The sequence below is a fragment of the Diadema setosum genome, chromosome 21, assembly GCF_964275005.1.
Source record: "Diadema setosum chromosome 21, eeDiaSeto1, whole genome shotgun sequence".
NCBI classification, from domain to species: domain Eukaryota; kingdom Metazoa; phylum Echinodermata; class Echinoidea; order Diadematoida; family Diadematidae; genus Diadema; species Diadema setosum.
Window position 1 is genome coordinate 1,775,910 of NC_092705.1, and position 132,185 is coordinate 1,908,094.

Genomic DNA, 132,185 nt, shown 5'->3' on the forward strand with positions numbered 1-132,185 from the left:
ACGATACTGCAACAAAGTCAGTAGAACACTTTTACAGTTGTGAAATACTCTTTCTCTTAGGATCTTTTCTCTTCTTCGTTTTTTTTTCCTTCCACATCTTCATCATTACAATGATTTGCAGTTCATTCAAATGGGTTCACGACTAGTGCTAAACAACTCTCAACTACAGTATGATGATACCTATGGGACCTGTCGTTAACTGTTCGTTGTACAGGTTGGGTGCTGCACGTGCAGGTGTGTACTACAACATGTGACACTGTGGGTGATTGGTTTACCATGCTAAAACCTGCCCGTGCTACAAGTGTGGAAGTGTGAGATACCACCAGATGGCGTGCACGCCGATACTACGCATGTTAGATACGACTTGTCCTTTCTACAGGTCACACAGAGAGTGCGAGTATAATTTCTCATATATATATATATATATTTATATATCTCATGATGATATGATATTATTTATATCCACGGTAGCAAACTCTGCAGGTGTGAAGGCGGGTGTTAATACGACAGAAAGGAGTGAAGGTCCTAGCACGGCAGGTCACAGGTTCAACGCCCAAGATGTAACATGCTTTTGATGCATTTGTAGCAGCCTGGACCACCGAATAATTAGTGTGTTCTTTCTCTTCAGGAGGGGGGACAATGTGCGTCCTCTATTCCTATAACTGTGTACGTATACTCCTTCCTTCTATACCTACGGAATTATCACTGATTTCTTTAGTAGTACACGGCAAAGTATGGATATCTGTTGACTTACATAGCATGTATCATATCATTATATGTGGACAGAGTTACATAGCTTAGAACGGTTAATCAGCTATTTGAATGATGTGCAGCATACATACTCTCCTACTTGATAGTCATGAGAATAATTCCCTTGTCTAACAACTGATGTGCATGTAGTTCACGGTGACAGGTGTAATGCCCCGTCGCATTAAACCCATTATGGTAGAACTGTCAAATGCTACCCTCCTCTGGAAAAAAAAAAATACAAAACTCTTTCGTGGTTTAATACAAGGATTCCATGAACACAGCAGGGCAATCTTCCAACTTGTGTGACGTACACCAATCACATCCCGTGGGTTAGAGACTACAATATTGCTGACAATGTTGGCTAAATGGCTTTCTCATACAGCTACAAATGCTACAGATATACCTGCGTGATTAAATGCGTCACACTGTGTCCAATATTCAGAGAGCAATCATTATATTTGAGTATATACTGCTAAGAGAGTGTGTCGGGCGTGGAGCTGGTACCACTCGTTTGACTCAATACAGGATTGCATTAAACACAACACAGGTGATTCAAGCACTGGTACAGGGAGCCAGTGTCCACATTCTTACAGCTCTAGGCTTGCAATGAACCACCCTACCATGCTGTGAACATGAACTGAAAGAAGAAGAATCCTTCAACAATCAAAACCCATTCCTATCAAGAAACAAGGCAATTAAGCATGATGAGAAATTCATTGTCATTTGAACAAAAAGAAAAGAAGAAAGAAGTCAGCGATGTTAATCCAAAGATGTGGGTCTAGAGAAACCTGCACGTAGAACGAAATTCATATGAATGTCTTGTAATCAAATTAACTGCAAATACTCTCGACGATTAGAGGAAAACCTCAATGAACTTCAAGAGCAAATTAGAATTTATGTCTCCCCAAACTTTGGATCCCGCACATTGCAGTTGGCACAGAGTTAAGGATCACTTTCTTCAAACCATTAACGAATAGTAAACAAAACGGAGTGCAGCACATGTTGTTACATACTATCAGCTACTTCTACAGAGAATGATGAACAATGCTAGCTCGGCGACTACAACAGAACATTTCTTGTCATCTATCTTTCCATCATGAGCCATCGTACAGATTGTCCACGATTGTTACAATGTATCAGTCATGTTTTACTCTACCCACAGAAGGAAACAATTGAAAAAAAAAAGATCATAGTCATTATTAATACTTGTTTTACACAACTGCGCATCATTAAACATCTTAATAATTTCTTTTAAAACATACCATGCCATACACATGCCATACAAGTGTCTCTCACTCTCTCTCTCCTACTCTTAACAAAGTCATACACACGCTGGAAGCAATGAGCATTGTAAGAAGAAAGTAAATCATTTAACCCAATTCAATATCGCAGAATGGCCCAATGTGCAGAACTCAAGTAAACATAATTGCACATAATCACATGTCCTTCATTACAAAAAAAAAAGAAAAAAAAAAAGAGAGAAGTACATCATGTATCATCATACACAGAGCATGCACAAACTCCGAGCTGCCCATAAAGACATACAAAAGCAGTGTGCCCCTTTAATATTCACAACATATTGCTGTGGGGAAAAAACAACAACAACTCCCCAAAACAGAGATATGTCACACTGTTGAGCATCACACTCTGCAAATGTCATGGACGGGATACTTAAGGGTTAAAGAGGAAGTGAATGTGCAGTCCCTGGCTATGTAAGGCAAATTTCCTCTGCAAAGTCATAGAACTGGAGCTCTTGGCAAAGATAGGACTGACCAAAATGTGCAGGAGAATCACACTTTTATCATTACTAAGTTAAAAAAAAAAAAAAAAGAGGCATAAAAAGAGAGCGAGGGGAAAAGGCCTGAAGCTGTTTTCAGCAAAGAGAGTTGTAGAATCCAAATCAAGCAGCTCCATTTCATTTTTTGTGTCTTGTAACTTCCTGGACTTTTCCCAAATATGATAATCGAGAATCATTGTTTGTGGAAAGCCCAAAACGAGAAACAAAAACATTTTTCTTTTTCGACTGCACGGCAGGGATATTGATATTGAACCTTACCACGCCTTTTCTTTTTTAATGCAAGATACTTCAATTTTTAATACAATTTTCTGCTTTTTGAGCACAATGAAGAACGAAATAAAATTTAGTGGCACTTCATGCCAGTATCATTCAACATGTGGATTTAATTTGCATCTTTACACATACAATTGTAAATATCTAAATGACAGTACTTAATTTCTAAGCATAAACATTTACATGTACGATTAGCAAGACAAGTTTTGTTCAACATTTGGAAAAGAATATTTCTTCAAGAGCAAACTACAGGAATAATTGCCATTAGAAAAAAAAAAAAAAAAACATGTAAGGAAAAAGCGCCATCAAGATATCAGAATCACCACTACACTCTCATATGCACAAAACAGAATGTAAATATAGCACAATTTTGTAGTGAACCCAAACTTAACATTTAGGCCTTGCAAATACTGCACTGTTCAAAGTAAGGATAACTCCACGCTCTAAAGATAAACCCCTTAACATCTTAAGCTTGGGGGGGGGGGGGGGTTCATTTTTGTTTGTCCTCGTATGTTTTTTGTTTTTTATTTGTTTTTCTCAAGACTATCTAGCAGTGATATTTGATACAGTGTGAACTGGGAGACAGCGACTTAAGGAAACGCAATAAGATGTTATTAGCAAATGCTATAAGATGTTATTAGCACAAGTCCAGGTTTACTCCATACATGACACAAATGCATTTACTCAGCAAAGAGTATGTGTGCTTACTTACTGCAGACACTTCATATCAACTGTTGAATAAACAGCGTGCCAAGTTGCTCAGACCATTTGCAGTATATCATTTGTTGTTCATGTAACAAAACCAATGATTCCAATGCGGTCTCTCACGAGGCTCACAGGTGATAGTGGGTTGCTAGACAACGGGTATACACTCAGAGATTGTTTCAAGCGCATAGTAGACAGAGCCTTTATCAATGTCACATGACTGCAGAAAAAAGTAACAATGATAGCTATCATTGTCATTCCTGTCAATGTACAGATTTAACAATTGATCTTCACAGATAATGAGACTTATCCAAAGTGTTCTTTTTGTAGGTTGGGTCTGGCAGCATCTAATTGCATTTAACCTCTTAAGCTGTCTATACCCAGACAATGAAACTGGCTGGTTTGATAAAGATCCTTTGTCATGCTAGGCCAAGGAGGAGCAGAACAACCCACTCTGATGGCTGGGAATTTGAAACAAATAATGTGACATTACACTGCCTTTATAAACTTAAGTAATCTTTATGTCTACATGAAATCAAGAGTGTGGGTAAGGCAACGGTAAGCAGTGAACAAAAAAAAAAAAAAAGGAAAAAGCTAAGGTTACATTCCTGTCTTTCAATTGAAGGAGGAGCAACTCAGGAAATTAAGGACAGCAAAACACTGCCCTAGTCCTAGATGCAAGTAAAGTAGATATCCACTTGCACTGAAGTTAAATGGGTGACTGAAACTAGAAGTAACTCTAAACAAAGGTCCTAGCAATTTCCTTTTCCCAGTCATCAAGCTGCTTGACAGTCTAAATCCCCTCAGTTTTTTTTTTGCTATGCTTGACTTTAAGGCAGGCATTATGGCAGTTGAGGACCAACTTTGCTCTTTGCATTACTCTATGCCATAATAAACCACAAGAACATACACTGAAGTGAAAATAGAGACATCTGCAAAGAGTATTTAAGTCAATGAAGCACCATATTAGAGACATAACGAGACAAAAACAAAAAAATGTGACAGGCACAAATAATTCTCTTCTCCTCAGTTCAAATACATAGTCACCATTAGAAAAAAAAAAATGACTGAACAGAATGTACAAAGTTCATGCTTAGTTTATGCGTACAAATAAATAAACACGGAATAGTCGATGAAGTCATTTCTGCTTTCAAATTGTCGGACATTTGTGACATTACCGTCGGCGTTATCACCGACACAAGGCATCAGAAAGCATGTCAGATCTTATCTTTGGTCTGTGTGGCCTGCAATGGTCTCTTCAAAGTTCAGAGTTTCTCAAGAGGTCACATGGGGCCTTTACCTATTCCTCTCAACCGCAACTCGTAGAAGTTGTCGACATGACTGTACCTCAATCACAATGATAACCTTCTTATTGTAGGCTGTGAATTATGCATATTACAAATCGCTTTCCAGTTGGAACTTTTTTTTTTTTTTTTAAACTGTGTACAACGTTTTAATTTCTGCGCTCTTACTGAATTCTCCCGCAGGTCTTGATGGATGGTCATGTCATTAACATCTTAGCTACAAGTACACATTATGCAAAATACGTGTTATAGGCACATATGGGCTATATCTCAGCCGAACGCAAAAAGAACGTTCACATGAACGTGCAACACCACAAGTACGTCTGGTCACTGACCCGACGCATCGATCACAATGAAGTCTCACAAAATCGAAGAGAAACAGACAAAAAACAATGATGAAGCTTATTTCATGCTTGCCGAGTTTTCAAGACTATATACACGCTATTGCTGTGAACAATGAACCATCACCTTCCCAGTTAGCTGGCAATGTGACGGAATAACAACATATTATCATCATCTTCATCTCTCAATCTTCTCCACTCTCTTGCAGAGTAAATATAATTATATATAACAATATGAAGCGAGAATTCAGATACTGTTCGCCACACCTATATGCCATTGAGACTTGCACAGTTATTCCATTTATATGAAGTGTCCGATGGAACATAAAACTCGTTGCCCGATGCTGGCTACTGGCATTGAATCGTCGTAGGTGGGTTTTTCGGGGTTTGCGTTGGCGACAGATGACAAAAGCAGGTTTGCGGAGCTGGAATGCAATGATCAAATGGTTGGCAAAGAGAGCGAGGGGGAAACCGTTGCTCTGCAGAAATGTGTTGTGCGCTTGGCAACCGCTTGCAGCTACAGGCCGCCGTGCCGCACAGAAGCCAAGTAGGGGGCAGAGAGGGAGTCCTTCGCCATCCACGTCAGTGGTTCGGATGGTACTGTCCCTGGGACTGGGGCGGCGCCGTGGCAACGCCGCCAGCGACCTGCGAGTATTGCGTCATATCCTGGATGCCTTGTTGTAAGCCCTGCTGGGGTGCCTGCCCCGTCTGTATGTGTCTCTGCGAGTGCACGTGGTATTGGCCCTGTGACTCCACGCTCGTCTGCGGCGTGTACTGGGCGGCAGGCTCGGGGAGCCCGCCGGGGTTGGGGGCACTGTGCGTCTGCTGAGTTGTTCGGGGATGCTGGGGGTAGGCCGCGTGGTCCGACATGGCTTGACCCATCTGGGCTTGACCTAGGCTGGCCTGTCCCATCTGGTTTGGCATGCTAGGGTATGGCTGTGGCTCCTGGGAAAACAACAAGGCAGAAAGGAAAAGCACACACAGAGGATTAATTGGGTAGTCATCAAGACACAGGAAACTAGGACTACTTTCAATAGCCTGGCTCAAGGTCTGAAAAACAGCCAGCTTTGTGGTTTTCATCCGTTACGGCTCTCTTCGTCATGATCACATGCCACTTAATGAATTGACCATCTGATAATAGTTTAAAAATACAGCAACCTCATCCCCCCATACCCTTTACATTTCAGTACATCTCTTGTCTTTTCCACCATTTTAAAGTCCCAGGCAGAGTACATGTGATTCCGTAGCGGGGGCCAATGACTACCACTGATATTTACCATGTCAACTGTTATTGCACTATGAAAACATGAGAACCTGGGGAGTGTTTGGATAGCTCTAAAAACAGACCACAATGGCACCTAGAATTGATGGTTCTGTAACAGATTGTTCAATTTCCTGGCTTTCAAAATCCAGTTAGGGTATAAAGGCAGCACTGGTCATGTAAAACTGGGACATGACTCTCCCATGGACTTGATAAAGTACAGCAGCCATTTGTTTCCCAAAATATCAATGCTGCTTCAGTGCAATTAAGCCCCATTCCAAGCAAATCAAATCAATCAGAAATCACGAATACAGTACACAGATCAGAATCATATCTAAATGTCATGTATGCCCATCAAACAATCAAAGGCAACCGTAACAACAACAGCAAAAATGCCTGCAGCTGAAAAGAATTGGAGAAATTGTGGTCAGAGCAGGAGTAGAAAGAAATGGAGGGAGAGGATAAGGAGGAGATTGTGAGTGAGGAGCCGAAAGATGAGAATGGAAGGAGGGGTAAGCAGGTTGGATGAAAGGGGTGGAGGAGGGGTGTAGGGGAGAGATTGGGGATGGGATGGGATTGGATTGGGGGATGGGCTCTTTACCTGGTTGGGCTGCTGCATGGGCATGCCTTGGTGTTGGTGGGACGACTGAGGGGGCGGGGCCATGGCCATGTTGGCGGGCGCTGTGCTCGTCTGCGTCAGCCGCTTCTTGAGGGCGCTATTCTCCTCCTGCAGGAGTTCGTTCTTGGCCTCCAGGATCTTGATCTGTTCCTTGAGCACCTCTACCTCCTCCCTCACGGCGAAGAGCAGGTGGCTCTTGACCAGGTCCTATGGTGAGAAAACGGGGAGAGGGTGGGGGACAAAAGAAGATGGTATCGTTAGAACGCTGCAGAGTTATGCGAGTTCTTGTCAAAGAAAATACGTAGTACTCAGATGAGTCATTGTTGGCATCAGAAGCAGAAACCACCTATTATGATGATGATGATGATGATTACAATAGATAACCCACAATAATGGGATTCATATAACAGTGCTGGCCCCTGTTGATACAGGTACAGTCTCCTTTCATGGAATCGCTGTAATGGTATGGGCCAGCACGACTTCCATTCATTCCACAGCCCTGTTATATGAAGAGTTTATAGTTGATTTCTATCATAATTCTATGAAAGCCTGTGTAGTAGAATTTACAATCGATTTTAAATATCTTTTGATAAAACGGGGGCCCAGGTATTCTAAGATACAACCTCATCAGTTTTGTTGCCACGAGCTTATAAAGAAAAGGATATTCCCTAGAGCTCTCCATGTTCCGGTAATCTATGAACAACACTCAGCACGTTATTAACATCAAAGGATATAAAACGAAGATAAGAACTCATTCATCAACAAACAGATTGTATTTTAAAACATGTGTCATGGAATGCCAATAAAGTTACTTTTGTATGTCTGTTGTCGAACTAAAAACCATTGTTTTGTTCTTTCTTTTTTTTTACTTTGCAAACATCCTTCTCAAAAATCACACATAGCAAATTGAGTTTGGCGGTGTTTTCATACAGTTTGCACATTTTTAGCCTTGGCTGTTCGCCATCTATAACAGTCAAACACCAATGAAGAGGTGGGATGCTTGGTTTGACCTTTTATTCACTCCTGCCATAGTGTGCGCAATTATGTACCAAGTATGTACTTTGTCTTGCAGGTACATGTAAGAACAGTCGCATGTTTGATTGACAGGCAAAGGAAACTATTGTATGGAATGTTGCTTGCGGTTTTGCGGTCAGAGGTAGGGAGCCACATTTCATTGCCTGAACTCTCTGTAACTCTCAAGATATTTAGAAACACATTTCGGAAGCAATGACTTCTCTTGCAGAACTGAACCCCTCCAAATGCACACTTCTTAAAGGGATAAGCCCTACATTAATAACATTTATGGGCGATTTTCAAGGGGGCCAAAAATGAGTGAAATTAAGATTGGAGGAAACATTTCAACAACAAAAAAATCACAAAAATTGGCATGACGCACAGGAAGTACCATAACAAGTTTTGATAGCCGTCACGGTTTCTGCCCTTTTTTTAAAAAACAAAATTATGAGAGGTTCACAGGGCTCCATTATGTCCACCTCGCCGTTCTCTATGACACCCCGCAACCTCTGCCCATCCACGACAGCCTGTCTACGTTCTGTAGCCTAAATTACCAGACTATGACAAATATCGGGCAATTAGTAGGACAAATTTCAAGGAGACACAATACAATCCTCTTATCTCCCCCTTCCCTTTTCATTACAAATTATAACCATCCAAGAATAAAATCAAAGCTTGTTTACGTCCAAAAATGCCATCATAATTTTGCAACCACAGGTACATGCCACTGATAAAAACTTAAACTGTCGAATCAATGCCATGTCCTGGATAAGACAAAGTTCCCAAGGCCTCCCAGTCAATTGATCTATCAGCTGGCGAACCACAATGAATCGCCCTTTGGATATCAACAACAGATACTACAAAGTTGTTGCCACTAAAGTGCAATATTTCTTTAAACACATCATCACTCAATCTTTTAGTCTTCTACTGCCCTGGAGCAAATGCGATCCCACTACAAAATCTTAAACAGACAAATCTGCAGAACATATGGTCGAAAACAAATATAATCAAACCCTCTCTTTGGAGAATTATTAGACACTAGCAGCACCCATGGAAATCCACGGGTCTGAGGGGTTTTATTTTTTTTTTCCTCATAGATAGATAGATTTTGCACATTTTTATTGATGAAATAAAAAGATTTTTTTTTCTCATTCTTTCGTTACTTGTGCTGGATCTCTTCTACCCATGACAACCACCCCCCCCCACCACACACACACACACACATTTCCACCCCCGCAGAACAAAAAAACAAACAAACAAAACAAACAAACAAAAAACAAAGCAAAACCCAAAAACAAACATTCAGGGAAAAATTACCAAAAACGCTTATCAGATTCTCCGGAGGTTCTGCCCATAGATTCTTCCCGTCGGAATGGGGAGATACTATTGACACTATGACTTTGATATTAATTATACCCCCTGCTCTTGCATCCATGCAGGCACCCGAGGGAATCCACGGCTGGTCTCAAGGCCTAGCATTTTTTTTTTTCATTCCTATTTCTTTTCCCACGTTATGAGAGAAAAATATAATATTTTTAATCGTCTTCAATTGCTCCCTCCTTTTTGTTTTTAATCACCAAAACTTGGTTTGATAGATCATAGAACCATCCGTTTATCTGCTTCAGACTATACATCATCATTATTATTATCATATTAGTATTATTCTCATTAGGCCCCTATTGTTATATTGCTATTATAATTATTATTGTTATTTGGGGAGGGGGATCATAGTCATTAGGTTTTATAAGTATTAGGCACCCGTGGGAATGCACGGGTCTCAGGGCTTCGTATTTTTCCTTTAATATTTCTTCAACCACGTTATGAGAGGAGAAATACACAAAGAATATTTTCGTCTTCATTTGCTTTCATTTGCTCCCTCATTTCTGTTTTCATAATCAAAACTTGGGTTGCTGGATCTAAAACCACCTGTTTATCTCATTGATACTGTTCATTGTTTTTATCATCATAATAAATAGCATTATGAATATTATTATTATTATTATCATTATTATTATTGTTATTGTTATTGTTATTGTTATTTTGTGGGAGGGGAGATCATTATAGTCATTCGGTTTTATTATTATTTTATATTATTCATTGACATGGGGATGAATCAAGGGAATTAAGGAAAAAAGTTTATCGGTCAAGGATAGTGAATATCTTTCTTTCCGTCATGTCAAGGTTTCTCTACGACTGATAGACGTTTCAAATAGCTTCATTATCATTGCCATTTCATTTGAAACATCAAAACAATCCAGTACCTGTTTGTGTCTCTTCCGCCCACTCTTAAGTTGTGGATCATATCACCCCCTCCCCATTAATTTGCATTGGCCTATTGTATTATTATCATTATTTCAGTGTATTGTTGTTATCGATATCATTATTATTATTACTAACATTATTATTATTATTTAGGGGAGAGGAGAGAGTAGAGTCATAATATAGGGATGATCAACCAAGGGAGGCGGAAATGTTAATTTGTTAAAAATTTTAAAAATCTGTTTCCCCCATTTTTCTGCTCTTGATAAAAAGCTTTTCTGAAGAGTCCTGCGCAAACTGTCCAAAACTGCTTCACTGCACCAACATACGTAATCTTGTGATGAGCTGGGCTACTTCATTTTTTTTTTATAGACCCCTAGTGTTTTTGTTACTATTGTGCTGAGAGAAATTAAATATTTTCGTCTTCGTTTGCTCTCTTCTTTTTGTTTTTATCACCAAACCTTGGTTTGATGGATCATAGAACCACCCGTTTATCTGCTTCAGACTGTAAACTTGTATTATCATTATTATCACAATCATTAATATCCTTCTTCTGCTTCAGACTGTACATTATCATCATTATTATCATCATTATTGTTATTATTAGTATTATAACTATCATTATTATTATTATCATTATCATTATCATTATTATTATATTATCATTATAATCATCATTGTTAGATTTGGGGAGGGGAGATCATAGTCATTAGGTTTAATAAGTAGGCACCCGTGGGAATCCATGGGTCTCAGGACCTCGTATTTTTTCTTTAATATTTCTTTTCCCACGTTATGGGAGAAAGAAGAAAATTTTTGTCGTCATTTGCTCCCTCTTTTTTATTTTTTTTTGATGCACCATAGAACCATACATTTGATGTCCACTTGTAACTTCAAAAATTGGCGGTCAGCAAGGCGAGGGTTTCCCCCGCCTCCGCTCGTCTTATGAATATTCATGTTTACAGCAGCCATGCAGTAAACGAATGAACAGCGGCGCGTGTACTCTGACTCGGACATGGAAGGGTACGATCGGCAAGGACAAACTTTAAGTGGATATTTAGCCGTCCTGCACAGTCTGAGTACAATGATACCCGACTCGAGAGTAAACTAAATGACGTACCTGAGCTGCATAGTATCCTGCAGTTGTGCAAAATACAATAAAATAACAGCATTCGTTGTTTTCATTTGGGCACGCCAATGGCGAACGTCGCTGTACGTAAATGCCCTTGTACTAACAATGACCGCGCCGTGTATTATACCATATGAGTGTCCAGATCACGCGCACACAGATAGTGTTTTGTGTAACCATCGTCAATACATACACAGGCGCAGGCCACAGACTGGTATACCGTACCCGAGAGTACATTGTGTGCGTGCGTGCGTGTCCGCCGGAATTTGACAGAGATTTCGCTGCACGCCATCATCTTTTTGACTTTAGTATCCCCACTGTCTCTGTAAGCTAAAAGATGGACGATCGAGAAAGCAGGATTCCAGCGCAGGATCAGTGAATATTTAAACGCTCGGCTCTGACGTCACGCACAAAAATGCATTATGCATCTATCTAATTAATTTTTCTTTTTCGTCCTCGACGTCGACACGGAGGCTGAGAGGGGACGAAACCCGCGCCATTCGATGCAGGATACTCTCCTGCGGCCGACGGCACCGGTCGCAGCTGCCCGGAGCCGACGGCTCGGGAGGAGATAGACAATCCAGCAACGCCGGAATAAAACAGGAAATACATAAGGCCGCGACAACAACAACAACTTCGCGTATTATATATATAGATTATTTCCTAAAATAAAACACTGCTTTTGGGGGGAAAGATCAAGCACCACTACTACATTGCGGCATGGCCTTTTGCAACTTGTGCAGACCACAAAACATCTGGCCCTATGATATTACACACACGAGGGTGAGTACTGCAAGTGTATGCGTCAAGTGTGGGTGTGCAAGTCTGTGTGGGTGTGTTCGGCCGCACAGGCATTGTCTTTTATAGTTCCATATATCTATGATAACTTGACAGGGCAGTAAACAAGGCTATTGAAGCCGTGTGGTTAACCACAGCAGGAAATACAAGGAATGGTACAAAGTGAGACTGTCTGTGAAGCCCTAGCGTTCATTCTTCTCTCACTGCTCTGACTGAGGAGTTCAATGTCACGACAGTGGTCTGGGACCGGCCAGGGGTTTCCCAAAGACTAGCCAGAAAGTTCCCTCCTTGCGCCACTGCCGGCTTTACTTCACCCGAACATTTGTACTATGTCCTACTGCACCAGACCTTGACATTCAAGAGGAAGTTGTGCAAGTGCCATACAAAAAAACAGTGAATAAACCTTTGCTGGAAGATGTCAATCAATAAATTCTCTTTAATGATAATGATAATGATAATGAATAACATTTATATAGCGCTTAATACTGATGTTTCTAAGCGCATCAAATCGGGGAAAATAATTTATATAACGTAAAAACAAAATACAGCATTATGTACATATTATGATAACGACAGCAACAACAACAACAGCAAGATTAAGGTTGTGTAAACAGATGAGTTTTCAACAATGACTTAAACCTATCAACATTTTCAGCGTTACGAATATAAAAAGGGAGTTCATTCCAAAGAAGTGGGGAAATAACTGAAAAGGCCCTATCACCATAACGTGTATAGGTGCGGGGACCACGTGATAATTGGAGAGCGGAGGAAGAACGAAGAGAACGGGTTGAAGTGGAGGAGCGGAAGGAAATTAGATCTTTAAGATAAGATGGGGCAAGATTATTACATATCTTGTAAACAATAAGGAGGATTTTAAAAGTGATACGTTGATGGATGGGGAGCCAGTGGAGGGATTGGAGAACTGGAGTAATGTGGTCAGATCTTTTTGTAAGGGTCACAAGCCTAGCAGCTGTATTTTGAATTCTTTGAAGTGGTGCAGTACTTGAAGCAGGGAGACCAACAAGAAGGGAATTGCAGTTGTTATTTGTGCAATTCATGTTTTCTTGTAATTTTATTAAATCACACAGAGTGTGATTAAAAGTAGAAATATGCCAATGTGACACTATTTCAATATAAGCTGATCAATAATGTTACATTTGTGTTAAAATCTTTGTCTTGTCATGTACGCACCCCCCACCCTTTACAGTGACCCACAGACAGGTATATAATTTGCCATGAAGACGGCCTTCATAGGAAACATTATGAGAAATGGTCAATAAGACATAGACTAGACGGGATATCTACCAAACTGACTGGGTAGGCATTGCCATGACAACAGTTTCCTTGTTTGTGTAAGGATACATTGTAGATTCTCATTAAGTCCTTCATATACATGTGGGTGGGTGTGTGTGTGATAACCTTCATTCTTTGTGACATATTCATGTTGCCAGTTGTCAGTACTGTGTAGCATACTGGTACCCGTAGAAAAGTTTTATGCTGGTGTGCTGTTTGAAGGTTCTGTTTTATGCTTGTAGCAAAATGCTGTCAAGGTGAAGTCCTAACACTTTCAAACAAATTTCATAAGATGTGTAAGGCGAGTGGGGGGGGGGGGGGGGCAGAGTGTGTTAAAACAGAAGAGCTCAAAGGCTTAACACATTTTGGCACGATTATCATTTTAGATGATTACAGGGAATGCTTGCAATGGATCCTGATCTTTACTGCACTGAAGTGACCTTGTCCTCCCAATATGAAATAAACAGCTGTCACTTGAACAAGCCAAGCAAGGGAAAAAAGTAAAAAAAAAAAAAATAAATAAATAAACACTGTCAATGAATTTACCAGGGAAATCTGACTTGTTGTTGTTCCAGGAATTAACAATCACAAGTTCTTGCAGAAAGTGCATACCCTCTACTGAAAGACAATAGATGTACAGAGAGAGAGGAGTTCTCCATCTACAAACACAAACAAATTCAAACATACACAAACATACACACATTGTATATATGTAGAGAGCATCAGCTGTAAGCATCACAAACCTGTAACACACATAAATGTACATGATTTTTTTAAAAATGATAGACACATTGAGGTCCCTTTCCCCACACACATTTTAACCTAAACATACTTCAAAAGAAAAAAACCCAAACATCACGCAAAGGGTATCTTTTTCATGGTCAAGGCCTTGCAAAAATCCTAACTGGCTGAGATAGAGAAAGAGAGAGAGAGTTATATGTACTACCCAAAAGAAAAAGAAAAAAAAATGCACGATTTGCGTGTAAGCCCGAGAGGAGATTCTGTCATTCATCGCCTTTGACGTGACAAGTTTAGATTAACCAGATCATATGACTACCGAGGGGAGGATTTGCGGCAGTGAAGCAAGGTTCACATACACTGTGGCTGCAGTTCTACGGATCTCTCTCTCCCTCGCCATCTCTCCCTCTCTCTGCCTTTATATATCTCTCTCTTACGTGTTAGGATTTTATGTTGACCTATTAAACAGTATTTGATCAGCGTGGCACGCAAGGTATCATCTGTTACAGCTGTTTTGGCGACCGTACTGCCTTGTTGTTTCTCGCCAAGGTGAGGAGCGTGCGGCTTTGTCCAAATTGATATGTGGGAATGCCCATTGTTTCGAGGTTGGTCTTGTTTGCGTGGTTAATGTAACAGACTGAAACGTTGGACGAGAATCATCTTGATTTCCTGCCATTATGAAAAGCTACTGCTCTGACCAAATACACTCTGGGAAGCCTTCAGAGTTATCACAGAAGGCCGTTGGAGGACATGGAACCCAAACAAAATGGAAAACACAAACAACCAAATTTAAAACCAGTAGTCACCCTTCAAAAACATGCCTGTGAGTTAAAATTGCCCAATCCATATGCCCTGAAAGTTTGATTTTTTAAAACACAAAAATTTCATCAAATAACACTTTGTGTGCCTAAAGAGGTAGAGATTGGAGTACATCCCTCATTTTGGAGAAAACTGCAACATAAGATAAGCTAAATCTCCTGAATGACAAGCTTTTTCCAAGGAAATTTCACACAGTACCATCTTATCACTTCAAAACTAAAAGTAAGAAAGCGAAAGTACTGCCTTGATGTGAGGCATGCTCATGTATCTGATATACATGTAGTTGGTATTGCTGGTAGGTATTTTCCGTTACTGGGCGTAGCCCACTGTCACGATCCGCGGGTAGTATTACATGCTATACACTTGTGGTATAAGATTACCGTATATGCCACTTTTGCAAAGTCATTCCATTTATGACTGCTTCTTTCTATTGAGCTAAACATCTTCTTTTCTATTGAGCCAAACATCTCACCATGGCAACCGACGTCCACATACTTTGTAACCCTCACTTTGTGGTAGTTGTCATCTCATTCTAATTTAACATTGACAAATTGACCTCTATGAATGATAAAATCTGTTGTTCAAATACATAGTCTTTTTAATAATAACTCCTGTACTTCATTCTGTTATTTCCCATATATTCCTGAAACTTCTTGAATACTTAACTCCACTCTATTTTTCAAACAGACTTCTGGCATTTAAAAAGAGGATGCATCCATTACTCTTATCTTTTTTTCCTGATCGTGATAGAACCATGACATTACAGGTGGAGGTAAACGTGATAAAGTGGCTGGGCTCAAGTTCAATCCTGACCAAGCGTGACGGCAAAGAGAACAGTGACGACTTTGTTTGCCACAATGAAATGAAAGCGGCGAAAACTGCAGGTTTGTGTTCAAGTTTTGTTTGACTGCTGAGCATGCGCCAGCTAATCCATGCATAAGCACCAACATTGGAAATGCCCTTGAACTAATACGGAAACGAAACACATTATATCAAACACGCGCATGCACAACATCTACAGGCAAACTTATCCACACTGTGAGTTGCACAAAAGACACGATGTTTGCCTCATTGTGCATGGAGGCTGCATGGCCTTGCCTTCATGGTCCACTGCTTTCATGGACACTGAATGTAAAAAAAAAAAAAAAATACTAACACCTTAAGCACATTACATGTCACATGTTAGGATTAGCACAGGGCGTCTACAGTGTTGCCTTTCAGATCCCAAACTAGAGTACATGAACTTACACAATTTGATATTATCAAATCCATAACATAACAAGAATTGATAACAAGAATTGATCACTGTACGAATAGACTGCAATTTTCATTGTCTGTATAATGAGTTCTAATTGTAATGACGGTTGGTCATTAAGTATTCTAGTTATAATATTTGTGTTTCATTACAACAGTTGCCTATTTTCATAATCATCCTACCTAACTCATAATGTCTTTACTATCATATAAAACTGCCATCATTAAAAATAACTAGTGCTATCACTGCTATAAGAATACTCATTGCAATCACTGGAACAGATAGCAAATTGCATAATCAACTAAAATCCACCTGTCTCTATGTACAACCAAAAGTATAGCCAAGTACCTGCATCTTCTCTCACTCTGCATATTTACATATCAAATTGTACTGCTCAATTTCTTCTGGTCCTGCAATTTTATTGTGACATTAATTGCCGCCATATCACATTCCTCCTGCACACATCCTTCTCCGTTTGAATGTGTCCGGCCTTTTTCAGAGCATGACAGGAATTTCAAACGGCTCTGTCCATGAAGTTATCATTGCTTAGGATCTCCTCGCATTCTGTTTACTCGGCCAAACAATGCCTATGGCTTTTCTTTACATCACCTGGCCACAGACGATATGACGTAAGACTGGTGATGAAATGGATAATTTACAAAGTGAAGATATGCTGCAAAGATGAAACAAACTGCAGGAACAACATTACGTACGAACGTCACACCAAGATGGCGACATATTTTCACGCACGGGTGGGGGTGGGGGGAGGTGATGCAATGGTTAGAAACCTTGTAAAATGTGGGAGTACGTGACATTTTAAGCATCTCCCATTCCCGAAAGCCCCTCAAACAGGTGCATGTTTATCTTGGGAATTCTTGGATTCTACGTCAATAAAAATGTTTCATGGCTATATCTACCCAATAATGCTAACAGTGGTAGCGTCCTAATATTTGCACATCACACTTTTCTTTCTTGCTTTACATCCACAAGATATAGTTTGACACGATAAGTGTAATGTTTGCCAGCAATTATCAGCAATTCATCATCTTATTGCACGTGATCCAAACTTTAAAGTAACACATATCTCCAACTGGATTCAGACTTTGCTCACAGGTTGTTTATTTGCACAGACCACTGTATTTCTGTCCCAGTATTTCTGTTGCGGTCAAACTCCAAAGGTCCATGGAAAATTTTCCTCCTTCAAGAGCCGACGCCCACCACTGACAAAGATATTTCTCGAATTAAACACAGATAAGTTGTGCTTACAAACATGTCTAATTATTGCCGTCACCTATTAAACTGTCAACCCATCAGCAGGAAATTTCTATCATTTCGTGTTTAGACTCTCTTAAAAGGTTAAAGAAACTGGGACATAGGAAAAACACAATTTACACTTTAAGTCTTGCACTCTATTTGTAAGTATATGTTTATAATATCAACTATGAATTAACACACTTTGCCTTCATCTCCCCCCCCCCCCCAAAGAAAGTGTGCTCATTAATATAATTAAATAGAATGTTGCCAGAAGATAATTTCATATATAGGCCTACATATATACCCATCAATCCACTGAGACATACATTACTATATAAGAGTGGTATGGCAATGTGAAGCAGTGCTATTCATGCATATATTTCAATAGATAAATATAGCGATGTAATCCAGTTACCTTGGCAAACGTAGTCTTACACTTTTATATGAGACTATCCACTCCACTGATTTTGTATACAGTGACTGCGCCACTTGTTTTCAATAAGACCATGACATGTCCGCCTAAAATGCAAGATACTCCTATTCTAACAGGACAAAGGAGCATGCAGCAATTTAACTTCGCTTTTTGAGCTGTTGGCTGGTAGGCTAGACGATCGCCTAAGGGAAAGGAGTCTGGAGATAGGAGATATCTAAAAGAGAAAAAAAAAAAATGAATACGAAATCAATGTGTTGTTCAATCAATACGTCCGCCTCCCATCTTCAAGAGTCAAGGGGGCATCATATTCCTTGTCATGAATCTCGTTAAAAGATGCACTTAGGTGCCCCCGGGGCCAGATCCCGTACCGATCTGTTCCCTTCTCTCAAGCAGGGAGAGCATGTAATGGCACCACATGGCCGTAGGTGATGTTCAGACAGAGGAAGAGAGAGCAGATGACATGGAAACCAACCATGTCATACTATCCTATCTCAAGAATTAAAAACACAACAACAATGATGATATCTCTTCTTCATACACTGCACAGTGATGCATCCTTCTAACAAACCATAGTCTACTTTCCGGAAGTTGAATACAGTGTCACTGGGGGAAAGGTGATGGGGGAAAATCCCACTTCCAAATGCCCCTACTATGCCTTTTCATGCATTCAACGGATTAAAACCAGAGTAGTCAGACTCTATGGAGAGAAGTTGATAAAGCTGTCCCTTTAATCTTGACCTGTAGCAAAGAAACTTTTTGTTGTTGTTGTTGCTTAGACTCAAGATGGGTGAAATGAGTAGATAAAACTAGTGGAACTGTTACCAGTTAAACTACATGTATGTCCCTTTTGTGAATAAATGGCTTGACTAATCCCAGAACCTCATTCAGCTGCTTCATGTGGTTAATGCTCTCAAAGGCAAAGAAAGAATGAGAAAATAAAAAAACAACAACTCATTAACAATGTAGATTAATTAAAGGCAAGAGACCTCTCCCAGGGAGTAAATGAAACATCAATACCAATGTGGATTAATTAAAGGCAAGAAGATTCTAACAGGGGTAAGAAAATCAACATACATTTGAGAGAGTTATCAAAAGGAAGTTGCCAAGGATTAAAGGACCATATCCTTGCATCTACAAAATCAGATGAGGATTAGAGATTATGCTCTTGAAACCCTGAAGAATGGTTTCATGGAGAATTTACCCAAGCCTCCTGTAAGAACATTCATGAAGCAGGATTACACAGCATTAATTGATGAAGGGGGGTGAAGGCAACACAAAAGACTAGCTTCCGACCTTAATCCCCTCATGTCTGGGGCTGCACTTGGTAATGAATGCTTGCCTGAGAGCCATGTCACAAATCCCCCCCCCCCCTTTTCATTCTCAAATGGTGAAGGTTTTTCTCTTTTCTTTTCTTTTCTTGCTCTTTTTAGATTAGCCCCTAGCCTTAGTTCTCAAAAGAATCTTTCATCCATGCAGTTTTTAATGAAATGCATTGTCAAGGCAGACACAGTAAGACTCTTCCAGGACAGCTATGAACTCCTTGAGCACATTCTAGTCAATACACAGCCCTTTCAAATTATTCTGCCCTTTACTGCCTGAATGAAATGCTGGGAGAAAACAGATGGTTAAGCCAAACATTATGGGTCGGACAAAATTACACCCAAGTAAATCCCTGTGTGTCCTCCTTTCCTCATCCTCTTGTGCTCTACACATTAAACCCAAAGTTCTTTGACTAGGTATTCTTGCCTGCACCAGCCACAGGTGTTCAAAATACAGAAACTGAATGAGAGCTTATCGTCTACCTTTCGTCTAACTTCTGTCTAACTTTCGTCTATCTTCCAACTTTCCGCTCAGTTTTATTATCACATTATTAGTTTTCTATAGATGTGGGTAAGAAAAATTATTTGTTTTAATGATAACTACTGCATATTTCCAGTTACACAATGCTTGAATGCACGGTTGCCAAACATTGCTGTGCACATATGAAGAAAGTGCGTGGCACGTGCTGAACCTGTATGGCCATAACCTGCTTTTGTGAACCTGGGTCTTCTGTTACATACCTACCCACCCTAGCCCACTCTTACCCCTACCCTTTCTACAAAACATTCTTACTCTTCCCAGGGTTCCAGAGACAAGCTTGATCCGCAGGCTGAAATCCTAAGGCATAATCTGCCAGGTTCGATTTCACTTCATTCCCCACTGCGTGCTCAATGCTACACGGTACTGCTGCAGAGAAAAGGAAGGTCAATATGTGTACGCCGAGGTATGGACCTGTTGTGCTAGGGAGGTCGGAGCTCCACAATGACACCAATTCAGCAGTTATCGATTGGTTGTCAGAACAATACTGGGGGTACACCCCCCAGACGGATCTAGAGCCCCAGGAATTCAGCATCAGTCGAAATGAAACGCCATTCAGAGATGTAAACACACAGGAGAGTCAATGCAGAAACACAGCCCTGATCAAAACTTTGAGAGAAAAGAAATGTTTCTTTGGCAAAATATTTCCCTCTGGCTATTTGTTGGAGGAGCAAAATGATGCCACTTGCTTCGCCATTTTAATATTTCACTTCCACTCTTTGTCCCTTCACAAGCAGTCCAACTGCAATGACCAACATGGTCAAAAGTTTATCACATCTCCCCTTCACACATTCAATTTGACTCCTAGCAAAACAAAGTCACAGAAACACAGCAGTGAAATTTTTTAGAGAATTTCTAATATAATATTTGATTGAATTTGCAAGTCATATAATCATTAATTTTCAGAGTCTTACTATGAAACTTGGTAGACGATGATTTTAAGTCACAATCATATACAAATCAAAAAAGGACATGAAGAAGTTTTTATTGTCTAATTTTCTGATTCTAATCAGGTCTTTGAAATATTTCATCTGTTTAATTCATGCTTAATTTCCATCAACAAAAACTGGAGCACCATTTCAAATTTCTTCTTCCTTCCTGCTAATACCATATATATATCATTTTTTTTTTTTTTTTTTTTTGGGGGGGGGGGGGAGGAGGGGAGGGGTCCTGATTATTATTCTCTCCGCCATAGCTGTTTTTTTTCTCTCTCTCTTAGCTGCTCAGGTTTACATACCAAACACAGACCACCTCATGACGCGAGTCGCGTGTGATGAGCGACACTTTAGCAGAGAGTGTTTCACAAAGTAAATGGCTTCTGTTTGCCATAGCAACACATTTTGAAACCCAACCCATCGCCTACGATGTAGTACCAAGAGTGACTCAGCAAAAACTGATTGCTTAATCCCAAACGCTCACATATGAATGTTTGTGTGTGTGTGTGTGTTTTTTTTTTAAATCTTATTCATATGAATTCATGAAGTATATGATATAACTGACAAGAAATAACACAAACTGACATTGACATTTCAAATTCCCCCCCCCCCAAAAAAAAGCCGCCTCTACTAAAATTCTGTGACCCAAGGTTTTAGATTCTTTTAAAAAAGAACAACAAAGAAATTAAGCTAGCATGTAGATCCATTGTGCTTCTGCACATGGGTGATTCTCTGCGAATACTGGTCATGAATGTAATCAATGAGATCAAAGAAAGAGTGAGCGAAGCCTCCGTAAACTCAAAGACACATAACAAAGGACTCATACTCCAAGGTTCTGATGAAGTGATACAGTTTACACAATGCACTTCCCCAGTGTCGACGCAGTATTCAATAGGCATTCCTGGAACATATTACGTGACGAAATGTGCGACATTGCACATATGCCCGTCGGCGAGATGAACAACAGTCATGAGCGTCCAAGGTGCTGTTTTTCATTGCCAAAAGGGCTTACAATGGTACACTCAGTAATATTAAATCCCCTACAGCAAGGTGAAATGATAACAATAGCACAACATCACACACGCAAAAGACATGAAAACACATAAATTCATTACTAGACATTGTCCTCGGATAACAAGTAGAACGGGTTTGCTCTAGTTTAGCATGGATTAGGCGGGGGGTCGATTGGGAATGGATTATGTATGCAACACGAAAAAGATTTCTGGGGTTTTTATCATACGCCAACTGAGTCAGTTTTATGTTATGCTTTTATATGAATGTTTTTCAATAAGTTTGCATGTAGGTCCTATTTATTCATGATGTACTATCACATGTTCTTGATGTTTTTGTCTAAATACCACCATTCCTGTATGTAAACATCTCCCACTGAATTTCCAGTCATATTTCTATTGGACAAATGAATAATGAATAAATGAATTAAATTAGAATTAAATTAGATTAAATGAAATTCAATTAAAGTGAATTAATTTGAAAAAGAAAACAACCCACAACTATCATTTTCTTTTCATCCTCCCCACTAATACTGTGGGGGGGGGGGGGGGGGGGGAATCCCCAAAACAATGCAGTTACCAGATAAGCACTACGAATACAGTGACTCAATCACTAAGTCTTACTCATTCTTGACAAAATTTTTCTGTGACTCATTCAAAGAAGAAATCCACTGTCTCATGAAACTCACATGTGGCAGCCATGTTTTGAAAAGCTACAATGATACTCGACACACGTTGCGTAAGAATCAGCCCAACCGTGACACAGGTTGCTTCCAGTTTCCTTGACAGCTAATCCACTACTATAATAACTAGCTTGAAATGATTTTCTAATGCTCTTGAACATCAGCCACCTGCCAGCAAAGTAAATTCAGCACATTACTATGTACACGAAGTTTGTACCAGTCTTACAGCAAGTGGGGAGAGCAATTAAAAGATTTCCTTTCAAATTTGATGAAGATTTAATGTGTCCGGCCCATGGCTTTAAGATAAAATACTCAATTTTATAAGCAGATAACTGAATGTTACGCCAAAGGATCAAGATTCATCGTTACCGGTACTCAGACACTGAATTTAAATTCATCACATCGCAGTCTATCGCCAAAATGAGCTTAACTACATAATGTTTGCTACATAAAAGAAGAGGCTTGTATGGGATAGAGACATTAAGCAGTGCATCAGGGGCACTCTCATGAGTTTTTAACACACCTCTGGGTGTGTCATTCACTACAAATTAACCCTCCGAGATGCGCGAATTCCACGGCCACGTGTTTACAGCATGACTAATCGTTGTTCCTAAGTTGATAGAAATTTGATACCGGCACGCTGCGATCTCTGACATAACGACAAGCCACGTACCTCATGTCACCTCGCAACCAAATGGGAATGAACTGAATTCTCACATTTCAATATCACAGCAACTCAAGCTCTCATCAGAACAGCACATTTTGACTCATTTGGGGGTTGTGCCTCAAGAAATTAATTATTAAAACTCTCTTTAAGATTATGGGATGAATTGTTTAATTAAACTGTATACTCACTTAAAGTTTATGAGCATTTACTTACTTAATAACAACGGAGGAAAAAGATGCAATGACATACAAGCTTTATGAACAATTTGTTACTTTTCCAATCTCTTATCAAATGCAGCACAACAGCACATTATATGTGGAATGCTTTTTCCAATCCCATGCATAGAACCTTCATGCCTGTCGCACAGCACAAGTAATTTAGTAGCCTGTAGAATCTGCAATTATTCATGAAAAAAGTCGGTGCTTGCAGCGGAACACGTGGGAATCAAATGTTAGGTGACTGCCATTTCCCCCACAGGTTGGGGAATTCAGGTTTTCTGTCATTATGCGATTTTCTCAGAAAAAAAAAAAAAAATGTCATCCTTCCTGAATAAGGGATAGTCAGCTTTCACTATCTCCTGCATTTGGGCAATCATTTTTTTTTTTTTTTTTTTTTAATCACAGTTCTGAAGAAGTACGATTCAATTCAACTTAATCAAATTCCAATTTATTATGAATTTTCCAAGTAACAGTAAGCACACTGAATTATCCCAGCCAATTAAAAATTGTCAGAAGCAGGAGGCAAATGCACAAAAGAAAAAAAGTCAAGTAATTAAAACTTCTATTTAATGAAATTAATAATGTTCCTCTACCTTTACATGAACTGCACAAGGGAGTAGTACTCGGTATAGAATCAACTACCTATATTTAACTGAGATCACATGGTGTGTAATAATAAAAAAAGAAGATAATAAATCTGCATAATTTGTCATATCACACACTTCCCTACATGGACTTTTATGTTATGATGTTTATCCTATACATCCCAAAGTCCTAAATCACTATATAACTGGAATTGTCTTTTCATTTGTAACCAGAAATTTAGTGATTGGAAATCAGAATGATTGCATACATAAGACTAGGTTGTGTTTGTATTTTCTTCGTAGCATGGGGAGGAACTAGAAAGTTGAACATTTTTTTTTCTCTCTTATTTCTAAATGCAAGCACCAAAAGCTTGATTTAACAGGTGTCTTCAATTTCATTTTTGTCATATTGTGGCAAATAACATCAGCTGATGTCCAGGTGCAACAAAATAATCAGATGCACACTGCATGAAAAATGACTAATGAAAAATGTTTATTTAGTAGAGCCCTAGCTGCACCACAGATGCAACATGAACGGTGAAAGGAGTGGAAAATACCAGTAGCTACCATTACGTGGTTGCTTCACCATCACACTTGCAATTAGCCAATTGACCCCCATTACTTTCCCCTGAGTCAGAGTGAAGTACAACTGCCATGCTGCTCTAATCCTGTGATGCACACTTTCTATACATGAATCCATGGCTATTTCCATTGGTGGTTGAATACCTTTTCATGCTTTCTGTTTATTTTACACAAAACAGAATACATGCATTATAATAGGCCAGTAGAACACTTGATAACTTGAAACTCTGTATCTGGTTGTAGAAGGAATAGTCATTACATCGAAATGCTGCAAGGAGAAATAAACAGGTCCTTTAACTTCAATTTAGCTACTGTGATGCTGTAAGGGAATAATTTTCCTGGTATCACATAGCAATTTGCTATGCATTTTGGTATGACTGTTATACAAAGAGTCATTTGCATAGCAATTTCACTACATAGACTGGTACACCATTTGTTCAAAATATTTGTCCACCAACTGAAGTCGCTATTCATTTTCGAGAAGAAAATTATTCCCTGTACAGGTGGGGGGGGGGGGGGGGGCTGCAGGTGTCCACAGGATCAGGCATTCTATTTCGTAGAAGTAAATGTTATGTACATTAAAATTCTATATTGACTGTGGTGACAAAGTCAACAGACTAGTCATTATTTGGAGCACTGCTTAATAGTTGCTTGCAGAATGAATGATCTGAACATTACAGCCGCACTCTTGATTCTATACAATTGAGTCCATCAGTCATGTCAACAACTCATTTTGTGTGTGTCTCCATCTCACTGGATTGCGAACAGCAAAAAAGCACACCCCCCAAATGTATCAAAAGAAAATACACTTCCGGAAAGACGTTGTTTTGTTTGCATTCTTCCCCCCCCCCCCCTTCCCTCCGGCAGATTGTGACGTGAGCGAGATCTGAATGCTATCAAAGGGTGCCTGCGTCATGCAATGCCACATTACGCCACCACACTAACGGTTTCTGACTAACATTTTCAAACTGATTCATTCCCGCATCATAATGTGTAATTCTACCCACAGGGAATGTAATGACATCACAAAATCTCTCTATTGACAGAGGAAAAGGAAAAAGACCTGACTCGAAAGTGGCATTTGATACTGACTTTAAAAATCCATTTTCAGAAAGAAACAGAAATTCTGCAATCAAAAATATATTGCCAATTTAAGAATCAGCAGCAAATTTAGTAATTAAGAGGTTTTTATACATTCTACAGACAAAATGCACAATAGATGAACAATGGACTAAAATGTAAGAGATTCAAACAGTTTTGCTTTACTCTATGACACCATGGTGAAGAAACATAAAAACTAAAATGAATAGAAAACCCAAACCAAAGAAATATTATTTCTGAGGGTTTACTCGTTAAATGCTGCTGCTCATACAGAAATATTTATTCTCTCTATATATATATAATATAAAAAGGCCAAGACACATTTTTTTTTTTTTTTTTGCAGGAGGGGTGAAATCAAATAAATTTCAGTTTTCTCAAGAATGGTCATTATGTGCCACACAAGGAATATTTCTTAAAAATGGCAATGTTCAACAGACATGACGAATGAGAAAGGGCGTGCAAGCAATGAAGAAGTCACATGATCAAAGATGGCTCTTTTGAGGTCACCTCTAAATGTCACCATGGCAAGCTTGAGGACTTCTGAATGATTGCACTGCATTTTTAGGATTTGCCCCATTTCTTCGTATAATTTGTACCAATCTATCAGTTGTCTTCAGAAATAGCAATCTTGTATAACTCGATTCTAAAGAGTTTGTTTGCAGTGTACTCATGCCATAAAAGTGCCGGGAATAAAATCTGTCCATTACCGTGGATGCCCTTGACGGACGTATTTTTTTATTTTTTTTATTTTTTTTTAAATATGATGTTTTGGAAGGTGAACTCTATTTTTTGAGCAGAGGGGGTCAATGACTTTGTAGTCTGGCTACGTGGGGGGGGGGGGGGTGTTTTTGAAACATCAAGTTACTACAACATACATCAAGTGGTTGATAAGTGGAAATATTTATTCGAAGGTGGAAATATTTATTCGAAAGTAGAAATAGTTTCTGGTACTCACCATTGCCTGCTCGATCTTGTTGTCGATAGCACCGCCAGCTGGCGACGTGCTGCAACGGAGAAAAGCACATAATACATCAGTGTTAATGGGACTAAGAGGAGCTGGAGCGGGTTTCTCATTCCCACACAGTTTGTCATGTTTCAGCTGCACTCTTGGTGGAGTAAACTTGTTGTAGAGCATACGCATGTTTCGTCGGTTTTTTGTTTTTACACAATGACTGATGGATAAGGTGGTGTCTTCGAGTCAAAATGAAGCTTTTCTGGAGACACAAATACACAGATGAAGAACTCTCGATGTATTTTTCTCACTCTGTCCACGACAATGTTTCAAAAGACAGCAAAGATGGGGCAAAGTCTTCACACACAAAAAAAAAGTCTTGACAGCTTGTACACGGCTACTGATCACCGTGTCGAATCATGAGACACATCCAACTAAACTACGGCAGAGTAAGTTTCCAAGTCGAATGGTACACAAGTTCTCTTTGGATCCACATGATTACGCAAGCGCACGAGGGAAAAAAAAAAATCAGGTACGCAGCTAGGACGTCGTGGCACACAGTGATGAGGGCAAAATGAGACGACTGTACCCTTCTCTTTCCGTAGAGGGACTACTGCTGGGCCAAAGGAACGTAGCAGCAAGCAAGCCGGAGTGAGCTGGTTCTTTGCTGCTGTGCGTGCGCTGGGAGAAGAGGTTGGGAAAGAGCACGACGAAAAAAGAAAAAGTGTCTCTGACGTTTTATCTCTACCTGTCACCTTACAGACAAGCACCCTGCGAGGGGAATACAGAGTGACAACCGGTCTCTATAATCCAATGCCTCGTTGGAAACTGGTCGTGTCGGACTGACGTCAGTGCGACTTATGGGCCAGTTCCTGTTCCGCAGAAGGGGACGCACGGTCGGTGCTTTTTATCGACCCTGGCCTGGCCTGGCCTGGCTCAATCACGGCATGGATCCAGGCATGGGCAGTAAAACTTTCAGCTGCGTGAACACGCCTCCAGAGACTACACTTCTGTATTTTTCTTTTTTTACCTTGGGACTTTAGTTTATCCAGGGAGAACTGGGAGCGTAAGCTAAGCGTTATCCTCAAGCAACACTGTACCAACTGGGCATCCCAAGAGAATGCTCCTCACGTAATCTTCCGCCACAGAATAAACTGAGCTCGTCAGAAATCGCTGATCAAATGCACGCAAATAGACAACAACACACAGAGGAGGTCAAAATTCACATTGGCGATAGATAGCAGACGTGATGATCAGGGTTGTCAACTGGTAATCAAACAGGGGCCAAACTGCCAGGCCCTTCTTGGCAAGCAATGTCATACAGCAAGGTTGATAAACAGGTTATAAACATGCACGCACGCACAGCGTATGGACAACGTGCGAGGTCCACGTAAGACTTGTGTTCACAACACTGTGTAAAACTGAGGCTTGGCACTCATGAGTCTCCTGTTAACACATTGCACATCAGAGGGCAGGAATTATAATATGTCTGCCCAGTAAAATGCTCTGTAAAAAGTCCTTGTTCCTCCAAATAATATTCTCATTGGCAAGATTAGCTGGAGCTGTGTAAAGGTTTCGTGAATTGGCCGCTTGTGATGAGGTGAATATGAGGGATGTTTACAAGCGTGTTTTCAGTGCATGGTCTTCCCTCTAAGCCACGATCTGTAATGAGCTTTTATACACAGAGAGACTGTGGCGGGCAATACTCTTTTCAAATAGTCAACGCTGGAGTCTGACCCACAATGACCCCACTGTGTTCTCCATGCAAGCACAGGCGAACCCAGTGGAAATTTCTCGAGCTAGCGCACCTGCGTGCAGGATTGGAAAATTACTGTATGCGTACTAGGGAATTCCCATGGAATGGTCCACTAGCAAAGAGGGGAGTTCACGTAGCAATCTCACGATGTGGTCGCCTTTCACAATTATTTTTACTCAAGAAGCATGATGGGCTACGCTGAACTCTAACAAATAATTTGATGATTGGAATTCTGCCTCTGTTTTATAGTCCTTCCGGTATGGAAACCTTGAATGATTGAAAAATTCTCAAAGTTTTCCACCACATGCTCGCACTTGTTTGCCTGAAGAGAAACACCCCTACCTGAAATAATGGAACAACCCAATCACATGCAGGCTGCATGATACTACCTAGCCAGTGAATAAATTGTCCTCAAGGACCTTTTAAAGAGAGTGGCGGCAACGCTCCAATGCTTCCGGTCTCTTCTCTTTTTGTTGTTTTAGTTTTGTTTTGTTGCCACTATAATCTTCTCAGGGGTTGTACTCCCTGAGCCTGTGATGAAATGGGTTAGTAGATGGCGGTATGTGAAAAGTGCCCTCTTTGTTCAAAGTCTATATAGCTATTTCAAAGTTCAAAATGTCACTGGTAATTGACGTGCAAATGGTTTTGTACATCTTTTGGTAGTGTGATGAAATCACTTGGTTATTTTCCATGAAAGAAACTACAAAGTTATGAAGTCAGTCAGAGCATAATCTTCAAAAGAGGCCTTTTTTTTTTAAGGGGAAAATCATTTATATACAATTATAGATATAAGGGTATTTTTTAGCTGCAGGAAAAAAAGACTGATATTACTTTTTCAAATCTTTATGATCAAAGTTGTACTCCTAAAGAAAACAAGATTGAAAGTGGGCATCACAATAAGCATATTAGGAAAAAAGTACTACTCAAAAAAAAAAAAAAAAGCTGCAAAACTTTCCGTCAATTATACTTGAAAGGAAGTGTGGACAAATATAGACATGATGAAGATGATGAAGTAATGCAGACAATTTAATGAAAATTGTTTGCGCGAACTCTGAATTTGTACAATGTACTTTTTTTTAACAAGTGCCTATAAAAATAAAAAAAGTAAGGGAAAGCTGGTTAATCGTCATGATAACTGCACATATCCCTCTCCCCGCGTTCAAATTGGTCCCCGCGACGCGGGGAAAGTCCCGAGCTGTGGGACTTTCTCCTCAAAAACCATAATGTGAACGCTCGCTGGGACTTGTCCCCTCGTCCCCGCGAAGCAAGTCGGGTACGGGGACAAGATTTGGAGGGGAGAGTGACCTTGAGGCACAATTGATAGCGTCCAGCTGTGGTCATCAAATGTGCACATGCGCTATGCCTGGATTCAAGTGGCAGAGCTCGCTCCAAGCCCCAAAATGCCCCCACAGCTCGGGGACAGATGAGATACCAATGTGAACGGTCAGTCGTAAAAAAGATAAGATCTCTTGTGGCTGTCCCCGCGTCGCGGGGACCAATAGGCGTGTCTTCATCAGCCCGAAGCTCAAACTAGCGGGACATTTTGCGGTCTTAGAAAATAGCCCGATAGAGCGAATGTGCGTCTTCATCAGCTCGAACAGCCTACTTCGGGAAATTAGTCCGAAAATTGACGCATGCGCACTTTACATCATTACTCTGCCTAGCTCGCTGTTCGAAAGTGGATTTCCCGCTCAAAATCTCCTACAACACCGTATGTACGATACTACAACCAGGGAGGTGAGCAGTACAGCAAATTCTCTCCAAAGGGATATTAATAACGCTACTCTTCTGTCCAGTGACACATCTTATATGAAATGAACGAATTGCAATGTTTAAAACAAATCCAAAATACACACAATCTGCAAGAATCTTTAGCTAAGGTAGAGTGGACCAGAAGAAGAAGTTTACAAAAAACAGCTAGCATGCATACACGGAATCACCTCCCTGGTTTAAAGATGTCAACAACAGTAGGCCTAGTACACACATGTGATCCTTGAATACGCCGTCAGTGTATGCACTTTACACAATCACTAGCTTGTACATGCGCTTTCAATAGCCAGCTGGCTAACCAGAAGCGTGGAGGGATCGAGAAAATTTCGGGCTGATGGAGACGCACCCAAAACAGCGCGCTATTTCACGAATTAGCGCTCTAGTTCACGAACTAGACCAAGATTTTGGGGGAAATTTTCCCGATCAAATAGCGCGCTATTTGCGTCTTCACTACACAGATAGCGCGCTATTTTGACATCGGACTAGTTTGGTAACCGCAAGATAGCGCGTTATTTTGAAACTTCGGGCTGATGAAGACACGCCTAATGTGAACGCGGGGTAAGAAGATGATGATGTATACGTGTGTGTGTGTGTGGGGGGGGGGGGGGCTGGCCTTTTGACTGCACCTTGGAAATAATATACAAATATACTTTGCCTTGAGAGTTTCTTGTTAAAACTATGGGCAGAGGTGACTCCAAAAGAACTATTCACTGAGGGGCTGCACCTCTCACTGACTGTAGTTCTTTTGGAGGCACCGAGGCCTATAGTTTGACCAAGAAACTTGAAATTGGGCAAAGTATATTTGTTTAATATTTTGGATCAAAAATTCAAACAAAAGAAAGGGAAATGGGGGAAATGTAGAGTGAGCAGTCATATGGTGGATGCGATTTTGTGAAGGAATCCTACATTGACCATTAATAGCAGCACACGATTTAGAACTGCTTTGTCATGTTTGTTAAAAATGTTACATTTGACAAGCGCAAACACTGTGCGAAGCAATTTGCGCAATGTCAGAATTGTTTTTATGACGTCACATTCGTTCTGTTAGAAATTGATACATTTCCAGAGTGATGGTAGGAGCAGTGCTATAGAAATTGATACATTTTCAGAGTGACAGTACAAGCAGTGCGCAATGTCAAAATTGCTTTGCAGCATCACAATTGTTTTGTTAGAAATTGTTAATGATGGTGCAAAGCTGCGCACAATTTCAGAATTGCTTTGTGACATCATTTTGCAAATAGTATACTATTTGCAAAATGTTGTCATAGAAGTGATGTCATTTTGCAAGTAGTACTTTATGGAGTGTCAACTTTCTGAAATAGCTGAAAATACCTATAATCATGTGAAGCTCTTTCAACCAAACACAAGAGGATAAGTTTTTGATCCAAAATATAATCTGTACTATTTTGAATTGTGTTCACAAACTCCAAGTCTGGCCGTGATGTAGATATTATGCGGACAATAGCAGTGTCGCAAATGTGCGGGTCACTCCACACCCGCTCCGATTTTACGACAAAGTAATGCAAACGTTATCCGCATAATTGAGTTTATGAAAGGGGTATGCGACTATCATTTGCCTTGTACTTTTGTTGGGCTGCATTCACAGAAGTCCAGACTACTGGTTTAAATGATATTACCTGTACAAATGAGCTGTCATTGAATATGCAGACACTTGTACTGAAGAGGCTAATGAACTCTTTGAATGAGGTTTCTAAAAACGTGCAAACTGCACTCAGGATGCCAATAACTTTATGTGACTGATGCTCTCAAATAAAATTGATACGGCAGGATAATACAGAGAGGAATGTGATCATTTCCTTGTAGATTTTAAGTTTTAATATCATACACACACACACACACATACACATATACACAAAGGATTAATATTATCCAGGACTAGCAGTTTGTTATATCAAGTACACAACTAATATTACTTATTGGGGCAAATCAAGAAAAATTTGTTTGGTGTAAATTAACAGAATATGTGCACTTTATCTGAATACCAAAACCAAATAACACAATAATGTGTGTGTGTGTGTGTGTGTGTGTGTGTGTGTGTGTGTGTGTGTGTGTGTGTGTGTGTGTGTGTGTGTGTATATATGTGTAGTGTGTAATTTATAAAATTGCACAGTTCATCTTTGACACAGGAATACTAAATTTTCACAGATATGTGTCAGGTCTATAAATAAGCACCGGAAAGATACCGCAACTGCCTCTAGGAAAATCTGAAACCTCCAAAACAAGACACTCCTATGACCTACTTTCCTAAACAGGGTCAAAACAGGGTGTCAACAAAAGTTTTTGGAATAGAAAGAACACCAGGGACAAGACAGAAGGAATCACAGGAACAAGGAAAAATAAAATAAAAGGCAGGAATAAATAAAGGGAGGTGCAGATAAACTTAAATTCTCTCTTCTTATTTGCTTGTCTTCCAAGCAATGCAGGGTCCTCATATGACCACCGAAAAAGAGTAGGAATATGAAGACTAGTGAGCGGGTTAAAGTGTCCAATTCAAGATGACTCCCACCGTGTGTATCCACTATGATGGCCATCGGCTCAGTCAATATTCATGCAGCAGCAGTCAATATTGACCTTATGGGGGGATAGCAGGGGAAGGTTTGGATGGAGAAGATTCCAGTATGACATGTGGCACTCGGCTACAGACATGCTATCAACAGCTCACACTTGCACTTGAATATAATGTCAACAAAGAAACGCCTCCTCTCCCTAGTTAACATTACTTTATGGGGCTTACTGTGACAACGAAAACGTCACTGTTTAAAAACTGCCATTCATGCTGCAATGAGAAATTGAAATGTCAAAGCAACCAGAGAAAGTGATAAATTTTACCGTTACATCACGCTCGCACTTAAATGATGTAGACAAAGTAATATCCTCCTCCTCCTCCAGCAATCTATTCCCCTTTCTAAGTTGAAAATTACATGAGGCTTATAAATTCTCATAGGGAATTCATGTGATTTAAAGCAAAATCCTCAAAGTTTGAACTTTCCATTTTCCTCTGTAAAGAAAAGCAAAATGTAATGGCACTAGAGCGACAATTACAAGTTTTTGTCACTATCTATTCATATTTACATGAAAAATGTGCATGACAATCTGTTGCACACACGATGCAACAATAGCCTAGTCAGCAAACTACTTTTTCGCAAGAGGTCGCTAAGAGTAATCTGAAGCACCGAGTGGATGTCAAATGACACAATTATTACTAGTTGTCCAAAGTTTGGGTTCAAACTTCACACCAAGCCAGAAAAGTTACCTTCTTGGTGTATATTATTATTATTATCATTTTTTGTTTTGTTTTGTTTTTTGGGTTTTTTTTTTGTTGTTGTTGTTGTTGTTGTTGTTTTGTTTTGTTTTGTTTTGTTTTTTTTTTTGGGGGGGGGGTGCAGATTTAAGCACGACTTCTCTGCATGTTTTTCATCTGGGCCCCCTTTTTATCAAGAGATATGATCGATAATAAATTTTCTCACCACACAGGCTGCCATAGACTTACCATAGAAATCAACTATATAATCAATTCATACAACAGGGCCCTGGGCAAATCACCATTGGCTAATAATGGAATTTTTTGCTGTCAGTGTGATCATTAGCTAGGAGGGCTTGGAGGATGTCTTACTACATAACAGGCATGTGAACTAGTCGCCATAAAATTGCCAGATATGACGCAGCAAACGTCCTGTTTGCTGAGTTCAAATCTGATCTAAAAAACAAACATTTGTTACACCCTTTAAATGCTCTGAGATCTCTCACGCAATAATATACAACATAGAGAGGGCAATTCTGTATTTTGTTGACAAAACGTACTGCATACTGGTGGATAAGATAACCTCACGTGTATTCATGCAGTAATACAATTGTCCTACTGGAATCAAATGGATAAAGTCCAGGTGGGCGAGAGTAAAATGTTAGCTTTTTTTTTATATATATACATTTTTTTTTTTTTTTAAAAGAGGCACAGTGTAGTCATTTGTGCAATGAAAGTAGAGGTAAATTGTTAATTACACATTGTACCCTCACAACAACGGATCAATAAATAATCCCTTTAGTGGCCCCATTCCAATCGCAAAATGCGGACAGATAAATGGTATGTAGTCATAACACACATACTATTATATAATTCTATCACACACTGTAAAAACAGAAAAGTTTCTGATGCAGAAATATTTGCATACTTCATGGCAAGTACCGTCCACACAAAGATAAATACATGGGAATTTTTTGTCCATTACATCTCATCCACATAACTTGTGGTGCTATGACTGGTAATGTGCTCAAAGTCAACAAATGAGTTCAAAAGCAAAAACCGACTTTTCTTGAAGCAGGCACATACAATAATTCCAGTAAAATGTTCCTACCTTTATAATAATCTTCAAAGTAAATTTTGTATGTAAAAATACAAATTCCAATCCAGCATCTACCTACGTAAAAAATACAGACAGGCAGTTTTGATATCAGTATAAAACAATGGCAGAAGAACCCTGTCCCCTATCACTCTTTTATGAAGACACACAAAACTTTCATATTCCATGCTTTTTTATTCTATAATCCATTTTTACATGTACACTGTTCTGTCCTTTTGCTTTTCTTATTGTGCGTGTTGTTGTTGTTGGTTTTTTTTTTTTGAAGAAGAAGAAGTCAACATGAATATGGAGTGGCACTATACTTTGGGGTACAAAGAGTTCATTTCTATTGGCAACCGCTCTGATGGTTTGCTATTTTGGGGCTGGTGTATCCATAAATCCTATTAAACGACAAAAAGGCTGATGTAACACATGCTGTAAAATGGGGAGCGTATCGCATACCGCCCCCACACTAGCAATATAAATGTATATATATCCCCCTGCTATACACTGCCCACACTAGCAATATTTCCCTCTGCCATTAATATTTGATCCATCCCTGCAGGATCCCATATAGTGATCAAAGGGTAACGACCTCATTGGTCACCACACTAGCTACTTGTATGACTCAGCACGCTTTTTCAGAATCCACCATTTTTTCCCCCAATATCATTACAAACTCATCCTCCCATGAGAACTCTCTTCCATTTCACAATAACATGCATGAGCTAACACATGAGGCAAAAATAAAAACCAAAACAAAGCAAAAACAAAGTGTGAACATTTTTGTGTTAACATTTCATAATATTGTACGACCCTTGTACTTTAACTATACTTCTTGACAATAATGCCAATGTGCAACATTTCCCATGCTCATACTGTACATGTGAGTCCATAAATAAGATCAACATGCATTTTTGTTGTCTTTTTGCATGTCTATTGGTACCTAATGCAAGGCTCGACACTAACGGTGGCCCGGGGCCACCAAAAAAGAAAGTCGGGCCACCAAATTTCAAAAAAGGGCAAATTTGGTGGCCCGCCTTGGGCCACCAAATTTTTTTGAAAAGTATGTCAATAAATTCGTAACTTTTTGCGCCGGAAATTAGCAGTTAAATTTGTTTAAAGGATGGATGAAAAGGACTGAATGAGTGCCTGAGAGTGAGTGTTGCGAGTTTGTTAAGGTTTATTTATGAGTAGATATGTCCAACTTACAATTCTTACTATGATATAACATAAATATTTGACTCATTAAAAAAACAGGACTTTTAATGTTTTTTATTGTTTTTTTCGGGCCACAAAATTTTTTTCTCGGGCCACCAAAAATATGAAATTGAGGATTTTGGTGGCCCCATTGGGCCACCGAACAAAAAAGTTAGTGTGGAGCCCTGCCTAATGAAATAGGGCACTGTGAACTGAATAAATGGATTCACTCATAACAACCACAGCTGTATCCAGCCATACAATGACACAAAACCCGATAGATCTAAGAAATCTGAACAACATGAGCCACAGCAATATAATTACTAAGCATTGTGATCATGATCTTGTCAAAATAGGTAAGGATGCTAATAACACAGGACATAGCACTCACTTGCACTGTATGTACAAAATTCTGGAGATGAAAACTAGTATCACAACTCTGGGCGAAATACGATGAAAACACTGATACACTTTCATGCATGCGCATATATATACACACTGCCACAAATTACATTTCAGAGAAATAAAATACATCCATTATTTAATGTAACAGAGAGTTCTATGCTTTGAATGTCTCAGAGAAAAAGACAAAGTATATTAACTGACAGTCATACTGAGTCATAAATCTTATTGTATCAAAACCCCATGAACTGTTCAATGTACGTCACCGCTTGCATGGCTGGTACTGTTAACATCAGAGCAGCAGAATCAGGCAGGAGTTTGGAGGGTAGGGATTTGAAGTTGTGCTCACTTGAATTGCAGATGAAAGATATTAAATGATGCAGTCTTATTTGCTCAAGACAGTCTTTTCAGCTTTTCCAGATGACCCTGTCACTGTCTAAAATTGAACCATAGGATTGCCATGGTAACCATGTGTGTACCTGGATTATGAGGGTCATCCGAGGTCAAACATCTTGTCCAAGGATGTTCATAACAACACAAACTAGACTCGGAATTTGTCAAGACTGACAAATTAGGTGATCCGATTTTTTTTTTTTTTAATCAATGATTCGAGCTTTCACCTGAGATTAGGGACATTGGTCGTGTGATGTTTGGATTCTCATTTTGAAAAGGGAGTCAGACCTGCCATCTTGGGTACCGAATTCCGTATACACTATCAAAGAAGCAGAATGAACTATATTTGACCTTTGACCCCACTTTGCACCCCCCAATATGGCATCTGAGCAAAAAGTGGTTATTTTGTGAAATTATTCTTGTAACATGGTCTTTGCGTGTGCAACATATGGGAAAGATAAGACATGTATTCACCAAGATACAGGATGAAACATTTATGACCTTTGACCCTAATTTACATACCCAAGATGGTGTCTGATCAAATAGTTGTTATTTTCTGAAATAATTTACGTGACATTAACTAAACATGTGCAAAATATGGGGATGATAGGGGCTGTTTTTCTTGAGTTATTGCAAAGAAAGTTGGAAAAAGAAAGAAATATGAAAATACATCGAAGATAATCTTTAATTTCAACCACTTTTTTGGACGTGATCCCGACACCATATGAAAAACAAAGGGAACACGTACGATAGCGGAAAGTCTCAGCTACAACATATTAAAATCTGGGAGAAATTCACCGAAGGGTAAGTGAGCTAGTGCTCGATAAAGACAATCATGTCAGTTTTCACATCTAGAAAAATTCCCTCCCATAGAGATAACACGTCATAACGAAGATAAAGAAAGAAGTACATATGACCTTTGACCCCAATCTGCACAGACAAGATGGCATCTGAGCAAAAAGTGGTTATTTTGTGAAATGATCCTTGTAACACGGTCTTTACGTGTGCAAAATATGGGGAAGATAGAACATGTATTCACCAAGATACAGGATGAAACATTTATGACCTTTGACCCTAATTTACATACCCAAGATGGCGTCTGATCAAGTGGTTGTTATTTTATGAAATAATGTACGTGACATGAACTAAACATGTGCAAAATATGGTGGTGATAGAGTATGTTTTTCTTGAGTTATTGCAAAGAAAGTTGGAAAAAGAAAGAAATATGAAAATACATCGAAGATAGGCTTTGATTTCAACCAAGTTTTTGGACGTGATCCCGATACCGTATGAAAAAATGAAGGGCACATTAAGATAGCCCAAAGTCTCAGCTACAACATATTAAAATCTTAGAGAAATTCACCGAAGCATAGGTGAGCTAGTGCTCGAAAAAGATAGTCATGTCAATTTTCATTTCCAGAAAAACTGCACTCCCATTAAGATAACACGTAAACTGATCAAATTTGACAAGATTACTTTCAATCCAATATTACGAGGTGATGCCGTCATCTAATCAAAATGTTGTTAATATATTAATGAAAGAGCATTCAGTAAGCTGCAACATACTGAAATCTGGGTAAAAATTGGCCAAGGATAAGTGAGATACGCTCGAGTGAACTTGTAATTTGATGACGTCATTTTGAAAATTTGCTCTTTTTATTTTATTAAGAAATTTGATATCTTTTAATCATTTTTCCAGCATCGCCAACCCATGAAATGACATGTACAACTCATCAGCTTTCAGAATGTGTAAAGAAAATGAGGGGTCACCGTCCATCCTGACGAGTAAAATCGGATTTAAAATTGGCGGTTTTTTGGCATTGTTGCACTGTATATCGCCATTGACGCGCGCGCGGAATTTCAACTTTGACGGGCCCTTATGACGTCATATTGAGTCGGATTGACTTGAAACTTGGTAGACATATTCCCTGACATTTCAGGCAGGCGATAAGTGTGAAAAAACGGGAAATTTCTTTTGTATATGAGCTGTGCGTCCGTATATGCGCGCGCGCGTACGCGTCCGTAAATTTTTTTCAATTTTTCAAAAAATGCTCCAAATGGTCTGAAACGTGTGCAAAAAAAATTTGAGCTCGATTTGAGCATACAAATATTTCAACGCACGTTTTAAGGTATAGATGAATTTTGAGAATATGAATAGAATGCGCTTGACTTGAAATATATGTGACGTAAATTTCATTCAAAAATTCCATTCCATTAATGAGATATGATTGAGAATGTGTTTTCATATAATGACGTCATAGTGACGTCACGGTCGACTGATCACTTTGATTTTAGTTCGATTGCCGTCTTTGGGAGACGATACATATATGGTATAAGTTTGAAATTGATAGGAAGAGGACTTTCTGAGCTAATCGATGCACAACTTTTGGGGAGAAAGAAGAAAAAGAAGAAGAAGAAGAAAGAATCCGTACAAAAACAGAAGGTGATCCGAGAGGATACTCGGATCACCTAATTCAGACTCTGGGAATTCTTGCTCTCATACAGTATGAACCTTAATACTGTCATACCACTGTCACTCCTGCAAGGGATGAGCTCTTGATGTATGGCATACGTTTGTACGGGTGGTAAGTACATTTTCTATTTTTAGGGCTTAGAGTGTACACGTTTTGTGCCACGCGCCTGCCTGCCTCTCTACACATGAGATTCAATTTGTCATAGGGATCAGCGGCACAGCATCTGATGTGGTAGATGGGATAACACTGGAGGGAAAGGTCAACAACCTCACGCGGAATGCCAAGCAAGTTCTCTCCGCATCATCTCGCCGCGGCCATCTCGCCGCGGCCGCCTCGCTGCCAGCCCGTTTGCGCAGCTCCGAATGTGAGGTGCGCCATGGCTGTGGCACAACATCAACACGACACTGACACCGTGCAATTCACTAGGGAGACACTACAATACAATATTGACAAAAAGGGCTTAAAGAAGAATTCGCTGCCATGTAATGTACTATTCACCAATCTAAAGTATCCATCCACTCTATAATATGACCAGAGAATCTCAGTTAATATACACCTCGCATACACATTCTGTGAAACTATGATGATCAAAACCGAGTGGTCAACCCAATGGTGGTTACATTGGTCCTTACACCTGCAACCTACAAAAACATATTGACAGGAAGTAGCAGCAGAATCAATGCGGGGCGATGCCCATCAAATTTTGTCCAAACGTCACATCTTATCAATGTCCAGTCCGAGTAAATGAAATGCTTACGGTTTTCTTTTGGTCGTACTGTGTCTTCTTGCCCCTTGCTGGCTCGTCGATGGGTCCATTGGACATCAGGACAGAGGGAGAAAGAAGGACTGGGGAGAGAGAGAGATGCCGCCGATGATGCCTACGTGCATTGGTGGCGGGGTGATGGGCGATCAGTAATGCTGCGGGAATTGATGGCCGAGAGCGGATGGCGCATCGTGCAGATGGACAAGAAGACACGCAGAGGTGGAGGAGGATAAGAGGCTATTTTTGTGTACGTTGGTAGTCTTGATCGGAGGCAAGGAAGTGGATGGGAGGACGAAAGTAGAGAGGGAGGATGGGAGAGAGTGTAAAGATGGGAAAGAGATATACATACATGTGGATGCATGTAAGGGGGTTGTGGGTAATTGGGTCACATCGCTATGGTAACTTGGAAAACAGCAGGAGTGGCTGATGAACTGGGAGAAAGATGCATGGAGGAAGAGTAAGAAATCTCAGGAGAGTCAGAGAGTTGCTGCTATGTTAGAGTTTTTCTTCTAGTTCAAAGAGGAATTATATTGTGTTATATAAAATGAATGATAATTTTTTTTTCATTGTAATCTCCCTCCTCCCTACCCCTGCCCCCTAAAAAATACTCTGCATTCCTTGGGAAATATACTAAACAGAAAAATTAAAACATAAAAAACATACATAGCTGCCACAACTGTCTGCATTTGAATCTATTTTAATAACCACAGATTGACACTGACTCTTTTTTTTTCCTCGTGCCTGTTTGAGATGCTAAAATCTTTAAATTTTACATTTTGGTGGCTGGAAATGAAAAGAAATACAAAACTTCATTTCAATTAATCAAATTTTAGCTGTCCGATCAAGCCACCAAAAGAGAGCTTTTCCAGGAAATTTGTTGGCCCGACATCAAGTTTTAAAGGCCCTGGGCCACCACCAATGTTGGGTCCTGATGACCAATATTACAGTATGAGGATGCTGATTGCACGTGAAGTGGGCAGCCAATGCTATGGCTACTATGCACATAATACATTATGCATACATGAATGACCCTTCCTATCTTGCCAAATTAGGGTCCAAGCCCGAGACCGGAACTATGTCGTGCTGCGATGACATCATGAAATCCTATCACAGGGCATTAATGGTGAAGATCTCTACACCTGTGCCTATGCTAACAGAAGAAAAACAGAGAAATGGTACAGGGGGTGGGGGGGGGGGGGGGGGGGGACAAGATCTGAACTTCGGGGACCTGTTCCAGGAAAGTGGGTCTGGTTCCAAGACCGGGCTTTTGGTGGGCGCTGGCTCCTGGTGTTTGGCCTGGTGCCCGACTATCACTGGAATGCTGAGCTTTAAAGTTCAAGGAGGGGGAGGGTTAGCTGGTAGAGGACGGAGATACCATTCAAATGGCGCCCAGTTCAAGCTAACAAGGCTGAATGATGTGGGACACACTGGCTTAGCCCCTCCCATCAAACCCGTTCATCTACGTGTCATTTCAATGCTTGCATGATTAGAGACCGCCTCATGAATGCACGCATGTGTTTACGGCCTCCTGGAGGGTGGAATACTACCATAAATGCCAAAGCTACCCTTTTGAACGCACGCACGCATTGCTTTGATTGACGGTCTCATGTGCTAATAAACAAATGATGTTGAAGGAAAAGCTTGAACTGCATTACGTGTTTCCTCTTCCAAGTATACCAAGAGGAGATTAAAACACAGATGAATTCTCTGTTGAGAAACGTCTGATTCCTTCTTTGGCACATTTCCATGGTATTACCAGCACATGAGCACTTTTGTGGGTCAGAACATGCTCGGTTAAAACATGTGTGTAACGTCCTGTTCAACAATGCACCCAAATTCACAGACTGTACAACAGTATACAGTACTTTTCCACTGAAGACCAAGGGCATTGTAATGCATCTTGTACATCATCTGAACTGTTCTTTTCTAATTTCAATCATAATTATCATCACCATCACCATCATCATCATTTTATTATTGTTGTTGCTGCTGCTGTCTTGTTTATGTTCATCTTCATCATCATTATGATTTCATAATTTGGCATCTAAAGACAAGATAAAATACACAAGGAGCATCTTACAGTAGCTACCACACTGAAAGCCCAGGTCCAAAGTATGACTGATCAATCGTTGCTCAAGATAAAGAAAACAATAACAGCAACATAAAAATCAACCATCACGACCAACAACAACAACAACAACAAGTGTATTTGAATTACTATGGCAATGGCAAACAAGGTATGCATTTTTCATGGCTCCTGTGGCAGCGATCGCACATATTTAATGTCATAGGTCTCTGGCCGCATTAAAGTATACACATCTAGCCGCAAAATTCTGTCATCCTGCACACCCATAAACCCTATATTATCATGATGTACACAGAGCGTATAATATGGGGATGCTACTACCAGTACTATCCTGGCCATATTGTAATTAAGAATGTTAACACCCGACGTCACATAACCACAAATTGCAGCAATCACAATGTAAGTTAAGAATTCAAAGATTCAATCTCATTACGCTACCCAATCAAAAATAATGCCTCTGGCACCCTTCGGGCGGATGTATAAAAAAAAAATATTGAGCAAATGAAATAATTGATGTCCTTATTTAATTTGGACAAAATAATCAATGAAATATATAATTCCTACAATCAACTCCTGACAAAAAATATGTCTGCTTAAAATTGCTAGTCTTAACTCAAAACTTCCATGTCAAAATTAAAATTTATCATTATTATTCCATCCTAATATTATTGCAATTAACATTCTTATCTTCATTACTCATCAAGCAGGTATAACATCCCCAGCTAAAATGGATATGTCTGGTTACATTGCCATAGCTATAAGGGGCATTAGAGTACATATAAATTAAAAACAACACTATTGCTTGTGTCTGTTTAAAACCTGAAACCAGTTTGCAGTTTTCACAACCATAATTACATCTTAGATATGATAATTGTACTTTAAATATTTATGACGATTTAGGGAAAAATAATCTTGCTGTATCCCCAAGCAGGTTTTGTCCATGCGTAAGCTACATCTAAATATTTTTGATATCTCAAAACAAGTCAGTTTCTTTGATTGTACATCTCTGATTTATGAAATGTAATAATAGCATACAAAAGGCTTATATCAGAAACATTTGGTTTCTTATACTGCTTTCTTATGAATTTTGTTTAATATAATCTTATTGTGAATTTGCTTATCCCCATCTGTTTCAATGTGGTAAGAGATCATAAATTGATGCATCGGATCATTTTCAACTCTTTATATCAGAAATTGGACATTCTTGCTTACCTTTGTATGATTATCACTACAAATAAAGTAGTTGGCTCATTGAACACAGAAACAAATTTTCTTTTTTTTAGTATTAAAGATTTTTTTATGGCAGTGTTTTTTTCGTTTTTTTTAGTAAACCTCATTAATATTATTGTTAGCATTACCATTATTATCATAATAAACATTAGTAACAGCGGCAATATATAGTCGTTCAGTTTTCATTATTATAAGCATCACTGTTACCATTAGTACCATATTTATCACCATTATGAACTAACATATGTCTTATGCCTATGGTATAATTTGAATCTTTGGTAGAAGTGTCTTAGCAATAGCAGCAGTGAGGGTAATGTGTAAAGGCAGTCAAATGAAAAATTAAGAACCTTACGATTCTTGGGACGTAAGATCAAATGGCAAAACAAAAACAACCAAAACAGCCAAAATAAAGAAAGCTGAAAATGCCTTAAGCACCCAGGGTGCAAACACATAAATAAAAAAGAGAAAACAATGTGGAAAGCATGAACTGGAAAGAAAATGTAAAAGAAAACATGGGAGGGTGGGTGTGAGGGAAGTCGGAAAAAGGTGTCCACTGTTCCTATAATAGATCATGTCTCACGGCGACGTACCAGATAGCGACGGTCACATGCTAAAAACAAACGATCTTGCCACGATACGCAATGTGCGTCATCTCCTGCAGCCGATACAAAGCCCAAAAGTGATAGCTTCTCCGACGAGAGAGGTGGGGGGGGGGGGGGGGGAGAAACCACACTAGATTGCAATTAAACACATTTACGCCTGAAGCCCTTCACAAGACTCTCAGGTTTCTGCCAAATTTAGCTTGTGAGATGGATCACAGGGATTCCACAGGAAAATGAAGTAGTAATGTCCAGAGTCGGGAGATGTGAACTGGAATGAAAGAACCAGAGAGCAGATAATCTCACGGTATAGTTCTCTGAAATACGCTTTGGATGGAGCAGCACAAACGTCATAAAAACACTCGGAAATGATTTCTTCAAGAAACAGCCCATTATCAGAGATCCCAACATCAACATATCAGCATTAGGAGGATGCTCCCATGCAATCAGGGAGACATTTGCGCATCAAATGCATCTCGATTGAAATACAATTAGTGCAGTGTATAAGGGGGCTTTTATATTCTCTGGTTACTGAATCAGGAACTCTATGACATTATGTAAATTTGCTGTTACTGCAATTGTATTATCATAACAAGAGCAGGAAATAATTTTTCTTCTCGAAATTGAATAGCAATTTTTGTCAATGGACATACATTTTCAACAAAATGGTATACAAGTCTATGTAATGAAACTGCTATGCAAATTACATTTTGTACAGCAGTCATACCAAAATGCATAGCAAATTGCTATGCGATACCAGGAAAATTATTCCCTGCAAGAGGCATCTCATTGTGTTTGCGTGTGTGTGTGTGAGTGTGTGTGTGTGTGTGTGCGCCTGTCTGCGGGTTTACTTTGGTTGTTGTTGTTGTTGTTGTTTTTGATGGACGACTATGATCAATTCTAACCAAAAAATAAAATACATCTTAAAAGGAAACTCAAAAGAAGGGTTTTCTTTTCTTTTACAAAACAATATATATGAATTTATGATCATACATATCAAAATGAAGAGAACATTGAAAGTTGTGCTTCTACAGTGTATGTGATAATAATATTGGAAAGATATAGAATGTTGAAGTGTCCCATGTTTTCATAAGACAGTGAGTCATGTCATGATCATTTACTATGCAAATCAAATGGGATAATGTCAGCTCCTCACAACTCTCACAATGGTTCGTACATCGTCGTGAAAAATATTATGAAAAGTACCGTATGAATATGTTGATTAATGTCGCAAGTCTCGGAATCAGAACTACCCCTTTAAAAATCTCATCGCTGCCAAATTCATGCCATAATACGATGCAGAGGATACGATTTCTTCCTTTCTGGATGATTTTTAAAGCGAAAGGAAATCTCGCAAAGATTTGGATGCGAGCTAATGACAGAGTGGTAAGGCAGTGACATCATCGCCTCATTTTACTAGGAAATGAGATTGAGATAGTTCATAGTTTTCATGAAAGCATGTGTAATTTTCATGAAAAATGAATTTTTGTGGAATTCCCTTTATATTTTCTTTATTTTGTTGTCTACAATGATGTCATGACCTCTTGTAGTCTCCTTATCCAGCAGTTCCAACACCAAAACTTGAACAATTTATAACTTTTGCATTGATTGTCCGATTTTCCTCAAACTTTCCCTAATGTGTTCTACTAATGTTGCTGTTTTCACTCAATCCACATTTCTCTTTGGGTTTGGGCTTCCTTTCATGCTACTCCATAAATGACAGTCAATTCACATATGGGTGAGAGTTTCACAGGCAATTCCAGAAATGCGGAATGGTAAAAGGAACAACCTAACCAACGACAACTAAGTGTTGGCCATAATTTGTCTCTTTGTCCCTCGGATAGGACATAAAATGGAGGTCCCGTGTATGAGAGAGTCACAGCTCATGCACGTAAAAGATCCCGCTTCATTCATTCATCGCAAAGAGCAGGGTGTCTAACCCGGTGAAGTGGTCCCACCCCACATCCAACTGGACCCCATATGGAAGACCAGCTTAGTGTAGCTGAATATGGGCTATCCAGCCATCTTCACAGATGGAAAATGAACAACAACAACAAGTACAACAAAATGGAAGATATCACAAATTTACACATGGGTAATTCCGTGAAGTTGGGGCACAAAGTGTGACATTTTAGCATAACTCAATACTAATTATGCTATACATATATTGTTCATAGGATTTACATTTGTATTGAGACCATACATTTTCCTGGAAATTTTGTGCCATTCAGACTCAATTTTGATGAAGTTATTAAAATGATATGTAAAGGTGTCCTGTAGCATTGTGACGTGTCCATGTAGCATTGTGATAGTTAAAATCTGGTCCTAAAAGACAAATTAATGCAATTAGCTTGACCAAAATTTGATATAATATGCATAATTACTAGATTAGTCAGGAAAATGTGTGGCCTCGATGCAAATGTAAAGCCTACAAACAATAAATGTATCTATAGCATAATTAATATTGAGTTACGCTGAAATGTATTTTTTAGATATCACGATGCTACACTACATGGACACTGCCCCAACTTCATGGAATTACCCATATACATACATACAATACACACAAACACACACACACACACACACACACACACACATACACAATCAAGTCCTTCCACAGGATACAAAATGCATGGAGACATCTCCTGAATCAAACTGGAAACAAAGACATAATAAACTCTCACAAGACACTCATAATCTGCCTTCTCTTGGTGGCTTGTTTCTGGAAGATTTCACTCCAAACCTGGCCATTTTAAGTATTTTTCTAAATGTTTCCTTCATCCCTTTTCTCACATTCTCGTCATATTTTCTATAAAGACTGCTTTTCTCTGCACCATGAGATGAGCACCTGTTTATGGTGGATAATGGCACATCATACGTGTTCTTTATATTTAAATATCAATACAAAGAATTTTTCCATTTTTTTCAAACAGCAACATGGAGGCACCCTTGGTCCTCCTTGGATACACAACACAATTTTAATGACGCGAGGAAACATTTCACACAGAGCATACATATAGCCAATACAAAATCATTTCTATCTGCACGAAGCACATTAACATTCTGAGGTAGACAGACATCACTCTCATTCTATGCCCTTACATCAAAAGGATGTTTTGTGTCCTGAAAGAAAATAAGCTAAATCAAATATTAAACCAAATAATAAATGACATCACCATTAACAGTTTGTTGCCATATCATAAATCTGGCCTGCATAAATGCACTATGAGGATCTCCCTGTTAACCATTCTACTTTCTTCTTCAGTATTACTTGAGAGTCGGACTCATTATTAAAGCATCCTTCTGCCAACATTACAGGTTCTTCATCATCTTAATCTCTCTGTATTTTCTTTTGTACCAGCCACAGGTGGGGAAGAATCGAGACAGCAGAGGGCCCATGGCTTCCTTTTTCATCAAACTGCTTGTAGAGCTTCAGTGTTCATTCACACAGACATCACACACGTTTGAATATATACTAAACATATACATGTGAATATATACTAGGCATATACATGTGAATATACTAAACATATACATGTGAATATATACTAGACATATACATGTAAATATACTAAATATATACATGTGAACATATGAAAAGATACATATTTGCGGGGGAAAAACTCCTACCTCTGAAATACCATGATGACCCCCATCATGGCCTGGTCCAGGTTTTGGGCCTCAAACGGGCACCCATTGGGGGAGAATGCCGCCACCCCGACATCACTCTTATCCAAGAAGTCTGCCCCTTTCCCCACGTCAAGAATCGGCTTCATGCTTCTCCCTATCACTCCTCACTTCCACTCAACATCGGCGGCGATCCTTTCGGAAGAAACATGAACACGCCGTTCCCGTCTCACCCCCCTTTGGTTTGTCTTTGTGCAAAATAAGACCTCCCTTCCGATCGCGACGAAAACACCTCAAATGCTGGCTTATTCCAAACGCTCGCCAATATCACTAATGACCAAGGCCTCTATTCCGCCGTCTGATGTGACACCGAGTGGATTAGATAACAATGCAGTCGCCGTGAAATGCTGCGTGGACATGCCCACGCTTCCCTGCGTGCAAATGGCTGCACCCAAAGTTTGGCCGAGGGAGGATGGATCGGGGGGAAAAAATGTATATATCTATATCAGAAGAATACATCCCATCCAAAGTGGTTCCGTAGATGAGAGTGAGATGCGATGATGATGAGGATTGTAAATGGTGGTGGTTGCACAGCATCCGTCTCTCCCTCACCCCGTTCTCTTCTCCCTTCTCTCTCTCTCCGTCTGTCGTCGTCTCCCCTACCGCTGCCGAACAATCAGCTCGGTGGTTGGTGCGTAGACATGCTAATCACGCTGTGACGCATGCATGCATAGCTCTGCAGCACGGGAATCCTAGCCTCCCCCTTTCCTCTATTGAGCAATCTCCTCTCCTCTCTCTCTCCCTCTCTCTCTTCTCTTTTCCATCCAAAGGATGCTCCATGGATGTGCACATCATCATGTGGTGCTGGATTGAGCTGGTCGTCTAACCGCATTGAACATGGGCCAGCTACATTCACTACCCCCTACAGTTACCCACTCCAATATTAAACACACACAGTCTCCTAGATGTTGGAACAGATCAATAAATGCAGCTGATTTCATCAGGGTTTCTCTTTTGTATCATTTTCCCCCCAAAACTGCCCTCTCTCCCACCCACTGATTTTAACAGTTCTTTAAAAAACTAAATACTGAGTCCATTTGACTAAAAGCGCAAAATTTCCAGGATACTGTTACACAGAAAATATTCCTTTGCACTTCCTGATAATTTCTTAGGGTATTTGTCCATTTCTGATGACAGCAAAGTGAATATATGAATGTGAAAAAACAACAGGTAATGCAGGGTTGCCAATCATTACCATTCAAAATGAAGGATATTCTAAAGATCTAACAGGGAGATACCTGTGGTTTACATGCAACTGAATGTGCCAAAATAACGACGACAAGACACTTGCTCCTCCAACAATTGCTTCAGTCTTATTTTCTCCAAGGACTTCCAGTTAGGGCTAGGATTGTGAGAGAGTTTTAGGTTTATTTTGATGTGAGGATTAGGATTAGGTTTAGGGTTATGTTTGTTGGTAGAATTCATGTTTGGTTTTGCATGCAGCTATTTCATGGGAGCAATTGTCGCAGGAGCAAATGAAACCCAACATAACACTTTAATCGAGGAGGTTTTTATTTTCCATTATTGGTATCTGAAAAGACATTTTGATTTTTAGAGTACCTCCTGCAGAAATCAGAATCTCGAGGAATACTTACAGAAACAGTGATCGTCAGTATGAAATGAGAAAAATAAACAATTCAGGCAAGCACATAGTATCAGCATACATTTCCTAGTTAACAATAATGATCAATGGCAAAACCTTATCAGAGATTTTGAACAGTGCAGGAACCTTTGTAGCTAGACTGAAAGGCTTTTCGGTGCATGCATCACAGTCATCACATACTCGTGATGATGCTGAAAACAAGGGAAATCCTATAAATTCAGCCCATTTGGATACTTCTCTTTCTTTTTCATATGTACATTGTGGAAGATTTTTAGGTTAGCTCAGCAAAGCCACTACAGACTGGATCCCCCGATCTAAATATATGCCAACTTCTTGGTGTCAATAGCCATGCGCATCCATCACATTTTCAGATAATTTGGTGAGCATGCATCCAAACCGCATAAGGGCGGATTGCCATATCTCTGTGGTGGCGAATGTTCCAGAGTATGTTTCAGCGCAGAGCATAAATATTCACGGAGGCACTCCTCCAGATATATCGCTGCATTGACGACAACGACAAACGATAGAGGCCCCGAGATGGGAGGCTAACAAATTGATGCCTTTTGTTTTAACAGCACCTGACAGTCAAGGGTATGTAGCGAGAGGGAGAGACCGTAAGTGTAAGAGGAAGGCATTAGCTATACTTGTATCTTCTACATGAAATTTTAAACAAAATATGACATATGCTGAGAGAAGAATGAGGAAATTAAATGAGGAAACTTCGAAACAAATGAACAAATACACTGAAAAACAAACCAAAACAGCGACAGGATCAGCTACAGAGATGGAACAATTCAGTGTAAATGGTCATGGTAGTCTCCTCAAATCGCTGACATTAAAGGGGCTGTACAGTACTGGTTGAGGTGGGGATTCATGTTTCGAACATTCTTAAGTGAGATAATGAGAAACCTCTTATGAAATGTGAAAGAGCATGTAATTTTAAGAAGGATTCAACGTTTATTTGATGAAAATTGGTTTTCAAATGGCTGAGATATCCAAAAAAGTGATAATAATAAAAGGCGACAGGCCACAACTTTATTAGGATTTCTTTGTTTCACCTTGTTTTTGCATATCTCGGCCATTTCAAAACTGATTTTCATCAAATCAACTTTTGATACCCCTTAGAATTACATGCTTTTTGACATCTCATAGAGTGGTTTCTGAATATCTCGCAAAACGTTAAATGCTAAATCCTCACCTCGACCAGAACTGTACACACCCTTTAAGATGAGAATTACATCATTCAGCAGCTTATGATACTAAAACAGCTATCAACACCCTCCCAAGGTGTCTCCAGGAGATCCGACAGAGGAAGGCTTTCGGCGTAGAGCGTGACCGTCCAAATTTCTGTTCACAGGAAGCAAACCAGGAGGACGGGAAGATGCATTGCATTTTCTCAGAATTCTAATGAGCCATGTACTAAATTACATTAACATTCATGCACAGGGCATCACACTCTGCGTGCAAAATCGATCTCAGTCCGTGAACCCGCATTTCTTCATAACACATTCCAATGGCTGAGATGCCATATACAAGGTAAATGTGTTTGTGAAAAAGAAAGAGTCATTTGAGCTCAGAAACAGATTGTATGGGCTCTCCTTTTCTACTTATCACATATGATGCTTTTGTAAGGTAAGACTCTGCCCCCCCCCCCCAAAAAAAAAAAATAAAAGAAATCATCAGTTATGAAACAGAGGGATGTCAGAGCACTGGAAATTTTAGGATGGAAAGGCCAAATTAACCCGTTGAAGACAAGTCCCAAGTATACTCGGGCAGATGTCTAAGGGAAATGCATGTTGTAGCAAAATCAGCCAGTCATCAACGGGTTAAGTCTTACTTGATGGAGTGTGCTTTAATTTTCAACCAAAAACTTGTGAATGCAGAACTGTAATAATCAAATTTCTTCTTGAGGCCTCTTCCTCCCCATCCCCCTCCCCCCCCCCCCCAAAAAAAAAATCCCCCATGTCTGTTCTCCCTTGTAATCTTGAAAGCACAATATTTCATGTCATAATGATATCTTTACATTTATTCCGGAATACTTGCATCGATATACGAGGAGGAGCACAGAGTATCATTTCCATGCCATGCTACTGGTTATTTCTCTGAAGGCTAACATTTTATATCCTCATATGTATTGTTTAGTTTCCCATTACCGTAATACCCCAGGCCTTACAGCTCCCCCGACTGCACCATCTAGCTCTTTCAGCTTCACCGGAAGACATTAGCAGTTAACGGCAGCCAAATGCATCCACAGCTTGTCTTTATTACAATCTTATTCTTTAGCAATATTTTGATCACTCTACAGAGAAATATCACTGATTTCAAGGAAACTGTCAAAAGGATGGTCTTTAAATTTTCATGGTCTTCATCTTGCTGTCACTCCCAAATCCTTTTTATGGAGGAAAAATTGCCAATTTTTAAAATGTTTACTTTGCTACATCTTTGAAAAAGATTTTTATATAACAGATAATGATCATCCTGCTTGTAATACAACTGACTTATTTTGCTTGAGTGAAGCAACAGACTGGAAATCTATGCAATGTGACTATTTTGAAAAACAAGTCATGTCTCTATAATCATTCTACACATCTTGTACAGCATCAATTATGTCTCGAGTTTTGCAAACAATTTTAGATATTTTGTGTGTACATGTTTAGAATGAGAATATGTATTCTTGAGAACTGTATATTGTCAAGTTATAGATGTAAGAGATGCTGCCTGCTACCACAATTACACATCAATTGAAGGTTGGTGCAGGAGGCAGAAATTTACTGAGGATACTTGTCCATGGCAAAACTAAGAAAGAGGTAATAATATATGCATCTTGCCTATCTTCAGCTGTGAGATAAACAACAGAGAAGACGACATTGTTTCTCCTCCACAACATGCAGTCAGACCTAGAGAATGTAACGGCTCCGTTTGTCATAGATAGCATTGATCAAATACATGCATTGTTTATGCACGATCTGAACCATGACATTTTGGACTCAGGGGGGCCCCCAATCATTGGCTCTGGGGGAGGGAAGTACAGGCGGAACGGCAGAACGATAGAGCCGATGAAGGGATGGGGAAAGCGCTGCGGAAAGATGCAACAGCAAGGAATGGAAATGGTTCTTACTTCCGTTGTCTGCTGATTATGATGTTGTCAATGACAACATGAAAGACAATGATGACAATGCCAATGATGCTGACAATGATGATGAAGGTGAAATGATTATGTTGATAATGATGATGATTATGATGATAGTGATAATGGAAAATGTTGATAATAACTGTGGTAATGGTAAACAATAATGATCTTAAAATTTGCAAAATGATGAATATGATGGCAGTGCTGGCAAACGATCATAACAGAGGTGATGATGACAAATAATGATGATGGTGACGATGATGATGGAGATGATGATGATGATGATGATGATGGTGTTTATAACAAATGATGACGATAGCCATGATGAATGATGATGGGGATAAATGTAAACAATAATAATGGTGGACAGAGATAATGATAATGCTACATGATATAGTTTTTCACAACTACCAGAGATCTCATCTCCACCTTGCCTACCTAATTCAAAGTAAGTTTTTCTCTCCCTGGTCCTCAGAATGTATTTCTTCTATTTCTTGATATATCTTTTGAGGATGCTACCAAATATGTCTGTTCAGTATAATCTGCCACCCCCCCCCTTTCACCAAATGGCACAGAGATTGCTTGGATTATTGAAATTGCTTCCACAACATGTGATGAAATTGGTGACTCAAGAGACAACATTCCCTGGCAGCACGTCTCTTTCTCGTCTGTTAATCTGTATCGGTTCTTTTGGACATGATGAAATGGATTACAGAAATAAATGTCATATTTCATTAACAACAATTTCTAAATTCAAAACTCTCTTGCTTTAAAAACTCCCACTCTCTATCAAACTTAGCATCTCACATCGGAAGACATGCTGAACTCCAACTCGAGAAATAGATGGCACTTGATACAGAGCTGAATGGAAGCCTTCTTACATTCCTTTCCTACTTTTCTTTGAATGTGTGTGTGTGTGTGTGTGTGTGCGTGCACACGGACTTGTGACGTCTTTGGTTGCCGGGAGATCCAAAAGAGGTCAAACCTGTCAGGTCAGTGTCACATTAGGACCACAAATTGGTTGCGGTGATGAGTTTACCACACAGGGGTTGTCACTTGAACCAACATTGCTGTTGTTTATACCCTGCGAGGATGCTTTGCTACTATGGTTACTTACTGTGTTTCAGAAAGACAGAGAGAGAGAGAGAGAATGAGCAAGAAGTAAACACATATCACTTTCTTTTCATTCTGACAACAATTTCATTTAAGGAGTTCAATGAGTCTTGAGAACAACCTAGAATCAAATACGATGTAAACGTCCCTTGGCATTGAAATTGCCCTGCTTCCTCTCACCTTTCATCGTGCAGTATTCATTCAGTTTGATGGAAGTAACAACAACCGAAATCAGGTGGGGAAATATAAATTGTTTTGAACAAATTATTTTTCCATCAACTTGTTCACGAAATTTAACTCATTTCATTTGCCCACGAAAGTAGGATTGGGGGGGGGGGGGGAGTGGGAGAGAACTAAATTGTTCTTCACAATCCCTCTCCTCACACAAAACATGATTCTGCATTTGAGAGTTTGGAAGTAAAAGTGATATTTTGCTTTATGTCAGTGAATGTTGATTAGTGTTCTTTGTTATGTCTAATCCCCTGTGACGAAGATTTGACTACAATTCATTTGGCCGACAATCAGGGAGGGGGAAATGGTGACTGGAGGGCATAGCTTTTGTCTGCTGCCATGCTCAAGGACGAACTAGACATACAGCAAAAATTTCTGATTGAATTTTATTCCCCCTTGATCTCCACGAGGCCTGCAATTACTTCAAGCTTGTTACATCCACCCACATACGTGTTTGAATACTGACATCCGTTTACGAGCACTGACATTCAAAAGCATTTAAAAAATATGACACTGACGCATTTTCTCTGAATGTGTCCAAACGTCATGGATTTCACACTATGTCGCATTCATCGTCCCACGACTAATACAATGCAAAATTCATTTTTGCTGATACACCATGGCATCATAAACTGCTTTTTGATAATGAAAATGTCCTAAGAGAGCGAGAAAGAGAACTGCAAACAACAAAAGCATCCATATAAAATTAAAACAGAACTGGGGGGCACATGAACTATGAGTGGATTTAGACTTGAACAGAATTCAGTGCACATTAATCATGTCTCACACACATTTCTAGAGCAGCGTCTCAAAGTAAAGTAAATGTATCAGTGAATACCATCCAAGTTGGACAGATTTTTATTGTTGTTGATAATTTCCCTTATTTTCTACCATATTTGACTTGCAAGTCTTCCTATTTGTAATTCATGTTTTTATGGCTTTGAGAGATGTGTGTGTGTGTTTTGTTTCCATTGTTTTGTTTTCTCAGCTGAAATATCAAGGCATCATTTTGCATGAATTCTGTACGATGTGCATTGCATGGACAGTCTTAGGAAACTTGGCATATCGGAAGGATCAAAGAACTGATCCGGACTGATACAGTGGGTAAAGTTTAGGGGGTCTGGGTGTTATAATTATCTTTTTATTTTTATTTTTTTTTTGCAAGTCATTCAAAATACATAAGTTCTCATTGATGCCCATCATGGCAGGATGTTTGTTTGTTTCTTTGTATCAGTTTGTATGTTTGTCTGAAATTTGTATTAACTAAAAATCAGTTCAGGCCATTCTCCCAGGGGGATGTACGTCACAAAATTCTTGCCATGACGGACAATTTGTTCTCACATTACTTTCCCAGTCCTCAAAGCCGGAGTCTGTTTCGATAGGAGAGATGGCTGTGAGGGTCATCTCAGGACCAGATTCCACACTCAAGACTGAAGTGGGTGGGACGGTATCAAGTGATGGCCAGCTAAAAGTTGCATTTTATGCATTTTAAAGTAGTGGAATGACATCCACTCATGTGAGTGTGTGTTTGTGTGTGTGTGTGTGTGTTTGTGTCTGTGTATGCTTTTTTTGTTTGTTTTTACTCATTATATAGGTCATATAATTCCCCACGGGACTGTGGTCTACACAACTTTTAATTCATTAGGATTATCACCCTCCTCCCCCCCCCCCAAAAAAAGGACAAAATTGACACATTCTTATATTTTTTTATATGTAATACATCAAACCATGCTCTGCACATGACATGATGAAACACTGAAAAAAAAAATTGAGAAAACATGATAATCCATCTAACAAGAAGAACACAAATTTTCCTCTTGGATGAAAGGAAGAGAGACTGAGAGAGAACAAAATGAGAAAGGTGAGAATAATATGGTTGGCCCTGATGTTTGCCATGACTACATAGTGAGTCATTTTCTACGTAAGAATACTCACACATACACACACACACACACACACACACACACACACAAACACACACAGTGATGGTCATTCTTTTCCTTACTCATTCAGAGAGTTGGGGCCAATACAGAGATGAAGCCCACCATGATACCCCAAAATTACATTCAAATATTACTCAAAAACTTTGTCCAATTTGACTTTGTGCTATAGTCTTGTACGGAAAAGAAAACGCTGAAATCAAATCAAATCGAACCAAAATCAAACGCATGAGATGAGATGGGGAAAGATGGAGTGCATCCTGAAATGTCTACCATCTCTGAGATGACAATTGCTCCTTGATGCAGCGTGGTATGGATCTATCATCCTTCCCTCCAACCGCTTCCAGAGTCTTGCATCAAGGAACTTTGCCGCTGCTACCAAATGCATCCGGCAACCATCCAGACCCCAGTGGATTGGTCTTTGCACCAGCCAATTATGCAATGTATGAATTATACATCCATTGATGCTTGGTCTTCCTTAATGTGGATGACGCCAGAGCATTCACTACCACCCCATTTGTCAAATCCCTCAGGAAGTTGGGGGGGGGGGGCAGGGGAAGGGGAACCAGGGGGAAAACCTGCTAAATTGCCTTTCATCATTGACTTTCCGTTAGATACACACAAAAAAAGACACAAATTGCATCTTTGTATCATGCTCAAATTCTCTCACCACAGCCGTTAACCCAAAAGCACATTATGTTAAGAACATTTTGATGTAGTTGGGGAATGGTCAGGTTTATCCATTATCAACAGGGCCACAGAAATCTCATGAAGAACTCTGAAGACATCCTTTTAAACTTTACAAGTACATCATTTCCAAATGCTTCATATCAGAGGAGCATCCTGGAGTAGCGCTTATGGTGAATTGGCAGCAAATTTGTAAGAAACATTTGGAAGCAAACATGTTACATCATAGATATGGTCAGCTCTGTAAAATAGTACTTCAAAGCAAAACCATCACACAATATTTCATTGGCTAATTCTTTGAAATACATATGACATCACTCATATAACTGCAAGAACAAGCAATAAATAGCTGATATGAATCACAGAAATTAATCTAAGGTGTTACAGCATGGCTTCAATAATACCCTAGCAAATCCTCTCCAGAAGGAAGTGGTAACAATTGCAGACTCGTTATCATCGCAGCTGCTATAGCAACAGCTGTAAATAACTACATGTTACCATGGCAACTGAAATACCCTCACCTTGACCTTGTCTCAAAGCAAACAAGTCCGTCATCATTATGTGGGGCAAATGGGTTTGCCTTGACCTAGACATCACGTATGAGACACTTCTGGTATGTCCCACCCACTGCATTTGATAAAATCAACAACATTTTGTCCAATTCCCTCCCCCTTTTATTTGCTACGCTGCCATTGTTGCTGTTGTACTTCAGACCTGAACAAAAGTAAGCTACACCTGAAACACAAAAACAGGACTGGAAATGTCAGCATGAACTTTCATGAAGGGGCCTCCGAGGAAGAATGATGCATAATGCAATGTTACCATCTACACTTTTTTTCAAGTGAATCTGCCACTAGAGGGCAGCATGACCTCTTCAGAGAAAGGCCAGGGGGACATTCTGCGTACACATGCGCTCTTGGTCTTTGGCTCATTCACAATATACAGACAGACCAGTTTTATGACACCTGTTATATGCAAACCCTCCACCCCATACATGCATAATCTCATAACTAAGGTAGTTCCTTAACCCTGAAAAAGCTTGCTGGAGGCTTGCCTGACATAGCAACAACTTCCTACCAGCTTCCAAGTATTTGATGTACTTCTGTAGAAAAATATGTGCTTGCTAGTCAAAATCAATACAGTATTAAAAAAACAAACAAACAGTAAATCAACAAACTGGTATTTCAGGAATGGGTGCATATTTCTGCACAAAATAAATTGTGTAGAACAGTGATAGATCACATAGCACCTACTGCATCAAACATCCATTTACACTGTGTGTTTTGTTTGAGTAGTGATATCAATTTTAATATAATCTGGATTGTATAGACTTTTTCTTAATACTAAAAACCAAACAAACACATTAAAATCATGTCAGCTCTTATTTCTTTTGGGTTTTTTTTTCTTTAGCACATATACATGGCAACTATATTGGATTCATACTTGGTAAAGGACAAAACTAATGTGTTGGGTTTTTTTCTCTCTCTCTCAAAATAGTGAATACAATTTCTCAGTATGCCTTTATAAGCATGATTTAGGAGAGAAAGAAAACAACAAATGTTTCAAAACAACTGATGTTTAACAAAGCCGCTAGAGCTGAGGACGGTGTGGCATAGCACCTGTAATTGGGAATGCAATCTTTTTCCAATCAACAACAAATTTGATCAGCCTCTACGATAATAGGCTGTGAAGGCGTGTCATATTATAATCCAATCACGGGGCCTCTTTGGAGTGCTCGAATGACACCATCACATTTTCATGACGTCTGCGTTATGTGTTTTAAGTCGACGAGGGAATCTCTGTGTGCAGGATTAGCATCCAAGCACCATGCTTCTGAATTGGCATTATTTTGCATTGCCTTTTATTTTAGGTAAGATCAATCTATTCCATTGCAAATCATCTTTGCAGTAGATATGTTTGACTTGGCTTCCGGTATAATGTTGTGAGTGATTGCAATTGTGATGCAGTGTAAAAAGCTCCAGATTTATGATGCTCGCCCAATAATGTCAGAATATGGCCAGCTTAGTTTTGTGCTTTCAACCAAGTCTCTATCTTACTTCAAACAAACACAGCATCCTTTTGTTTACACCCACTATGAAAATGATACCAACAAGTAAAAATGTAAATCACAACTGATAGTCAAGCAACACACTGCCTCTGTATAGATTATTTGCTTCTAAATGATATAAAAAAGGTATGATAGTACCAGTACATATTATGAGAAATTTGATGACAAATATCAAATACTGAAGAAAATAAATTCAAACACATTGAAACATGGTGAAAGTATCAAGAGCAGATTAATGAAACTGTGTAACATGCATATAACCAGTGTCTTTTCCACTGATAACAGCTGCCAGCAAAGTGTAAAGCAAAAATATTTTTGTGGCATGAAATTTTTGTAACAACTCATTGAACTGATATTTACCTGAAATTCAACAAAAACCCAATAAATTTACATTTCTCTCATTTTCATTTATACAAACAAATGTTGGAGTGGCTGCCACTTTGCATAAAGATGTGTTACACTAACCTGATACAGAGTTAATATATCTCTCATCTTCATAATAGACATGCATTTTCATCTTCATAATGCCCAATCTTTGATTCCATCACACCTACTAATTTTACAATATTTCATCAGGCACACTTCATCTGACATCAGATAAATAATGAAGAATAAAAAAATAAACCTGGAAGCTCTTTGAAGCCTTTTTATATTTTTGCAACTGAGACATTTTTTCTTGGAGGAATTTTTCCAAAATTCTTGAGTGAGGATTGGTAAGGTAAATTCCAGTGCATATAGATAATGCATACTACCAAAATTGAAAGCACAATGATAGATCATGCATCAGAATAAAGTAAATGACATCCTGTTGCAGACTCTATGATTGATTACCTATCCAAATGCATACCCACAGGTGGAACTGCTTATCAGAAAAGCAATTACCTTTCATCAGCCATGACATAACTTTTAAAGGTATTGTTTACCACTGGGAGCAGTGATTTAAAAAATGTTCGAGTTATCACATTTGATGCATATGCATATTTCAGATGTATCACAAAACATCCTACCATATAAAAATTTTGAAATAAATATAAGGAGTTATTACTATTTTTCTCACTAAACCATAACTATACATGGTTTAGTCTAGAAACAATTTTATTATAACTACTGTTCACATTTTGTACATTTAACATAGTTAACATTATGACTGAACTTTTTAAACTGGTTGTTTCTATCCCTAACTCACATTTTAGAACTGTTTTTAAACACCAAAACTGGGTTTTTGTTTCATCTGCAAATGATACATGATGCTTTCAATCATTAAAGGGCATCACAGTTGTGGCTTCTAGCATGTGTTTTCCCCCTCTAACCCCTACATGTTAAAAATGTTGTCCTTTTACTGTTCCCTTCTGTCATGAATATGGACCCAATAAAAGCTTTGCCATGCAACATTTGGCTAGAAGTATCCAAAACTGTTCTAGAGCTTTAAGGTAGGAAGGGGAGGGGGGGGGGGGGGGGCAGAAGAGGGATGGCAATGCTGCAACTCCTCTGTAGATGCTTGTCGGCAATGCTAGAAAACGGCTCCATGAGTAATATCCAATGCCCGTCGCCATGGTAACCCATCACTCCCAGAAACCAGGGCACGATGCCCTGCATAGTTTATTCATGAACTTAACGAGAGAGAGACAGAGAGAAAAACAGGTGGCAGAGACATTTTGATGAGAAATTCAGTGAGGCCTGGGTACTCTATCCATCTCTCCCCTCCCCCTTTCTTCTTCCCCTCATCTCCCCTCCCCTTCCCCCTCCCCCCCCCCCCCCACTCTTCCACAGGCAGGACTTCAAGACTGCAGCACATTATTGACAGATTATTATTTCGAACATGATTCAAAAGTCTCAATGAGTAAAAACAGAGAAGTGATTATAAGAAAAACACCATCACAATTAAATGCCGTGATTACACCAGGCGTGATCATATGGAACCAAATTTGGATGCATCCTAATTCATACCAGCTACCTGTTCGCATCAAGATGAGAAGATGTGCACAGTGTGCAGTTGTGCAACATTGGGATCTTCTCAAGTTTATGCTTCAGGGACCATCATCTGTGGGATATGGTACAAACTTCACTTCCCTTTCAACATTACACAGATGAGAGCATCACGTGCCATAGGTGCCGCGTGCATGCTTTCTGTTCAGCAAATGTCCGCCCCTTTGTGAGTAAGAAGACATGTTTAGAATTCAATGTCCTGGTATTGCGTACGTGACATTTTCCACTAAGGAGCCTCCCCCTTGGTGCATTGAGCATGCCTTAACTGCATAAATGTTCTTAGGGGGCTATAACACATTGAGAATGTATTGCATTGTGACACTGACTTCCAAGAACTCTGCATTGGGGGGGGGGGGGGGAAAGAGAAGGAAATGTGGGAGGGGCAGCATTTGCTTTTATGCTTCTTGTTTGGTTAAGTAATTTATGATTCACACTGACAAATACATCTAGTATCAGTAGCACATTTTATGTGATGCTCACTTGTAGACGGTTCATTCAGTCCTTTTTGTCTCTCAGACAAAAATGTGGACAATACATGCAAGGTTTCCTGCATGTTTACCTTATACCTCCTACGCTATGCTTTTCTGAAATCAACCCTGTAGGTACTCTGATATATGCGTAGGTGGGACTGCATACATTGACTTTGAAATCATTAAACAACAGTCAAACAAAGCTTCCATTCCTCTTCAACCTCTTCATGGCAAATCTTTCAGTTCTTTTTCTCTGAACACTAATGTCATGAAAGATCATCTCACAGAAATTACTAAAAAAGAAAGACAAACATACTTTTTCATTTAACCCGTTAAGGATGGACTGATTTTGCTACAACACGCATTTCCCACAGACATTTACTCGAGCATACTCGGGGCTCATCCTCAACGGGTTAAAAAATATCAATGCCCAGACCTCCCAACCTTTGTGATTTAAAAATAGGGATGATTTGGCTCAAAAGTAGGAAAGAAAGAGCTGTTCCTGCAGGAGTGTGTAGTAAAATTATCAAGAAACATTACCAAATGAAATAAGAGCTGCAGATGGTCAAAATTCAGATTCTTTCGTCTAAATTAAAAATGGTTGCGAGGTCTGAATGCCGCAGATCGTGGAATCGAAGAAAAAATGCTTTCATACTCTGAGTTAAAAAATGATGCTACTATCAACACAGCATCAGATAACAGATAAACATGTTTTGTTTTGTTGTACCCCTCCCCCACCCCATCACAACCCCCTCCCTCTTCGAGCATTTCTCTTCGTGAAGCATTACTCCCGTTTCCGTCGTCTCGGAGATCCCATATGCAACCAATCGTCTCTCATCACAAAGTAATCAAGCATGGAGGAAGAGAAACCCAATATATGACTAATGCGCCGCGCGTCGTGCTTTCTTCACCACGAAATTGAATGTTGTTGCTCCAGGCTCTTAAAGGTTTGATCAGACCAGGTTGAGGCAGACAGGTTGTCTGGATAAAGGAATCAAAGTTAATCACGCACATTCTGTACATCATCAGTGACATGATTAACAAATAATTTACTCTGATGAATCCTCTTTCCAAATGACTGCACAATGATTGTATTATGAAATCACAAAATTCCACTGAGAATTAATTACAGTTTTTGCTGTAGCAGAATGTAGCATGATGACATTCACATCATATGAAGTAACAGCATGCATAATCCATGTAATTTAATTTATATAGAATAAATCCTTTAGGTACTACATATTTATAATACCTTGGATCACAATATTACAATAACAAGACAACAATTGAGAAAGAGGAACTACAAATCCTACAAAAACAATAACAATGGCCTGTCCTGTAATTCATTTTACAGCGAGAAATGAGATGCACTTGAAAATGCCACTAAGATGCCGAATGTATATGAAGGCCGTCTCCACTCAATGTGGTGACCAGAGTACAGGTGCATGATGGGATTTCGATACAGACAGCAGGGATGAGCACATCTTTGCCATCATCTCTCACGGTACGGAGAAAGTGATGGACGGCTATCGAGTGTTTCCGTTAGTTGCATCCATCATTGCGGATAAACTCGCAGATGAGCACCGACTTCACAGCCATGAGAGTCTCCTCGATCGTATGTACAATGCACTTCATCAACAGGGTACATAAGCAGGGCTCGACATTGACTTTTTTTTCTCTGGTGGCTAGTTTGGGCCACTAATTTCTTAATTTCAAATTATGGTGGCCCGAAAAAGCAAACATATATTGGCCGGAAAGTAACATAGCAATCCACTTTTACTCCTATTTGGCTTGACCAATCAGGTCAGCAAAAGATAACATGTTTTGAAATTTAATGGCCTGCTATCGAGTTTGGTGGCCTGGGCCCACTAGGCCACTGCTAATGATGAGCCCTGATACATTGCAGGTCCCAGCTGATGGGGAATTCAGGACTACAAATGTGTGTAGTTGAGGTTGAGGATACACAAAAGTTCTTTTGTGAAATTGATTGAAAGTGTTGAGATCAAGATAAACTAGTAGTGATATACGCTTATGAGTGGTGTATCTGTCATGCAGCAAAAATAAAGTCCTTGTCTGGCCATAGCCGTAAACAGAGAGATAGAAACATTTCACTCAAATTAAGTGACTATTGAAGAAAATGATAATCGAGTGATAGAGTGATTTCAGATATCACTGCTGGATCACTGTCTTTTTACACCTATCACGAAGTATAGAAGACATTCTAGATTAATGTTGCTTGCCACGATCTCGAAACCCGAAAGATTGAGAGGCAGAAAAAAAAAAGCAAACAAGAAAACATTGATCAACAATACACATATGCGTCGTGACATTTTTGGAGCCTCCGAGGAGAGGTACTTGCCGATGCTTGGAAGGTTTGAATTATTTTTAGAGAATGTCATGATGCAGTTCCACCACGCAGGTGCCTGGTTGACAAGCGTTGCCGGTTACCGATGAGGCCCCTACGCAGTCGGCAAAGGTGCCCAATCTAATCTCGGGAACGTGTGAGACATTTCATCTTTTCCATCTCCCCTCCTCTTCCCCCCTTCAAGCAACATCTCATGGAAAGTATGCAGAGTGGTGCAAAGATTGCTGCTGTTGTTATTTTTTTCTCCTGCTCTTATCGGATGTGACATTTGAGGGAGAGGCTCTTTGCTGCATAGGCAAATTTCTACCAGCTCTGGCAAGACAAGGGAAAAAAACAACTGGTTTAACTTATAACCACCTGTATACATTATGTGTTTCAAGTGCATTAGATAGAGAAAAAAAAAAGAGAGAAAAAAATATACACAACTGCTACTTGCAAGCTACCTTATATTCCAACTATTTTCAAAAATCTATCTCATTCATATCTTTTTTATCTACCTCATTCAAATATTTTATACATCTGTACAGACAAGAATTGAGTACAACTAATATCATCACTTATGAAATTTGATGGCACTAATGCAGTCAAGATAGCACTATTTTACCATATTGACCCAAATCTCCTTCTCAACCCTAACCCTAAGGGGGGGGGGGGGGGCGGGGGAAGGCCTCGATCTGGAGAACAATTCTACCATAAACAGTCACAACAAATGTGCCCCACCAATGCTGCATGTACAGCCATGTCATCTCCTGCGAGCAATGGATTCTCGGCGCAACATTAGCGCAGCAAGCACAGAAGTGCTTTGATTAAATCAGCCTTGCCCATCAACGTGGATTAATTAATCTTCTCTGCCTCAATGTCCTTTAATCTGCGCTGGACGGCTCTTGCCGGCTAAAGTGGAAAGAGAGGGTTTGCTGTTAAAAACACATCAATTGAACAACCTTGCAGCGAGATATGCCAATAGGCCGCCAACCTTCCATTTCGCCTCATGGAGAACGCAGAATGTGAAAACAGCACAAACAACATTAAGGCACTCAGTTGGCAATCCCTGCACTTCGATTATTCATTATGTTACGCCAAGGTGACACTGCTGTATAATACAAAAAACAGACAGACAGACAAAAGTGCACAGACTGACAGAGCAGTCACACACAGTAGCACATAAAAGGAGAGAGAAAAAGAGGAGAGACAGAGAGAGAGAAGGAGAGACAGAGAGAGAGAGATAAAGAAGTAGACAGGTAAAAGAAGGGAGGGGGAAAGAGGAGGGAGAGAAAAAAGGGAGCAAGAGAAAGATGTACATGTAATGTCATGCTGGGCAGGTTTGCAATATCCCAAGCAGTGAATGTGAACAGCGCCATCTGCAGTTGAGTTTATGCACAGTATGCCTCCTGCTAGCAATGTTATCAAGCTATCCAGAAAGGCTGCCAGCTGCACATGGGCATGCCCATATGAAATGTACAAAAAGGACAATGCATAAGGAGGGGTGGAGGGATGGGAGCCGTAACAGAAAATGAAAACAAACTCAAGCAAAAACTAGTAACTTAGAATGAACAAATGTGCATGTCTCACCTAGTTTTATGGGATCATTTTAATTGTTTTTTTTTTTCTCACCTAGAATTGACAGTTTATATTTTTCTTTCTCCAACAGAGGGTGCTATGTGAAATTTAAGAATTGCAAATCTAATGATAAGACCAAAATTTCTGCAACAAAACTATATGAAGCGTTGATGGGTTCATTGAAGAGAACCTCAAACCTTGTGTTAAGAAACAAGGCATGTATAACTTATGAAATCTCAGAGAACAAGAGAAAATTTTGAACAAAATCTAGCAAAGGAATAAGAAGTACCAGCTATTCAAAAATAGCTATTATCAAATTTAGAAGAATATGTGGACAACTCTCCATATGTTTTTAATTTCTTGTTTTTCCACTTTTCTTTTGATTGCTATCATTTCCTTTTCTGGAATCAAGTCTTGCAGAAATATATTTCTTTCCGTTATATTCTTTCCATTTCCTTTATACATAACACAATGAAACTGAGACATGAAAACAAGTGAATAGAAGAGTGTCAAAATAAAAAGATTTGATTTTGTATATTTGATTAAATACATGGAGTTTGTCATTCACCCACAGCTTGTCCTAAACTACATTATCGGTCTCTAGTAAATCACTTTATCATAAAAAGATAATCTGACCTAATTTTTAACTCTTTTCTTCACAATTTGATAGAGTTGTTTAAAAGACCCAGCAGCGTGGGGATATCATCGAGAGGGAAGGCTGGCCTGGCTCGGACACGTACAGGTATCCCCGTTTCAAACTGTGTACAGCTTTATCACTCATCTCTATATAAGTTCACACACAGCCAAAGAATCTCCACTAAAGTAGACCGTCACCAATGAGCGTATGCTTCGATGCAGATATTCGCCAACAGGCACTATTTGTGGTTTTTGTATGTACCCTAGTAGGCAACGAATGGAGATCAACGCAATAAGGCTATGCATGTCTCCCCACGCAATGCTTCAAACTTTGCAATGAAAATTACTTGACAGGAGAGGTTGTGTTTTCCTGTAAAAAAAGAAAGAAAGAAAGAAAAGTCCTTTTTGATTTTCACATTTAAAACACACCCCCCCCCCAAATCCAGCTTCGAATGGATTCCCAGGTTTCTAATGTGTCATAACTTCGAAACAAATATCGCACAAGCAACTTCAATAACAATACGCTCCTCCAAGGTTTGTATCATAACGTGCTGCAATTGATTCCGAACACAGTACTGACAAAGACTAATTCCCCCGAGCTTGGCACGATTTCGACAGAAAGAGGGCAACACAGAGGGTAGGGTTCGATAAACCCAAGACTCGTGTCTGTTTCCGATAAAAATCAAGTCCGACTTCTTTCTCCAACAGAGGCACTGTCCTATGTTCAGCTGTATAGTGCGTGAGGACACAAACACCGAACTGCCATAGGTAAGCACATAGAAGATATTGTCTGTACATAGCACACAGCCATACAATGTACATTTACTCAGTATTTTGACATAATTCTTTGAGCTCATCTATCAAATTCTTCCTTCCCTTCCCCCACCCAAATGAAAGAGAGAGAGAGACTGAATGAGAAAACAAAGTCGCAAAGGGTATAATTTCCATTTGCAGTGAATAGTATAGACACACATATCGACTGCCGAATGTCATGTTTGGTTGCTAATCAGTTATACACAGACAGCCCCATTAGGGAGGCTTCAGGGGCCATTAATGCCATATGAGGCGCCTTTATCCCTTTGTTGTGCCCAGGAGGAGTGGTGCGGATAAGCCCTGTTGCCAAAACACATGGACAGATGAATACGCACAATGTCGGCAGGCTGCCGTTCCAGAAAAAAAAAAAAAAATTGTTCCACTGTCCATAAAAAAAAGATAAAGAGTAAAAACAGAAACAAATGCAAGAAACAACCATACACATGCTGATCCAGCCTGCGTGATGCATCATTGAAATGTACCAATGAAAAAAGTAGGGGAAAAAATAGTGTCGTATCTCCAAGAAGATCTGCAAGAGAATGACAGAGGAGGATACTAATCAGAAAGAAAAGAAAGAGAAAAGAAAGAGAAAAGATTGAGAATGATTGGCATTTAATTCTATCCAATCTATAGATAAAATGGTTACACATTATTTTGGGGGGAATATGCTGTGTATATTGTTACCAGGGCTTCAGGATATGTTGCTCTGCTTTCGTTTGTTAAAGATTGCTTGTGCAAATACATTTCTCAAGTGGGGGCCTCTCTGTGTCGGCTCTATACACCTCCTGCTTTTAGAGAACAAGTATAAAGGATTGGACCAGCCTGGCACAGGGCTGAGCCAAATCTTAAAATAGAGTCAACCCCTTTCACACTGGGCAATCTTCAACAGGTGTTTATCCACTGCATTTCTTGTATCTAAAATCTCTCTTTCTAAAATCTACTGTAGAAACCAGCATGAAACAGTGATGAAGAATTTGAACGAAAGTTCCACCCCACATTGCCATGGTAACTGTCAAACGCGAACTTTTGAATTAATGGAAGACTTCAGGACTGAAAAGCTATCCCGAAGAACGCTGATGAATTCACACACACTGCCTAGTAGCTATTTTTACCATTGATTCATAAATACGTTAACTTTGAATAATGTTATTTCTTATTCATTTCTATCTTAACAATCCAACAAATCAATTCTGGATCTTGCATTGATCACTTCCAGAATAAAGCTGGGCAAAAATATTACGCAGTCGGCTTCAATCAAAGTGAGCTACATGAGACATTTTGATGTGGTCCTCTTTGCTTGCTATGAAAAATTCAATAACCCCCCCCCCCCCCAAAAAAAAAGTGCATTATTGATACACACACTTTTGTTATTTGGGTCACGCGTATAGTGAGTGATACACTGTAAAGAGAGGGTAATCTGCTGTAACCGTCGACAACGTAAGAAAACAAACCTGACTGCTCAAGCTACAGGGTATCGAGTGCTCTGTTTACATTCATGTTTCAGGGAAGTGTTGGCCAAACACATTCAGCTGTGAACACTTATTTGCCAACACTCCAAAAGACTGACTTATAGTAGCCCAAAAAGAGTTAGAATATAACATAACCAACAAAAAAAAAAAAAAAAAAATCAAGCAAAAAAGAAAAACAAACATGTCAGAGAGAAAAAAAAAATGTTCATGCTTCAGATGATACAGTGCCAAAAAACAAAAATACATTTCAAATTACCCTTCTCTGACATTCTTATTGCTACTGAAATGATAATACTCATGAACATCGTTAGAAATAATCATTCTTAATCCACTCTCGTGCACCTTTATTTGCACAGATATTGTTCACGATACTGTGATACAGAGCAATTGATGATGTAGAAAAACATGAATTCTCCAAGACATTATCCCACTACGTATTCTACCCCTGTGGCAACATTTGTGCCCAGTATACAGACCATCAATGCAGAAATGATAGTAATTCACTTTCTACGGTCATGCCACAAACAAGACTGTATCCAAGTATTTCCTATTTCTCAGAATTTATGAAAATTTTTTCAAATATGGGATCACAGACCACAGTGCTGTGACTTCCTTCTTACAATTGCACCACAGGAATAACAGTTTCTACTCTCAATTTCAATATTAAATTGAATCCACGGCACACTGATATAACATTGTCCTCTGTGAGACAATACCTTTTTGCATTATGTATATGAGGCATTACCTCCTAAATTGAATTTGCAAAAACATTTGTGACTCATGACACAGTCAGTTATTCAAAGAAATAAGACTATCCATGACCCCATTTACAGTGACAGTCTGGCCCTAGGTCAGCCCACGTTGCAGTACTTGGCTTTGCATTTTCCTGCATTTACACTGCCTTGTCTAGCCACGCTTAGGAGTGAAGTTTTCTTCTTTTTTTTATAGCATGCTCTTTTTCTGTTAGTAGTACTGTACACATGGTTTTTTGTTGTCATCTTTTTTTTTTCAGCAATTGCTTGCTACAGTACAGCTGAGTGGATTTGGCCATGCATTTGGGTATACTTGGGTTTCCATAAAAGAAAAAGACAGGTCTTGGGTCAGCCCCGCTTTCGGTACCCCAATTGGGGTCACTCATGCTCACTCAGACATCCTAGCACTAGATGCTAGTATCTCACAGGTTATCTAACATTTTGACTTGGACCTTTTGCCCGTTATAAAAAAAAAAAAAAAAAAATCAAACATCAAGTCACAGTCTAAAATTTTAAATAGGAAACCAAAATGAATCATTTTCATTTGTTAATTAATTAAAATGTGATTTTTTTTTCATCTCAAGACAAAAAAAAAAAAAATCCATTCCCTGCTTTGAAAAGTCTTCATCAAGACTGTACATTTTGCAAACTTGCAGTTACACTGTCAAATCAACACAAATTCAAATTTATACTTATCTAATTTTCTTTAATAACTGATTGTATTAGCAACCAGTATCATTTTGCAAATATTTTTCAAAATACACTTAGAATACTGAGAATGAAGATGAACTCAGAAAGAACATTGGAAATGGCAATACAATAGTGGTAATTTTATACAAACCAAAAACTATTTGTATTTACAACATTACGAAAAATTGAGGTGCTAACTCAAAATAGCTTCTTTGATTAACCTAGTCTTTCTCAGTTCTTTCTGTGAAATTCAGGAAAACACATAGAAAGTGTACTGGGCATTTTTTTTTTTAATGTACTATGCTTTCAACAGACCTCCTCCTTAAGCCACGACCAAAAAATGTCATGAGAGAGAAAAAAAAAATAACATTTTGAATGAAATAACTTTTAACTTTAGATTCTACATCATTCAAAAACCTTTTTACAATCCTTCTATTATCAATCAATGTTCATGCCATATCTTCTTGCCTATCACAAATATTACAGCCATATTTTTACCATCAATCACTGACTGTTTTATCTCTACCTGATGAGTCACAAAAGGGCAATTTGCTATTGCTTTCAACCCTTCCTATTTCTCCAAACATGGGCTCCTACCCACAATACTGAAGGTTTGATATATCCCGGTAGAATCATGTTGAACCTTGCTGCATGTGTATCTGTGTGTGTACGTGTGTGTCTAGAGGTTTTTCTTGGTGGGGTGGGGGCGGGGGGTTGGGGGGAGAAAGGGGGAGGGGAAGTGATCGATTACACAGTGTCGGAATCAGCAGTGTGATGAGATTGTAGCGGTCCATCAAAATGTCTTCAGCACATGTGAACGAGCATTACACTGCAGACGGACGACCCCTTGCACTTAATCCATTTTCACTTTTTTTTTTCCTCTCTTTTTTTTTTTCTTCCTTCCACAGCCTTGTCCCCGTTCGCTGGGGCAAATATGTACCGAGCAAATAGGGACAGACGGATACGCGAATAGACAGCAAACAGCTCACCAATTGGACGACTTCTAAGTGCCAACATGCCTAAACATCACCGACTGGCAGTCTGTACGGCACCAAACTTTGGGGACCATTGGACGCAGATACCAATGTGCTCGATATTAATTACGCGGTCGCTGAGTGAGTGCCTGCTACACCACTCATCAGTGGAAATGCGCATGTTTGTTTTCAATCAAACGTCAGTCCCACAAATGAGTGCTTTTAGCATCACCTGTGCATAATTCTCCGCTCCCCCCCCCCTTTTCTTTTTGGAAGGGGGGGGGGGGGTTGGGAGGCGAGGGGGACCCAAAACATTTAACGCAGCGGCAGTAGAATTAGTGCCACTTTAACTACCAATATGACATCATGCATTAACTCTTCCACAGCTCTACAAGAGTCAACAAAGGGATATTTGGCATTCATTTTGCCTGTATGGTCTAGCGATTACTAGTACTACACCCTTTTTGCCTGACCTTACAAACCAGAATCGATGTATTATTATCCTCTCATGATTTTTCCCCACTCCTCACAGCTAGAATCTGCCACAGTACTACCCCCTCTTCCAGTTCCCATACAGCATGGCTTGAGACTAACTTCCTTCTCGGGTGGCCCATTTGGGCCACTAATTCTACAAAATCTGAAACTTTGGTGGCCCCAAAAATTAATGTAGTGGCCCAAAATAAAAGGAAATATGACAATCCATTTTGAATCTTACTTGCCTCATGGGGCCACCACAAGATAACCATCTGGAAGTTTGGCGGCCAGACATCAGTCTCATTTGGCCCCGGGCCACTAGGCCACCACTATAATCGGGCCCTGCTATAGCCCACCGCAGGGTGTGAATGACAAAATGTACTTCATTACAGCTCATAACAGAGGGAAGTTGAAAATTACAAATCCACACACAGACATGTAGGGGCAGTTGCCAAACATCAAATAACGCAATTCTACAAGGACAGACATGATCAAACAGAGAACAGAAAGTAAGCTATGCACAAAAGACAACCTTATGTCTCCCCCGGGAATACCAAGACATCCTCAAGAAACCATTGAATGCCCCTGCGCCATTTCATCTGCGGTTTGCCAGACTTTCTACCTTAGAGCACTGTTCAGTCATTTCACACTTGAAAATGTCATGTTTTACACTCTTAAAGGCTTTTTTTTAATAGAAATTCTTGCAAGAACTCTGTAGTTATCTCATATTCAAGTAGTTTATTAGTGGTAATTTAATCTATTTTCTTTTTTCATGGGGACAGCATTATCAATCTCTCTTTTAGCTGTCAGTTCAACTCAATTATTATTTTTTTTTTTCAACTCAATTACTTTTCTAATTCAATGCTTTGGTTTTGATATCACACTGCAACTGCTTCTGTTTTCACTTTTCTGAGCTATGGAAGCTTTGATTTATTCAACAACAATGTGGCACATGGATAGACAATGATCCTAAGGTCTTTTCATATGCATACATGAAATGTGTTCTATCAAATTTACAAGAGTTATACATTCAATAGACTGAAACCAAATCTGAATGCTGTGGGTTTGATAGCAGAGATATTTCACAATTTTTCATGACCATCTGTACATTCTATCTCTCCCCTCAGAGTTACTTATAAAACTAGAAATGTCGCTTTGGCGACTGGTATGCCTCCGCCATAATGCATGATTTTCCCAATAGGTCTAGATAGTACATGTGGACAATGTGTGATTACATTTTCACCAAATTGGCAAAATATTGAAATGACAAGTTTGTCACAAATGTGTTGAATGTTCACCTTCATTGACCTAGGTTTAATTGGATGAATAGGAGAGCATTTATCTAGGGATTTAAGGACTTTAACTTGACTTTGACCCATTCATACATTTAGGCATTGAGTAATTTTCAAGGTACAGGTGTGGAGAAAAAGTGCAATTTCTGAATTGAATAGTAAATTGTTACCATTTTCATCTGGCCCTTGACCCTAAAATTCATAAGATAATCACTTTCAGGTAGAACATGCATAATATGTACTAAGTTTCAAGATAACTTGAGCCACTTCGAGATATGGAGGAAAAAGTTAGTTCAGCACTTTCACTTGATCTTTGACCTTTTGACCTTTGAGGCAAAAAAAGAAGAAAAAAAAAACAACTTTCCAGAGAATTTCTATTAGGTTACACATGCATACACCAAGTGTAAAAAAAAATAATAACCCTGCTGGCATTGCATAAATATGAGGGAAATAGTAAAATTTTGAAGTGTTGCACTTGACCTTTGACCCCTGACCTTTGACCCCATGAACCCTACATTCTCTAGATAATCACTTCCAGTCAGTACATGTATATACTATGTTCCATGAAGATACCTTGAACAATTTTCCAAGGCACGGAGAAAAAAAAGAAGTTTTGATATTTTTACTTGACCTTTTGACCTTTGACCTTTGACCTCATGACCCAAACTTTCACCAGAGAATCTTAATTGGGTAATACATGTATACACTAAGTTTCAAGAAAATATCTTCAGGCATTCAATAGATATGGCGAAAATAGTGAAATTTCATGTATTTGACCCTGACCTTTTGACCTTTGACCTTTGACCTCATGACGCAAACTTTCACCAGAGAATCTTAATTGGGTAATACATGTATACACTAAGTTTAAAGAAAATATCTTCAGGCATTCAATAGATATGGTGGAAATAGTGAAATTTTATGTATTTGACCTTGACCTTTTGACCTTTGACCTTGAGCATGTGCACCCAAAAGTTGATAGGCACAACTTCACCCCCTAATACACATACATGCCAAGTTTCATTAGGATACCTCAACAGGTTTTGATAGTTACCTTGTCCACAAAATTCATTACGGACGGACGGAAGGACGGACGGACGGACGGATGGACAACCCGAAAACATAATGCCTCCGGCACCACTTCGTGGCGGAGGCATAAAAAATGACAAAACACAGAAATAAGATGATTTTTCAATTTTTCATTTTCATGACAGCCATCAGTTAGATAGCAGAGATGTATCAACAATTTTGTGATCATTTACATATTCTCCCTCCCTGCATAGTGTTCCTAAAAAATCATCACGAAAAAAAAAAAAAGAAATATAAGATGATCTTTCACCCTTTATCATTGTTTCCATGACAGCATGTAAGATTGCATTAACTTATTTTCTTCCTAGAATCTCCAACTTCTTGAGCAAGATTTTATGCACAAAAATTGCAAGACGTGCAAATCTGCTACAGGAAAATTGTCAAACCACAAAGGCGCAGCCTTTAAGGTATTACTATTCACTCATCCTGTTTGATGAGGAAGCTGTGGTGATAAAAAGGTTAGGGTCGACAAACTAATCGCTGTGGCCTTGATCTTCTACTTGCAAGTCTTTTTAAAGGCACATTTTTTTGTGTCCTTTTTTTTTTTTAAAGACCATATAAAGCTTGGTAAATGCCTCTCATGACTTCTTAGGCATATTGACCAGATGGAGCAATATACATTTTTGTATATATGCATGTGATGTGTACAATTCTGTTTTCTTCCTCACTATTAGATGTGATCAATACAGATTATATAATACCTCTAAGAGGAGAGAGCAGAAAAGGAATTGTGTGGAGGTAAGCACAAGTAATCTAATCAATTGAGTAACTTTTATAATCATATTGATATTGATATGAGAGTCCTATATTTTCCTTAAACAACACACATCAGTGCTAATAAGTTTGGAAAATAACTTTAATTATTGGAAGAGTTCTGTTTGCTTCACATTTCAAAACACACAGACATAAAGAATTTATAACATATATTGGTCAACTCATCTAAAGTGGTGCCCACTTCAAATGATGTGTAATCTTCAATCATTAACCAGAGTCGATCTCCAGAAAATTGAGGTATAAAGAAGGCACACTGTTACAGCATTACTAAAATACAATAATACAATATGCTCATTTAGAAGCATGACTGCCAACCACTTCACACATACAAATTACGGCAGTTCCTTTAAATCTGAACTGGAGGCATTTGTGTCACACAAAAAAGTCAATATGGTATATCTATCTCCCACTATCAGGGAAATTTTCCTATTCCTTTGCCAGAATGTGCTGAGCGTTAATGTTACAGGAAGCCTCCTGCAGGATAAGAAAGACTTGGTGACTATGCAACAGCATAGTGAAAATGTGAAAACTTACTATTTCCCTGGTATTTTCCCATTATTTTCTTGACATGCTAAATCCTTGTTATTGCCAACGAGCAATATGTATGTCAACAGCATATCAAACCTGTTGATGATGAGTCCCTAGTATACTCAGGTGTCTATAGGAAATGCGTGTTGTAGCACAATCAGTCCATCCCCAATGGGTTGAGAAGGCAGTTCTCTGAGGGTTGAGGTGTTTTTCTCGTCACATGAATATTAAAAAGTCTCATTTATACTGAGTATCTGGCAAATATTACACTTTACTGTGAACTGGATGAGTCATCTTCCCCTAGCTTTTTAAAATTCCAAGCCTTTTACTGCTGTAGACATTGTAATGTCTGGCGAATGAATGGCTGCAAACATGAACCCTGTACGCTGGCATGTTGGTAACTTTTGGGCCGTCTGTTTACTTCACACGTGCTGGTCTGAAATCTTCACGTTACGTGGAAGTCACATGACAAAGAAGAAAAAAAGTATCACAATTCTCTCTAGTATGCATCCTCACTGCAAATTATCGCAACAAACTCCATGCTAGGTAAGGAAAATCACAATTTGATGGTACTTTTTTCTTATAACATTTAGGGAGGCTTTTGGCAAAGTTATTCATGACTTTCACTGAAATATACAAATTTTTCTAATATGGTAATTTTTCCAATTTTGGCTCCTAAATCAAAGTTTCATTTGGACTACACACACTCTCTCATATTATTACAAACCCTTTAATATATTTTCCTCCAAAGATAGAATTTCTGAAACCTGGCTGCTACACTAAAATTAATGAGGCGTAAAACTCAAAATCTAGGATGACTCACAGTAATGAAAAAAAAGAAGAAAAAAAGAATGTTATCTAGCCTCTGCAATACTGGAATGTGAATCATTAAAAACAATTCACAATCACTGGGGACATAGATATTGCTGTCTATCTCAAAAGTAATCTGGTATATGTTCTCCCTATCTTTTCTCTTTTTCATTTCAAATGTCTGGAAACATCTTACATCATAAACATGAATGAGGAATACTATCTATTCCAGACAGCCGGAAGAGCCTGGACAAGATGATAAGTACTGCATATTATTCTAACACCAAATGCTAGACACTCTAGAGGTGCAAAAGTGGGGGGAAAAAACGGCACACGACAGATAGCTACCATCTCTAGCGCATTATTGGCTACCAGCACTGCAAAGCAATCTGAAACACTCATCCTTGATGCTTACAAGGTGGATGGAATCTGCAGTTTGTAAATGATTCGTCTCTTTCACCGCATCGTGAATGTACCAGATTGGACAGGGGGCATGGAAGGGTGACAAACAAACAACGAAACATCCACAGCCTTGACATGAGGCTAGCACAGACATGGCATATATTCATGTATTCCCCTCCCCTTCCCCCTTCCCCCCCCCCCCCTCAAGATCCAATCCTCTCCCTTACCCTCCCCATCAGATGTATCACAGCTGCAGGCAGCCAGCTATTCATCCCCTTCTCAAGCTGGGTAACTATGGTGACGTCATGGCAACTCCAATGATCACCTTGTTAATAAGGGGTGGGGGTAGGGAGCAATCCTCAGCTCATATAAACTAGCCCTGATTTCCTTTCGTCATGATCTCTGGGGTAAAATGGCTGTTTTCTAACACCCAATAACAGAAGAATGCAAGATTTGGATCGTAATCTAAATCATGATTTTCCGGCTTGCTAAGTTTTCACATGAAAAATTAGTAAGATTTGAATCCTGATTCTAACATTGATGTTTGGATCACAATCCAAATCTCACCTCCCAAACTGTCGTGTGAACACCCCCCCCCCAACCTCTCATCAGTATTTGTTGTTGTTGTTGTTGTTGTTTTCATGAAGGACCGGATGTGATAAAACTTCCAACCAGTCTGTTCTCACTCTGATATACTAAACTCAACTTTAAATACACAAGGTGCGGAATTGCACATGTTTTTCATCATGATTAGCAAGAGGCTACTTGTGACAGTTAGGTGTTGATATTCGCTCTTCCGTCTCTCATTTGATATGTCACTGTGAAGTGCCATTCAGGAATGACATTGAGGTATGACACTGAATCTTGACAACCGCTAATCAAATTGACAGGGCTGGCAAGCTCCTGGCTGAATATGACAATCAAATTCAATATCAAACCGCAGGCTTACACGAGCAAAGTGGGCCAAACACAAGGTATGGAAAAAATGAGCGAGAGAAAAATAAGAGAATATCACAATGACAACAAAATTAACAAAATGGCAGTGATTTTAGTCACATCGATATGATTAGGAAAAAACAAAAACAATAATTTTCATTTCATTCCCCCAAAACAGCTGTCTGAAAACTTCCATATTTTGTCATGTCCTAACTAGAGAATATAAACATCTCCCTGATTTGGGAATTGTTTTTACTCATCTGGATAAATGTTATGCAATAGATCGTCAGCTGAGAACCAGAGGGGCGTTATATATATATATATATATTTTTTTTTTTTTTTTGGGGGGGGGGGGCATTGAGTTATTGGTATCACATTGTACAGCTTGATCTCCTCTACATCATGGTGTCAATTTCAAATTACTTTGATTTTCAGTAAAATGTTAAAAATAAAAACCACAAGGGTTATATGCTATCCAATACTTGGAACAATGCCTATGAAACTACCCACTTCTGATTAAGTGAATTTTATTTCACAAAAACTCTGTTTCTTTTCTTATTTATGCTCAAATCTCAGAATGCCATAATGCCCTTATGATTCTCAGCTAATGAAATATTTCCCGAGTGCTTTTTTCCCGAGTGCTGTTTTCCTGAGTGCTGTTTGGAACTTTCCTGATTTTGAGGTGCGAATGTGGGTTGCCCTGTCCCCATCTATATTCATTCCTCATTATCTTCCCTTTTTCTTCATCCACCATGCTACACCCCCAGCACTGAGGAGATAAACTTCTCCCATCCTCCCACCATCATCCTCCTCCTCCCCCTCCTCTTCATCCTCCTGTACCAACCAATGATTAATTCAGACCTCTCCCCCTTTTCCCTCCTCCACTATGTGATGCCCCCAGGACTGAGGGGGTAATCTTTCCCCATCCTCCCTCCATCATCCCCATCTCCCCCTCCCCTCCTCCTGTACCAACCAATGATTAATTCAGCCCACTCCCCTTCTTCCTCCTCCACTGTGTGATGCCCCCAGAACTGAGGGGGTAAACTTTCTCCATCCTTCCTCCACCATCCCCATCTTCCCCCTCCTCTTCCCATCTTCCTCCTTCACTATGTGATGCCCCCAGACCTGAGGAGGTAAACTTTCTCCATCCTTCCTCAATCATCCCCATCTTCCCCTTCCTCCTCCTCCTCTTCATGCTCCTGTACCAACCAATGATTAATTCAGACCTCTCCCCTTCTTCTTCCTCCACCATGCTATGCCCCCAGAACTGAGGGGGTAAACTTTTTCCATCCTTCCTCCATCATCCCCATCTCTCCCCCCCCTCCTCTTGTACCAACCAATGATTAATTCAGACCTCTTCCCATCTTCCTCCACCACTATGTGATGCCCCCAGAACTGAGGGGGTAAACTCGCCCCATCCTTCCTCCATCATCCCCATCTCCCCCCTCCTCTTGTACCAACCAATGATTAATTCAGCCCACTCCCCTTCTTCTTCTTCCACCATGCTATGACCCCAGAACTGAGGGGATCATCTTTCCCCATCCTCCCTCCACCATCCTCATCGCCTCCTCCTCCTCCTGTTCCTGTAACAAGCAATGATTAATTCAGACCCTGAACGTCAGGCAGGCATGCCTAGGCGCACACTCCGTCTACTCTGATGAATTAGTGTAATGAACGCAGGCGGCCTTGTCACAAAACTTCCTAACACCTATCACGGAAACCTCTCTTGCAACGTTTCCAAACTACTCGCCCAATTAAGGGGGAAGGAATCGTCTGAGCTGCACTATCTCTCTTTCATAATTACTTTGTAGCTTTTCACTCCGATTTCATTCAAAATATTCTTTTGTGCGCATGTAGTTAACTTCCCCTGCATAACCCACTCATCAGATACTATGTACATAAAGATATGTGCATTTGATTCAATAGATAGATAGATCGAAAGAATGACAGATAGAAAGATAGAATAGATAGAAAGATGAATCAATAGAGATACAAGTCCATCACTAACAAAAAAAAAAATGAAGGCTTGGATATTAATATTACACTCAAGGAACAGCCACCAATAACCTACACTCGTGACATACTGCCTAATGAGATCAGGTTAATGAGGGGTAGGAGGGCAAAATTGTAATTGGATCCCAACATTTTCAAACATCAATGTGATTGCAGGGTATGAAGTAATCACATTAAAGACCTCTCACTTCATTCTAGACATGGATTTAGGACAGGGTTTGTGTCGTTGTTTTTTTCCTTTATATCCTTCCTTGCCAACATCCCAACTTTCTGAGATTTATCACATTAGAGATGCATGCTACTGATTTCTACTTCCTCCTCCTTAGATATATTCTAAATGTGCTTACTTAAAAACAAACAAACAAACATATTTTCCCCAAATGTAGCAGCATGTTCCATACTTGATTGACTATGACCCAGTTTACAGTGCGAGGCTCGGCCGCGGCCGAGCCGCGGCCGAGCCCAGCCCCGCTTCAGTGTAAACGCGCAAAAGGCCAAATGCGAGGCCAAAATTGGCCTCGCATTTGGCCTCGCTCTGAAGGTGGTCTCGGCCGTGGCCGAGCCGCGGCCGAGCCCCGCCTCTTCTTGGTGTAAACGCAAACTGGGCCAAATGCGCGGCCAATTTTAGTCTGGCTTCCAGACCCTCTGCCCGTACTATTTCGCTAATCACGATATAAACTCCCTCAACGTGGAAAACTAGTATAGTTTAAGGTGGTTTTGTCCTGCAAAGGATTTTTCCTTCGGCGAAGGCCTTTGCCCGAACGGCGACTTCGTCGCCACGGAATCCAGCTGGCAAAGGGTCTGAAAACCAGACTATACCAAATTGCGTTTGTTTACAAGCAGAGCGCCACTACGACAAAATATTGAAAGGTTTGAATTAAAAGCGTGGCCGAGCCCAGCAGTGTAAACGGACAAAATTGCGAGGCTCGGCCGCGCAATTGAGGCTGGGCTCGGCCGCGGCCGAGACCGGCCCCGCACTGTAAACGGGGTCTATAATACACATTGCCAAACTTGGAGGTTCTACATGAGAACTTCAAACTGGAATCATATTGGCAGTTTCTAAGCAAAAATTCTGTTTCAATCTGGGGGGCATTTCATGAAGCATTTTGGTCGGATATTTTTCTGACAAACTGTTACAAGCTACTGAAATCCTTGTATCTGATTGGCTGAGGGCAAATTTGTCCGACAAGTTTGTCGGATGAAATGCTTCATGAAATGCCCCCCCCCCCCCCCCCCCCCCTGAATGATTTCTGGAGCTGATAAATCTCGGGGGGGGGGGGGGGAACCATCATACTTCACAGGACAGCTTGGAGAGGAAATCCGATTGAGAGTTAAAGATTGAAAGGATGTTATCTCAATGAATATAAGGATGAATCAATCTGGGTACATCCCTTATTATGTGGGCAACCAAATCAAGATGGGATTGTGAAAGTACAGCAGACGAAGAAGTTTGCTCAAATGTACATACAGAAAATCATGTATGTGGGACATGGAAAATCACTCGCCTTCTGGTGCCCGACTATCAAAATTTAAGTGTGTAAGAGATTTTCATGACATGAACCATTTTAACAAACATAATGTACGGGTGTAAGCTGCTGTCTTCAATGATTACAGAAACAAACAAAGCCTGAGAAATGATGCTTCTGGGTCACCCCCCCCCCAAAAAAAAAAAAAGAAGAAAGAAATTAAAATCAGACTTTATAAGATTATACATCAACAAAAAGCATATTGATTACAATGGGATACACTTTCTAATATCATAAAATTGCAGCAGCAACATAAGGGCTAGATACAGTACGCGCAATAAGAAACGCCTCCGTCAATTTCGTTTTCCAACGAAAGTTCGTTATCGATCGAGTAGCAACGAAATCTGGACGAAATTTGGACGAAATTTCGTTATCGATCCATTAGCAACGATTCTGACGCTTTGTGGACGCTTTGTGGACGCATTTCACGCACGACCGCCCGCTCAATTCCGTTCGGCAAATGCGTTGCTCGTTCGGAAAATGCGTGTTCGGAGCTCGGCAGTTTCGTCCAAATTTCGTTAGAAGCGTCCGTGATCCAAGGCGCACATGGAATACAGTACACATGTGAATCACTGCAAGATTAGACTCAACAAGTAGCACAGCGGTCGGGAATGAGAACAGTAGACAGGCGTGGAATTCACCTGATACACATAATCATATTAAAAATGGTAACATGTATACATATATCGATGCCGTTTTCATTGAAGCAATTTGTAAAAGTTTTAGTTTCCCTTACCCTAGCTGTAAGTACGGCACCGTTAGCAGATTATTCACTGCATTTAGTGAAAGTCACCTGATACATCACATGGTGGTATGCGGGCTGCATGTAACCAGGGAATGTGCACGTATGGGAAAGGCGAGTGCGCCGTATGTGCGTCGCCATTGCTATGGCATGGCTCGCTCGGCTGAACAAAACAGAGATGTTATACGATGTAGTAGTTCACGTGTTTTGTTTTGTTTTTTACAAGCAGAAAATAAACAACTGTTGATCATGAAATAGACTAAATTACCAATCAGAGATCATTCGGGTTCATAGTATTTAAGAGAAATCACGCAATTTTGGCGAGGGTGAACCCACAGGAACCCACAGGAACCTTATCGTAGAATGCCGACCAAAAAGAAAATGGTTTCACTAAAATTGCGTGTACGTAAAATCCATTTGAGTATAGAAAGAAAATTAACCCCCAAAAAGAGGAAAAAAGAAATTAGAAGGATTTGTTCGCCGTTATTTGGTCATTAATACTTCAGCAATTGCGCGTTACATTGCCCGTTTTTTTTATTGAATCGGGGCCCTGTTGCATAAAACCCTTACCGCTGGACTTACCGCTCCTTTCTAGCGGTAATTTTTCAAATCAGCGGTAAATTTTGTAATCCTTGATGCTGATTGGCTGTGATGCCTAATTTTGACGGTAGTTACCATTGAAATTCAATGGTAAGTTTTATGCAACGGGCCCCAGAAAAGCAAAAAAAAAAATATATATATATATATATGTATATATATATATATATTCAAAACAAGACAATACGTTTAATTCTTAGTTTGATATCGTTTATTTCTTTATTGGACAGAGAGATAATTCAGACGGTACGTGGAATTTTCAAAGCGACTAATTCAGACTGATTCTTAGTTTGACTTGGCTCTTTCTTTCTTTCTTTCTTTCTTTTTTTTTTGGGGGGGGGGTGGGGGTTGAGGGTCATGTTCGTTGTACCCATGCACCCATAAGGTTCGTTAGTACGAAAATGAAACATTCAGATACACGCGACTTCCCTACACGAAAAATAGATGTTCGTAAATGTGATAGTCAAATTATGATTCATAATCCGAAAATGCACGAATGTTTGTGATTGGATAGGTGCGTTATTGTCGGATTAGCAAACCTTCGGAGTACTGTAGTATCGAGCCTGTTGTATTCACGGATAAACGAACTTTTGGAATAATGAATTTTATATTCAGAGCAAGACAATAAGTTTAATTCTTATTATAGTTTGACATCGTTTATTTCCTAGTTGTGAAGCGGGAAGCGAGAGATAATTCTGTAAAGAAGTATACAGACGGAACATGAAATATTCAAAGCAGCTATGAGATTAAATCTTAAGTTGTTTATTTGTTTGTTTGCTTGCTTGTTTGTTGTTATGCTCAAGTGTTGGTGTAATCATATATACATTTTTTTTTTTTTTTTTTTTTAGGGGGGAGGCATTTTTGTAGTACCCACTGCACGTAAAGTTCGCTGATGCGAAAGTGATAAAATGTTCCGTAACACGCAAATTCCCTACACCATTAATGTTCGTACCTAGTGTGAAAATAAAATGTATTACTATTATTATTTTTTTCCCCATTGTTCGATTAGCAAACCTTCGGAGTGTCAATCCTTTCGTTTTCGGATAAACGAACTTCCTTAACTCACAAAACCACTTTCAGAGTAACAAACTAGTCATTATTTTATTCGGGCATTGAGAATACACGTAGTTCAGGAAAATCTTTAAGGCAAGAATTACGATGGATTCTTAGTTTGAAATCATTTTATTGATTTCCGTGGTGTTCATTATTCCGAAAAAGAAAACGGGTGCGCTATTCCGATGGTTACGGCGTTATTTCGAATCCGAAACACGCATATTCCTTGTGCCTATCCATGTTTGTTGATTCGAAAATGTAATCATGCTGCGGGTAATTGCTATAGGGCCATATATTGTTTTATTTCTGTCTATTGTTATATTATTATTATTATTATTATTATTATTATCATTATTATTATTATTATTATTATCGTCTTTAACATTAACCAATATTTTGATTAACGAGCATTTTGTTGGCTGTTTTTTGTTTTTTGTTTGTTTGTTTTTTTTTGGGGGGGGGGCATTGCCTGATTAGCAAACCTTCGGAGTGTCAATCCTTTTGTTTTCGGATGAACGAACTTCCTTTCCTCAGACGAAGAAATCAGAGTAACAAACTAGTCATTATTTTATTCGGGCATTGGGAATAGTTCAGGAAAGAAATAGAAGGGAGGAATCCGAAACACGCATATTCCGTGTGCTTATTTATACGTCATGTTTATTGATATGCTGCGGCTAAGGGCCTATTGGAGGTCGTTATACCTCTCGTTTGGTGTACGATTTCTTTCGTTTCATATCACTTTATTTGTTCCCTTCATATTCTTAATCTAAATGTAATTCTTTCAATTGCCTCGCACTGTGTACATGCATTTTCGTAACGGCGATTTCCCGCTTTGCTGCAGTATTTCGAAGGGTGTTTGATGCCAGCCGCTTCGGCGTGCTCTGTGGTAATGTTTATGTAGTTGTCGGGGAGGTTGTTGATACCATGGACCTACGTAGGTCCATGTTGATACTTTGTCTGTTGACATTTATTTTCGTACAGGCAGGGGCGGATCCAGGAATTCTGTACAGGAGGGGGGAGGGGCGCAACTAATATTTCTGGTGCCACTTCCGGGTTTCACTTCTATTTTTTTTTTTTTTTTCACGATAAATAAATGGGGCGTGCGCCTCATGCGCCCCCTCTGGATCTGCCACTGCTACGTGTTTATCTCGAGTGATGGTGATCGTGTTTCTAAATGTTTATAAAAAAAGGACATTATCTGAGTGATGCCTGATGATAGTGCAGGTGATGATAATCAACGATGCTGATGTAAAAGACGGCTTGCTGTGGATGCTGAGCGTTTATACGTGCCCTTCGTTTATTTAAATAAGTTTTCCCTCTTTTACTCTTCTTTCCCCTCCCAAGAATGATAAAAAAAGAAAATACTGTACCTACACCTCACAACAAAAGGAACCACGTGTGAACAACCATCGTTAAGTTCAATCGAAACGTTCATTATTAGCAAAGAATAAGGGGAAAACACGAGTGACGGAAAATGATAGAAGCGACGAGATTGTCTTCTTGTGTATAATACGGTCTCTTGGGATTCGAAAAACCCCACCCTCGGATCCCTTTGTGGAAATTTCCACAAAACCAGGTGCGTGCCAGACCCCAGGTGCCAGACGAAAGAATGCGCGCACTGGTGTATAGCAGGGAGGTGTAGTATATCGATCGAAGAACTCGCTGGTGAGTTGAGTTAAAGGAATCATTGCAAAGATGTTCTGATTCTTTCGCCTTTCTTTAGGCGCATACATCGAACAGTCGATTATTGCGTACTTGATCTAAGTACAATGTATTTATATGTTCCCAAGCTGTAAAAAGGAATTGATTAATCACTCAAAAATGCAATCACAGATTATGAAAGGTCTCATATGCCTAGACAAATTCACTGAGATGTCCTATGTGAGATGCAGCCACCACCCGATTAAACAGCAAAATCATGACAGTAAAATTTCACGCTCACCAAAACTGCCTATTACTTTTCATATGAATTTTGGTTATCAACACTCGTTCGTGGATTTGTTTGTTTGCATGTTTTGTGTGTATTATTCCTCGATCCTGAAAGACGTAATAATTATTCGCATCGAACGTAAACTGTTTACCGTAACTAAGCCTATGGCGCATTCGATCCATTCAACTTGCAGTAACCTCTAAGGCAGTGAGTTAGTAGCACATGGTGCATTCCTTTGAACCACATGTTTCGCATATCGGCACATCCAAACACATTAGCGATCGTCGTTATGGCAAACTTTCCGATTACAGTCAAGGGAGAAGAAATCGTAATACTGTACATGTACTTACGAAAGTGATTATGCTTAAGATCAAATAAAATGAAGAAGTTTGAAAACAACTTGGCAACACTCAATCAAGTTTTTCATTCTCTCACACAAAAGCTCTCTTGAGAAAATGAAAGCATTCCCCCTCCCCTGCTAGATAATGGAAGTTTTCATTACTAGCCCAGCAAGTTTTGGGAGTGTACATGAATGTTTTTAGGATAGAGTCAAAAGGGACCTAAGCTTTCGATTATAGCAGAATCTTCGTCAGAAGCAAAATGGCAAATAGGCAGAAAAAGCAACCACACACATGTAAAGCGACTTCACACAACAAGAACAGTCAGGACAAAGGGACACGGAACAAAGAAAACAAAAGGAGAGGGTAGGAAGTCATGGGCAAGGAGCCCAACAGGTAAAGGGAAGGGGATTAGAGCAGGAGGATGGACAGACAAAAGGCAGGGGAAGGTAAGTAATGGTCGCCGTGAGGGCCAGGGGGCAACCATTGAAGGAAAAGGATGAATATGGAGGCAACATCAAACAAGATAAGGAACAACAGAGAGATAAAGAAAGGTAAAGCGTGAAATAGCAACAGCAAAGGGGGGGGGGGGGGGGTGAGCAAACAGCAAGCCCTAGAAAGGATCTGTACAAGTACCAAGAGGATGCAACAAAATGAAAGTGAGAGTCAATCAACAAATGCAATTAACCATATCAAAGTATGGTAATATTAATACAGTAATAATGATGATATTGACAAAACAAATTAGAATAATAATCATTAAAGCACATAAAAAAGGGGGACACAAAGTCCATGGGAGAGAAAATGTATACTTGCAAAGCAAGTATCAATAGGCAAAATAAATACATTTCAAAGAGCTGGTTCATATGAAATCACCTTTGATTTATGATTTTACAAACAAGAATTTTCATCGCTTACCTATTTCTTTTATCACTTTCGTAATGTCATGATATTTCATGATGGCATGTGTTCTGTCTTTACATGGCAAGATAGGGTTTTTTTTTTCCATCCAAGGTCAAAAGAAGAAAGTGATAGAAAGATAATTGAAAGGATAGAATGAAACACCTACTCAGCAGGCTCTTGATATAACGCAAAAGCAATTCATCAGAAATGCAGTACAGTTCTAAATAATTTATCAGAGGAAAAAAGAGCAAAGAAAATGGGATTTCGAGTTCAATAGGAGTAGGAACATCGCAATTTACAGACTTGGACCTGATGCAAACATATTGTCTAGCTTCTGGTTGAGTTTCTTCAGAGACATAAATTTTGGTAGCAGTAAACCAGAGTGAACAAGCAAAAGGATACAATTAAGTGAAAAAAAATAAAATGCAGGTCTCTAGACCACTCCAGTGCACGATCGAGCGAGCAACACTAAAACAGCCCCCAGGGCCAGGCCATGTCGTCAGTGTCACTCTCGTCTTAGATCATACAGGCCTACATTGTACATACATCGTTTCGTACTCGTCATCGCCAACGTCATGATGGTCGGTCACACGAAATAAATTGCATCATCATAAGAGCTCTTATATCAACACCACTAGATAGTAGAATCATTATCATTATCACTATCATTCCAGTCAATCTCATCCAAAGCGAAACCCTCAAAATCCTCAAAATCATCGTGGTTAATACTCTCACAAAACACATCTGTAAACGATTCAGACATGGCAGACCTAGCTACACATCTTGCACACAAAAATGAAATGGAGGTGGAAAACTACGATGAATACACAAAAAAATATCGACGATGGCATTTTACCGTAGCAGAAAATACACAGAGTATCTTGCACCGGAAAAAAAAATGGATGTGGAAAACTACGATGAGGAAAACTAGGGTGAAAACCCGATGCGTGAAGACGAACGATGAAGACACTTTTACGGTAAAAATACTTACACGGAAACAAACGAGTGGGTACGATATTCTCGCACACACGAAGATAATCGACACATCGTTCAATCGAAAAACTCAACAAACACTCGAACAAAAACTCACCCCAAATTGTGGCAAACAGGGTAATCACTTAATAAAAATAAGAAAAAAACACTCTCAGAAGTATGATTGTACTCTGAAAAGAAAGGGATACAATGATACGGAAGCAAAAGAGAGAAAATGAGAGAAATGGACGGGAAACCTAGAGAACTTCGACGAAAGAAGAGCTAGCGATTCGCGATTAGAGCTAACTTTGTATACACTGTAGCTGTGTGTGTGATCGCGCGTACAAAGGGTTGAAAGCGTTGAAAGCGTTGAAAGCATTGAAAGCGTTGAAAGCGTCCACAGCTTCGGAAAAGCGTTCGGGGATTTCGTTGAATTCGTTGAATTCGTCCAAAATCCGTCCATGAAGTCTGGACGCAAAAAGCGTTGAAAACGTCCCAGGCGAAATCAATAACGCTAAAAGCGTTGGGACGAAATTTGGACGCACTTTCGTCGGGCGTTTTCTATTGCGCGTACTGTATTTGTATTCAAATGTGAAATGGACTATTGAAAATAGCCATAATTGCAGACATGAACTGAGGCATACCAAGCCATGAGGGGCTCAGTATCATCAGTATCAACAACTGGAGAAAAAAAAAATGGACAAGTGGCTCTTACTTGTTGGCAACCTGTCTGTTGGTACACTTGCCACAATTGACGAGCTTTTAGGGAAGACGTCATGCTGTGCTCTAGTATCTCGCAGCAGCACAGAAAAATTGGGACATAACAGTCACTGGGCCGCTATTATAGTTGCATGAAGCAGCGGCTCTCGCCAGGAGACATAACACTTTGAATGGGCTTGTAACGGAGGGAGAATACTTTGCAATGACTCATTTCTCGCATGACAACATTTCACTAAAAGCACAAAGCCACAACCCCATCTGGGGAGTCGGAATTCCTGTGCGCTGAGAGAGCAAATACATTTTAAGCCACAGCAGCAGTTTTCACAGGCCAAAGCCGGGTAGAAGGAGGGGGGGGGGGGGGGGCACCGTCAGCCACGAACGAAATGGGGGAGTGACCTTCAACTGTCTGAGCGATGAAATACCGAAATAATCGGTAACTCTTCCGACTTTGGGCACGATCAACATTCAGGCTACGTGGTGTTTTGATATGCATTAGTCAAACTCTCATTCAGCAAGAGGCTCTGATGCGCAAGCATCCACGTCTGTTCGATAATGTTGTGGAAGATCACCGATTCACACAGGCATCTTTAGATTACACAAAAAAGCTTTGATGGGACTATGGGGGAAAATACTTGAATTAGCACAGTTATTGTGTGGATAGCATCGACATGAGATATTCGTCAAGTGTCAATGTCTGGTCTACAGTATTGTGGAAGATCATTGATTTGCACATGTGCATCATTGTATTACACTAAATGGCTTTGATAGGACTATGAGTGGAAAAAAACACTTGAATTAGCACAGTTATTGTGAAGGGAATTCCTGCAAAAGATCTACAAATTGAACCCATTATCTCTGGAATATAGCAATTTGCCATAGGGCTGATAATATGACACATCCCTTTCTTGTTACAAAAGTTTGTTTATGTGTTAATATTTATTCGTAGCGTATCTGTCATATAGGCAAAAAAAAAAAAGAGTTCTTGACTAGTAGCATTCTTTCATTTTAGTGAGTTAAATGAACTTAAAACTAGAGTTTGGCATTGCATTTAAAAACAACATGAGAAAAGCAACAAATGATTAACAAAATGCATGGTCTCTATGAAGGAACACGAGCATCTTGTCAAGAAACTACACAAGCTGTCTTTGTCAACTGACAGTGACAGTAACTTGATTTTAATACCAGTAAGTATTAGGTATGCTCCTATTGACAGCCATGCTAGACTATGGGCTGCCATAAAAGGAATGCCAACCTTCCATGTTACTGTTTAGCAAGATGAGTATCATACTGTACATGACCACCAGCGAGATTCTGTGTTGTCCAAACTCTGGCGTGCCCAAGAAAAAAAAAAGCTTGTTTCCCCGATACATCACAACGAAAAGCTGAGGCCACTTTGCTACGTTCCGTATTCCGTATACAAACTGTCTGGCCCACCAGAGCTTTCTGTTACCTATGCCCTGCAGAGAAGGCTTCTAATTCGACTCGACTGCAAGCCCCGCGCTCATAATTTGCCAAGTTGAGAGGAAGTTCAATGTCTGTCTTTCCCTGTTTTCTTCTGTGCTGCTTCTCTTTCTAAGGCACAGCTCCCTCCCTCTCCCTTCATCTCTTGCAGACATACCACGTTCCTTCAATTTCCGACACCCTTGCCGATAACGCCACCGTCGCGGAATCTCCCTTCATCTACCCGTCTTCGCTCCAGGCTAGTTCCCTCACTACACAGTCATATTGAGGGCTTTCACACTTCCACTAAAGCACTTATTTGTAAACATGTTTACCAATGTATATCAAGCTAATTGATTTATTTTTGGAAACAGGTCACCTCAAATCACATTCCTCCCGAATACATTTCTCTTGTTTGGCTGGTCTTGCTCTGAAGGATGATTTCCCACTTGGTTTTTGCTCAATTTTGAGTGGGCAATCTGCAATGTGAACAGCTCCACCTCAAAAATGCATTTGGGGATGCAAAACTTTGACCTTATATTCACTTCTACCATGTTGTCTTCATGTATTTTGGATGTCCATACTATCGCATAAATGTGCACACATTACACAGTTGTGCATCCACTACCAGCCACTACAGTTGTGACACAGCTATTGTACGGCATGTGGTTTGCATAATTACTGTGTCAATGAAAACAATTCACTTCAATGATTGAACACTCCGTAAAATGATGTAGCTTTCAGACTTACAAAAATACCTTGATCAGCATCAGACCCATTTCTACACACATTGTCAAACAAATCTTTTTGCCAATCTGAAAGAGCTCAGTACATTGGCCCTATCCCCACCCCCCTTTTCTAGCTGGATGGAAGTCTTCAATATCCAAGAGCTGAAGTAGCCTTATGTGCAAAGTGACACATTGTAGAGGAAGAGCATTTGTAAAACTGTCACAACTCAAATGCTCGATGGGGATTGAGGAATGGGGGCAAACCATCCAGAGTCTACCATTTTCTGGGCAATACAAAAAGGTCACAAGTGCCATTCACACTGCCAGTGAAATTGTGTGAAAGAAGTAATAGACTGCATATATCTATCATTTCAACTCAATGCGTTTTGAATGGCTTTTACGAACATGGTTTGAAACGTGATTATCGGGTCTTTCCAGTGAAGCAGGTTTTTCCACGCTCTCCGCTGAACTTTGTCTGTTGGGAACTTCACCCACGTCACATCCTTCATGTACTGATATTTTCCATAATTTCGTTGTTTGGCATCATCGACCCAGCATTGGGCCGCTCGCAGAAGAATCCCATTTATCAAATGTAAAGTTACAGAATTGAAAATAACTCTACTATTCGCGAGATTATAAGACAGAATTTGATATGATCTATGAATACTAGCTATCACTTCTGCGTCAAATGTGCATAAAAGCGTACATTTACGCATCGCGTGTTTATAACCGGAAGTTTATATCCCAAGAATTAAAGGTACAACTGTAAAATGATTAGAGCATCCCCGCTTTATATTCAGAGAATTATATGTGATAGGGAGAACTGAACGAGGGGAAGAAGTAGGAAGTGAGGATTAGAGGCTTCCATTGATAATATGACTGACACATCTAGCATTGGTTGCAATGATTTTCTATGTACAGACAGTGTGAGATTAGCACAGCCAAAGAGTGATTTCGGAAATAAGAAATAGTCTTGTGCCACGAGCTTGGACTGAGCTGGCTTTTTATATTCTCTTACGGTCCCTTTTAAACACACACAAAATATAAAACTATAAGTCTTCCATACTGGCATTCATTCATTGATCAAATACTTCTATTCATTATGTTTCTACTAAAAATTATTCTGCATTGATGTGTAAAATAGAGTACTGCAATTTATTCTTTGAGCAAGGACAAGGTACAGTTGTAGAAAAAAAATGGAGAAAGGAAAGATAACGGGTCTGTACACACAGACTAAAAGATAGAAATAGTAAATCTTATTAGGCAAAGAAAATTGGAAAGATATTATTGCACCTATGGGGTTTATTATAGACCCCTATGGATGGAAGAAGTCTGCTCATAAAGTTGTCTTATTGTCTGTGAAAATCAATCCAGAAAGCGAAAACACAACTAATGTCTGGCCAAAAATAATAATGCAGCTTGGAGGAAAATTCTGGCACAACGTGCTTCTCTTCACACAGAGAAAGCAAGCATGAACGCTAAACATAACCAAGTTTGATGTGTACAAAGAGCATATTACTGTATGTAGGCCTACCTGTATGCAAACACAAAGTGGAATGAAAGACAGTATGGACCTTGTAAATATGTGCATACAGTACATACTCTTTTTCTGCATACACTCATACTGCAAACAAAAATGTGTATGCTCCTCTGCAGCTGTACATGAAGACAACATATTCTTCTTACTGGACTTGAATTTAATCTCCAAGGGAAATGATAGACTACTGATTGCATTAACATGACAGCGGTAGTACATTGTAGGTCGAAGGTTACTATATATCATTTCAAAATGTCACTCTGAAGCCATAACTTCTGCTATATAAAGAGTGTCCAGTAGGAATACCACATACAATGTATTTCTCACCTGAAGATGGACAAAAATATAGTAGAGCTCTACAAAGAAAGACAGGGGCACACTTCAAGGTCAATGGTCATCAAAATTCAGCAAAAAATTCATTTTTCCTGGCCATTAATCTCCAAGATAATGCACTATACATCAAATAGTCATATTACTTGGTGTAATATCAAAAAGGACAATGAATTGGAAAATATTTCCTTTCTACCAAAAGAGCTAAAGGTAAATCCTAGGTCAATGGTCAACATCAATGAACCTCATCACAAATGTGAATGAAGGGGACAAATGCTGCACATCAGCAATATACTCTGGAGACAAATTTACCATGTGAAACAAAAAAGACAAAAAAAAAACAACAACAACAACAACCACAGTTTGATTAGACCTAACAAATATGCCCAGGGTGGCAGTGAGAAATTACTCTACTCGATAAAGCACCAAGAATACAAGCTCACAACTGCTTTGAATATTAGACATCCTCAAACAAATAGGATTTTTGCCAGTAATTCCTGCACAAATATTGACATGGTCTGCAGTGACACCGAGAGTTACTGGATTTATCTCTGGCCAGTTTGGCTCTCAAGCTTGTGGGAGTATGAAAGTAGATTTTTGAAGAAAGACCAACAGATCAATATACACGAAAAGACGGAAAAGATGAAAAGATAGGAAGATAGATGGATAGATAGAAAGATAGAGGGATGGAAAAAGGATGGAGAGGGAGAGAGGAATAGAGAGAGCAGCAGAATGAAAGTCAGAGAAATATACAGAAACTTTGCACATGGTGCTCACAGAGAGACACTTTAATCAAAGGGAAATTAAATGGTGCATGATGTCTATTAGCTACAACAGAAGCAAGTGGCTGATCAGAGCTCATAGGAAATTAGTCTTTTTCAAGACTGTTGCATTGAAGAAAAAAAAAAAATGTATGGAATGGGATGAAGGTAGAATGCTTATCAAATGGCATTTAGCCTAGAATCCAGACTAGTTCCATTATGACTGAAGGCTCTTAAAAAACAGGTTGAGAAACATGAAGCAGGTGGTAGGAGCACAGCTGAAATATAATGGGGGCTATTCATTGCCTTAGGGATGCCTGCCCCTCATGGCAGCATGGTAGGTATGCTTTTACAGGGTGTTCAGAAGCAAAAAAAAATTTTACTAGAACCGGTATAGCTATACCAAAACGGTATAGCTATAAAGATGAATTCATATGTCTGAATGCTGACTTCATGAAACAATGCATAGCGAAACAACGGTCAGAGCATTCGAACTAGAACTCGATAACGAATCAGCATTTCATCGTGTCTATTGTGCATCTGAACGTAAGGCGACCATAGAACGGTATAATTGGGAGGGGCTTAATGGGAGTGCGCATGAAAGGTGACCTTGTACCTGTCATTCATAACAATAGCAGCATGCGCGGTGAGGAACTGCACATCTATACGACATTTTTCCGGAATGACCAAAATTAACGTCTGAACGGTCTGTCCGCTTTACAATGATTCTTCATATGTCGCTTCTTTATCGAGTTTTGGTATAAACTGGCTTGCGTATGAACAGGGGGTTAGGTTAGTAGGTACACATCGTATGCCTTTAGTCTCCAAAACAATGGCACCAAGCAGTATATTTACAGTGGCTATAATCTTTCCTTCTTTTTTTTTTAAATAAATGCCTGGATCCCAAGTCTAAGTCTTTATTCGAGGACACACACATACACACATGCAAGAATAGAATAGAAAGAATGCACCTCAACATTCCTCAACTAATATTTATAGACACATTTACACAGTGGACCTTTAAACATCAGTCATTTGTCCAGTCTGGCCAAATATCTGCCATCATCTATTTCAAACAGGTCGGCACTCAATCCATTCTCCAACGAGTAAATAGAGGGGGGGGGGGGGAAGAAATAAAACACAAAACTGAAAATCCAGTTGTTGATATTTAGTTGGTGTGTTTTTTCTTGGAAGATAAAAGCATTTCTTTGGTATTCTATTTGCCATAAGTCCCAAGTCTCATCATTAAATCAACAGCAGCCTCCAAGGCATCAAAGAGGGAACATGGAAATATACTTGTACACCTAAAAAATAAACATTTTGTAACACTAGTTGTTAAAGGACAAGTTCACTTCATAAACATAAGGAGAATGCAGCAATATTAGTAGAAGTACTAGAACACATCAGTGAAAGTTTGAGGAAAATTGGACAATCGACACAAAAGTTATGAATTTTTAAAATTTTTGTGTTGGAACCGCTGGATGAGGAGACTACTACAGCTTGTGATGTTGTATGCGTACAACAGTATAAAGAAAATATAAAGAAATTTCAACATATTTTCACTTTTTTCACAAAATAAAAAAGCACTTGACTTGCCTCTTTCTAAAGGCAGGGGGAATAATGTTACCCATAACATATATCGGTAACGAGTCAAGGGAGTGTGTACTTTTTTCAGAAGATGAAATATTGTAAAATTCTCTTTATATTTTCCTTATTGTACGCATGTGACATCATACACTGCAGTAGTCTTCTCATCCAGCGGTTACTGCACAAAAACTTCAAAAATTCATAACTTTTGAACGGATTGTCCAATTTTCCTCAAACTTTCAATGATGTGTTCTACTAATATTGCTACATTCTCTCAATCCTTATGTTTATGAAGGTGAACTTGTCCTTTAATTCAAAATATTGAATTTTACAAGACTGGGAAAAAAACCCCCAGCATACCTGAGTTGCAATTTACCCCTGTACAATAAGAGCAGTGGCAGACCATGAACATTTTGTTTCCTTTTTGTTAATTACTCCCCTATGGGTTTGTGCCAGGAATCGCAAATACCGTAAAAAAACAAAACAAAATAAAAAAGTTACATGGATACTTTCATTTTCATTGATCAAACAGCAAAGACATACATTGTCTGAGAGTGCTCAACAGCAAGCATTTCAATTTCCTGATACCTGTACTTCATATCTTCTTTAGAGCAGCTTTGTCGTCTAAACATCACCTCTCCAATGAAGATAGAGAAGCGAAAGCAAAATTGATCCCTTGTCTTGTGGTTTATATCGTTAAGCAACTGGCTTGGCTTCCGGATAGAATTGCATTTTTGGCAATTGTTGCTGTTGTTTTTGAATGAGTATGAGCCAATTCACGCTACACCCTCAAATTACAATTTGTACAGTTTGTAGCCTAACAAGTATACATTTTATGCATGGAGTGATCTTGTCTGTTAGGATCTTACAAGCAGCATACTAAGAACCGCTCTAAAACTTTCCAAAATATTGGGAAAGACACTTCAATTTACACATGCAAGCATACATGTACAATGTACTTGTCAGTGTACACGTACATAAACAGCAGTATGGGTTATTTTGGGCTCAATTGTTATAAACCAATTCGATTTGGGTACTTTTTTTAATGGTAATTTCTAACTGGGGGCTTCAAGTATATGCCTAACAAAAGATAATTTATGCACTGACATAGCAATGCACATGGCTCATTGTATAACCCATTGAAAGTGCTTTTGTTCTTCTTTGGAAGCCCCACAGTTATGGCCGCAATAAGTTACACACATGTACTGTGCTCTGAAGTCGGATTCATACAACCTCTGATGGCAATAATCTTGCTTTATTTTTCTACGGTGTGGGTGGTGGGGAGGTCAATTACCTACTACGTAGTAATGTTCATCTGACTGACACACAGGCTACAATTAGCTCCAGACACAGACGACCCTTTGATGGATAATTTTAGAACTTTGCAATTACAAGGAAATCTGGTAATTGTATTCTGTAAACCACAAAGGAAAGACAAAGTTTTAGTCTCCCCAAGTCACTCAAGAGTCATTACCACACATACAGGGATACACTATAAGCATATTTCCATTTAAAGCCTACCGTACACACAGAAAAGATGTGCATCATTGTTAACTTATTTTCAAGAACTGCCTGTAGAAATTTAAAATGCAACCACCTCCCTCATGCAACATAGCTTTGACTTCTTTCGTTTCCATAACTGTCAGAAAACCCCCCAAAATAACGTAAATTCAGCCAAGTACGCATTATACTGTAGTTGCGCTGTCACAGTCTTCTAGAATGCTGTAAAACAAGATAACCCTCTGTATATTCACAGCATGAAATTATCCCAAATTGGAGCCGACAGCCATTTTCGCGGCATGACATTTTCGTGATTTCCAACTGACATTCAATGCATACTGTAGTACAAACAAGAACTTAACACGTGCATAGCTTGACCCTCACGATAAAAATTTCTGGTTTTACAGTACTGTAAAACATGATATATTCGCGGCATGAATTTTTCGCGAATTGGAGCCGACGGCCTTTTTTGTGGCATGAAATTTTCGCGAACTGCCACTGCCATTCAATGCATATAGTGTGGAAAAGAAATTTCGCGTGCATTTTAATTTCGCGAATCTTCGCGCTCGCGAAATTAACGAAATCAAAATGCACACAAACATTCCTCGTTTTACAGTATTCTATTGTCAAACTTTGAAGTCTATAAGAAAGTTCGGCTACACATAGGCCCGAGACTTGTGATACAAATACACATCCAACCAAGCTGCATCCAACACTCAAAGTTATAATACGTTCATGTAGACAGTCTCTGTTTTGTTTTGGTTTGTAATGTTTCCCGCTCATATAATTCATTCGGCATTGAGAAAACTTGCTTCAGACAACTACCTGAATATTCACTTTTGGCTTCAAAATAAAAGTGTGATCATAATAAATTCATCTTTAATTACAATTACCCTGTTGCTTTTGGCACTCTTTACTATATTTTTTAGTATTTCATGACACTTATCTTAAAAGAATGCCACCTGCCAATACATACGTAATGTTTTTGTTTTGTTTTAAATGTTTGTTTTTTTTTTAATTTATGAGCACATTCTCAATGCATTCAATGCCCAAGTCTGCAAATCTACATCTTGATCACATTTTTTTTTTCTTTTTCACCCCTTTCTACAGCACAGCTTCACCATTATCATTACAGTCTCGCTGTCAAATCGCTTTCTTACACACTTCCTCAAACAGACTTCCTGTCTGACGAGGTCAAAAGGTCATGTTGTGATCTCTCGCCAAAGCCTATGAGGTGAATGTAGGATGTGACGTATACCATACCAGCAGAAAGAAAGGGGACAAAAAAAAAAAAATAACCCGAGAGATACATAGCCCTCTTGAAGAAAGTCAGTGAGAGTGACAAATAACTGTTTATACCATACACTGCACTAGGGACTATGGTCACTCCTGGAGCCGTTTTAAATTACCCTCTCCCCTCTCCGATTTCACGCTTTACTGTTACCCACAATCACTTCCTCAAAAGAAGAGAAAACAATCTTACAATAAAGTTTGGCCTACCACTTGCACATCCTCCCTTTATTCCCGACATCTCTTGCCCTCTACATCCCCGAAGTACAACATATACAACAACAAACCAGACTGCCGGGAAACAACAGTTCCGATCTGTAGGTAATAGCACCTACCACATCCGGTGGCAATGAGCGATCAAACAGATGTCAAATCTACGTGATGAATAAATACCCTTCCCCTCTTGCAAAGGAAAAGGAACGAGAAAGAAAATGAGAGAGAGAAAGACAAAATGAGCGATTCACAAGCCATCTTCTGCAATGACTGAGAGCAGGGGGTGTTTCTCAAAGCTGTTCTTAAAGTTACGAACGACTTAAAGGGAAGATAAACCCCAAGAACAATGTGGATTGAGTGAAAGCAGCAACATTAGTAGAACACATCAGTGAAAGTTTGAAGAAAATCGGACAATCGATGCAAAAGTTATGAATTTTTAAAGCTTTGATGTTGGAACCGCTGGATGAGGAGACTACTAGAGGTTATGACGTATGAGTGGACAACAATACCAAGAAAATATAAAGAAAATTCTGCAAAAATCCATTTTTCATGAAAATTACAAATTCCATCAACTTGATAGTGATATATGTTAAGGGTAGCAATTATTCCCCCTGCTTTCTGAAAGCGGTTGGTCCATTGTTTTTTCATAATTCTAGAAAAGTGAATTTTTGTTGAATTTCCTTTATATTTTCTTTGTATTGTTGTCCACTCATACGTCATATCCTCTAGTAGTCTCCTCATCCAGCGGTTCCAACACCAAAACTTTAAAAATTCATAACTTTTGCATCGATTGTCCGATTTTCCTCAAACTTTCACTGATGTGTTCTACTAATGTTGCTGCTTTCACTCAATCCACATTGTTCTTTGGGTTTACCTTCCCTTTAAGAATGACTGGTGATCAGTTCTGATGTGCTACACTTTAGCACAAGAACTAATCACCAGTCGTTCTTTATAAGTCGTTTCTAACTTTAAGAACAGCTTTATGAAACACCCCCCCCCCCTGTTCTGTCGGCGAGATGCAGCGTAAAAAACTATTCATAGCACTTGAAATAGTCAAGATTTGTAGGCATAGTACTTAATATTACTACCAAAAGTACCAGCGTGTAGGAAAAATAAATAATCTGATCTACAAATCAACAGCATTAATATTGTAACATGAAGATAATGAAAGTAATGGTTATGATATTGAGACCTCTATGTGTATCAATAATCATTATGATAGCAAAATTAAACAATAACTAGTACACACCATAATTATCACTAATCATATAAGGGCTTTTTACACTTGTGTTTCTTAACCCCGGACTTTCTCTGACCCAGGACTATCGTTAGTCCCGTACCAATTTTTTCAGCTTTTTACACTCGCCAATTAGTCCCGTACTATCTCTTGTCCGGGGCTAAGGAGAAAACTGACCTTTTTACACTCGTCTTTCTTAGCCCCGGACTTTCCAAACCACATGAATATTCATAATTACGCTGTGTACTGTACACGTACACGCACGCACCGGCAGCACTTGATTACCTCGTTTCTGATTGGTCAGTGAGGGTCGCACTTCGTCTCCGTCGCTTAGCCCAGGATTATTTTTTCGTTCTGTTTACACTCACTTGCTTGGCACCGCAATTGCGGTGCTAGCACCGCAATTGCGGTGCTAACCCCTGCTATTTTGCAGGGCCAGATAGTACCGTACTATCGGTGGGGCTAGCCCACTTTGGCAAAAACGAGTGTAAACAGAAAGTGGGCTAAGGATAGTCCCGTACTATCGGTGGGGCTAAGGCCCCCCCTTAGCCCCACCGATAGTCCGGGGCTAAGCAAAAATTTACAAGTGTAAAAAGCCCTATAGTGTCTTTTTTATCTTAACATAATATAATGAACTATTGTCATCATTACCATTATTACATTATATACCATGTACACATGTATTAACTTTCCTAGCAAAAGTTTATCAAGTAGGACATATCCCTTTAACTTCACTGAGATACCTCTCCCTGAGAGTAGTTTACAGAATATATGTAAGTAGTTTACAGAATATATGTAAGTTGTGTATCCATACCACAAGAAGCTGGTCATGCAACATTTGTTTATTAGATGGTGGTCACCAAGCAGTCCTTGACAGGATCATCTTACAAAATGACCATACACTATCTAGGCCTGGACCAAGGAAGCATACTGGATATTGCAAGCAGCAGTGCATTCATCCATACAGACGACTCAAGATGTGGTCAACAGCCTTTTGGGAGCACCTTTGGTCCCACTGGTAATGTCCATCCAGATGGATACATATATTACTGCCCTGTCAGTGTGCAACTCAACCATTGAACATCCATAAAAGAGCTCCTATACAGCTCTTGATTAAACATAGAAACATTATGGACAATACCAGTACCACTGAATTTTTGAACTGACCTTTCAGACAAAATATATTGAGTAGTCATTTTGAGAGCAATTAAAAAAGTAAGAAAATCACAGCCATGAATGTGGCATCCCCACCCACTACAGGCTACACCAGAGTAGTGACCACTGCCTCAATGACATTCACATACTAGTATGTTGAAGTGGACTTTGGAAAAATTTCGTGCATGGACTCTGACCATTTACCCATTATTTCCATTAGCATGTCTTTTGAAGGGTTTGAACAAGAGGCTACCAATGCATTTAATAGTTAAAAAAATGCTGGAGGCAACTGTTTCAATGACCTCACAAGGTGAGGTAGAACAATTTTTATTTATATTTAATGCTCACACTATCACTGCTATCTATCATATTGTACTAGTAGCTCCACAGTAAACTTTTATTTGATTGTACAACCTTCATGTATTAAAGGGACTGTACAGTACTGGTCGAGGTGGGGATTCATGTTTTGAACATTCCTTTAAAGTGAGATAATCAGAAACCTCTTATGAAATATGAAAGAGCATGTAATTTTAAGAAGGATTCAACATTTATTTGATGAAAATTGGTTTTCAAATGGCTGATATACCAAAAAAAAAAGTGATAATAATGAAAGGCGACAGGCCACGCCTTTTATTAGGATCTCTTTGTTTCACGTTGTTTTTGGATATCTCAGCCATTTCAAAACCGATTTTCATCAAATAAACTTTTCATACCCTTTAGAATTGCATGCTCTTTGACATCTCAGTTGTCTGAATATCTTGCAAAACATTAAAAGCTAAATCCTCACTTCAACCAGAACTGTACACACCCTTTGAATAAAAAACATTTAAAAAAATTGTAAAAATTCATACATACACTTGATATGTTTATGTTGCACTGACAACTGCTGTTTTAATAGCTTGAAACAATACAAACCCTACCACGAGGAGTACTACTTTAAGACACATGATAAAAATAGTCACAAGCCAGTTAAATCCATACACGTGTACATACATTGAGTATCACATTTTGAAAGACACTTAGAGTGTACATTGTACGGTAATTATGCATTTCAGCTAAATAATGTCTATGTACACAGACAACTAACCCAAGATAGTCCAGTGTTTCTTTTAATAACATATGGACTGAAACGGGACACCTTCAGGATAACATTCCAAATCATTTTATGTTTTAAGGATGTTACAAACTTCTTGCTAGTCTGCAAAGGCCAGTGGTTCGCTGCCATTCATGTAAAAAAAAAAATGAACAACAACCACAAAAAACAAGACAAAACAATAAACGAAAAACTACATCACAGTTTCTCAACCCTAACACTATATTTTCTGCACACAAATCGTGTATACTGTATACATTGTACGATGTACTCTAGCCATGTGCCCTTTCCACGTATTACATACAATAGAAGTTATATTGTATGTCATTGAATATCAACGAAGTGAAACTGCGTTACACTAAACAGGACTTCTCCAGCAAATCTAGGGTATCCCTCTCTCTGTCCACAGAGCACCAAATGCTTCACAATTCTGCTGCGGTTGATGAGACACTGGGTAGGAATGTGAGCTGCGAGAGGGATCGATACAAATCTGGGGTGTCAAAGTCCTAATTCATGGCTCTTTGAATGGCCAAACAATTCAGTGTGTACTCTGGGTTTTGCAGACGTGCATAACCACCACAAGCATGACACAATGTGTTCCTATGGTGCTTGCATCTTTTTAGGTGATCCGAGTATCCTCTCGGATCACCTTCTGTATCTGTACGGATTCTTTGTTCTTCTTCTTCTTTCTTTATTTCTGGACAAAAGTTGTGTATCTACGTACTCAGAAAGTACTCAGAGTATCAACTTCAAACTCATACCATATATGTATCATGTCCCAAAGACGACAAATCTAATGTATCATAGTGATCAGTCAACCGTGACGTCACTATGACGTCATTATATGAAAACACATTCTCAATCATATCTCATTAATGGAATGGAGTTTTTCAATGAAATTTACGTCACATATATTTCAAGTTATGCGGATTTTACTCATATTCTCAAAATTCATATTTTCTCTTAAGACGTGCGCGTACGCGCGCGTTTAAATATTTGTATGCTCAAATCGAGCTCAAATTTTTTTTGCATACGTTTCAGACCATTTGGAGCATTTTTTGAAAAATTGAAAAAATTGGACGGACGCGTACGCGCGCGCACATATACGCACGTACAGCTCATATGCAATAGAAATTTCCCGATTTTTTACGTTTATCGGATGTCTGAAAAGTCAAGGAATATTTCTTGCAAGTTTCAAGTCAATCCAACTCAATATGACGTCATACGGGCCCGTCAAAGTTGAAATTCCGCGCGCGCGTCAATGGCGATATACAGTGCAACAATGCCAAAAAACCGCCAATTTTCAATCCGATTTTACTCGTCAGGATGGACGGTGACCCCCCATGTTTTTTACATATTCTGAAAGCTGATGAGTTGTACATGTCATTTCATGGGTTGGCGATGCTGAAAAAATGATTAAAAGATATCAAATTTCTTAATAAAATAAAAAAAGTAAATTTTCAAAATGACGTCATTAAATTTCAAGTTCACTCGAGCGTATCTCACTTATCCTTTGTTAATTTTCACCCAGATTTCAGTATGTTGTAGCTTATGAAATGTTCTTTCATTATTATGATAACAACATTTTGATTGGATGATGGCATTACCTCATAAAAATGGATTGAAAGTAATCTTGTTAAATTTGACCAGTTTACGTGTTATCTCTATGGGAGTGCAGTTTTTCTGGAAATGAAAATTGACATGACTGTCTTTATCGAGCACTAGCTGACTTATGCTTCGGTAAATTTCTCCCAGATTTTAATATGTTGTAGCTGAGACCTTGGGCTATCGTAAGTGTGCCCTTCATTTTTTCATACAGTTTCAGAATCACGTCCAAAAACTTGGTTGAAATTAAAGCTTATCTTCGATGTATTTTCATATTCCTTTCTTTTTGCAACTTTCTTTGCAATAACTCAAGAAAAACAAGCCCTATCAGCCCAATATTTTGCACATATTTAGTTCATGTCACGTACATTATTTCATAAAATGACAACTACTTGATCGGACACCATCTTGGGTATGTAAATTAGGGTCAAAGGTCATAAATGTTTTATCCTGTATCTTGGTGAATACATGTCTTATCTTTCCCATATTTTGCACACGCAAAGACCATGTTACAAGAATCATTTCACAAAATAATCACTTTTTGCCCAGACGCCATCTTGCCTGTGCAAAGTGGGGTCAAAGGTCATATGTACTTTTTTCTTTATCTTCGTTATGACGTGTTATCTCTATGGGAGGGAATTTTTCTAGATGTGAAAATTGACTTGACTGACTTTATCGAGCACTAGCTCACTTACAATTCGGTGAATTTCTCCCAGATTTTAATATGTTGTAGCTGAGACTTTGTGCTATCGTTGTGTCTCAATTGTTTTTCATACGGTGTCGGAATCACGTCAAAAAACGTGGTTGAAATTAAAGCTTATCTTCGACGTATTGAGATATTTCTTTCTTTCTGCAACTTTCTTTGCAATAACTCAAGAAAAACATACCCTATCACCCCCATATTTTGCACATGTTTAGGTCATGTCACGTACATTATTTCATAGAATAACAACTACTTGATCGGACACCATCTTGGGTATACAAAGTAGGGTCAAATGTCAAAAATGTTTCATCCTGTGTCTTGGTGAATACAAGTCCTATCTCTCCCATATTTTGCACACGTAAAGACCATGTTACAAGGATCATTTAACACAATAACCACTTTTTGCTCAGATGCCATCTTGTCTGTACAAAGTGGGTTCAAAGGTCATATGTACTTCTTTCTTTATTTTCGTTATGACGTGTTATCTCTATGGGAGGAAATTTTTCTAGATGTGAAAATTAACATGACTATCTTTATCGAGTATTAGCTCACTTATGCTACGCTGAATTTCTCCCAGGTTTGAATATGTTGTAGCTGAGACTTTGGGCTATCGCAATATGCCCTTCGTTTTTTTTATACGATGTCGGGATCACGTCAAAAAACTTGGTTGAAATTAAAGCTTATCTTCGATGTATTTAAATATTTCTTTCTTTCTTCAACTTTCTTTGCAAAAACTCAAGAAAAATATACCCTATCACCACCATATTTTGCACATGTTTAGTTCATGTAACGTACATTATTTCATAAAATAACAACTACTTGATCGGACACCATCTTGGGTATGTAAATTAGGGTCAAAGGTCATAAATGTTTCATCCTGTATCTTGGTGAATACATGTCCTATCTTTCCCATATTTTGCACACGTATAGACGATGTCACAAGAATTATTTCACAAAATAACTACTTTTTCCTCAGATGCCATCTTGGGAGTGTAAATGTGGGTCAAAGGTCATATGTACTTGTTGCTGTATTTTCATTATAGTGTATACAGATTTGGTACCAAAGATGGCAGATATGACTCCCTTTTCTAAATGAGAATCCAAACATCACACGGCCAATGTCTCTGAACACAGGTGAAACCTGCATGGTCATGCCTATTTCGATCAGGACTCGAATCCATGATAAAAAAAAAAAATCGGATCACCTTAATTTGTCAGTGATGACAAATTACAATCTCTAGTTTTCTTTTTTTTCTATGAATGAAAGTGGGGTTGGAATAGAAAGGTCGAATGGGTTGTATTTTAAAGACAAACTTTTCAAAGTTTTAAACTAACTACCATGAAAAAAAAAAAAAATCAAGATACAGTATCAAAAAGATGTATCCTACACTGACAGTACATTGTACATTGATATCATGGCAAGCCTGTACAAGAATTGCACTGAAATAAAGGTATGGCTCAATCAGACATGTTTATCATCTATTGAAAAGTCTAGGAAGGGAAGAGGGATTAATACTCTTCAGAACAAAGATGGAACAGTCTTACTTTAAATCGATGTGCCATATTCGTCAATGATAAGGCCACAGTGCCGTATAAGCAGCATCCAAATTTTGTGACAGCCAAGATTCATGAACTTGAAATGCATGCGAAAGTTCTTCAACACTATATGCATTGAATGCCAGAGGCAATTCACAAAAGTATCATGCCATGAAAAAGACTGTTGGCTCCAATTCATGAAAATTTCATGCTGCGAAAATATCATCCTTTACAGTACGTGTCACTTTCGTAGAGCTACAATGAGCCAAGCCAGGAGTACTGTAACTGCCGACAAAACCTTATACATAGTACTCAGCATGACAGGGGTACTGCAGAAGCACAGACTTTTGTGTCATTCATTTCACTTTCTGCTTTATTTTTGCTGCACTGTGTCCACTTCAGTGAACTCTACCTGTCAATGATTTCATTAATGTTAGTGTACTATACATGTACACTAGAACAATCGCAGCATGTTCTTATTTTCATGCTAGCTTGTGCAATGAAATGAAAAAAATTTTCATCTGTGAAATGCTGCATGTTTACCATATGAGAGACAAGATACACATTTACAACATTTGTAACTCGAGTCCTGGGAAATGTATCAGATACAAACTGGAACCCCTCTCTCGCACAGTAGTTTTTGATGTCTGACGCACAAAGATAATGACAAATCATTCAAGGGCCTGCTGACTGCATCCTTGATTTTGATTGAAAAAAAAAAAGGAGAATTTCTCTTCCATGAAAACAAGACAAAAACACACACAACTCTTTTGCATGGAAATAATGAAACCCGAGGAGCAGACAAATGAAGAAAAAGAAAGAAAAGAAATGAGCAACTAAGCTAAGCATTATATGCATTTGGACATTTACGACCTTTTTGAATGCCAATGTTACTATGTATACAACTGTAACATGCATCCAGTGGGACCTTGACATTAAAATAGCCATCTTGGTCATGTGACCACAACGATGCCTGAAAAGGAATCGCTGATGGTTCTGCCTGCACAATGACTGAAGTATGATTTTCCTTCGAATCACATGAAGTTATCAACTCCTCTTCCCTATGCTCTGCCGGGTGAGTACGAACAGCAAAATCATAATATCCTTGAATACTAAAAGCATCATTCATGTTTGAAATAATGTCTTTCAAGCAAACTACTGGCTACTGGAAAATTACACGAGTGGCAGCAGCATATACACTGTAAGCCTGTACATACATTGTAGTAGTCACAAAATTGAGAGGATTATTCAAACATGCCTACTCTGCAAAACCTAGATCTTTTTCTTAATAAATTCCCTCTGGAGGTGAAAAACTGCTTGATATAATTGTTTTGTACAACCTTTCCTCTACGCATTCTCATTACGTATACTGTATCCTAGTAATTTTCTTCATCTTCTTCTTCTACTTGTTCTTGTTCTTCTTCTTCTTTTCCTTCTGAGGGTGAATTCTTTATCACACAAGTCTGGGTGTAATGAGCACAGATGGCTGTGGCTGTCGGACAGAAACACTCGAAAGTTCAAATGAAATTCTGAATGAAGTGCAGTAACGTGACCTTTTATACAATACTTCCCCTTTAGACAGTGCAGTTATCAGGTAAATTTCCTCACTGACACAATGGGTTTAAAAAGGAAAGTATTGTTGTGTTAAGTATCCTGCTCATTTTTCTGAGGCCTAGCACTTTCATTGGTACAATGGGTACTGTTTTTAATACACTATCCACTGTATCTACTTGTAGGCATGCATTTACAGATCAACTTTTTACATGTTATTAAGTCTAACAGAAGAGGTTTCAATATCATGCTACAGTTACACCTACAGTGTGTATCAAGTTACAATAGACAGGCTGTATAACACATTATATTCAAACAATGCCAACTAAGGCAGTATTATGGTTGCTTTTCAGCCAATGAATGTCCAAACAGCACATCTTCAGATAGAGGAAGGAAGGTGACATAATTTCTTTTTTTCTTGAACACTTAGAATATCAATGATAGACTGCTTTCCTTTTTTTCTACAGATCTCTTGAAAGGAACAAATATTATTGACTCTATAAAAAAAAATAAAAATAAAAATAAAAATGGGGGTGCCAAAGAAGGTATAACTTAGACAATCATGACTGTATATAAAGCAAGCATACAAGCCATCTTTGGGGGATTATGGGTCAGAGACAGCAAGACCATAGCCATCACACCATTTTTCCACAGCCATCACATAGTATTACATGTGTGTATCAAAGTTTTTTGAGGCTCAAGGTACTGGTGTTGAAACAGTTACAAAACTTCAAGACTGTCCACTTTTCCTTTAGATATTCACTGATCTGGGCCGTTGACAAGCCAGCTTTTAGAAAAAAACAGCACTGTGTTAGTTTGGCAAAATTTCCCTGGTTTTAACAAAATGAACTTTAGAAGTGATGACCTCTGTGGCTAAGTTGCACATGAACTTTTCCTTTCATACAAGAAGTCTCCAATGGTACTGTATCATTTCAGAGCAATTATAATTATAATGATAATGATGATAGTAGTAATGACAGTGATGATAATGGTGATGATGATAATGATGATTATACTAATACCAACAATTGGTACTATGAGCAAAACACACACATGTACAGGTGTATGTTTTTCTGCATACATGTACATGTACATCAGAAAATGAATAGGTGCAATTGTACTGCAACAGAAGCATATATACACATATATATTTTTTATTTTTTTTGGGGTCAAAATGTTGAACCATCACAAGCTCTGACAAGTTATGAATATTAGGCAACAAGCAACCAGCAGACATGATGTACAGTGTAAACAGAAAAATCAGAAGTTGTTGATCTCAAGAAAGTTATCAGAAGCACAATTGAAGCTATTGCTCCTACACAGGGCAACAGCTTTGTAACATGTTTCTGTAGGTCTCTGTTGAATGCCAGTATAAGCTGAAGCTGAAATTAAAACACCATGAGATCCTCTGTAGAAAAAAATGACTATTGAGGATATATTTTTCCATATTTCCTCTTTCATAAGAGTAACGAGAAAGTAATAGTGGCCTACAGTATCAATCATCATGACATCATTTGGAATGTTATGGAACACATGGTTCTGGGAAAACATGAACTCATTATAAACATGTCTTGTTTGTTTTTATGTAGTGTATGCCTCTTAATGAAATTTGTATTTTTTATATTGCAAACTGACTGTTTTGGATGCACCAGGTGGGTTGGGGAGGATGGCCCAAGGGCCCAACTCATTTAGTTTGCTCTTTCCAGACCTGGGCTGCCCAACCTGGTGCACCCTTACCACTCCAGTGTACATGTTCTGATTTCGAAAAATGTAGTATGATATTTGTGATTGAAAGCCGAATAAATAATAATAATAATAATAATAATAATAATAATAATAGTAATAATAATAATAAACATAATTTATCAAATCACATTTTTGACAGGGGAATGAAGGATACAGAAATGTCAACTCAACCTGGAACAAACTGAATTTTAAATTGAAAACAGATAAAATGCTGCATAGCTGTTGAATTCTGATTCAAATACCCTCAAAGTTAATTCCAACAATGAGGTAATTTAGCATGTTGTGTAGCAATGCCATGCTAACATTTTTGCTCAACATCTACAAAAATGTGTGTCATTCAAAGCGCCATGTCCAATATAATCACAAAAGCATTAGAAATATACACTCACTAATGCGTGGCCAAAGATGTATGTGTATGTTCTTGGTCTACAGGTTGCACTACATATGGTTAAATATATCTATTCTTTAATTAAAAAATGGCTATTAAAGAGAGCACTAGAGAATTTCTTGAGCTCTAGAACCCTGGATGCAAGAGACCTTGGCTTTTGGACTTGTGATGTGGGTAATGCGCACATGTACAATATTCATGCACAATTTCAATTTCATTTTTTTTTTTTGAAATTTGACATGCTATTACATTTCAGGTTGTTATGTAGATAAATCTGATACATTTGACAAAAGAAAAATAACGATTTGTTTCAAAGAACCATGTTGTGAATCACCCTTTAACCATCTTGGCACGTGCATGAACTGCGTAGACCTGGTCATGTGTATGAACATGAAAGTAATACAGCATCCATACACCCATTATTACATGTGTACTTACTGCACCATAAATGTGGTCTTTTGAATTTTTTTTCACTCCTACAGCCAGCTGTAGTCTGCACTGCACATCACAATCCCAAATCAATTTCAAATATTTAGTTAGGTTTAAGCAAAGAACTCAGGCTGAACCTTCTCTTTTTAAATAAATTTTGGCTTCTAAAAGTGCATCTCTTCTTCCTAAATGAAAAAGAAAAATTATTGAGTCTTACATCTATTAATCAACACAAACACTACACACACAAGACATAAATTCTGAATCCTTACCCTTCATCCCCTTCGGTAGACTCTGACGAATGCTCTTGAAGATCTAGCTCATCTTTCAATTGTTCAACTAGTCTGAGTTTATCATCTTTTTGGTCCTCCTGTATCGCTTTTGGATTGATTCTGTTTTCAGAGTCTTTCGTACTTGTACTGCTCGTTTTTCTACCCAGGTCGGAGGGTTTCCCACTCTCGTCTACCACGGTAAGAGGGTTGTCCGAGTTATTGTCTTGGCCATGGACATAGTGAACAGAACTTGCAGCACTTGAGTTTCCAGAATGTAGGGTTTCTTTACTAGGGTCTTGGTTCCGTAAGCTGTCGGGAGTTGTTTGGTTCGTGGTCTTAACGTTAGACGACTCGCTGGGGAAGTCTCTGCATATCCATCGGCCCTTGCGAATTGGTTCAGACGCGACTCTGACCACTTTAAACCGATGGGGACCATTGCCATTGGCCTGAGTAGCATTGCTTGTTACATTGTTTGTTTGTTCTTCAGCACTTCCTGATGGGGCTGGTATTGATGACGGGGCTACTACGGGATCAAAGCTACTACCATCATCTAACGAATGGTCGAGATCTGGTATACTACACTTGGACATGTTAAACGAGTCAATACGTTCTGACGATGAGAAATCATCTGCATGACTCTCATCTTGTTCGTCATTACTGTCGGGGTCATCCATGTTGCCATCATTATTGGCAGCCTTGCTAACTGGAAGCACCTGGGTAATCTGAAAGCAAGCCTTCTTCTTACCAGCACCCAATTTCTGGCCTGATATATCCACACCACCATGTTGCTCAGTATCTGATGCAGGGTCTGGATCATGTAAGTTAGCTGCAGATCCAGAATTCACAACGGCATTGCCGTCGTCTATAGTTCTATTCACACCGCCTCCTTCAGGATTCGCCATTGCGCTATACAAGGCCTAATGCACTCTTCACAATACGCCTACCACACAGAATGCATGCACGACGTAGTTAGCAATGCAATGCGTATACTATACAGCCTGCTATGAGCAGGTACCCACAATAACGCCTTGCTGAGCGAGGCTCGCTTGTGGTGCACTGAAGCCAACGAGAGTCTAGTCTCTAACTCCGCTCAAACGGTATTTTTTGATTTCATCTTACCACAGAGGCTTTCAAAATCCAGCAAGTATCCCATATACTGTTCCTTAATTCCTCCATACTGAAGACGACATCCTTAACATTGTAGAATCCGTTAAAAACGGCTCAATGTGTCGGAAGTCCGCTTCGCCTCCGTTCATAACATGCCAAGCCAACAGTTTTCTACCATTACTTGTACACACACTCAACCAAAATGGCGAGAAATGATCATGTGGCGCTAGTTCTTTCCCCAGTCGGTTTCTCAAAAAAGTTCAGTCACAGCATTGGGAAGCCTGTTCATCTTTGTATAAAAGAATGGCATAAAGACTAATGAAGAAAGACACTTTCTAGGGCTGTGATAGTAAAATGTGAGAGATCAGAAAATCGACCGCTGTCAATGACTGTGCTGTGTAGGGGAGAACATTTTTTCCTTTCTTTCTCCCCCTACCCCTCCGTCATTTTTGGCTCATGGTCAATGGATTCAAAAGATTTGTGATGTTTTGCACTGACCAACGTCACTGTATATTCCGTCATACTGTGATGAGGATGTGCCCGCTATAGATTGCCGCACACATTTTTTTTTTCTCTCTCTCTCTCTTGACAAGATGGTTGATGGTATATCTTGGAAGGAGTATTTACTCCTTAGTATACCGAACAGTGATTCATAAGGATACAGTAGAGAGTATGCAGGAATTCAGCCCATTCATGTTCTTTGAGACACAGTCATATGAACACAGCTGCTGCGCGAGTGTACGTCAAGAGTAACATCTTGTTGAAACGGTCTCGTGAAAGTCGTAGAGGAATTCATAATTGTTTCATTCTGGTAAACTGCGTTAATTGTATAAGTGTTGGGCCCTGCACGTTCATAAAGTAGAATGGTAAACTATTACTATGACGAAGACCTATGAGAGCAATGGCGGATCCAGGCAAGTGGCGCACCGCCCCCACCCTTTATCTTTTGTGAAAACAAAAGAAATGAAAAAAAAATGGGGGGCACGAGCGCCCACTTTAATTTTTGTAAATGCGCCCCCCCCCCCTTTACGGAATTCATGGATCCGCCCCTTCATAGGATTACATAGGCCTACATGTAGATTGATGGCGGGGGGGGGGGATATAAAGAAACCAAAAATGATAATGATGTAACAATAATGACAATAACAATGAGGATACTGATCAGTCATCATCATCATCATCATCATCATTACCATCACCATCATCATTAATGTCAACGGACATTAAGCCACCCGACTGTTTTCATTTAGTCGCAATTTATATCGAAGTTCAGGACTTTGTGAATATTGTTTCAAGGATCGTTGCATCAAATGGACGAACGGACGTGGTGTTGTTTTATTTTTCTTTCTCTCTTTATTTTTTGTTTTTGCCGAGAGATTTCAACGTAAGAATATTGAGTTGTAAATGTTTCGCTCTTTGTAAGCTGCATATAAAACTTTAATGTGGAAACGTTTAATACTTTTTGACATACATGGTATATCTGCCACAGCGTGATAGGTCGATAATTGATTTATAATTTGTTTCTGCTATAAAACTGAAAAATGACCGGACTTAAGCCTCTATCTATAGGTGTGATTGGTTTCGTTCTCGATATTGAATAACACATTATTGTGAAATAACACTTTATACACCCGATGCTTGTAGTTTCTTGATTAATTTCAACAGATTATAAAGTGTCAAGGGTCTCAATTTTTGAAGCCTGCCAATCTGATGGGTAAAAGATTTACATGACTTTGTGTACATACAAGACTTTCATGTACGTTATGACCGACGATGTATGCCTTACGTACAACACACCATGATCAGGTCAGTATAATTATAATGTTCTTCTATCTCAAATCTATGTGGGATAGGAAAGAGGAACATCCTTCACTCTAATCAGAGTACGACTGCGAGTTTGGGAGCATAGTGACGTCACAGTCAGCAGCTCTTCTATCAGATGTGCGGTTCAGTATACATCCAGGTAGGTGGAACATCCTTATTCCTCCTTGCTGCATGCATTCGACGCGAGGGGAAAATTTGGCGCCATCCCACACACTTTCAGGGATTCACAGGATCAGTATTTTCAATCGCCTATAATGGTATCATTATATATATTTGCGATCCAGTTGGCAGTCTGTATAGTAAATACATTATTAAAAGCTTGACAGCTATAAATTGACTCTTTCATTTTTATTTCATTTCATTATCTTTATTTTCCATATCTAATATCACATTTATTTTGTTACTAAATCATCGTACAGTGTGTATTAGATTTTGCTCTTGTCGTTTCCATCTGGAGATTGAAGTAAATCGCAAATTTCTTTACTGATTTCATCTGCACTGAATTCCATTTTAATTTCAATTGTTAATTCGTTTGTTTTTATTCATTTACTCATTTCGCTCATATAAAATTCATTAGTTGTTTCTTTGTATTTTCAGTACATTCATTCGCATTTTTTCTGTTTATTTTCAATTAATCCATCTATTCATAATTCAGCGTCATAACATTTCTTAGTGTGAGTCCAATCAAAAGTTAAAATCCAGCTTGTCACTCAGTTGTGAAAAGTAAATGTGCCATTAATATTAGATTGTCGACGAGTTATTTGCTACACTCGCTTTCACACTCTCTACCAACGTTGTGACCCCCACCCCCCCCCCCTCTCCGACCTATACATCTCTCCTCCCTGCTCTATCTATCTGTCTCTCTTCAATCTCTCATATCTGCTTATTCAAAGGCCGTTCTTTAATTTCTTTGCTTGCCTTATTGTTGTATGTATAGTGTTATTTCTGTGTATTAAGTCGTTTGATTTATTCCTTCTATGCAACATAACAGGCAGACAGAACAGGATATAGGCGGCTCAATTAAAGGAAACCAAAGCCCAAAGACATGAAAGAACAATGTGGATTGAGTGAAAGCAGCAATATTATTAGGACACATCAGGGAAAGTTTGTGGAAAACTGGACAATCGATGCAAAAATTATGAATTTTAAAGTTTTTGTGTAGTAAAGACTGGATAAGGAAACTACTTCAGTTTATGACATTATGTGTGGACAACAATATAAAGAAAATATAAAGAAAATTCAACATGCTTTCACTTTTCTAGCTTAATGAAAGAGCCCTTGACTAACCTCTTTCAGAAATCAGGGGGAATGATAATTACCCTTAACATTATGTTAGTATATTAACAACTTGATGGAATGTGTAATTTTCATGAATAATCTTCTTTTTTTTTGTGGAATTCTTCTTTTATTTTCTTCATGTTATTGTCCACACATGCCGTCATAAACTCTAGTAGTCTCCTTATCCAGTCATTACAACACAAAAACTTTAAAATTTCATAACGTTTGCATCGATTTTCCGATTTTTCTCAAACTTTCACTGATGCATTCTACTAATGTTGCTGTTTTCACTCAACCCATAGTGCTCTTTGGGTTTTGGTCTCCTTTAAGGTCTAATAAATACACGTACTTGCCTCACACCCTTGTGAGGTCTGATCACCAAGCCTATAGGCTATGTGTACAAACAATATCAAAATTTGGGTCGGGATTGGTTAATACCAAAAAAAAAAAAAAAATGACAGCTTATATTACTATTATAGGAGGAAATACGGGGAAAAAAAAGCATATTATACTCTTCCACAGAAATATCCGTGGAGTCATGATCCACGCCTCTAAACTATAACCCCTCGCTGGTTTATTTCTGTTCTAGTTCCACAAAATACTCATCGCGTTCTCTTCCTGTTCTCGGAACTCAAAAACTAATAAAAACAGAGTTTAATAATGAGGAAACGCTGCTAATGCGATGATAAGTTAATGGGATGGCCTTGATTTCAAAAGAAGAAAAAAAAAAAGCTTCTCTTTTGGGTGATATGAGCGAATTTTAACAAAGTGGTATAAAAGAGGTACATTTTGCGATTTGTTTTGTTGTTTTTTGATAATGATGTCTCTTTGTCTGGTGCGTTTATTCACTAATTAACTAATTTCCAGTGAAAGTTTATGCAGCTGGGTATAACTCTCCCTTGTTGATATTAAAAGCCTGCACGGAGATACCAATCACGTAGATATCCAAACCTTGTTAATATCCAAAAAGTGAAACAAGATAGGCCTATGTATTGTGCAATAAAGTTGGATACAAAAGGAAAAAGAATTTGTGATGTAACGTCCTGCGATTTCAAAACTTATGATCAATGACGTGTACAACTCTAAACTTGGATTATGCCTCCTCCATAGGATTTGATGTGTTTGTTCATAGGAGGTATTTAATGAACGTTTCCATTCATTGCTAATACGATAAAAGTGTTAGAAAATTATATGATGCATAATTTTCTAATCGGAAGTTGTGTAAGATGATATAAATTTCATTTGACGGTAATTGTTTTGATACATGATTTAAAGAGTAATTCTTAATACCACACTTTATTAGAATAAGTCTTTAAACATTGAATCTAAACAATGATGGTCAATTAAAATCTACATCATCTTACACAACTTCAAACTTGAAAAGGCGATAATGATAGTAATTCAAATGTTTTCAAATTGCACTATGACTTGTAATATGCATCGTCAAAATTACTTTCTTTCTTTCTTAATTTCGCCTTCAAAATTGATACGCTCTTTGTGCCTGCATGGTGCCTGTGAACGAAATATGAAATCCACGTCACAATCACGACAATGTTTCTAGTTCTTCAAGTGTCCCCCTCTCATCCACTGGAGACAAGATCGGAGTCTCTCCAAGGTTATCGACCTCCCCCCGTGGTTGTGATGACGTCATAGTCGTATAGGATATGGTGTAGGAATCATCGAACTGACCGGGTAAAGAAACACTTATAATCAACAGTATGCTGGGTATTCGTAGCATGGCGGCGATCGAAGCTCACACAAATCAAGCTCATTTTCAACCACAGAATTGGAGATTAGGGTAATATAAGCTCCTCGTTTGTGAACGTTGATCCACGGTCTTACACTGGTTTCATGACATGCTATACCCATGTTGTGTAAGTTGTGGTGATCTGATGCACATTCAATTATAAGACACACACATACACATACACACACACACACACACACACACACACACACACACACACACACACAAATCCCTTTGGTTTCGAGTAATGTTAAAATTTAATCATCTATCAAGCCACAGAAACGTGGCAGCTAGTACAACATGATGTAGCATTATATCATTAATTCTCTGTCTGGGTTACCCATCCCGTTTATTACATGATGATGTCTGTTGACCCTATTTAAAAGTGAAAACGATGATTCTATCAGGGAGGTGTGAGAGAGATGCTCTCACACCTCCCTGATTCTATATAGACATTAATACTTTGTATGTCTAGCCATTTTCCTGATGAGCCCATGCATGCAACTACTAAACATACTAAATGCAAATTCTAAAGATGCTCGATGCCATGATTTTAGACATTTCGGCCGGCATATCAAATTTTTCTTTGTAGCAAATGCTAAACATCTTTTTAATCTACCTTAAAAAGCACCTTCACATTCTATGAGAATCTAGATTGAAGTCTTGTTTGAGGCACGACAGACTATTTTTTTTTGGGGGGGGGGGGCGGGGGAGGTTAAAATCAAATCTCTAAAGTATGTTAACTAAAGTGTGTGGTATGATCATATTGAATGTATTTCTTTATAGTTACAAAAATACACATTTTCGAAAATACAATTTATGATGAGTGTGATGACGTCATCACCTCCCTAATTTGCATACATAATAGTTATCAATATCATACATTTCGTGCAAACGTTTGAAGTCGTTAGAAGAAAATACCTTAGTTTCTTATCTTTATGTCTGATTTCATGGAACTTCTATAAGGGGTTTTTACTCTACATCATTAAAGTGAACTTGACCATACATAGTGGAATTGCGGTTTAATGATATCTTTCTCCTTCAAGGGTATATGCCTGACCCCCAACATTGCCAGAAATGATATTGAGTATAACATATAGTGTAAGTGTTCGGATTATTATTTTGCGAAAAAAGTATATGCTTCCGTTAAGCAATATTGTGTTTCGAACTGAAAGCACCCAATTAAACATGAAAAATAAATGAATTCATTTACTGTTGTCATCGCGAAACTGGGATAACTGTACGTACATAATAGGTTTTCCCGGTCAATTTCATACTTTTGTCACTCAAATGCATTAATGTGCATTCAAATTCACACAGCGCACGCACGTGAAAATATTCGGGCATTCAAATTCAGAATCCGAGCGATCAATTTCATTTATGGGCGCTCTATTTCGTTTTCGTGAAATCAAATTCACGATTGGGCATTCAATTTCAAAATGCGAGCACCGACTTTCCTACTCGTGCATTCAAATTCATGCGATAGTCATGTGATAGTCCCAACGAGCTTGTTTGGAGCGTTCAAATTCATTTTTAGGCGATCAAGTTCCTACTTCGTGCAATCAATTTAACGAGGAAAATGGAGTATACTTTTTAGAAAGGAAAAAGGGCCGACACAACCAATGAAGGGTTGCATATAGTGTAATTATGATTGTTTACAGGTTCTACATTGTTCTCTGTTCATGCATTGTTTGTTTTTCATCTCAATAAATTTCAAATTGTAATGTCCAATCAGCAGTACATCCAAACAACACGACGACAATTTAATCATATTTCTTGATGATACTGCATGCTGACAACGCCCCAACACCAACCACATAATGACAATTCATCAATTTAAAGACAAACTGACACACAATAATCTCACATAGTCCCGCAAAAGTAAATCAATAAGACAGCAATACACAACAAACAAGACGTATAAAATGTTCATGTATCAGTTTCAATATAGTCGAAATTGTTTTTTTTTTCCTCGAAATTGTCAACCAACCCTCCGTATTATGCTCGTCTGTAGGCCTATACAGTACCTATAATAATGTTTGTTTGTTTGTTTCATTTTCCATCTAAGAAGATGGCTGGATAACCCATATTCAGCTGCAATAGCTGGTCTTCCATGGGGTCCAGTTGGATGTTCTGCTCTTTGCGATGAATAAATGAAGTGGGATCTTTTACGTGCATGAGTTGTGACTCTCTCACGCATGGGACCTCCATTTTATGTCCAATCCGAGGGACATGTGCCTGTATATTCCTTTTTGCCAAGCGCGAGTTCAAAATTATCACTGAACAGGTGGACCTCTACTGCAAAATAAATAATCATCATGATAACCCCAATATATTCAAAGCCAAATGAGAAAACATGCATACACGGCCCCAAGCTAACTAAATTCAGAACTTCTTTTAAATTGAATGCAGTTATTTGGAACATGGTTGCCTATTCACGAATTTGAATGACCGACGAGATTCCGTCGCCAGCTTGACATGAATTTGAATGCTCATTGATGAAATGCGTGCTCCTCTCTTAAATTTGAATGCTCCGATAGTGAATTTGAATGTTCCGATAGTGAATTTGAATGCTCGGATAGTGAATTCGAATGACCGGATTTTGAATGTGATTGCTGATTCAGTGCTGCGAGCGTGGAATGCGTGAAATCGAATGCTCGGAATAGGAACTTGAATGACAAAAGACAACTAGTATGAAATTGACCGGGAAAACCTATATTATCAACAAGTGATATAAAGTTCATCAGCACACTGCAGGTATTGTAGAGTAACCCTAAAGAGAAAGACGATTATCCGCATCTCGCAATCTATTTTTTAAATTCAATTCAATGCAATTCAATGCAATTCAATTCAATTCAATTCAATTCAATTCAATCCGACTTTCATCTCAATAATCCTAGATGTCTGTTAGCAAATAAGTCAATTAGACATCATAGTCCTGACGTATGGAACTCATTACCTGTTGCACTTAAAGGGGCGGCTAGTAACTGACCAATGGGAATCAGCGGGAATGCTGAGGATGATTGTTCCAATCCTTGTGGGATTCATTTAAGAGTACATTGTATATCTATTGTTGTGTGAAAATTGTTTGCTTCAGAATGGTCTCATATTCAAGTAATGTGCATTATAATGTTTCTAGGTTAGCATGCCTGTACAGTGACGGGGCGATCGTAAACGGCCCGTTAACGATCGCCCCGTCACTATACAGGCATGCTAACCTATACAGGCATGCTAACCTGGAAACTGCACATTACTTGAATATGAGACCATTCTGAAGCAAATAATTTTCACACAACAATAGATATATAATGTACTCTTAAATTAATCCCACAAGGATTGGAACAATCATCCCCAGCAGTCCCACTGATTCCCACTAATCAGTTACTGGCCATCTCCTTTAAATCACGAATTAACAGCACTTTATTCCTTCAAAGCAACCATAAAAATATTTATTGTCTAGATATACCAATTGAATTGATACTGTGTCTGACATCGGAACTTGTTTCAAGCAGCTCATTTGCATTATGGTTTTAATGTACTTATTTCTGAATCATTTTTATTTAGTTATCCATTATTTTGAGGTCCATGCACTTCCGCACTTAGCACGATGCACCTTGCACAATATCAGACTTAACACTCCGACTTTTTTCGATTTTTTCCACTATACCACTTTCTCAGGCCACTATCATTTCAAGCACACGCTTACGATAGGTGGTCTGATGCATTTTCACCTTTCCCTTTTATATGGCGTCGTTTATCATCGTTGATAATTGATTTGTAAGTTATGTTTGCACTGTATTTTCTTTCGTCCGCAATGTTGAAACATATTATTGATGATGTTATTTTGTATTGAAAATGTTAGAAAAAAATATTCATGATGTTACTTTGAATCGAAATGATGAAAAATGCAGAAATAGAACCAACCAACCAAACAAACAAACAGACAAACAATTCAATTCAATTCAATTCAATTCAATTCAATTCAATTGAATGCGATTCAATTCAATTCAATTGAATGCGATTCAATTCAATTCAATTCAATCACTGTCAATTCATTTATTTTCATTCTTCTTTTTTCGACAAAACATAACACAGAATAAATCAGAAATTATATCATGAACATACAGATTATACATTCGACTTTGCGGAGAATAAATGATACAGATAAAGATATGCATGCATACTGGCAAAAAGTACAAAGTTGTGCTTTAGTTGGGGGAAAAAAAGAATTAAGAGGTCCACTAAAATGCAAGCCTGTAGGCCTATATTGTGAACCACTCAAAAAGAAAAAAAAATCTTATGAAATCCTTTAATATTGCAAACACTTTAAATCTTTAAGATATCATTAAGCCACCTCAAAGTCAAAACAAGACAATGGCACCATTTTTTTGTTCGTCTGTGGCAAAACAATTTCCTTTGAGAAGGGTTGACAATGGATGGATACTTTTCAGGGTTCACCAGTCACAATTGTCAACAATCCGCTCTTCTCTGCGACGTCAAAAAAGTTCGAGCGTGTTATAAAACCTGATGATCCGACAGTTATGGCAGTTGTTATTCTTGGCAATTGCTGTGGCGCTGTTAACGTTGGTTTATAACAGGAACTATATAGGATGTCACTACACCATTTGCAAACTGCTGTGTCTCGTCCTTAACGATATATTGTATTAAAATCGCCCTGTATGTAGGTCATCTGGAAAACAATAAGAGTGATAACATGACAGATACAATATGCTATAATTGATAAGCTATACAACCGTAACAGGAAACCACGATATATATGTGTTGAAGTTGTCAAATTAAAGTCGAACAAACAGAACAATGTCAAAGTTTTATCAGAAACAGGACACACATACAAAAAAAAAAAAGCTATAGAAATTTTATTTTTGTTTGCAAAATCAGTAATATTGATCGTCACCGTTACATAATAGAATATCAACCAGACAACCAAATCATAAAATGATGTCATCAGCTAACAATATGCGGTTGGTTTGTGACGTCATAATATCATAATACCGTTTGCGATGACCGAACAATTAAATTATAGGAACTTTAAAAAAAAATTTAAGTGAAGGTCATATAGTATTGCTTGAATCTGTATCAGAAAAAGTGAGCTACAGAGTAAATCAATCTGTGTAAATGTGAGTGAGATACTATATAGGCCATGGCTGCATTATTATAACCCATTTAATTTGCATATGATTTAACTATGACCGATATCATTGTTCTGAAGAAACTTCCTTTACATCTTTAGTTCTGTGAATTTCTAGTCTAGATTTAATGAAGCTTTTTTGAGTGATCAGTTTTTTTTTCTTGTTTTTGACTCTATTCATTCAAGTCTACTTATCCCTCTGGATATTGTGTGTGAAATTTGTGCATATTCTACTTAGCACAGAAGTGGTTAAACAAATGAAGTAGATTTACATTGTATTAATGAAGTATATACGTAGAGGAAGGAAGAAAACATTCGAAAAAGAATTCAATTCAGTTAATTTTTTTTTTAATTTAATTTTTCGACATGAACGTATAGACATAACTTTTTTGTTGGTAACAGAAGATTATATGAAGGGGTACGAGAAAGAGCAAGAAATGAGAAATACTTGGATGATTGTCAGAAAATGATATTCTTAGATGATTTTTTTTTGTATGAACTGGATTTTCTACATTGTGCTTCGATGATCTCTAACCATTAATTCCGCACCTGTCGTCTAGAACGTGATTTGCGTAATGTCCTCCATATCTCCGCTGCCAATCTACGATCGCGACTTCGTGAGTATATAAATAAATTCGTTAAATTCCAAAACATTGCTTGCTTGTTTCTCGCAGAACTACCCTGTAACGAATACTATAGTAGTTAGCAATAAACTAACAAACTATACGATACCCACGTCATCAAACCGAAAGCTACGAATGGAGTACTAGTAAGTAGTATCACGCTGTTGCGTCTTTCACTAAGTGCGCAGTGAGAAAGTACTTTGAACCATAACAAAGATTGACCTAAGTCGTGTACGTGTATTTAGTGCCTATCGGATGACGCCCATGGAGACGCATCACAGTGTGTGTAGCTCTGTGTTGACACCGCGATGTATGCGTGGGACTGCCAGTGTGTATGCTCACATGATCGTTGGTTCCCAGACATAGATTAACATGTCTCACAACTGGCCAAACTATTTCAATCGTAGTTCCTGTTACCGTTATTGTTGTTGTGTAATCCCACTTACTGAGTGGATGAGCTGAAAGATCATGACATAGGCCTAGAATAAGGGACCACTTGATTTCCCTCCTCTTCCAGTTGTGCGGGTATAGGGATTTCCACGACTTATGTTTTAATCGGTGATATGATGATATAATGTCACGCACGCAACACATAATTACAGTGCCGGTAATTTCAATATAGGCCCTACGATGCAGGAATTTATATAATAACATTTTGTACTGTTGATGGCATGGTTTTTCTTCATAACTCAATTATTAGGACTGGCAAAGAAATCCAACGATTTTTTTTTTAATTCTTCCTGTGCGTGTGTGTTTGCTATGAGAGAATTGATAGGCCCTACACTAAATTTAACACCACAGGAACTAAAAGCATAACTCCATGATTTGTATGCGGGTCAGATTTTGACAATAAGCTTGTGCGTTGCTGTACAGTCAAGAACTATGAAATATACTATAATAATGATTATCATAATTATCATGATATGAAACTTTTTAATGTTTTTAATTCTCTTTTTTAGTATGAGTATATTTTGTGTGACTAAGTGGTATCGTTCAACGGTTATCCTAACAAAATTTATCCGATCTCAAAATGAAAGCAAATCTTTGATTTCCCTTCCCACTGACGGAAATAAAGAATTCAAATTATGTAAAATAATGCACATATTGAAATATTTTTTAAGTATCACTTTCTAATCAGTCACCCTGTTACTTTAACATAAGAAAAGATACTGATACTCTTTTATCTCCTTCACTGATGTAACCCAATACTGAGAATCAACTAATCTGAGAGAGTATTTATCATTTCAATTTTTTCACATCTTACTCTAATTTCGTTGGAAGCAATTGCTAGAAAATGAGATCCCGTAAATTGGCATTAAGCTTTGGTATATTGTATTTTATTTCTGATAAAAACATATTGGACGTCATCTTCAAGATAGTACATGATTTGTAGCTGTTAACATCAGATTTCGTCAGCTGAATATCAACATTATTGGGCGTCCAGTGCTCATCCAAGTCCGGAAGACTCTGAAAGATAAAAAGAAAGTGAAATAAACGGGAGGGGAAGGTGGCACTGACGTTCATCCAAGCTTGTTGATATCTTAGCTATAACAGATGACAAAGGTTTTAATTGTTTTGTTTTACTTCGTTGCATTTTCCGTCTGAGAAGATGGCTAGATGGCCCATATTCAGCTGCACTAGCTGGTCTTCCGTGGGGTCCAGTTCGATGTGAGGCGGGACCACTTCACCGGATTATACACCCTGCTCTTCGCGACGAATAATGAAGCGGGATCTGTCTCACGTACGGGACCACCATTTTATTATGTCCTAGCCGAGGGACAGAGTATTTTTGCCTCTTACCAGTGGATGGCATGATTACATACAACGTTGCTCAGTGCGACCCGGGAATCGAACCGAGGTCCTTTGGATCTGGAGGCAGGCGCGGTACCGACAGAGTAAAATCACAGTCGTTGTTTGAGGTCACAAACTGTTGGAGGAAACACGCGTGTTAAAAAAGAAAAAAAAAGTCAATGTTACTATATACGTCGCAAGTAAAAATGGCAGAAGCAAAAGTGTCAGACGTGAGAAGGATCGAAGGAACAAATGACAGACGTTGATATGTCAGAGATGAAATAATGACAATGGTAGGAGTACAGACATCTGAAGTAAAAAAAAAAAAGTCGGAGGCGTGAATGTCAGATGGGAAATGTCAAAAGTAAAATGTTAGACGTTAATGTCATAGGTAAAATGTGCATGAATAATTAAAGAAAAATCAGAAGTAGCCTTCCTGATGAAATCAAAGTGTTTATGACATGCAATTCCTTTATTATTTTGGTCTTAATTTTGCTCTGAATTTGTCCTGCTTGAGCACTCTACAGAGTGAATTTGGCGTTATGCTGCCAATAAGTTATATAATATATTATTGTTATCAAGTCAAGCTGTCAGAGGCAAAATTGTCAGAGGAAAAAGGTCAGAGGTAAAAATGTCAAAGGTAACATATTATGTCAGAGGTTAAATGTCAGAAGTATAATTTTCAGGGGTAAAGATGTCGTATATAGGTAAAATGTTGAAGCACAGAGGTCGGCGGGAAAAATACCAGAGGTTAAGGTATGTCAGAGGTCAAATGTCAGTAGTAAAAAAGTCGGAGTTAAAAAAAAAGAAAAAAAAAAAGATCGGAAGTACAGAGGTCAGCGGTAAAAAAAATATCAGGGGTAAAACATCAGAGCCATAATAAAGTGTCAGAAGTTAAAATGCCAGAGGTAAAAATGTCAGAGGTAAACTGTCAGAGGGAAGAAATAAAATACGTAAATGCTCAAACATCAGTCAGTTTGATATGGCTGTAATCGTTTTACTTTCCCATGTGTGTGAATGTGCGTATGTGTGTGTGTGTGTGTGTGTGTGTGTGTGTGTGTGTGTGTGTACTGAAATATGACAGTCTGATGTCCTTTCTTGTGAAATGTTCACTTTGCTGTTCGAATTCTGAGGGACTTTTGACTATTCTCTAAAAGTGAGTGATTTTTTACATTCAAATGCAAAACAACGAAAATGTTTAACTGATAGATGGCCTATTCAATTAGAGGGCAGAATATCTTGTGTTTATTTTATTAAGTTGTGGGAGGAGGACAGTCCCCCTCGAGCTTTTCCAGTTAGCATGCCATTTTAAAACAATTGTTATTACTCTTTTGGAAACGAACAGAAATAAGTCTTTGTTTTGCCATACAGGTGGTGGTGATGGTGATGGGGGGGGGGGGGGGTGTAACGTACATGAATATCGATGGGGCCATCCTCCTATAACAGAGAAAATGAATTAAATCAATTATCAAACGACCAATCACTGAGTTGGAACATGAATTATAAACAACTGAATAACTGAACAAAAAAAAATTAATGAATGGACGAATAAACGAATTTATGAATATCAAATCAGAAAATAGATGAGAGCCTTTAACATGGCATTCAACTGTATTTTGCGGAAAACAAAACTCCTCTTTCCTGAAAGTTATCAGAATCTAACGGATCTACGGTGACTTTCACTGCCGTTGGTTTCCATGGAGCTTGATGGGGGAGTATGATGACGTCATTGCATCATCAAATATGCATAGTACATGTTTGTATGTGATTTTGCCGTGCATCACGATTTCCTGAAAACATGCGAGAAATTGCAAAATTCCTGTCATGAAACTTAAATTGTTCTGCCGTTTGACTTTTACCTTTAACATAGAGCGTACGTAGTTTCCCCACTAAATCATCATAAGCCCTTCCTCAAACCCACACATATTTTGTTTGTTTGTTTAACTTTGTTTTTCTCGTTGTTTTTGCCTTTAGTTTGTCTGTACTTGCATTGGTAATTCGACCATTAAAGAGGAAATCCAGTCAAAATAAGTTAGTCTGATAAAAAAAAAGAGTAAACTTTTCCGAGTTCAATTGTAAAGATTTGACTGAAATCGGATAAAAAATAAGGAAATTATGAAATTTTGAAGTTTTGATAATTTCTTCAAAACAGTTCTTGTACAGTGGGTATGAATATATATGCAAATGAGTGAACTAACCATGTCATACCCTCACAATTTTTCATTGATTGTGTACACACACACACACACACAAAAAAAAAAAATGACGAAAATTCAATGTTTCTGTCACTGAAGTCTGAAACATGACGTTATTCCTGGTTGAATACATTCATTATAGTGATCAGTTAGATATTTGAGGATTTGAGCCTTTGGCATATTTGCGTTTTCTCTGAAAAACTGGAAATGTCAAAACATTATGAACAAACTATATAGTAAGATGTGAGGGAATAACATGCTCACTTTGCCATTTGCATATTCATATTGACTGTTCAAAAACTCTTTCCCCCCAAAAAAAGCGAACTTCAAAAATGTCATGACTTCCTTATTTTTCATCCGATTTCGATCAAAATTATACCGTTGAACTCGTAATATTTTACTCTTTCTTATCAGCAATTTGGACTGGATATCCCCTTTAATAGTAATGCATTCTCAATCTGTATCTGTCTCTGTGTGGAGGATATCCCGGCCGATGAGATATCCCTGCATCGGTAAAAACCGATTTAAGGTGCAACTTCACATTTATGTTCAGGTTGATTTATATACACACATCGAGTAAAGTCAAATAAGAGAATTGTCCATTTCAATCGAACATACTATAATTTACACAATGTTAATCACAATCGTGTTGGGATTATTTTATTTTGTTCACGATCAAAATAAGGTATGTTTATAAGCAAAATAATATTGTCTATTGCACAGAAAGTATAGAAAGTGTCTCCTTCAATTAATTTCCTTTCCTATAATGAAAACAAACAAACACCGGAATGATACAATTTCGAACCACAATGATTGTATAGAATTGCAATAACGAATCAACAATTATTTTAGGGGGAGGTGTTGCAGATATATAATAGACTTAAAAAACACACAAAAACAAAGAAAACAAAAAATACAAACGTTTCACAACAGCTAAATACTAAAACAAACAATGGTAAAGTTGTTCGTGATGTCATCTTCGCTTTTTGTTATTTTTGCATAAAACGTGTTATCAATGTTCATGAAAACATGTGGAACTTTGAAATTATAACTTACTTAGTCCATATCAAATTAAGATGAAACTCTCAAAAATCTGCGACTGTAATGAATTATCTATTTCCAGTAAAAATAGAATAATTTTATCGTGTTACGTAAGTTCTATAAGCCTCTGAAACCTTAATGGGATTATGCACTAAAATGTCTTCTACTTAAACGTATATAATTATACTAGACAATGTAATGAAAGATTTTATATAGCTCCGTCTAAAATAAACATACAACAAGAATTTTTATCCCCTATGAATCCATGTATTACATACAGTTCTGTTTGTGCAAGTTGTATATGTATCACTGCAGTGAATTCATTTTAACTCTGGTCTCAATGCACTTCTGTATCTTCATTATCGGGTTGATTCTTCAAGGGTGAAGAGATTGGCGCGGAGGCGCACGCACGTGCCACACGTGTGTGCAGAGATAAACGGTACGAGGGCGTACCACTGTGGTCTGTTTCACAGCTGATGGAGGTCTCTGGAGCTCCCAGAGGAAAAAAACAAAACACACAAAAAAAAAACAAACCCCCCCCCCCAAAAAAAAACAACAAAACAAACAAAAAACGCCATTGCCTTTAATGCATCACAGAATGGCTCAGTTACAGAACTACCTCTTACATTATATATACTCTGGGTAAAACAAACAAGCTAACATAATTGCAGTCCAGTTCTCACCACGGCGCACGCAGTTTTCACATGCGTGAATGATATCTCCTCTTGTTTATTTCATTGATAAACGAGGATTTCTGTCAAACTTATGAAAATCAAGGCAGCATGCTGAGGAATGTAATCTTACTTGAACGGGATGTCCGGCATAAAGATCACAAATATCAACTACACTAGATTATGCTATTTACTACACAAGCATTGGAAGTGTACAGGCGGATAAAAAATGCGCATTGCATAAACTCCGTTGCTATACAAGAGAAACATTTACGCGCCAAATACAGTACCTAATTGTTGCCAGGAAATGTAAAAAAAGAAAGAAAGAGAGAGAGAGAAAAAAAGATACGTAATGTTCTCTAGAGGGGTTAACCTGACAACAAAGAAAATCACTTTTCTTAAATATCACTTGCATTCTATCAAATTTGTTCTGCCAGGACCAGATGTCTATCATATATATATATATATATATATATATATATATATATATATATATATATATATATATATATATATATATATATATATATATATATATATATATATATATATAGTTGATTCAGATTCATTTTACTCTTCTAATACCGTCTGCCTCACCTTGGCAACCGATGACGAGGAGTGTGACGCTAAACTGTGTTTATTTCCACATCTCCCCGTCGGCAGAAAGGAGCATTTCCTTATAGCAATCTTAGGGTGAGTAAGTTTGATCTTTAAATTGTGTACATGTATGTGTACATGCATGTTTGTGTGTTTGATATCATATATAATTATGTAAAAGTTCGACATGGACTAAATAAGTTATAATCATTTCAAAGTTTCACGTTTTCATGAGCACTGAAAACATTATTTTATACAAAAATAAGGAGAGGCGGATAACATCATCAAAAACTTTCCCAGTGCTTTTTATATCATACACACACACACACACACACACACACACACACACACACACACACATATATATATATATATATATATATATATATATATATATATATATAATATATATATATATAAGATAAACATAAGAGAAGAAAGGTTAGATTGTTATGCACTATTAGCATTCACAAAACTTTTTAAATGGTCGCACCAAGTTTTCAGAGCATCAATCCTGTTCTTCAGAGTTCTTTTGTGCACTGGAACCAGCATGTGGACTAAATTCCTAATGTTTTTCCTTTGTCCAAAAACTCATGATGATGCATGATGTATATGCATGTATAATTATAATCATATATATATATATATATATATATATATATATATATATATATATATATATATATATATATATGTATAAAGATTTAAGTTGGTGAAGATGTGATGAGATAATGATGATGATAACGATGATTATTCTTATATATTATATGTTTGTACTATTTTATTATCATTTTTTAATGATAATTATTGTATTAATATTGTGGAAGATAATTATATCACTGTTCTTATTGTAATTCAGTAATCATTTATATTTGACTGATTGAGTAATATTGACAGTTTGTGTGTGGTATTTTGTGTTGCAGTAAAGTAAACTTCTATAGCTTTTTTGTACCCCATGTATGTGTTTTTAACCTGCCATTCATTTCGAATGAAATGGTGGACCTTGTTTTATGTATACATGTCATTCTAACACTTCCTCGAACTTGAATAAAGTCATAATTAAACAACAACAACAACAACTACTTTTTACATTCACAATTGCTTTAAAAAATGCACAGACTGGGACAGCTTAAGTAGAAACCCCAAGTATCGTAATTTGGTAACAACTTTTTCATTGCTTTTTTGTTTTTGTTTAGGCTGACAAAATCACAAAGACACACACGTACCACAATATGACTTTACTTCACAAAATCTATATTTTTGGCTCATTCTTTGATTTGCACAAGTCCTATTTTTCATAAAATGAATGCACTACACATTAACACACAATACAACAGACAGAATTGTTATGCTTTAGCATAGCATATCACAGAAAATTATGATTTTGATCTATTGAAAATAATTCAGTTTAAGCTCTGCTCTACATGTAGAATGTACATAGATCATTATTATTTTTTTTTTTAAATTTAGTTACAGCTGTATTGTAACTACATTATATGAGTATTTTCTTGGTGTCAAACAAAAGCATCAAATATATGCAAATTGAATAAAAAATAAACCTCTTTTCAATGCAAAATACAATGTCAACAATATAAATGTAAATATTTCAAACAAACAATGTACTTCAAATTTGATGAAAGCAAAATTAGGTATCACATATCTGTAGAACTTTTCAAGCAGCATCATCATTTCAATGACCCTATAATTGTTACTTTTTAAGTAGTTCAAAGTATCTCAAAACAACCTCCACACTGTAGGAGGAATCAAATCAGTATAAATACAATTTTACTCCTTTGAATAGCCGAAAAAATGTTGGTAAAGCTCTGCTTAGGATGGCAGTTTTATGCATTTCGGTTGTTCTTCTGTGCTTGCAAGGTGCAATGAATTACACATTGCACTGGAGAATATATCCAGTAATTCATCAAATGAAGTTATGAAAGGCAAGTTCAGATAATTATTGCCACATAATCACTAATTCACACTGTCAATTTGTGTTCATTCTTTTTTTTTTTTTTTTTTTTTTTTTTTGGGGGGGGGGGGGGGACAAAAAATGGGGAATTAAATCAAGCATTCCTAATTTCCATGCTCAGGTATAGACAAAAATGATTATGTTCAGCAAAGCAGTTTCTATATGGAGGAAGGCAAGCCCTCATCTAAAGAACGCAATTACCTTGCTAATGTAGTAGTCTTTCTTCGATCACTTAGAGTCCCTTAGACCTTTCGACTTTCCTGCATACTTTTATTTTAAGCACATAGAGATTTTATCACAAGGCATGTCGGGCTACAAGTCGGCCCGACCAGACGCCGTGCAAAGCACGGCATCCCTGTGTGCCAGCGCGGCTCCACTTCCACCTGATGGTACAGTGACAGGGCTGTGTATAGTTACCTATAAGTAAAATTAATATATTACTGTTATCATAATCAGTATTGACAATAAAGTAACATCTTACCCCCTCACAAGTTGATGACTGAAAGGAAAATTATGACACGTCTGACGAAGAAAAGTGAACCCTGTTTTCACATTGCTTTGCATGCATTCATAGGTACCATTACTGTCAGTCAGCTGTCAGTAGCTGCAGAGCGCCATCATGTGACCAGACCAACACTGGAATGACCACACATGTTCAAGGTTATACAAGCTTTATAAATATATGTATGTACACATGCTGAATAAATAACGCCCTCAGCCTTCTATTGCGCAAATACCAGCTGTCATTGGCCAATAATGCTGAGCATACAGTGCCGAAGTGCTGTAAAGAAGATTCTCTATCCAACACATCCTCCCTCATTGTTGATGGCAAACATGCCAAGTTTGTGCTTTGCGTAGTCCCACATATACACTCTGCTGATGTGGTGCAGTCTCACAGAAGTCCTCAATATCACCCCAAGACAGATCTGAGTTCAAAAGTAGTAGACATGTAGGGGCTATGCCCCTAATGCACATACATTTTCAAAACCAAACAAAACAATAACATTTAAGACTTGAGGATCTTACAATGTATTGTGCAAATTTTTAGTTTACCTATTGACCGATTCTGTGACGCGCTATGTGTATTTTTGGCATGGGCAGCGCCATTACTGCGGTGTCTCAACCGACCCCCCCTTCTGTCTCCCCACCCCTCTCAAGCGCGCTTAATGAGAAACTGATGCATGGTTGTTTTAGCCAATGGGCGTCTCGTACTGAGTGCGCGAATGCTTGCTTAGTGCGCGAACCTTTGTTACAAGTGCGCGATAAACATGTTGCCCTTGGGGTGGGGGAGAGCAGGGGGGGTCGGCTGAGACACCGCAATTTGAGCTCATGGCTGCGCCCAGTGCCATAAAATGTCTGCTGCCCTCAACGAACCCGAATCGGTCAATACCCACTATTCAAATCTGTCATAGCAACAAAAATTGCTAGATTAGTAACAAAATATACAGATTAACATTACATTACACATGATTATCAATGAAAAAGTAAGTACAGTCAACTCACATCAGTCAGCAGTGCACATGTCAAAGAATCAGCTCCGTTAATGAAAATTAAAAGTCCCAATTTAGGTTAGGGCTAATGACCTTAATTAACAGATAACTATCTGAGGTAAACTCAGGAAATCAATCATATTCTAGAACACAGATTTGGGTAAGAGTGTTCAAAACTGATTGTGACAAGAGAGATTCTTTCAAGCCATCTGTGAAATTTTAAAAACTGTATGGTGGTTCATCTTCCTACTATTCACTACATATGGTTGGAAGTTTTATCTTTCAACACTAAGTCTGAAGTCCCTTTTCTTGTACAGTACAAGATACACCTGTACCTACACATACACCTGATACGTGGTGTGCTTAATCCTTTTGTGATTGATACAACCAAAAATCAATTGCAAAGTAACAGGTTTTAATACTGTAAAACCAGGAATTTTCTGTGTGCATGAAACTTCAGTGAATTTTGCAAGGAGCCAATATTTGCGAAAGCGAAATGCATGTGAAAGATTTGTCAACAATGCATTGAAAGTCAAGTCAGCAGTTAGTGAAAGTTTCATGATGTGAATGTTTCTGGTCTTACAGTAGCATCTCAAAACCTCACTTCTGCTTTCAACATAATGAAAAAATAAAAGGAGAAAATCATCATAAAAAAATATGAGTACTTGTAAAATCTTGCCAGAGAAATACACAAAACCTGGCTACCTCAAAGAGCTGTTGCCTATAGTAGAGATCTGTCCATACTGAACAATGGAACATAACATAAAATACATCAACCACACCCTGACAAGCCTCTACAATATCACAGTCTCTTGGGAAGCAAAAGGATTTTAATACTGTAGACTTCACACAGTATTTACTGCCCTTCTACCACTCAAATAAAATAATTGGAACACAAACACTACCAAAGACCCGGAAGCATGGGTGGTCTGATTCATGTAGTGCTTATCAGGATACAGTAAAAAACCATGTATAGCACCGGTCAGCAAATGTACGCATCAAAGTGTACAGGTATCAGTCGATTCCAGTCAGGATTCTTTGGTGTGTATGTGTACTTACATTAAAAGCAGTGATAAAGCCGTACACAATTCGTTATGGGGTTTCTCGAAAATAACTGAACTGGGCCAGCCTTCCCACTCCAGGATCTGTAACTGATCTGGGGGATCTGTAACTGATATTGAACTCACAAAGTGAAGTGTCAAACACATATGTAACAAAAACAAGAGACCATCACGTCCAGTGCTCACCTGAGCATTGCACTTTGCCTTCATGGTACTCTACCTGATGCAAACTCTTTCAAAATCTTGAGATTTGAGTATTGCTGCAGCCCCCTACTTCTTACTTTTGGGTATTTGGACCCCACCCTTGTGCCCCCCCCCCTTGGGGGCACAACTACTATTTGTACAAACTGTAATCCCCTCTTCTACTGATAATTTCTTCCAAGTTCAGTCATAATCCAGCCCCTGGATCTTCTTCAGAAGCTAAAAATGTAAAAAAAAATGACAATTTGCTAATTTGGGGCATTTGGGCCCTGTCCTAGGGGCCACAGGGGGCACCACCACCATTTGTAGAAACTATGATGTCCCTCCCTCTATTCCTGTCAAGTTTGGTCAAAATCCAGACAACCAATTTACAAGAGGATGAAAATGTGAAAAAGTTAAAGCACAACACAGGGTGCAAGACAGACAGATGCTGGACACCGAACAGTGAGAGATCACAAAAGCTCACTTGTGCCATTCAGCTCAGGAGAGCTCTAAATGTGCTAAATGGATGTCAACACCCAAACATACAACTGTTTGAAATTGGTGCTAACTTTTCATCTCAATACAAACCACACATGTATTTACCTCCAGAATTTCTAGCTGTCAACGCTACAGCCTTCATCAGCGGAATGACCTGTGACACAGAAAATTCCAGAGTTAAATAGTTCGTACTCAAATCAAAAGTTTAGCCCAAATTTCAGATGAATTACCCACACAGTTGAACTTCTACTCTAATATGCGGCTGTTTGTTTAACCCGTTGAAGACGATTTGATTTTGCTACAACACATATTTCCCATAGAAGCTTGCCCGAGTATACTCGGGACTCGTCCTCAACGGGTTAAAAGACATTTCAGCTACAATGATTGGACCATTGCTTTGGCTTCAAACACCAATAATTTCATGAAACATATCGACATTAGCTAAGATGAGCACAGTACACCAGAGGTACCTTGTATTCAAATCAAGGTTATAGGAAACAAATCGCGTTATGCTGTCAAAACCTAGAACCCACATACTATCATCTATCATTGTTAACACGCATAACGGGATGTGGCTGCGCATACCACTGAAAAGGACCTTATAATCAGTCAGCTATGTAGAACAGAGTCCAACTCCAGGGATTATGCTGAAATGGGGTGGAAACACTCTTACAACTATACAGCGAGTAATTCACACACTATATCAGTAAATCTAGTCAACTGGACTTACTTTGTTTCCTTCCTTCCTAGTCAGATGTCTGTTGGATTGAGTTTTCAAAAGAAACAACCTAGCTCGTAAAACTCTGTTGATACTTGGTAATCAAAGTGTCTAAAAACTAAAAAAAAAAAAAACTTTCTCTATGTGACGCCTAAGGGCAGTTTGGATGCTATAAAGTTCTACGTTGGTGCGGACAATTATTGAACTTATGC

At 38.7% G+C, this 132,185-nt stretch overlaps 1 protein-coding gene across 1 annotated transcript; it reads right to left on the reverse strand.

Moving 5' to 3' along the window:
- Positions 1–4,130: 4,130 nt before the first annotated feature.
- Positions 4,131–109,297, reverse strand: LOC140244175 (uncharacterized). The gene is made up of 4 exons (XM_072323805.1): positions 108,032–109,297; positions 26,633–26,681; positions 7,034–7,258; positions 4,131–6,116 (listed from the first exon to the last, which is right to left on the reverse strand). Exons 1-4 carry the CDS (start codon positions 108,931–108,933, stop codon positions 5,754–5,756), a joined length of 1,539 nt encoding a protein of 512 aa, XP_072179906.1. The 5' UTR covers positions 108,934–109,297; the 3' UTR covers positions 4,131–5,753.
- Positions 109,298–132,185: the final 22,888 nt, after the last annotated feature.

What these genes read in the sequence shown, in the direction of transcription:
- LOC140244175 (XM_072323805.1), bottom strand. Translation starts at nt 108,933, where the DNA reads ATGGCGAATCCTGAAGGAGGCGGTGTGAATAGAACTATAGACGACGGC. An exon ending in TCTACCGAAGGGGATGAAGG is followed by an intron (nt 26,682 to 108,031) that starts GTAAGGATTCAG and finishes TCTCCGTTGCAG; the next exon opens with CACGTCGCCAGCTGGCGGTG. An exon ending in ACAAGATCGAGCAGGCAATG is followed by an intron (nt 7,259 to 26,632) that starts GTGAGTACCAGA and finishes TTCTCACCATAG; the next exon opens with GACCTGGTCAAGAGCCACCT.